At 50.7% G+C, this 122,603-nt stretch overlaps 5 protein-coding genes across 13 annotated transcripts; 3 read left to right on the forward strand and 2 right to left on the reverse strand.

Moving 5' to 3' along the window:
- Positions 1 to 44,887: 44,887 nt before the first annotated feature.
- On the reverse strand, positions 44,888 to 50,880 carry FBXO2 (F-box protein 2). The gene is made up of 6 exons (XM_049877920.1): positions 50,751 to 50,880; positions 46,967 to 47,335; positions 46,395 to 46,524; positions 46,230 to 46,325; positions 45,578 to 45,716; positions 44,888 to 45,367 (listed from the first exon to the last, which is right to left on the reverse strand). Exons 1-6 carry the CDS (start codon positions 50,770 to 50,772, stop codon positions 45,233 to 45,235), a joined length of 891 nt encoding a protein of 296 aa, XP_049733877.1. The 5' UTR covers positions 50,773 to 50,880; the 3' UTR covers positions 44,888 to 45,232.
- An 88-nt stretch (positions 50,881 to 50,968) lies between these two features.
- On the forward strand, positions 50,969 to 56,763 carry LOC126072567 (F-box only protein 44). 7 transcript variants are annotated; one of them, XM_049877923.1, is made up of 7 exons: positions 50,969 to 51,000; positions 51,936 to 52,229; positions 52,403 to 52,700; positions 54,065 to 54,191; positions 54,336 to 54,431; positions 54,542 to 54,677; positions 55,630 to 56,763. In XM_049877923.1, exons 3-7 carry the CDS (start codon positions 52,436 to 52,438, stop codon positions 55,771 to 55,773), a joined length of 768 nt encoding a protein of 255 aa, XP_049733880.1. In that variant the 5' UTR covers positions 50,969 to 51,000; positions 51,936 to 52,229; positions 52,403 to 52,435; the 3' UTR covers positions 55,774 to 56,763. The 7 variants fall into 7 exon arrangements, with proteins under 7 accessions (XP_049733880.1, XP_049733882.1, XP_049733879.1 ...); XM_049877925.1 differs by lacking the exon at positions 50,969 to 51,000 and adding an exon at positions 51,356 to 51,391 and having other exon boundaries at positions 52,102 to 52,229; XM_049877922.1 differs by lacking the exon at positions 50,969 to 51,000 and adding an exon at positions 51,359 to 51,442.
- Positions 56,764 to 60,961: 4,198 nt separating this feature from the next.
- On the forward strand, positions 60,962 to 68,114 carry LOC126072569 (F-box only protein 6-like). 2 transcript variants are annotated; one of them, XM_049877928.1, is made up of 6 exons: positions 60,962 to 61,043; positions 63,150 to 63,444; positions 65,691 to 65,817; positions 66,470 to 66,565; positions 67,434 to 67,569; positions 67,683 to 68,114. In XM_049877928.1, the coding sequence occupies exons 2-6, from the start codon at positions 63,180 to 63,182 to the stop codon at positions 67,917 to 67,919; spliced, it is 861 nt and encodes a 286-aa protein (XP_049733885.1). In that variant the 5' UTR covers positions 60,962 to 61,043; positions 63,150 to 63,179; the 3' UTR covers positions 67,920 to 68,114. The 2 variants fall into 2 exon arrangements, with proteins under 2 accessions (XP_049733885.1, XP_049733886.1); XM_049877929.1 differs by having other exon boundaries at positions 61,010 to 61,085.
- A 130-nt stretch (positions 68,115 to 68,244) lies between these two features.
- On the reverse strand, positions 68,245 to 74,246 carry MAD2L2 (mitotic arrest deficient 2 like 2). Of its 2 annotated transcripts, XM_049877930.1 has the most exons (8): positions 73,663 to 74,246; positions 73,454 to 73,572; positions 71,611 to 71,682; positions 70,992 to 71,092; positions 69,829 to 69,923; positions 69,431 to 69,504; positions 68,845 to 68,937; positions 68,245 to 68,589 (listed from the first exon to the last, which is right to left on the reverse strand). In XM_049877930.1, exons 1-8 carry the CDS (start codon positions 73,700 to 73,702, stop codon positions 68,548 to 68,550), a joined length of 636 nt encoding a protein of 211 aa, XP_049733887.1. In that variant the 5' UTR covers positions 73,703 to 74,246; the 3' UTR covers positions 68,245 to 68,547. The 2 variants fall into 2 exon arrangements, with proteins under 2 accessions (XP_049733887.1, XP_049733888.1); XM_049877931.1 differs by lacking the exon at positions 71,611 to 71,682.
- An 11,509-nt stretch (positions 74,247 to 85,755) lies between these two features.
- Positions 85,756 to 112,606, forward strand: DRAXIN (dorsal inhibitory axon guidance protein). The gene is made up of 8 exons (XM_049875875.1): positions 85,756 to 85,793; positions 99,670 to 100,130; positions 102,680 to 102,870; positions 103,315 to 103,317; positions 104,755 to 104,866; positions 105,482 to 105,571; positions 107,897 to 107,986; positions 112,494 to 112,606. The coding sequence occupies exons 2-8, from the start codon at positions 99,680 to 99,682 to the stop codon at positions 112,604 to 112,606; spliced, it is 1,050 nt and encodes a 349-aa protein (XP_049731832.1). The 5' UTR covers positions 85,756 to 85,793; positions 99,670 to 99,679.
- The last annotated feature ends 9,997 nt before the right edge of the window (positions 112,607 to 122,603 follow it).

Consider the following 122,603-nt stretch of genomic DNA (forward strand, 5'->3'; position numbering starts at 1 on the left):
TTGATCAAAAGAACTGGTATCAAAAGAAGAAAAAAAAAGGTGGGAAAAAGTGTATATAATACACTACCATTTATCTGAGAAAGTATGTAAGTGTGTGTGCTTGTAAATAAATAAGCAAAGGAAAGAAGGAGATGGTGCAAGTCTTTGCTTTGCTCACACCTGGTTTGCTAATGCCCCGTTGGCCCAAACAAGTGCAAAGACAATAGAGGTGATTACGTTATATCACAAAATGGAAGATAACTACATCATTACCTAACTGCCAAATTACATCATTATATAACTGCCAAACTAATGAGAATCATGGCCCAACCAAGTTGACATAAAACCTTAGGCCAATCGGGGGGATTTGAGCTCTGAGTGGATGTTGTATGGTATTAAGGGAATACAGTTTCTTTCTTAGATGTGGTAATAGTGTTGTGACTATGTTTTTGGAAGAGTCCTTATCTTTTAGAGATAATGCTAAAATATCTACAGATTAAATGACATAAAGTCTGAGTTTTGCTTCAAAATAATACAGTAGGGGGGAGGGTGAGTAGGGATATAAGAAAGACAAGACTGATTGGCCGTGAGTTAATAATTGTGGAATCTGGGTGATGGATAGAAGGGAGGCTCATTATTATATTATCATCTCATACCTATTGAAAGTTTTCCATTAAAAACATGCAAAAACAAACAAACAAAACAGGATTTGGGGTAGAAGCTTTCTAGGCCGAGGTAACAGCCATTATAAAGGCCCTGAGGCTGGTATAGGCTTGACCTGTGCGAGAGTAAGCGTGGAGGTCAGTGTGGCTGCAGCAGGGTGGATGACGAGCAGAGAAGTAGGAGACAAGGTCAGAGACGCAGAAGGGGACTGACATTGTAGAACTTTGGGGCAAGTGGAGGAGTGAGGTGTTTAATTGCAAAAGGAAGCATTTAGAGAGTCTTCGGAAAGGACAGAAAGCCCTGTTGGCACAGTGGTTAAGTACTATGACTGCTAACCATAGAGGTTAGCAGTTCGAATCCGCCAGGCGCTCCTTGGAAACTCTATGGGACAGTTCTACTCTGTCCTATGGGGTCGCTATGAGTTGGAATCGACTCGACGGCACTGGGTTTGGTTTTTGGGTTAGGAAAGGACATGGTAGAATCTGACCCATTCCTCCTTTTGATAAAATGTAGTGTATTCATAAAATGGAATATTACTCAGCCATAAAAAGGAATGAAGTACTGTTACATGCTACAACATAAATGAACCTTGAAAACATTATGCTAAGTAAAAGAAGCCAGACACAAAAGGACATATATTACATAATTCCATTTATATGAAACGGCCAGTATAGGTAAATCCATAGAGACAGAAAGTGGATTGGTGGTTGCCAACCCCATGATCAGTGGCAGATGGGACCATTGTGATCCACAGAGTTTTCACTGGCTGGTTTTTGGAAGTAGATCACCTTTCACCCTCATCCATCTTAGTCTGGAAGCTTTGTAGAAACCAGGCTGCTATATTATTGAAGTAGCTCAGCATCATAGCAACATACAAGCCCCCACTAATAGGTGGTAACTGCACATGAGGTGCATTGGCTGGGAATCAAACCCAGGTCTTGTGCATGGAAGGCAAGGATTCTACCATTGAACCACCACTGCCCCTCGATGAGTATTTAGTGAGTGAGAAATAAGTCTTCGTTGCTGTACACCATTGAGATTTTGAGGTTTTTTATCACAGCACAATCTAATACCCACCCTGGCCTACATGATGCCTATAAAACATTCAACCCATTTTCTCTTTTGCTTTCCCTCCCCCTAGTGCCAAGGACAGAGCCGAGCATAGATCTGAGGCAGGGAAGAGATTTTCTTCAAGCCAACCTTACAAGTATTTCACCTGGATCCTTCTGTGCCCAAGCAAATCAGGGTCTGGTATCTAAAGGGGGGCGCAAAGAGCATTTGCAAAATGCAATCAAATGGGTGGTACCAGCACACAGGGGTTTGAAATCAGGTGGAAAATATAGAGCAATTTGAGAAAAAGCCAATGACAGTGATTAACCAAGTGCTAAATTGAATACAATCAACTGCCACTCAGTATCGACAATGTTGACAGTAGTGCCCACAGCCAGTCCAGATGGGTGGGCAGCAGAGTGGACTGGACCAATCCAGGATGCATCCCTGAGGAGGCAGCAGGCAGCCCTGGGTGTTTTGGGGTGGGGGCAAGTGCAGTCTGTCCTCAGGAAGGCAAAGAGGCAGCAACATGGATGGGGGAGTCTGAGGAGATAAGAGGGGGACCAGAACTCCCACCAAGAATTGCCCAGCTTCTCCCTGGGGTCTTCCATGAGCCTGGCCCCTGCAGGAGCCCCCAGAAAGACAAATTCATTGTTCTAGTGGCTTCAGCCCTGCTCCTCCCCACTTTGGGGTAAGGCCTTCACTCTAGAAGGCCCCAATTACAGTACATAGTTCTTACCATGAGGGATAGAGTGTTAACACTAAGATTTGCCTCCCAGACCCTCCGCACGTCAGAGAAAGCAGGACCCTGGAGAGCTTGGGGTGATGGGGGCGCCGCTATGGGGAGCATGATGGTGCTTCCCCAAAGACCAGGTTTACGACTTTGCCTCCAGTATGAGGCAGAACTGGGTTCCCTAGCACCAGCCTCTCTGTATTCTTCCCCACCCACTCAATACCTCCACTGTTGGAATCAGTCACACACAAGCCAAGGCCACTTTTACTGTGCTCTCTGCACGACCCGCCCTGATCTCTGCTCCTGGAAGATCACCTGGGCCCCTGTATCAGGGGGCTCTAACTTCGAGGGAGGGAGGCATGTGCCTAGTTGGTGGACATCTAATATCAGTACTCTTCACCACGGATGGCCTGGGAGGCTCTGCCATCCTCAGGATAGAAAAGGTCCAATCTCAGTCCCAGGTGGAGCCAACCCCAGGCCCCAAGTAGAAATTGTTGCCATGATCAACTACTGGCTCTACCACTTCCTAGCTGCATGGCCCTTGGCAAGTTTCTTCACCCCTCTGAACCTCAGTTTCTATACCTGTACAGTGGGCAGGGGCGATTTATCCAATAAGCACAGGTCTACTTGTGCTAATTTACTAATCTGTAGTGAGCAGTTGCTCATAGGTTTCACCATGCCACATCAAAGTGAAACCCATGTGAAATTGTTCGCTACAGATTAGTAAGTAGGCAACAAATAAGCCATGCTTACCTTGCTTATTGGATAATCTGCCCCTGAAAGTTGGGATAAAAGACAGCACCCACTTCAATAATATCATCCATGTAAAGTACTTCCTGGCACACAACGAGGTCTTACTATACGTTAGGGTTGCTGTTATCATTATTATTACCAGTGTCTAAAGGAGCTGGGCTCTCATCTGCCAGACCCTGTGCGGAAGGCTTCATAGCAGCTTCTGGCTGTTGTTGTTAGTCGCTGTCGAGTAGATTCTGACTCATGGCAACACCGTGTACACAGAGTAAAATCGCTCCATAGTGTTTTCAAGGCTGTGACCTTTGGAAGCAGATCTTCAGGCCCGTCTTCTGAGGTACTTCTGGATGGACTCGAACCACCAAACTTTCAGTTAGTAGTTGAGCATTTAACCATTTGCACCACCCTTACTAGTTGAATGACCTTGGGGAAATCACTTAAATCCTCCAAGCCTTAGTCTATCACCTATGAAATAGGGATAATAACACAACCTACCATCTAGAACTAGCTGGCCTGAGGTAAGTGTTGAATACATGCTAATTAAATTAGTAAAGGAATGAAAGCTGCTATGCCAGTTGGGGGCTTTCAGCCACAAGTGACAAAACGCCAACCCAAGCTAGCTCATGGGGAAAGGGTAATTAGCAGCTCTGATAACTGAAAAGTCCATGGAAGATAGATCAAGCTTCAGATACAGCTAGATCTAGGCACTAAATATCTCCTTGCATCTCTTAGTGCTCTCTCTCTCGCACACACACACACACACATATCATCATCTTTATCATCATCATTGCCATCATCATCCCAGCTAGTGATTTCAGAGGAAAGAGAGGATGTAAAATCTTGAAGAAGATGTCTGATTGGCCCAGCCTGAGCCTCATGTCCACTTTTGTAAGCAAAGCGGGGTCCAGTGATGAAGAGCTCCCCACAACCAAATGGTGTGAACAGGGGTGTGCTCTCCCAAAGTAGGGGGGTTCTGTTAGCAAAAGAAGAGGAAGGAGTGATGCTGGGCAGGTACAAACAATGCGGATTCCCGGCAGGGTGGCTGGGCAGCTGGCTAGGCTGAAGCAGAGAAGGAGAGGAGGGGAGGAGAGGAGCAGGAGATGAGAAGGGAAGAGAAGAGAGGAAGGGAAGGGGAAAAGGAGGGGATGAGATGGGATGAGATGGTGCCTGGAACACCTAGAGCTGGACCTCTGAGATCAACCTCTGTACGAGCCACCAGAATACCACTGAGTAATGACCACCCTGTTTGAGTGAGGCCAACCCCACTCTAGCCCAATCCCCCTTGCCAAAGGTAATTCCATGCCCCTTTGACATGGTGATTGGTTCAGATAAATCAGGTCTAAGGCAATCCATCCATGTCATCCTCCAGGCACAGGTATTGGTTCTGGAGTCGGCCAGTCAGCCTACCTCAAGGCTGAGGACTGTTACCAGGATTCTGGGACACAGACATCTCTCTCCTTCTGCACTGTAAGCTGTGCCTGGAGCTGAGCAGCCCTTTCGCCCCCATGAGGGACGTCATCCTCCAGTTAAAACTAACCTCAAGAAAGGCAGAAAAAAGAGTGGAGAAATGGAAAAATAATTGGGCCCTTGATGACATCATTGATCTGCTGAGCCAAACCAACCCTGGAGGATGACTTGCCGACACACACTGTTAGGTCCCCTTTATGGTTTAAGAACTTTCGGTGAGTTTTTCTATTGCATTTATGCAAGGGCTCCAGAAAAGCAGAAGGAAATGGAGACTAGCCACTATCCTTCTCCTTGAGCATCTGTTCTGCCTGATACCAAAGGGAGCCAATGGCTAAAGCGGGTCCCCAAATGCATCTTGTTCAACCCCCTTGTGTACAGATAAGGAAACAGAGGTCCAGAGAGGCCCTGTGACCTGTCCAAGGTCACACAGCAATGTAGCAGCAAAGCCTGGCTGCCTCCATCCTGAGTCCCAGTCCAGTGCTCTCAGGATAGTCCCTCACTCCTGCTGTGGCTCCTGGAAACCCAGGGATCAGATGAGAACAGGAGGCAGGCTAGCCACACTGCCAACCCAGCACACCTGGCTAATTGGCCCCTGGAAAGCAAATACCGGGTGGTGTGGAATTTGCATAGCATTTACCTGTTGTGCCCTAGAGTTCGAAATATACAGAAATTCCCCAGATCTGACTTCTTCCTGTAGGGTAAAGCTATTCAGCTATATGCATCCCCTCCCTAACGGAATCAACTTTCCTCTTCCCTGAAGCATGCTAAGGATGAATTCGGGATGGACTCGGGCTAAGGGACAAGGCCGGGAGTGGCACGACTGGGCCAGCGACCAAGGCTGAGGAATGCCTTAGCAACATGAAGGAAAACATCTGGGCTTGGATGTGAAGTCCCTGGGAACACGGACTATCCAAGGATGTGGGAGAAAAACAATGATCCTTGGTCCCAACTGAAATGGTATATAAAGCTTGGGTCCCTTGCTAGGTAGGTGGTTGTGGAAAATACTCCAGCCGGCCACCACTGGAGAGCAGCTCCTTGCCGGTGTCAGTAAGTTTCCCTGAATAAACATATGAATCTGGAAAGGGCTATGTGTCAGTTCTTCAGATTATCTGCCAGGATGCACAGTGAGGGTCTTCCCTTGCCGGGGCTGTCCCCCGACATTCCCTAAGGCCTCCTCGTTGCAGCTGAATCTGTTTGGAAGGACCCCAGAGAGCACCGGCTCTTCTGGGTTGGTCACCTGCCCCCTGACTTTCACCCTTGTATGTCTCCTGACTCCCACAGGTTTGAACAGGCCACCAGGCCAGGAAGTCCTTTCTCTGGTCTAATCCAGGTTTTTCACTGGGTGGTAAATGCACCACTGCCCACATGGGAGCCGCTTTCAGGTGGTGCAGAGATGGACATTTTTTATTTTAATAGTTACGTATCCGTTTTTATGTTGCTTTGAATTCATGTCAAGGGAGGCTGGTTTTCATTTATGGCCATGATATAAAGTTTCCCTTTAAACTAAATTTAAGTTTCTTAAAAGTGAGTCAATGGAAATAAAAATAGTAAGTAAATTATAGAACAGGCAGTATGTCGATATGGCCAAAACAGAGGAAACGACTGAAATTTTAGAAATGCTGGACTAATCGAAATAACTCCTGCCACCTTGTCGACCCACTTCCACCTGGCCTCTCCTTGGTAGGGGTGAAGGCCAAGGGCACTTGGTTGTATGTATTGGGAAGAAGCACCTGAATCACCAAACTGGGGCTGACTTTGAGACAGCTGGCCCAGGCACCATGGCATGGCCAGCTGCTTTGCCCCATTGTCCTGAAAACCAAAAAAAAAAACCAAACCTGTTGCTGTCGAGTTGATTCTGACTCATAGTGACCCTACAGGGCAGAGTAGAACTATCCCATAGAGTTTCCAAGGAGCGCCTGGTGGATTCAAACTGCCAACCTTTTGGTTAGCAGCTGTAGCTCTTAACCACTGTGCCACCAGGGTTTCCCACAGTCCTGAAGGTCCTGGGAGAAGTGTCCCAGCACCAGTTCTTGGGATTCAGCATCTATCAAAGGAGCATATCACCAGGGCCCTCTTCTTCTCATCCCTCCCAGAAAGGGAGTCATGTTTTCCCACCTAGACCACCTACCAACATGGAAATAAGCCATTTATCCATACATAAAAGCCTGCAAGATAATTAATATCCCAGCCACTTAACTCAGCTGTAATACCCTCACTGTTAATAAGCTAGCTAAGAGCTCCACTTGAAATTAATAACTTGCAAATGACCCAAGAGCCTTGGTTTCATACCTTCTTTTAAAAAAAAAAATACAAAATTTAAATAGAAAAGCAATTTTCGTTTATGAACCACCATCATTATTCATAACTGGAGAATTGTAAGGAATAGAAAGCCTTTTCCTCTTAATTAGAATCTGGAACAGCCATGGAAAGTGGGGAGATGGTATCCAGCACAAGGGAGAAAGGTGCAGGAAGTGCGTGTTGAAAGGAAAGTAGCTTCAGGTCTGCACAGCTGGGTGAGGAGCAGGGCCTGGCGTCCGGGCATCTACCTATTCCAGCAATAGGATCCAGCACTCGCCATCATGTCAGGGGCTCAGGCTGGCAGGGGAGAAATATGCAAAGATGCCAGCATGTCATACCCGTGTCCTCAAGACACAAGCGATAAAGTCTAATCTGAAACTACAAGGGAAGCTGGAAGGGAGAGAGCAGAAGTGGGGAAAGAAGACGCAGAGGTGAGATTAGAGGCTCCGGAGCAGAGGGAGGTTTGAGGCTGAAGGGGAGGAGGAGGGAGAGAACAATCGGTGTCCTTCCTCCCATTCTGATGGCCCCACCCCGTGGCTCACTCCCCTCCAGCTCTCTTGCCCTGTGTGCCGGGCACTTGGCATAGTAATCTCATTTTAGGGGACAGCGGTGGTTCAGTGGTAGAATTTCCACCTTCCATGCAAGAGACCTAGGTTCAATTCCCGGTCAATGTACCAAATGAGCAGCCACCATCCGTCAGTGGCGGCTTGTGTGTTACTGTGATGCTGAATAGGTTTCAGTGGAGGTTCTAGACTAAGGTGGGCTAGGAAGAAAGGCCTGGTGATCTGCTTCTAAAAATCAGCCAGTGAAAGCCTTATGGATCACAGTGGTCCCATCCACAACCCATCATGGGGGTGATGCAAGATTGGGTGGTGTTTCATTCTGTAGTGCATGGGGTCATGCATGAGGTCACCATGAGTCTGGGGCCAACTCACTGGCAGCTAAAAACAACAATCTCATTTTTAGCTTCACAACCATCTTCAAGCCTTGCAAAATAAACTATACGTTTGTACAAGTGAGAAGATGAGGCTCAGAGGGGTTGAGTAACTCACCCCTGGGGTTGCCCAGCCAGTGAGCAACAGAGCGGCGAAGCAAGCTCAAATCCCTTTGATTACATGCCAGGCTGGCCGCCTCAGCCACCAGCCCTTTCATCTGCTCAGCTTGTTCTCCTGGGCTGGGTTCCCCTGTGCACTCTCTTTTAAACCTCCCAGCATCCTGGTAAGACATCACATCACACTTCACGGATTTGGAAACTTAGGCTGGGAATAGCCAAAAGCAAGTCCTGGCCAGGAGCAGAGCTGAGACTCGAACCCAGGCCTTGGGTCTGAAAGACCAGCACCTGCCTCACACCAGGGCACGAACAACAGGAAAGTTGATATTTGAACCCAAACACACTGAGTCCAGCTGAGCCACTGGAGGAAGCTTCTGGGCCTGTGGTCTGTTGCTCCTTTGCCCACAAAGTTGCCTGCCAAGCCCCAAGGGTCCTGTCTCCCACCCAGGTCACTGCTGCCTGGAGGGTCTAGTCCCACCTCCACCCTGCCCGCTGGCTAGTCCTGACTGGGAGCTTGGAGGCCTCCCATAGGAAAATACATCAGTAAAATTTACTGACACACTTAACTTAGTTCAGGTACAGCAATAAGAGCACCAACAGCAATAGCTGATCTTTTTAAAGTGCTCCCTGTGTGCCAGGCACTGTGCTGAGTCCTTTACCGGCATCAGCTTACTTAACACTCACTCCAGTAAAGTAGATACAGTTATCCTCCTTTGGGAAGTGGGGAAACTGAGGCATAGGGAGACAGCCAAGTCACACAACCAGTCAGCGGCTCAGCCTCCAGAGCCCTGCTCATAATCACCAGGGTACACGGCCCTCATACTACTTCTAGTAACAATGATGACAGCCGATAAATGCTCCTTCAGTGCTGTTCTAGGCCTTTTATATATGTTAATCCCTCTCATCTTCCTAAGGGTTCCTCGAGGTTCCCCATTTTATAGGTGAATAAACTGAGGCAGAGAGAGGTGGAGTGGCTTGCCCAAGTCGCACTGCTGGGAGGAGGCAGCAGAGCTGGGATGTGAACCCAGATGGAGCAGCTCCAGAGTGTGGGCTTTTAGCCACTGAACTAGGAGGGCTACTCCAGTGCTGGGGCCTTTTGTACTTTACCTCCGACAGTCACAGTGCCTCCAAGAGGCTGGTACTTTCATTGCTATTTTGACGGGAAGGGGAGGAAAGGTTGTCTTAGTTTCCTAGTGAGACAGATAGGGTTAACTGTGCTGGCGGAACAAAAGAGCTGTTAAAAGATTACCATCTAGAAGTTGGGTAAACAGGAACCACATGCTGTCAACATGAGATAAGGTTGAAACAACCCGTGAATTACTATCTCCTTCTTAGTGGTTTTCTAGTCCCTTCCCCCTTTACAGGCTCCCACATGCACGGAAGGACAAAGTGTGACCACTGTTTAACCTTCCTTAGCCCTCCAAAGATGGTGATGTAGTGCCAAAGATCAGTGTGCTTGCGCTATGTGCTATATCCCATAATAAGTGATGCCAAGGGCCGAGAGGACTCCATTTTGAATGTCAGGGGGTTCCGTCTTGGATTCCAGATACGCACACAACCGAATTAACATGAACCACCATTCTGAGAAGTACCTGCCCCTTGAAAGAAGCCCACTAAATATTCATTACTCTGTTGTCTCCACCGAACCCATATAAGCCTCAGCCTTGCTTCATTTTTAAGTCAGCCTTTTGGAGAGGCTAGTCCCCCACTGACTCCTTTTGCTTGACTCAAGCAAAATAAAGCTTGCTGAAGATAAAGACAAGGACCCTTTGTGTCAGATTGGCGACTGGTAACAGTAGGGCTGCCGTGACATAAATACCACAAGTGGGTGGCTTCGAAGAACTTCTGAAAATTAAACAATAAAAACCTTATGGATCACAACAGAATATTGCCTCATATAGTGCTGGGAAATGAGACCCCTAGGTTGGTAGGTAACAATGGACTTGAACATGCCAGTGATCATGAAGATGATGCAGGACTGGGCAACGTTTTGTCCTGTTGTACAGAGGGTCGCCATGAGTCAGAGCTGACTCAAGGGCAACTAACAACCACAACAACCAGAAACTCCCGCAGGGCACACCCACCTACCCTGCCTCACGGGTCTCTGCCGGAGTCAGACCCAATACTGGTGGGAGAAGCCTTAGAATCTGCAGACCACTCTGCACTTGAGAGGAAGCACGTCAGGACCCGAAGGCAGCCCTTTGAAGATACCACCAACAGATTGCCTCCTCATAGTACCCCTTTGGAGCAGGTAGGGCTGGAGTCACCAACCCCACTCTCCAGATGGATAAACTGAGGCACAGCAAGGTTAATAACTTGCCCAAGGACACACAGCTAGTTATCCAAAGATCCAGGACTAGAAACCAATAAATGAAGAAAGTGTACTTCAGGCCAGCTGGAGGTTAACCCAGAAGCTTGTCCTGGAGGAGGTGAGCAGGGGATAGACAGACATGTGCCCCAGCGTGCACATACATGTATGCCCACGCATGTGGTCACACTCGCTCCTCCTGCCAGCCCTGGCAGAATTCAGAATTCATGCAGTGTAGAGGGCTGGCTAGACAATTACCCTGTCACTCCAGAGCCTAATTTCTCCCTCCTTGTCCTTAGACACAACTGGAAATCTCTTTTTGGTTCACAATTAGGCCCCTTCTCCAGCTGGCATTGTTTCGTGCCTCACCACGTGGCTCCCCCTCCCCGAGTTTTTCAGTCACAACCCTTGCAGCCCAGCAAAGCCTCACAAATCCTTCCTGCAAATGTGTGCACGTCTCAGGCTCAGAATAACCCTCCCCAAATAAAACGAAAAGCTGCATGAAGTAACTCCAGATGCATTCACACCATCTGCTTCTCTGCAACAGCCATCTGGGTGAGTCCATAGACAACCAGAGAAGCCCATCACTCTAAAGACCATAAACAACTGGACCCCAGTGATTCAACCCCCACCCCAACCACCAGAAGTGACTGCGCGGGGGGTCGGGGGTGGCTGACATCTGGTCTCTTGTGCACATAGAGAATAACAACAATTGTAGTAGTTGCCAATATAAGAAATTGCCACCTACTATATGCCAGACATGGAGTTCTGAGTGGTGCAATGGTTTAGCACTCGACTGCGAACTGAAAGTCAGTGGGCTGAATCCACCATTAGGTCTGCGGGAGAAAAGACCTAGCAATCCGCTCCTGTAAAGATTACAACTTGGGAAACCCTATGGGGCAGTTCTACTCTGTCACTATGAGTTGAAATCAACTTGATGGCCCACAACAAGCCAGGCAGGGAGTCCTGGGTGGCACAAACGGTTAAGTGCTTGACTACTAACTGAAAGGTTGGTAGTTCAAAGCCACTCAGAGGTACCTCAAAAGAAAGGCCTGGCAATCTCCTTCTGAAAAGTCACAGCCTTGAAAACCCTATGGCCCCATCCTGTTCTGCACACATGGAGTCACCATGAGTTGGAATTGACTCAATGACAACTGGTTTGGTTTTATATGTTAGGCACTATTCTAAGTGTTTTATATTTATTAGCTCATTTAATCCTCATACCAACTCCATGAGGTATGCATTACTGTTGTACCCATTCTATAGATAGTGGCACAAAGATGGAGACCATATTACAACCCACGATCACCATCCTCACATGGCAACCGCCAGTGGAACAGAGCAATATCTGCCCCTTTAGGTGGGACATGCATGCTCCAGTTGGCCACAGTCCCCACCACCCCCTATTGTCTTACACACTGTCTGCCTCACTCATTTAAGTCACTTGCTCAACCCCTGTGGGTGCATGTGTTTTTGACCCCCACGCCATGCTGCCTTCTCCATCACGCTTCCTCCACCCTCATCTGGTTCTTAAGGAATTAGGATTTGGGACCTGCAGACCTGCAAAAATCTCCACCCTTCCCCTTCCTCCAGGCTGACTCCTCCGGGCAGTCTTCCTTGTTTAATCATCAACTCTGCCAATGTCTGAGCTGAAAGGATCCTTGGAGGTCATCTGTCCCTAACCCATTAGTTAGAGATTAGGAGGCTGAGCCTGGAGATCCATGAAATGTTCTCCCCACACCCCTCTCCCCACATCTAACATTCATCAAGCCTTGTCCCATCAACAAGGTTTTCGCTCCCATTCCTACCTGTGGGGTAGGTAGGGCTGGTGTTTTTCTCATCCCCAATTTACAGATGAAGGAACCGAAGCAAGAAGCCACATCTTTCTTTGCTGCCACTCACTTCCAAGGTCTCCCTGGCCACAGGCCAAGCTGTTTTCCCCTCTCATTGGTCCCAACTCTTCTTTGTCTCTGACCACTAGGACCAGGCCTGGGCCTGCTCACCTCTTCTGGGGCACAGGACTCAGGGAGCCTGAGCCGGGCACTGAGCCTCCTCCCACAATATTCTTGCCCTTCATTACACCTCCTCCATTGCACACCAACCCCAGCTACACTCTCTCTCCTTCCAGAAGAGGCAAGGCCTAGATTCACCCCCTAATCTTCCAGTTGAGCTGGGGTCAGCACCTGACCCCAACCCCTGCTTAGCTGTGTTTTCCTGGCTACTTGGCACTGTCTACCACAGAGGCTAAGAAGGGATGCTGTGACATCACTGTGACCATCCCCCTGGCTGGGACCTTGCGCTGGGGACTTGACTACCTGGGAGGCATTCAGAGTCTTGGACCTACCCTAATATGGTGACTTTCTAAGAACTTCTGTAGACAAGCCCTGGCAGACCCCTGCAGGGGTAAGCTCCCCTCGTCCTATCTTCTCTGGGGTTGTTTGTACAGCCATGAGGGTTGCACACTGCACGCCAAGCACCACCACACATTGCAGTCCTAATTGTCACTCACGGGGCATCCCGGCTCATCCTGCGTGGCTCTGCTGCCAACTGCAGAAAGTGCTGCATCAGCCCATCACTTCCACCAGCCGGGGAGCCTCTTCTCAGTCCCTCCCTCCCCAAACTGCTTCCCCCACCCCCACCCCACCAGTGCCACTAAACTCCCTGAAGCAACTGAGCAACTGGGAAAGGGCCACCAGGACTGGCAGGAAAGGTCTCCAAACAGGGAGATCTTGCTTGGCTGTAATTAAACTTCACCGCTGTGCAGGCTGCAGACAAAAGGGAGCCCATAATGGGATTACAATTGCAGTAAATTAAAATCATAAATTCAACAAACGCCTTATCAGCCTCCCTCTGGAAATGGCTGGCCCGTGGTGGCAGGTTTTGATAGGCATATTGGAGGGGCCATGGGACTCAAGCTTCCAGGTGGAAGAGAAGACCTGACAGGACAGCCAGGCAGGCAGCGGGTGGGGGAGACTCTGGCCCAGCTGCAGGCCCAGCTGCTGGCCCAGCTGACTCAGGTCAGGTAAGGGGCCCTTCTTCAGAGAATGCTCCCACAAGGGCAGGCCATGACAGCAAGGGCTGCTCTAGAACCGGCACTGGCTTCCTATTGCCTCCACAATCCATTCCAGCAGAGCACTTCACCAACTTCCTGCCTTAGGATTTGCTGACACATGCCTCTGCCACGCACATATGCATGCCGTTGAGTCCATTCCAACTTCCCCATAAACCAAACCAAAACCAAACCCATTGCCGTCGGGTCGATTCCGACTCATAGCAACCCTACAGGACAGAGTAGAACTGCCCCGTATGGTTTCCAGGGAGTGCCTGGTGGATTCGAACTGCCGACCTTTTGATTAGCAGTCGTAGCTCTTCACCACTATGCTACCAGGGTTTCCAACTTCCCCATAAACATTACAAAATCCAGAAAAATAATTTTTTTGTTGTATACTCACTCAAACGGTTTTAAAGTCAAATTGATCTCTTTTCTTTTGTGACCTTGTTCTCACTGCATTTATTCTTATTACGTTCTTTGTTTTTAGACTAGCTAAATATTTACTTATATAGCTTTTATTTTATGGTGATAAAACATATATAACAAAAAAAAATCCCATTTTAATTATTTTTAAGCATACAGCTCAGTGACACTAATTGCACTTATAACGCTGTACAACTGTCAGCACTATTCCCAAAACCTTTTCATCACCCAAAACGAAACTCAGTGTCCCATAAGCAATAACTCCCAGTCCTTCCACCCCCAGCCTCTGGTAAGCACTACTAATAAACTTTTGTCTCTATGCATTTGTCTGTTCCAGGCACATCATATAAGGGAGATCATGCAGCATTTGTCCTTCTGTGTCTGACTTATTTCACTCAGTACCATATATTCAAGGCCCATCCATGTCATAGCAGGTATCAGAGCTTTATTCGTCTTTATGCCTGAGCCATATTCCATTGTATGGATAGACCACATTGTGTTTATCCATTCATCTGTTGATGGACTCTTGGGTTGTTTCCACATTTGGCTATCGTGAATAGTGCTACAATGAACATTGTGTACAAGTATCTGTTTGAGTCCCTGCTTTTAGTCTTTTGGGTGTATATATATCTAGAAGCGGAATTGCTGGGTCATATGGTAACTATGCTTAACTGTTTGAGGAACCACCAAACTGTTTACCACAGTGCCTCGCATTTTGCATTCCCGCCAGCAATGCCGGAGAGTTCCAACTTCTCCATATCCTCACCGACACTTGCATTCCAGTTTTTGGTAACAGACATCCTAATTCAAAAACCCATTGCTGTGGAATCGATTCCAACTCATAGCAACCCTACAGGACAGGGCAGAACTACCCCATAGGGTTTCCAAGGAGTGGCTGGTAGATTCGAACTGCTGATCTTTTGGTTAGCAGCCAAGCTCTTAACCACTGCACCAGCAGGGCTCCAAAAGATATCCCAGTTGCTGTGAATTGGTATCTCATTGTGGTTTTGATTTTCATTTCCCTCATGACTAATGATGTTGAGCATTTTTCATGTGCTTATTGGCCATTTGTATATCTTCTTTGGAGAAATATCTATGCAAGTCCCTGCCCATTTTTTATACTATATTTTTACTAACTGCCTGACACACCTCTGCAATAGTTCCTTCTACATTTTTAGCTGCCTACTCTTCGATCCCCTCCTCATAGTCAAAATCTTGTAATATAATTTTCTGAAGAGAAGAAAATAATTCCTGTACCATGGTTGATTGAAACACACACACACGCACACATGATTTGATATGTATTATTTTGTATACACGTATACCTACTACTTATATAATAAAAAATTTTTTTGTTATTGGTAGCTGGAATGCATAAACATGTGGCTTCACACACAAACACACTTACCATCTGTAGAGCTATTACAAGTCCGTGCCTGTTTTAGGCTGGGCTCTCTAGAGGAGCAAAACCAGTGAAGCATATATATAAATATAGAAAGATTTATTTCAAGGAAATGGCCCACAAAATTGTGGAGACTGGCACGTCCCAAATCCTGACTCCCACGGTTGCAGGGGCTGACAAACTCAAAATCTGCAGGTCAGTTGGCAGGCTGCTGGTTCACAGGGTTAGCAGGATAATGGCCCCCAAAGATGTCCATACCTTAATCCCAGAACCTGTAAATTTGTTAGGTTTTCACCTGACAAAGGAGAATTAAGGTTGCTAACACAATTGAGGTTGCTAACTGGCTGACTTTAAAACAGAGAGATTATCCTGGATTGTCTGAATGGGCCCATTATAATCACAAGGGTCATTAAAAGTGGAAGAGGAAGGAAGAAGAGGGATAACCAGAGAGATGGCAGCATGAAAAGAACTCAGCCTATGTAGATGAAGGAAGGGGCTATGATGCAAGGAAAGCAAGCGGCCTCTAGAGCTTCCAGAAAGACTGCAGCCCTACCACACCTTAATTCACCCAATGAGATCCATTTTGGACTTCTGACCTCCAGAACTGTAAGATTATAAATTTAAGTTTTTTAAGCCACCAAATCTGTGGTCATTTGTATCCAATTACAACTCATAGCAACGCTATAGGACATAGTAGAACTGCCCTGTAGGGCTCCCAAGGTTGTAAATCCTTACGGAAGCAGACTGCCACATCTTTCTCTGGCAGAGTGCTTGGTAAGTTCAGTCTACCAACCTTTCAGTTAGCAGCCAAACGCTTAACCACTGCACCACCAGGGCTCTTTACAGTAACAGTAGGAAACTAATATACCTACCAAGACAGGAATGATTACCATCAGAAAAAGAAAAGGAAAAAATAAATATATATAGTGCATTTATACTTATACATGATGCACTCTCAAGTATCACTTAAGTTATCTAGGGCTGTTATAACAGAAATACCATAAGTGGGTGGCTTTAATAAACAGAAATTCGTTCTCTCTCAGTTTGTTGTTGTTGTTAGGTGCTGTCAAGTCAGTTCACACCTTTCTTGATTTTAAACCACGCAGTCTATCCTTGTTCTGTTCAAACGACTGCTTCTTGGTCTACTTACACGTTCCTCATGAGCACAATTAAATGTTCTGGAATTCACATTCTTCACAATGTTACCCATAATTTATTATGATCCATACAGTCAAATGCCTTTGCATAGTCAATAAAACACAGGTAAACATCTTTCTGGTATTCTCTGCCTTCATCCAGGATCCATCAACAGATGACAGAACAAGAGGATACTGCACGGTTTAAAGTCAGGAAAGGTGTGGGTCAGGGTTGTGCCCTCTCACCATACTTATTCAGTCTGCATGCTGAGCAAATAATTCGAGAAGGTGGGCTATTTGAAGAACAATGGGGCATCAGGATTGGAGGAAGATTCATTAACAACCTGCATTATGCAGATAACACAACCTTGCTTGCTGAAAGTGAAGAGGACTTGAAGCACTTACTGATGAAGATCAAAGACCACAGCCTTCAATATGGCTTACACCTCAACATAAACCAAACCATAATCCTCACTACTGGACCAATAAGCAACATCATGATAAATGGAGAAAAGGTTGAAGTTGTCAAGGATTTCACTTTACTTGGGTCCACAATCAATGCCCATGGAAGGAGCAGTCAAGAAATCAAATGATGCATTGCTTTAGGCAAATCTGCTGCAAAAGACCTCTTTAAAGTGCTAAAAAACAAAGATGTCACCTTGAAGACTAAGGTGCGCCTGACCCAAGCAATGGTGTTTTCAATCGCCTTATAGGCATGCAAAAGCTAGACAAGAAATAAGGAAGATCAAAGAAGAATTGACTCCTTTGAGTTATGGTGTTGGAGAAGAATATTGAATGGACTGCCAAAAGAACAAACAAATCTGTCTTAGAAGAAGTACAGCCAGAATTCTCCTTAGAAGGAGAATTCTGGCTGTCTCACATACTTTGTACATCTCATCAGGAGGGATCAGTCCCTGGAGAAAGACATCACGCTTGGTAAAGTAGACAGTCAACAAAAAAGATAAAGACCATCAGCAAGATTAATTGACACAGTGGCTGCGACAATGGGCTCAAGCATAACAACGATTGTGAGGATGGTGCAGGACCGGGCAGTGTTCCATCCTATTGTACACAGGGTCTACGAGTCAGAAACAACTTGATGGCACCTAACAACAATCGCTTGTTCCACATCCTCTTCTGAATCCTGCTTGAATTTCTGGCACTTCCTTGTTGATGTACCGCTGCAGCCACTTTTGAATGATATTCAGCAAAATTTTACTTGTGTGTGATATTAATCATACCCCAAAAAAACCATTGCCGTCAAGTCGATTCCAACTCATAGCGACCCTATAGGACAGAATAGAGCTTCCCCATAGAGTTTCCAAGGAGCACCTGGTGGATTCAAACTGCCGACCTTTTGGTTAGCAGCCATAGCACTTAACCACTAAGTCACCAGGGTTTCCAATATTAATCATAAGAAAAAAAAAATGTTTTTTTTATATTGTTCAATAATTTCTACATTCTGTTGGATCACCTTTCTTTGGAATGAGTACAAATGTGGATCTCTTCCAGTTGGTTGGCCAGATAGCTGTCTTTCAAATTTCTTGGCATAGACAAGTGAGCCTTCCAGGGTTGCATCCATTTGTTGAAACATGTCAGTTGGTATTCTGTCGATCCCTGGAGCCTTGTTTTCCTTCAACGCAGCCTGGACCTCTTCCTTCAGTACCATTGGCTCTTGATCGTATGCTACCTCCTGAAGTGGTTGTATGTCGACCACTTCTTGATGCAGTGACTCTGTGTATTCCTTCCATCTTCTTTTTTGATGCTTCCTACATCATTTAATATTTTCCCCATGGAATCTTTCAATATTGCAACTCGACACTTGAATTTTTTCTTCAGTTCTTTCAGTTTGACAAATGCCTAGCATGTTCTTCCCTTTTGGTTTTCTCTCTCCAGATTTTTACACATTTCATTATAATGCTTTACTTTTTTTCCTTCAGTCACCCTTTGAAATCTTCCCTTCAGCTCTTTGACATCATCATTTCTTCCTTTCACTTTAGCTACTCGACTTTCGAGAGCAAGTTTCAGAGTCTCTTCTGACATCATTTTGGTCTTTTCTTTCTTTCCTGCCTTTTTAACGACCTCCTGTTTTCTTCATGTATGATGTCCTTGATGTCATTCCATAACTTGTCTGGTTTTCGACCATTAGCATTCAATGTGTCAAATCTATTCTTGAGATGGTCTCTAAATTCATGTGGGATATACTCAAGGTCATACCTTGGCTCTCGTGGACTTGTTCTAATTCAACTTCAACTTGAAATTGCATATGAGCAATTGATGGTCTGTTCCACAGTTGGCATCTGGCCTTGTTCTGGCTGATGATATTTAGCTTTTCATCATCTCTTTCCACAAATATAGTCGATTTGATCCTTATGTATTCCATCTGATGAGGTCCATGTGTATAGTCACTGTTTATGTTGTTGGAAAAAGGTGTTTGCAATGAAGTCATTGGTCTTGCAAAATTCTATCATGCAATCTCCAGTGTTGCTTCTATCACCAAGGCCATATTTTCCTTAATACCAATCCTTCTTCTTTATTTCCAGTTTTCGCGTATCAATCACCAGCAATTATCAACGCATCTTAATTGCATGTTTGATCAATTTCAGACTGCAGAAGTTGGTAAAATTCTTCAATTTCTTCATCTGTGGGCTTAGTGGTTGGTGTGTAAATTTGAATAATGGTCATATTAACTGGTCTTCCTTGTAGGCATCTGGATATTATCCTATCACTGACAGAGTTTGTACTTCAGGATAGATCTTGAAATGTTCTTTTTGGCGATGAACATATGCCATTCCTCTTCAACTTGTCATTCCTGACGTAGCAGACGATATGATTGTCTGATTCAAAATAGCCAATACCAGTCCATTTCAACTCACCAATGCCTGGGATATCGATCTTTATGTGTTCTGTTTCATTTTCTTTTAACTTCCAATTTTCCTAGACTCATACTTCGTACTTTCCATATCCCGATTCCACAGTACAACAAACTGACAGGCACATGGTGGCTCACAGTTTAGGAGCTAGAAGTCTGAATTCAGGGTGCCGGCTCTAGAGGAAGGCTCTCTGTGTTGCTCTGAGGGGGAAACCTTTATCTCAGCTTCTTTGTCATTCCTTGGCGATCTCCAAGTGGCATCTATCTTTCCCTCCATGCTTCCTTTTCTGTGCCTAATTTGATTTTTATACATCTCAAAGGTGATTGGTTTAAAACACACCCTACGCTGATACAGTCTTATTAATATGACAAAGAAGGTCCTATTCCCAAATAGGATTACATCTACAGATGTAGGGGTTTAGATTTTATAACACATTTTTTGGGGGGCATAATTTGATCCATAACAAGTATGGTCTGAAGAGAGTCCTATTATGATGACGTTCCATGAAAACCAAATCCTCTACTTAAAATTTTCCACATCCAACCTTCTAGGCCGGCACCATGGAACATGTTCACATCAAACATGACCACTGGTCCTGTGTCTTCAGGTCATGATCTCGGTGAGTCAGCCCAGTGTGTTTGAGGTGGGGGGAGTGGTAGGAGAGCTTCTTAACTGGACTTGGAGACTATGAACCACTTAATTATATCCCATTGAACCCACAGCAAATGAATCCCCAACTCATCTTAGTCTTTGATGGATTCTAAAATTGCCCATAGCCACTCTGGTGCCAAGTTCGAGTGGAAAGAGACAATAGTCTAAAGGATTAAGGTTAAAATCATCTAAATTTGCAAATTTTACAAAAAAAAGCTAAGGTCTCTCTATCTAAGGGCCTTGGAAGACACCTATGCAAGAGAGGGGTCCTGAGGCTCGAAAGCCATCTGTTGTTGCTAGCTGCTAACAAGTCAGCCCCAGATTCGTGGTGGCCCCATGCACAACAAGATCAGACCATTTTGCTCCATAGGGTTTTCACTGGCTGATTTTCAGAAGTAGACCACTAGGCGTATCTTCCTAGTCCATCTTAGTCTGGAAGCTCCAGTGAAACCTGTTCAGCACCATAGTAACACACAAGCCTCCACTGACAGAGGCCACCACACCGATGGGTGGTGGCTGCATGTGAAGTGCATCAGCCAGGAATCAAACCTGGATCTCCTGCATGGAAGGTGAACATTCTACCACTGATTGCCTCATTCAAATAATTAAAGAAGGTGCAGTGCCTGGAGCACAGATAGCCCTGGGGGAGTGATGTGGGGGACAGTTAGGGAGGGGAAGCAGGGAGAACCACTTAGGAGGTAGCAGTCACAAGACTTGGGGACCAGTTGGAGGTACAACTTCGGGAAGGGGCCATGTTAAGAGTGACTTAAAAAAAAAATAAAGAGTGCAAGCTTCTGGATGAAAGACGGGAGAACTGGAAGGAGGGACTGGGTGGGTAAGGGCTCCAGGAGGAGGGCCTATGAGGGACAAGAGGGACCCTGTGTGCCCACCTCCCCTTCCCTCCCCCAGTCCACAGGACAGAGGAAGGCAATAATTCCTCACTTCCCTGGAAGCTGCCAAACCACCACAATGGGACGATAATATGCTAAGATGGAGTGACCCAGCCCAGAAAGCACAGCAAAAAACCGACAGAAACAGAAACAGGTTATTTCCCCTTAAACCTGAAAACCAGTTACTGTCAAGTCAATTCTGCCTCATGGCAACCCCATATGTGTCAGAGTAGAACTGTGCTCCACAGGGTTTTCAACAGCTAACTTCTCCAGCGTAGATCACCAGGATCCTCTGGATGGACTCCAGACTCCAACATTTTGGTTAGCAGCTGATCACTTTAACCGTTTGCCAAGGACTCCTATCCTCTTAGACAATGCTCTCTCAGCCTCTCAGGACCACCACCCATTCCCAAGCCCTGTGCTCACACCCACCTCTTAAGCCTTCAAGCCCCAGTCCTCTGAGGGTCTCCATCACTCCCACCCCAACTCCCAAGTCAAGTCCAGAGTCATTACTAGTGCTTATTAGGCCACTAATTAATTGAATTTTTCCCCCTCATTGCATGTTGTTAATTAGTTTCTTATAGTAACAGACACTATTATTCTTGGATGTAATAAGTTGGTCCAGGAGCCAGTTTTAATGCTACTTATAATTGCTGGAAGAGGCGGGGCCCTGAGCTTTGGTTAGGAGGACTAATTCAGGAAAGGAAGGGAGTAGAGCCAACCTGGTTCTCTCATCTCAAAGACGACTTTGATTTTTGTCTTAACATGGTTTTGTATTTTCCAGATTTTCTCCTGTGAAAGCATTATTTTTAGAATTTCAAAAGTAGATTTTTTTTTTTTTTTAAGACTTCAGAGTATCTAGGAAAATTGTCTCTGGGAGAATGGAGCTACAGATTACTGGGTGAGGGGCCAGGAGGAAGGAGCTCCATCTACTCCCACAGCTTCTGTTCCAGGCTGTCCTTGCTGTTCCCTTCCCCATGGTCACGCAGCTCAAAAGCACCAAAATCAGGACTCTGACTGCAATTCCAGGAACCTGATGCTGACCATTGATGGCCTCATCCTAGTATTTTGAGTTAAGAAAGAAAACGAAACCCAAACTCATTGCCATTGAGTTGATTCTGACTAATGGCAATCCCATGTGTTACAGAGTAGAACTGCTCCACAGGATTTTCTTGGCTATAATCGTTAGGGAAGCAAATCACCAGGTCTTTCTTCTGCAGCATTGCTGGGTGGGTCCAAACTGTCAACCTGTAGCTTGGTAGATGAGTGCAAACCATTTGCACCACCCAGGGTCCTTTAAGAAAAGAAAACAAGTGGGGGTAAAGTCTTCCCCAGATCAGGGATCAGGAGGTCACAATGAGGAGACGATAAATACGGAGCACATGGTTAAGCCTCTCTGTGCCTTGGTTTCCCACCATCTTGGAGGTTGCATTCTCGGGAAAGAAGCAAAGAAAGAAGTAAACAGAAAATAAACTAAAAAAGAAAATCATAGGGGCAAGGAAAGCTACTATAGATATAGATAAGATGGCCAGGGTCTTTCTAAGGAGATGACATTTAAGCTGAGATCAAAAGGATAAAGGGGGGAAAAACCCCAGCCAGGAGAAAGCATATTCTAGAGGACCTCTCTGTGTTTATCTCTGAAGAGTGGGCTCCGTGCACTTCCCTGGCCAGATTCCTGCCTTGTCCTCAGAGCCCAGCAAAAAACTATCACTCACACCAATAAAAGCACCGGTTAACCTTGAGAGAGACCTCAATTAGCAGTAAAGTCTTAATGCTGTCATTAACCTGAGCACAGGAGCCAAGTGAGGTGGTGGTGGCAAAGAACCACATCTGATTCCAAAAATGATTCGTAATGTTGAAAAGTGGCCAAACAGGGGCCAAAGCGCCTAAGTCCTCATGGGAGTTAATTTTGCCCTTCCTCGGTTCTTCCCGAATAAAGAAGCTTCTTACCAGCAGAAGGGCCAGCTTTCAATATGACCCCCATCTTTTGCTACTACTCCAGAGGAAGCACTTAGGTACAGTAGTATACTGGTAAACGCTTAACAATCAGCTCTCCAAAGGGAAAAAGCCCTGATTTGTGGCAACTGCCAACTTCCATGGTGTAAATACTCCCACCGTGGCCAATATCAAACTATTAACCTGACATCACTAAAGACCAAGTTGGGAAAAGATACATAAGGAGGTGAGCCTGCTCTAGCACACCCCTGCTTAAGGTGTGACCAAGGGCCAATTTCCTCATCTGTAAGCCCACAGCCGTTGAGTCAATTCTGACTCATAGCAACCCTATAGGACAGAGTAGAACTGCCCCGTAGGGTTTTCAAGGCTGTAATCTTTAGGAAGCAGACTGCCACATCTTTCTCCCCCGGAGTACCTGATGGGTTCCAACCAAAGACCTTTCGGTTAGCAGCTGAGTGCTTAACCACTGTGCCACGAAGGCTCCTTCCTCATATGTAAAATAGGGGTGAAATGACGTAAGGTAAGTAACCACCGCTCACCTGTCAGACTGTCGTACTGTGGTGGCTTGCGTGTTGCTATAACACCAAAAGTTCTGCCGCTGGTATTTCAAACCTGCAGACAGGTTTCAGCAGAACTTCCAGATTAAGACAGACTACGAAGAAAGGCCTGCCGACCTACTTCTGAAAATTAGCCAATGAAAACCCTATAAGATCACAACTGAATATTGTCCGATATAGTGCCGGAAGATAAGTCTCTAAATTGGAAGGACTCAAAATACAGAGGGGCTGCAACAAGGGACTTGCGTCTACCAAGGATGGTGAGGACAGCACAGGACTGGGAAATGTTTCATTCTCTTATACATGGGGTTGCTGTGAGTCGAAGCCAACTTGACAGCAACTAACGATAAGAAGTAACCACCAGGAAGGGTGTGACAAAAGTTAGTGCTAATGAAGCAAGGGTTTCCTTCTCCCGCCCAAGGAAAGCATACAAGTTCTGAGAGGAAGTTGGGAAATAGCACCAGGGCATTCAGAGATTGAATATCTTCTTTAACCATCTGGGCTGAGGTGGTGTGGGGCGGAGGTGAGGGAGGGAGGTAGAACAGAGAATGGAGGGGTCAATCCCACGCTGAGTCAGAACAGAGTCTTGCCTAGTGGTTGGCAGCCAACCCGTTGCCATCGAGTCAAGGTCTGTGTTACAGAATAGAACTGCCCTGTAGGGTTTCCTTGGCTGTAATCTTTATGGATGCAGATCGCCAGGCTTTTCTCCCATGGCACTGCTGGGTGGGTTCGCACCACCAACTTTAGGTTGGCAGCCAAGGGTGTTAACCACCACCAACTTTAGGTTGGCATCCAAGTGCGCTAACGACCACCAACTTTAGGTTGGCAGCCAAGCGCATTAACCGATTGCGACACCCAAGCACCCACCCGCCAGGTGGTAGCAGAGGAATGGAAAAGGTAACATGACTTAAGCTCCAAGGGACAGGGCCCAGGCTAGGCTGGTTCACCCTCGTACACCCAGCAGCAAGCCCAGTGCACAGCAGGATACCACGGTGTTCAATAAATGTTTATTTAATGAATGAATGAATGAATGAATCACAATGTCTTCTCCAAGTGAAGGGTAGCTGCCTTCTCCCCTCTCTCAGCATTCCTGTGCACAAATATGCCCACGCACATACTTGACAAGCAGCCTGAGTCATGGGTCAGGCTCCGGCATTGATCACCAGGAGCTGCCCCAGAGGACAAGAGGACAGTGTATTGAGGCCTGTGGACTGGCCTGTGGTGCCTCGTGAGAGCAAGTTAGAGACAGCCTGTGATTCATTGCAGCAAATGCCCAGGAAATAAATATCACCCTGCCCTAGCCCTTCCCACCTCAGCCTCTAATATCCTTTCCGCAGGAAGAGGCCTTATTCTTCAGGGCCTGTGGTGACAGCTAACGAGTAAATCAGTGGCCTGGAAATTGCTCCCTGAGGAAACTGAATGTCGCTTCTGGTGCTAGGCACTCTGTGGGGGCTGCTTGGGAGAGGAGAGTCAGGCTGGGGTAAGGTGAGGGCAGCACGGGTATGGGGGGACCCTCCCTTCCTACCTGCCTGTCTGCTTCCCATGTTGCTCACCTGATCCGGAGGACCCCACCCCGCCCAGTGTGGTCATGTCCCAGTCCTCACCTGATTGGGAGTGTCCCCACCCCACCCTCAGTGCTATTACTTGCCTCCCTGGGGCAGAACCAGCTCACAGGTAAAATAGAGAGAAACACAACTCAAGGGAGGTATCATATGGTCTTGGAATCCTTTCCAGAGTCTGCCCTGAGTCCTAAATCCTCAACCAAAATCCACCCTCCTAGACTGGGGTGTGTTGGAGCCAAATTCATTACTAGCAAGGATAAGAGGTCACATTCGTTTTGCCAGCGTTAACACCTAATCCCTTACTACTTGCCTGGCACATAATAGCCCCTCAACAAGTGTTTGCTGAACAAATAGATGAGTAAATGAATGGAGTCGTGAAGAAACGGTTACAGACTAGGACAGGCATGGGTGTGCGTTTTTCATCTGTTTCCCCGCTGCCTGGTTAGATTTCTACTCTTTCCAAGGACGCATCACGGCTTCCATTAGAGGAGCTACATAATTCACCGGTCACACTCATTTCTAGTCTCTTGCTTCAAGCACTGTTCCATTTTCCTTCCTTTCCTCCTACTATTAAAATGACACTGCCCGGAGGTCTTCTTTCCCCCCTCCAGACAGTGGGCATCATAAGCATCCACCCCTGTGTCTGGTGACCTGGACAGCATAAAGTCTTTCTATATCCCCAGCAGGTCCTCATGGAATAGCCCTCATGCTCAGAATTCCACATGCTAGGGCAGGCAAGGAGATACTGTCAGGACAAGAGGGCTTTCCTATTGCCTTGAAACCACATGGAAGAGTAAAATTCTGGAGACAAGTGACTGTAGGGTTTTGCAGGGAAGTTGTGGTTGTTGTTAGTTGTCATTAAGTCGGTCCCTGACTCATGGCAATCCCATGCACGTCAGAATGAAACACTGTCTGGTTCTGCACCATCCCCTTGATCAGTTGTGGATCAGGCCATTGTGATCCATGGGTTTTCGTTGGCTGATTTTCAGAAGTAGCGTGCCATGCCTTTCTTCCTAGTTTGTTTTAGTCTGGAAGCTCCGCTGAAACCTGTTTGACATCATAGTAACACTCAAGCCTCCAGTGACAGATAGGAGGTGACTGTGCATGAAGCCTATTGGCTCAGAATCAAATCTGGGTCTCCCGCATGGGAGGTGAGAGTTCTACCATGGCACCACCCTTTGCAGAGGAGAGAACCCTTGCCTTTGGTAAGCATCGAAGGTCCAGTTCCAAGGTCTCCCCAAGGCCAACAGGCTACAGCAGCACCTTGCCCTTTGCCTGCCACACTGGCAAATCTTTCTCCTAATTATATCCGAATTATGCAAATCAGCACCAATGTCGATATGCAATTCCCTCTAACAAGTTGAGAACATGCAAGAAGGGGAGACAAAAACCTATCTAATTAGAAGTGAGTTTCTCTGTTTTCCTCTTGGCTGAGGGAATAAACAGCTCCAAGACAGCCCTAGAGAAGAGGAGGTCCGGGGATGGAGCAGGGCAGAGGGCAGACAGGACATGAACACGGGGTGTGGACCCGAGGGGGCTGGGAGGTTAGGGCCACACTGAGACCATGATGAGCAAAGCATCAGCCATGAACAAAAATGTATCTTGAAATAACACACTTGAGGAACGTGCTTCTGAGTTCAATCAAATGGCCATGGATTAAATTGTGTCCCCAAAAAATGTGTGTCAATTTGGCTAGGCCATGATTCCCAGTATTGTGTGATTGTCCACCATTTTGTCATCTGATGTGATTTTCCTATGTGTTCTAAATCCTATCTCTATGATGTTCATGAAGTGAAATTAGCAGAAGTTATGTTAACGAGGCAGGACTCAATCTGCAAGATCAGGTTGCCTTGAGTGAATCTGAAGATATAAAAGAGAGAAGTGAGCAGAGAGACATGGGGACCTCATACCATCAAGAAAGCAGCGCCAGGAGAAGAGTGTGTCCTTTGGACTCAGAGTTCCTGTGCAGAGAAGCTCCTAGTCCAAGGGAATATTGATGACAAGGACCTTCCTCCAGAGCTGACACAAACAGAAAGCCTTCCCCTGCAGCTGGCACCCTGAATTTGGACTTCCAGCCTATTAGACTGTGAGAGAATAAATTTCTCTTTGTTCAAGCCATCCACCTGTGGTACTTCTGTTATAGCAGCCCTATTACTAAGACACAAATATACAAGACCAAATGGGCGGCTCCTGTCCAAAAGCAGGCTGAGACGGCAGGAAGAGATATGAACTGGACAAATGGGCACAGGGAACCCAGGGTGGAAGAAACGAGGGTGCTGTCACATTCTGGAGATTGCAACCAATGTCACAAAACAATACGTGTATAAATTTTTGAACAAGACTTTAACTTGAGCTGTAAACTTTCACCTAAAGCACAATAAAAAGAAAAAAAAAGTGATCTTGGAGGCTCTTTTTCCACTTAGCAGTTTAAAATGCCCCAGAGCTAGGAGCTGAGAGCCCAGGAGCAGAGACAGAACAGCTATAGTATCCTCCCCCTGGACATGGGCCAAGAAGGAAATAATGAGTGAATGAATCTTACAACTATCATATATTTGAGCTATGTGCCTCTACTAAGCACTGTACCTCCATGATCTCATGATCTCAACATGCTACCCCATTTTACAGATGGAGACACTGAGGATCCAAGAGGTGAAGTAACCCGCACAAGGTCCTGTGGTGTAAGTAGAAGAGCTAGAACATCAACCCTGGTTGTCTAACTGTACCCCACTGCTTCATTAAGTGCAGTTGGGGATCACAGGCAGAGCATGGAGCAGGCAGAGCTGCCTGCAAAGGGGTGGGAGAAGGGACAAAGACTCCCCCCTTGAAGCCATGGGGCCTTAGGCTCAGAGACCTCCATCTTCAGGTCCCTCATGAAGGGAGGCCTGAGCACCAGGGCCTGAGCTTCAGGAACAGGAAAATGATCACCACTGGCTAGTTGAACTCTGTTCAGAATTTATGCCCAATCACTTTTTTATGGCATCTTCTCTCCAGGTCAGGAAACAAGCCATTCACTGTTCAATGAACGCTCTCTAAACTCAGGGCCCTGCATGAGGCACTATAGCTAAGTGGTTAAAAGCCTGGCCCCTGGAGGCAGACTGCCTCAGTCCAAGTCCCACTTCTGCCATTGGTAGTCACATGGCTTTGGACAAGTTACTCTCCATGCCTCAGTTTTTCTGTCTCTAAAATGGAACTAATAATAGCGTCTGATACACAAGAGCTATGGCTGCTAACTAAAAGGTCGGCAGTTTGAATTCACCAGGCATTCCTTGGAAACCCTATGGAGCAGTTCTACCCTGTCCTATCGGGTTGCTATGGGTCAGAATCGACTCAACGGCAGCGGGTTTGGGTTTTTGTTTTTGGGTTTTTTTTTTTTTTATGCACAGTCAGTGCTCAATAAATGTTATCTATTGTGATTCCTCGAGTCCCTGGGTTGTGCAAATAGTTAAGTGCTCAGCTATTAACCAAAAGGTTGGTGGTTCGAATCCACCCAGAGATGCCTCAGAAGAAAGGCCTTGTGGTCTGCTTCCAAAACAGCATAGCCCTTGAAAACCCAATAGAGTACAGTTCTACCCCGACACACACGCATTCACCGTGAGTCGAAATCGACTCAGCAGTAACTGGTAGTGGTAGTAATAGTATTGTGATTGCTTAGGGCTGGGCAGTGGGTCTACAGATACACAAGGCATCAGCTCTGTCCTTGGGGAGCTCATAGTATAAAGACAGTGGGGAAAAGACAACATTGTGTAAGTCAGTTATAGGGTAAGCAAAGGGGCCATGGGAGACCAAGAAAAAAGCACTTAACCTTACTTGGTCAGCACTTTGGGGAGGCACAGACCCTCAAGAAAGGCTTTCTGGAGGTGATGACACTTGAGCTGAGCCATGAATGATAAATGGCATTCGGGCTGTCTGTAGCAGACAATGACAGGAGCTAAAGCTGGAGGGGTGGGCAAGGCCTTGCCTTCCAGCCTAAGAGGTTAGGGTTTCATCCTAGAAGTGCCAGGGGGACCCTGATGCATTTTAAGTAGAAGAGAGACCAGATAAGGCTTGCACTCTGGAAAGCTCACCCTTCAGCTGGTGGAGGCTGAAGCAGAGATGTGAAGGAGGCAGGGCAGGGGGCTGAGTCCTAGAGCCCAAGTGCAGTACTCCCAGCTCCCAGCTAGACTCCCTCTGTGGGGGCTGCAGTAGGAGCCAGAGCCCAGCGGGACCAGAGAAGTTATTAATCGCTCCACGACACCACAGGCCATGGTCCATTTACTGCATTTCTTGGTCTGTTTTGAAGCTGTGGAATGAGCCCCAGTCTTCAAGGCGGTCATAATAACTATCCCAATTCTGACATTTAAATTACAGATGGCATTTTCAATTAAACAGGCGCTCTCAGCAGGTTTAATTTAGCTATCAGTTCCGGTCTGTTCTTTAAGCGCTTAAAAAAAAAAAAAAAAAGCTAGCAGTGGATTCTAGGTTTCCTTCCCGGACTGAGTCAGGAGGGTCTCCAAGATGTGACACCAACTGTCATCCTCCAGCTCCCACGGAGAGTCTCATGATCTCTTGCAAACAATCACACCCTACTCAAGGCACCCTCATGCACACCCAGTGGGATTCACAAAATACTTCACAAACCCAGCCTCCTTGGTACAAATGCTGGCAGCTTTAAGGTCATCTTTGCCACAAGTATGTGAAGGCTGTGCCCCTCCCATCTGATTAGAGAAGCAGAAAGCGGGGGGCTGAGGGGGTTCTGGAGCCTGGCAAACTTCGATTGGAATCAATGCTCCACCACTAACTAGCTGTGTGACCTTCAGCAACTTACTTAACCTTGCTGAGCCTCAGTTCTCCCAGCTGTAAAATGAGACTAAGATGAATAAATACATAAAATGAATAAAAGCACCCAGCATCAGTACCTCCCCTCTCTCCTTCTCCGTCTGTGTTCCCCTCTGAGACTTGGAGGTCTTCCATTCAGGATTTCCAAGTCTCTGGCCTCTTGGAGGTCCCTGGGTGGCACAAATAGTTTGCTCTTGTCTACTAACCTAAAGGTTGGCAGTTCGAACCCATCCAGCAATGCCATGGAAGAAAGGTCTGGCGATCTGCTTCCTTAAAGACTGCAGCCAAGAAAACCCTATGGAGAAGTTCTGCTCTGTAACACATGAGGTTACCATGAGTCAGAGTCAACTCAATGGCAAGGGTTTGGTTACGTTTGGTCTCTGGGTCTTTAAGGCCGGTAGGGCACTGTCCGCAGTGCTGAACAGCTTGGCCTCAGTTCCAGATGTATTCTTTCCCTCCTCCTGACCTTGTTTTTTCTGGAAGCCTCCCCCCCACCCCAGGCAGCCACTGCAGGTGACCTGAGTGTGACAAAGACCAGAACTTACCCCCAATGTTCTGCACCCAGACCCCAAGGCGACTAAAACCCAAGGTAGGGGTCGAGGTCCTCAAAGGCAAAGCATAACTGGTCCCTGACCTGCAAGGGATCCTGTGCCACCAGCTCATGTCAGCTGAGAAAACATCAACTTCAGCTAAGCAAAAGTGCAGCTGCTAGACCTGGCAGATTGCGTCTGAGGGTTTTGTCGTACCAGCTTGATCCCTGTTCTCCTCTTGGGTTCTGTGGGGGGTGTGGACAGGCTGCCTCCTCTGGCCACCATGTGGGCTGGAGTCCAATACCTCAGGAGGGAGCTAACTTTGGGAAAACCTCAGGTGGCCAGTTGGTGTATGTTTGCATGGACTGCCTGTCCCCTCACCTCCAAGCTGAATTCTGCTCCAGTGGAATTAGGACCGAGGGAAGGGGAAGGCAGGGGTTGTATGAGTCTCCTGGGGCTGCCATCACAAAGTGCCAAAAACTGGGTGGCTTAAAACAATAGAAACTGGTTGTCTCACAGTTGGCTGGAAGTCTGAAATCAAGACATCTGCAAGTCCATGTTCTCTCGGAAGGTTCTAGGGAAGGTCTTTCCTTGCCTCTTCCAGCTTGTGGTTGTCCCTGGAAATCCTTGATGTTCTTTGGCAAGTCTGTTGTTGTTGTTGTGTGCCATTGAGTCAATTCTGACTCATAGTGACCCTATAGGACAGAGTAGAACTGCCCCATAGGGTTTCTAAAGATCAGCTGGTGGATTCAAACTGCCAACCTTTTGATTAGCCGCATGAGCTTTTAAACACTTCACCACCAGGACTCCTTTGCAAGTTTAGAGCCCCCTATTTATCCCAAGGCTGGCAGACCAGGTGAATATCCTGGGTCATCTTCACCACAGTTGGTGGTGGTGATGGAGGAGACATGAGGTTGCTGCCCAAAATCTGGTTAAAATAGTTTCTCCAGGGCTGGGTGTTTGGGGGAGTGGTTAGACCTCCAAGAGAAGGTATTATAGAAGACTCTTCAACTCTGCCAGAAACTTGTGTTTGCAGAACACTTAGTGTTCACAAACCATTTTCTCAACCACTCACCTCATTGACTCCCACAGCAGCTCCGTAAGGTAAGTATTGCTATCCCATTTCACAGGGAAGGAAGCTGAGGTTCAGAGATGGAGTAACTTGTCCAAGGCCACTGTCTTAGTTACCTAGTGCTGCTATAACAGAAATATCACAAGTAGACGGCTTCCACAAACAGAACTTTATTCCCTCACAGTCTAGTAGGCTGTAAGTTCAAATTCAGGGTGTCAGCTCTAGGGGAAGGCTTTCTCTCCCTGTCAGCTCTGCAGGAAGGTCCTTGTCGTCAATCTTCTCCTGGACTAGGAGCTTCTTTGGCACAGGGACCCTGAGAACAAAGCATACACTTTTCCCCTGGCACTACTTTCTTGAGGTATGAGGTATGAGGTCCCCATGTCTCTCTGTTTGCTTCACTCTTTTATATATCAAGAGAAATTGGCTCAAGACACAACCCAATCTTGTAGATTGAATCCTGTCTCATTAACATAATGCCAATAATCCCATCTCATCAACATTGTAGAGACAGAATTTACAACACCTAGGGAATAAAAAAAGTTTTTTTTTTTAGGGAAATCACATCAGATGACATAATGGTGGACAATCACACAAGACTGGGAATCATGGCCCAGCCAAGTTGACAGATTTTGGGGGGGGGTAAAATTCAGTCCCTGACATTCCATCCTTTGACCCCCCAAAATTCATGTCCTTGCCATATGCAAAACACATCTTCCTCATCACATCATAGCACAAGTCTTAAATCAACTCCAAGTTCAAAATCTCATCTTTTGCAAAATTCCTCTTCATCTGTGAAATCTAGAATAGAAGTTATCTGCTTCCAAAGTACAATGGTGGAACAGCCACAAACTAGATATTTCCATTACAAATGAGGGAAAGAAGTCCTAACAGGCACCAAGCAAGTCAGCAGAACACATTACATTAGCCCTCAAGGCTTGAAAATAATCCTCTGTTCTCTGAGACCATTTAGACAATGGCCCTGCCCTCCAGACTCCAGGTATTGGCCACACTCTCCAGATTCTGAGTGAAGGCCCCTCGGCCCTGGGCTTTAGCTCCGCCATCCGGGCCCACTGGAATGGCAACTCTGCTCCCTTGGTTTTGGGCGGCCCCGCTCTCCTAGTCCATCTGAGTTGTGACTCTACCCTTTGAGGGTGAGGCATCTCTGCTTCTTGTATTCCTTGTCTCTTCAGCTTCTGCCTCCTGGTTCCTTGGTCTCTTGGGTCCTTGGGCCTCTCCATCCACGTCTGCTCTGCTGGGGCAAATGTTTCAAAGCTCTTTAACTTCACCAATAAGTGTCTGAAGGCACCCCACTCTGCCAGTAAACTTCAGCCAGAAGGCACTCAGCCCTCTAGCTACGTGGTTCAGCAAGCCTAGCTCCACCAATAAGTGCCCTAGGTACCCCTACTGCACAAAGGCACTCAGCTGCCTTGCTCTCTGGGTCAGCTCCAGCGCTGTTTTGCACTGGTCTCCTGGTTCTGCTGCTGCTGTTTCTCTGACGCTGCTTCGCCATCTCTGCCATCTCCAGTGTGCTTAGAAGAGAAATTTTGCATTCTTGAAGAGGCACCAAGAAGAGAGGGGTCCCTCCCCCCACATCATGCCTAGCTCTGCAGCACCCCTCTCCTTTCCCTCCAACCCCTCCCTCCACCTAGCTTTCATCTGATATGCCCCCTCTACCTTTCTCCACTGCCCTTGTCTAGATGTAGTGACAGTGATACCCCTGTCTGGATAATAGGCCCTCAAATATCCAAGGTGTGGTGAGAGGGTCCTTCCAAAGTCCAAGAGCCAAGGCCTTTATCTCCCACAGGGCTCTGAAACTGGGGACGGACAGAGCATGGCCAAGGGCTTTGCACCACTGACCCCTTCTCAAGCCCTTGTGGGCCTGTCTCAGTCATCTAGTACTGCTATAACAGAAACACCACAAGTGGATGGCTCTAACAAAGAGAAATTTATTTCCTCACAGCAAAGTAGGCTAAAAATCCAAATTCAGGGCATCAGCTCCAGAGGAAGGCTCTCTCTCTGCCGGCTCTGGAGGAAGGTCCTTGTCATCCATCTTCCCTTGGTCTGGGAGCTTCTCAGACGCAGGACCCTCAGGTCCAAAGGGCATGCTCTGCTCCCAGTGGTGCTTTCCTGTGGTATGAGGTCCCAACTCTCTGCTTGCTTCCCTTTCCTTTTTATCTCTTGAGAGTTAAAAGGTGGTACAGGCCACACCCCAGGGAAACTCCCTTTACATTGGATCAGGGGGGTGACCTGGTAAGGGTGTTACAATCCCACCCTAATCCTCTTTAATATAAAATTACAATCACAAAATGGAGGGCAAGCACAGAACACTTGGAATCCTGGCCTAACTAAGTTGATAACACACATTTTGGGGGGACATAATTCAATCTATGACATGGCTTTAAGAGGAAACCCTGGGCGCCCTCAGTCCCTGTCCTTTGCAAGGCTTCTGCACCCCTCTTCCATGGAGTAGCCTCTGTGTTTTAGGGGAAAATGCTAATGTTGTTGTTAGTTGCTGTGGAATTGATTCTGACTCATGGTGAGCCCATGTGTGCAGAGTAGAAGGGCTTCATAGGGTTTTCAAGGCTGTGACCTTTCAAAGCATATCACCAGGCCTGCCTTCCGAGGTACCTCTGGGTTGGTTCGAACCCCCAACCTTTTGGCTGATAGTTGAGTGCTCAACCGTTTGTGCCACCCAGGGAGTCCTGGATACTAATACGATTTGATATTTATTTTAAGTGCTTTCCACGCGTCAACCCAATATCATTCTCATGACTGCCTGGTGAAGTAGACTCAATCTTGTCCCCATTTGGCATATGAGGAAACTGAAGCCCAGAGAGCTCTGGAGACTTGCCCAGAGTCACACAGCCAGGAAGGGACACAGTCAGTTACCGCATCCAGCCTGAACTCTCGGAGCCCCAACTCCTAGCCCGTCCCTCTGTGCTCCTCAGTACCTCTCCCCTCAGGCTCCGCCATGGGCAGAGACTAGGTGATCAGATCAGGTCCCTGAGGACCCCGTGGGAGCCAGGTCTCTCTGCCAGCTCTGCTCACTTATGACCTCATTTTCTCCCTGCTCCAGAGCCTTCCATATCATTTCACACCCCCCCCCCAATCCTGGTTCTCCTCCCAGCCTTTCCTCTCCACCCATGGAAACAGGATAGGGATGCTGACCTCTTTCCCCACCACCCCAACCATACACCTGGTCCCAGAACTGAGACAGCCAGACAGAGAAGAAGGGTGACTCCCAAGGAGAAAAGCAAAGACCCCATGCTCATTCCTTCCCCAGCACTGCCTTAGTTTCCTCATCAGGAACTGGAAAGGTGCAGGGGGTTGCCTGAAGTGAAAAACCCCACCATAGAGCCTTCTGGAAGTCCATGGTGGGTGTGAAACAAGACACTGCTCTTCCCTAGCATCTTTCTCCTCCTCCTTCCTTGATCCCTGGGAGCAAATATTCACCTAATAGGGCAGAATCATAGAGGAGGTCATAATCTCTCTGGATGGGGGCAGGAGGGTTGTAACAGGAAAAGGCAACTGCAGTTTTATAATGTGGCTTTATATTTGGGGAAAAATAAAACAGATACCCAGTGTTTTCACAATACAGGCTAGAGATAATAAAGCTTGGTAAGATCTTTTTTAAGATCGTCTTGACCATTGGGGATACTTCCTACATGGGGTGGATCAGACTCTGGGAGGGGCGTGGGGGAGAGGGAGTAATGAAAGTATGAGCAGTGCTGCTGTGGGATGAGCTCAGCTCAGGGGGCACAGAGCCCTCGATCACCCCTCTCCTCAGGTCCTCCAGTCCAGTCCCTACAGAACTGGAGCCTGGGCCAGAAGTACTCCCCCCACCCTGCCTCACACATACCCCCTCCCCACCGTGACTCCCTCAGCCCCAGCTCATTATCCCTGAAAAACATGCTCAAATCCAGGGGGAGGGCTTTTCAGCTAAAATAGCTCCATCTCAGGCTAGTTTTATTCTCTCTTCTCCACATTATTAGTGGAAGTGCAGGCTCTACAGCTCCCAGGCTGGGTAGGGTGAGGAGTGAGCCCCTCCCTGGGGAACCTTGGCCAGGCAGAAGGCCAGAGCCTGGGATCTGGCCTGGGAATGGCCTGGGGGAGCAGCTGGAGCCAGAGACCTCAAGAGCGGCAGAAGGAGGCAGGACAGCCCTCACACCTGCCCAGGGGGACGCTGCATGCCCCCAAGTAGAAACTGGGAGCAACCACGGTCAACAGAGTTGGGGTTGGTTGAATGCAGAATCTGTGCCAAGCCCTGTACCAAGCACCCCTCTTCCATGCTCACAGCATGTGCAAGGTGGGACTCTGTGAGGTTTTCTGCTCAGCACCCAGTCCCCCTTCTTCCAGCCACACCACGCCTGCCCCTTTCTCATAGTCCATGTAGTTCTTGTTGGGTGGCTGCACCCCAGGCCTTGACCATCAGTGAGTGTCCCCCCAGCCACGGTAAATGGCTCAGAGGTAGGCGTGCAAATCCACTGACTTAATGCTGGAAAGGTGTAGTCCTAGGAGCGCCCTGCCCCTTCTAGAGTGAGCCTTCCTGCAATGAAGCCACATAGAGCTGAACGACAGAAAGAAAAGCCGAGTTCTAAATGTATTGTTGGAGCCTCTAGAGCCAGCCATACCTGAAAGAATATAAAAGAAGTCCATATTGGGCTTTTCCATTATGCAAGCCCCCCAAATCTGCTTTTTTATTAAACCACTTTGAATTGTATTTCTGACATTTGTAGCTGACAGAGGGGTCACCAACACAAGGACGTTACTTCACCCCATTTTTCAGATGAGAAAACTGAGGTCCAGAGAGGTTAAGCTACTTGCACCAGGTCCCAAAGGTATGAATGAGCAGAACCAGTGCTCCAGAGTAGAAAGTTCCCAACGAACTTGTCCTACCTGGGGTTCCCTGGGTGTGAGTGAGGGGGACTCCGGGCCATTTCCAGCAGGACCTAGAGGTCAAGTGACAAAAAAAGGTTGCCATGGTTACCAGCTCCCTGTGTGGCTGCAGACAAGCAACCTCACCTCTCTCTCAGGCTGGGAACAGTATGTCTCATCCCTACAGAATGCAGATGGCCCCTCGGGCAGGTAGGACACCTGCTTTGTGGGCTCCTCACCCCTAAGGACTAAGAGCAGGGGGCTTCCCCAGCCCGGGTGATATAAGCTCCAGGGGCTGTTGAACATCCCCCACCACACACACACAGACACACACACACACTAACTGGTTTTAAATGTCTCTCAAAGATCAAATTCAATTTGGTCCAACCTTGCCAGCTCTGCAGTGCAGAATTCATCGAATGAGGAGCCTGCTTTGGGGGGAATAATTCATTTTTCCGGATTGGAAAAGAGAGTAATTGATCCAGGGGGCTGACGTCTCTCTCCCTTCCTCTCTCCTTCCCTGGGATGGTTTGATTCCAATGCAGACCCGAGACTGTTAGGTCAAAGTCACAGCAATAAATAGGAGGTGGGGAAGCCTTCCTTTTTAATATATTGGATTATTCCACTTGGTAGTGACAAAAAACAAGATTTAATTCCCTGAAAAACATCAGCTGAGAAAATCTTTTTCTCTGCCTGCTTCCCTCTTGCTATTTCTTTTTATTTTTTTCAAAGACATCTTTGTCTTTATGAAAGCTTCGAGGGCCTCTTTACACTCTACACCGCTGGAGACCTCCCCGCCCACCGCCCACTCTGTCTAAAGGCCTGTCCTCCCATCTTGGAGACTGTTCAGGACCCTCTGTTCTCATCCCCTCAGTCACAGGTCCCAAAGGAGAGAAATTTCTATTCGAATTCAGATGTGACTATGGTGCTTAGCACATTGATAAATTACAACAATAAGCCCAGGAAGAGACCAGTTAGTACAGAAGCTCCTACTGACAGCACTGGAAACTAAGAGTTGGCAAGGCAAGTAATTTACCTTCCTACTGCTCCTCAGGCCAAAAGCTCACTCACCACCTCCTCCAGGAAGCCTTCCCTGACCACGTTCTATGTTTGCTGCCCTTCCTTGGCCTTCCCCGTCATCCTTTACAACCAGAATGTAGTTGCCAGGCTTGTTCATTGTATTTACTTAACACTGTTCTAAGTGCTTTACAAGTAGTTCATTTGACGGTCGTAACAGCCCTAGGAAGTAGGTACTATAAACACCCCCATTTCACAGATTTGGAAACTGAGACTCTGACTGGTTAAGTGACTTGGCCAAGGTCATACAGCCAGGGAGGATCAGAACTGGGAATTCAGTTCTACTTCCTCCCTTCAGTTGGTAAGCTCACAGTTGTATCCTCGGAGCATAACAAGGTCCCTACCACACAGAATGTTGTTAATTGCCATCAAGTCAATTTCAACTCATGGTGACCCCACGTGTGCAGAGTAGAACTGTGCTCCATAGGGTTTTCAAGGCTGTGACCTTTCAGAAGCCAGTCGCCAGGTCTGTTTTCCTAGGAGCCTCTGGGTGGGTTCGAAATGCCAACCTTTTGGCTAGCAGTCTTGTGTTTAACGGCTTGAGCCACCCAGGGACTTCTTAGCACACAGAAGATGCTCAATAAATGCTTGAATGCTAAGTGCTTTCACATAAGAACCACAGGTCTGTCCCTGAGGCTAAGCCTAAATGTACCATTTGTAGACACAGAAAACCCCACCTGCTTGACCTGAACCCTCACGGAGAGACAGAGAACACAGGTGGATTCCAGCTCCTCGAAGGCCTAGCTGTGTGACCTTGGGAAAGTCTGCCCCTCTCTGAGCGTCCGTTTTATCAGAGTCTCTAAAATGGGAATGATAATAGAATGTAGGTATGCAGGAGGAGTAAATAAAACAACACACGTGCTACGCACATGCCTAGCACCTAGTGAGCATTCAGTAGGTGTGAGACATCAGGGACTATAAAGTGCAGACCTGGCAGATACTTCTGCCATGCTCAGAAAAGAATAAAACCTTATCAATCCAAGTAAACGAAGCAAGCTCTGTGACCTGAATGGAAGGGTGGATTTTTCTTAATAGCAGTAGTAAGATGGGTGAGTTGCCAAGAATTACAAAGAAGAATTTTGCAAATCACGCACGATCCATTTACTTCGGGGAGTTACTAAGATGTGGGAGAGTCTGAAACAGGCACTTACTGGACCAGAAACAGCATTTGACGAGTGCTTCATTCATTCTTTAAGTATTTACTGAGTGCCTTTCATGGGCATGAAGCAACATGGTGCTGGGAAGGGGCACAAGCTTGGGAGCCCCTTGGACCCAGGCCTGGTCCCAGCCAGCTCTCTGCAGGTTATAGACTTGCAATCTTGGCCAAGAGTCCTCACCTCTCAGAGCCTTGGTTTCCTCTTCAATAAATCAGGGTGACAAAAACCAAGCCTCCCACAGAGGGCTGCTGTGGGGAGTTGATGAGATGGAGTTGGGGCTCAGCAAACCTTAGTTCGCCCACCTCTCAACAACAGCAGCTTCCGTGTTATCAGACCAGCGCACCAGCAACCCCACCTTACTGTGCAGAGAAGCTGGCAGGTGCCCAGAGCTGGGCCCTGAGCCTCGGATGCCTTATTCCTAGGACATCAAAACAGGTCGGCAGGTGGGGATTGCAGGTCCCATTTTGCAGATGAGGTAAAAAGCCAGGTGCAACCGAAGTGTCTCTGTCTCAGAATTCATGCTCTTAACCATGGAAGGTGGCTTTCCTAATTCCTGGGAGAGGACAGGAGAAAGGAAATCACAGCAGAGAGGAGGCCGAAGTCCCTGCATACAGATTCATTTATCAAAAGTAACGCCAAACCCACCTGGAGCAAAGGAGAACGAAGAAAACCAAAGACACAAGGTAATTATGAGCCTAAGAGATAGAAAGGGCCACATAAATCAGAGACTATATCAGCCTGAGACCAGAAGAACTAGATGTTGCCCGGCTACAACCGATGACTGGCCTGACAGAGAACACAACAGAGAATCCCTGATGGAGCAGGAGAACAGTGGGATGCAGACCTCAAATTCTCATAAAAAGACCAGACTTAATGATCTGACTGAGACTAGAAGAACCCCGGAGGTCATGGTCCCCAGACCTTCTGTTACCCCAAGACAGGAACCATTCCCAAAGCCAACTCTTCAGACAGGGATCGGACTGGACTATAAATAGAAAATGATACTGGTGAGGAGTGAGCTTCTTGGCTCAAGTAGACACATGAGACTATGCGGGCAGCTCCTGTTGGGAGTGTAGATGAGAAGGCAGAGCAGGAAGAAGCTGGCTGAATGGACACAGGAATAGAGGGTGGAGAGAAGGAGTGTGCTGTCTCACTGGGGGAGAGCAACTAGGAGTATATAGCAAGGTGTATATAAATTTTTGTATGAGAGGCTGACTTGACTTGTAAACTTTGACTTAAAGCTCAATTAAAAAAAAAAAAAAAAAAAAACAGTAACATCAAAATGGAGCCCATAAGGCTGGGAAAAGCCCCAAAGAGACAGATGCCCCTGAGGGAAGAAAGGCAGAGGGGGGCCCAGGTGGCTAGGGATGAAGATGGGTGGGTGGTCCAGGAATCCCCTGGCCTCCCTCCATGTCTTAGTGATTCCACGCTCTTCACATCCCTCTCCTCGGCACCAGCCCCCTCCCTCATCCAGACAGTCCTTCCTTACAGCTAACTGAAATCACTCCTGCTGCATCCCCTGCCAACTCCAGCTGAAGCACTAGGAGCTGCACCCCAGCCCTGCCCCGCCCTGTCTGCAGTGTGGTGGCACCTGCTGAGGCTCAGGGCAGTAATCCTGCTGACAATTAATTGTCTTTTGTTAGAGGAGAATGAATACCATCTCATCTTAACCTTCTTCATTATTCTCCTTGTTCAGCAGAGTCAACACAAGATTAGGTTTAATCTACAGAGAAAAAAATAGCAAAACCATTATTTCACCAGATCAGGGTTGGATCTGCCTGGGTGTTCTGTGTTCACTGCAGGCAAGGGGACTGGAGGAAGGCCTGGGGCTCTGCCAAGGTGTGCCAAGGGCTGAGACTCCAGACCCACTTGGGGCCCAAATCTTCGGGACCTGCAGCCCCTCCTAGTCTTTTAGGGATCAGGCCTCCAATGATTCAGCCTCCTAAATGCTTCTCAAGAGCCTCTGGGGGTAAAGGGCGGCCCCAAGGCAGAGCAGAGGGCCCAGCCTCTGAGAACCAGGACTCCACCACTGGCAATGGAAAGAGACACAGGTCTGGATTCAAATTACAACTCCCAGTCCCCCTTCCTCTGGGGAGAAACTGGGCAGGACTAGGCCAGCCTTGGACTCCCTTGACAGTGCTGACACCTAGTGGCGGTTAGAGGAATTGACCATTCTTTGAAATAAATAACACATACTTTTTTTGTACATACAGCATAGGAAAATCCAAGGAACCCTTGTGGTGCGGTGGTCAAGCGTTTGGCTGCTAACGAAAGGGTCGATGGTTTGACCGCTAGCCACTCCCTGAGAGAAAGATGTGGCGGTCTGTTTCTATAAAGATTTACAGCCTTGGAAACCCTATAGGGCAGCTGTACTTTGTCCTACAGGGTCTACAAGTCAGAATCAATTCAAAGGCAGTGGGTTTGAGTTTTGGTTTGTTTTTTTTTTTAATACAAAATTCCAGATTTATAAGGTAAATGAATAAGAAAGAGGAAACGAGAATTTTACCCATTGCAAAATGATTAAATAGAGGGCTCCGCCAAGAAATAAAAGAGAATATATTTTTACAGTCCCCTTAACCAGAACTTCTCAGAAACACCTAGCACCCCCTCCTTCTGCGTGAGGTAACACTGCGTATGGGAGCGCTCTAGCCTCCTTGTCATTGCCAACTCTTCCCACTCCTCCTTACTTGGAGCCAGCCTCTCCACCTGCTCTGTCCCCTGGCACCTGCTCATCTCTGGTTTTGTACCATAGGGAGCCGAAAACTTAGCTTCAACTACTTCCTCATTGTATGGCCCTTGGTAAGTTACCCAACATCTCTGAGTCTTAGCTCTTTAACCTATAAGATGGGAATATCAGAACCTACCAGAGAGGTTCTGTACAAACCAGAGGTGGTGCAGGGGTAGAATTCTCACCTTCCACGTGGGAGACCTGGGTTGGATTCCCAGCCAACGCACCTCCTGTGCAGCCATCACTTGTCTGTCAGTGGATGTGTGTGTTGCTACAATGCTGAATAAGTTCCAGTAGAACTTTCAGACTAAGACAGGCTAGAATGAAGGGCCTGGCAACCCACTTCTGAAAATCAGCCCATGAAAACCCTATGGATCACAACCGGTTCGATCTGGATCCCATCGTAGGATTGGCAAAGGGCTGGGCAGCATTTTGTTCCATTGTGCTTGAAGTAGCCATCGGTCAGGGCCAACTCAATGGCAGCTAACAATAACAACCAGAAAGGGCTGTTGGGCAGATCAAGTGAGCCTGTGCGCTGAGCACAGGGCCAGGCACCCATAAGTCCTCACCCAATGCTTACTGTTGTCGTCGTTGTCATCATCATCCCGTTACTCTCAGGAAATCTGGTTTCATCATCTAGACTGTCAGCTGCTGATATCTAGCCCCCTAGCCCCAAGGCAGAGCACACAGTAGGTGTTCAGGAAATTCTCAGGGTTGCCTGCCTCCATCTCCAGCCTTATATCAACCATTCCCTCCTTGCTCACTGAGTTTCAGCCACGTTGGCTGCCTTTCATGGTCTTTACATTTTCTGATTCCTCTGCCTGCAATGCTCTTTCCCCAGATATCTGCATGACTGGGTTCTTCTCACCATTCTATTCACACGTCACTTCCTCAGAGAGGTCCTTCCTGGTCACCTTGTAGTAACCCCACCCTCACTCTCCATTTCGTTTACCATAGTGCAAGCCGTCAAGTGCCCAACTGGCTGTGTAGAAGCCCAGTTCTATCACTTATTAGCTGTGTGGCCTGAAGCAGGTTGCTTAACCTCTCTGTGCTTCAGTTTTCTCATGTGTAAAAATGGGAGTAATAATAGTTCCCACCTCTTAAGTTTCTTATGAGAATTCAATATATAGAAAGCTATTATAATAGTGCCTGATATGTATATTAAGGGCTATATCATGTTGGTAATTATCTTGTTCGTTTATTTGGTTATTTGCATTGATATGTTTCTCCATCTAGAATGTAAATTCCAGAAGGGCACATAATAGGTGCTCTGTAAATATCTGATTGAGTGGAAAGGATTTCAGGGGACATGCAGGCCTCTCTCCCCAGCTGATGCTTGGGTACCACTGAACCAACTGGTCAGCCATCTCACTATTCTGATACAGCCTAGAGTGCCCCCTGCTGGACAGTTCATAGCATTTGCTTTAAAGGAAGCTGATATTTGACTTTAAACAACATTCAGAGTCCCTGGGTGATGCAAACAGTAAATGTGCTCGGCTGCCAGCCGAAAGATTGGTGGTTCAAGTCCACACAGAGGTGCCTTGGAATAAAGGCCTAATGATCCACTTCCTAAAAATCAGCCACTGAAAACCCTATGGAGCACAGTTCTACTTTGACCGGCATGAGTCAGGGTCAACCTGACAGCAACTGGTTCACGCGAGGGTCCGGGCTCTGCCTTCTAGGATCCAGAGTAATAAAGCCGAGAGGTTAACAGCACGCTCACTGGAGCCAGGTGCACCTAGATTAGAACTTGTGTTTCTCCAATTACTGCGTGTGTCATTTGCCAGGAAACTCTTTTGTCCTCAGTCTCCTCATGTGCAGAAGGGGGATGATAATGTCCCCTTCCCCCTCAACCCTCGATGGGTTATGGCCATGACAGGATGTGCCCAGTGTACGGTGAGCCTTCAAGCTTCCTGAAGCTTCAGCCCTTCGCCAACTCAGGAGCAGATGGCTCTACTTCTCCAGCTAGATGGAATGGGCGTATCCAACCGTCCTGCCTCCCAAACCCCTCTGGTCCCCTCTGTGGGCTCTGCACCCTGGGAGATCACAGCAGCCTCAGACAGAGAACCTAGCCTCTGGGATTCTGGCTCCTTCCTCAGAGACCAAGGCATTGGCTGGAGGTGGCCTCGCTGGACTTGTACCCTCCTACCCATCCCCCTCCCCCGACTGCTCTGCCTCCCCATCCTGGCCCCAAAAGTCAGCATTTCTCTCCTGCCTCGCTCCAGACTTGCTCCCAGGCCCTCACAGTACCCTTGGCCTTGGTTGCTGGCCACAACATTGCAGCTCCTGCATTGGCACCTCCAGCCCACCTAACTTCAGATGCTCAGACCCCCTGTGGGTACCTCAAACTCAGGACCTTCCATGCCCCCCACAACACTGCCCTGACATACAGTCCTTGAAGGCTGCCAGGGCCAGACTCCTGACCTTCATTTCCATTGCCATCACCTATCTTCGTCCAGCCTCCTCTCATGGCCCAGTGCAGGCTCTGGCTCTCCCCATGCCCATCCTAGCTCCATGCCCCAAAGCACACAGCCTTGCCTTTACTTAAACACTAGAGCTATCAGGGTCGTGCGGTGGGGGGTGAAGACTGATCTGGGCCTCTTTCTTCTTGGCTCCTCAACAAACCGGGCTACCAAAGCAACGCAGTGCTTCCCCTTGACTGATGGCAACTAATGTTTGAGTGTGGGCTGTGCATCCCCCACCAGATAGGGAAAACCCTTAAGAAGGATTGAGGGCGTTCTCTGAGGTCAGGGCTTTGTCTCACCTATGGACTGAGGATGCCCCAGGGCAGGGGCTGGGCCTCCACCATTAGACTAGAGGTTCCCTAAGGCACCAGATACATCCCTTCCAAGGGGGCTCCATCCTCATATGGCCAGACAGACTATTCTTCGGGTGGGAGTGTCTTACTCCTGTAACTTCAGGGCCCTGCACAGGGCCCGGCCAGGAGTTGGGGCTCCAGGAATTGTGAGTGAATGAATGAGTGAACAAATGAACAACTGCAGACAGGCTCCAGCAGCCTGAACCCTGCAAGCCCACCTGACCAGCATCAGGCCTCAGGCTCAAAGGAAAGTTGTGGCAGCACCATGATTTTATGGGTCACCATCTGGAGAGGGGGCAGGTGTTTCAAGACCTTCAACCACCCCCCGGGCCAGCTGCTGGGAGTCCTGGAAAGGAGTTGGGTCTGAGGGCTGCTAGGAGGCACAAAGCCTGGCACAACATTCTTGACTTTCCTGCCCCTCCTCCCAAGGGAATCAATGCCAGGGGTTGGCAAGGAGCAAAGGACCCCCCTGGGCAGGGCTTGGAAATTGACCAATGAGAGACCAGATGCTAATGGCTCCTATCCAAGCCAATACCAGGCCAGTGAGAGCATGAGTTGGCCTGAACCAAGAGGGACGCTCTGCTGACCCCTTCTGGGCCCCACTCCAGCCCACCACACACCACCCCTGTGCCCAGGAGAATTTGTATTCTAGTCCTAACGCCACAGCCATCACCACCATCCTGCATTCAGAAAGGAGGCGGGGAGGGGCAGCCAGGCCTGGAATAAGCGCTGGGCAGGGAGCCCTGGAGGGCACCCCCCATCCCTGGGCAGCTTGGGTGTCACCAGGCGCCAGGCCCCGCTCGCCCCTCCTTGGCCCTCACAATTCTGGCCTTTGTCCGGCCCTGTGGCCCTGGCTTGGCTGGCTCCACACAGGCCCAAGGGCCCTGGAAACCGGAGCAGTTGGAGCCTCACCAAGTATTTTTCCAGCCTGAGCCAGGGCCCCTCAGGAGACCGGGAAGTGAGCAAAGGAAGGGGTATTCATTCATCCATGTGATCATTCATTCCTTCCTTCGACAAACAGTATTTATTGAGCACCCACAGAGAGGCAGGCACTGTGCGATGAGCAGGAGATACAGCAGTGAGGGCCACCCCAGGCCCACATCCTCTGAAAGCTTGCATTCTAGCTGCGGGCTAGCAATGAGATGCAAATATATGCAGATTTATACCCAAAGAACACCCTCTCTCCTAGCGTGGGAGGGCTGGGCTTGGGACAAGGGGCAGGAGAGGAGTGGGGCTGCGGGGGATGGGGGCAAGGGTCGGGAGAAGAGTGGGGTAGGGGAGGCAAGAATGCTACCGACTAAATTAAGACCTATCTACCCCCGGCCTCTGCCCTCCCCGGCAGCTGAGGGGCGTGGTCACTCAGGGCTCCACCCACACGCTGCTGTTGGTCATCCGGGCTCCGAACCAGCCCTTCCAGTAGACAGAGTCCTGCCCCCCATGTTCGAAGCGAATGAAGCGGAGGCCCGGCCCGTAGTCGGTGAAAGTGTGAGAAATCTAGGAAGGTAGGCAGGCAGGTCACACTGGGAGGCCCCAGGGCTTCCAGGCCCCCCTACGCGGGCGCACGAACCGACCCCTGATCCCCAAGGGCGTTCTCAGCACCAGTGCGACCCTCCGCCGTCCCAGCCCTGCCCCGCCCACACGCGCCGTGGGCGGGGTCTCCACGAGCCCCGCCCCCAGCGTCTAAGCCCGGCCCCTCCAGCTCACCTCGGTCCAGCCCCCTTCGTCGGCATCCTGGGTAACCACCACCTGCCCGCTGTTGAACTCTGCCAGCACGTCCTCGTGCTCCGACAGCAGCTTCACCGTGAGCTCGTACAGGCAGCCGGCGTCGCTGCGGCCCGAGTACCTTTCCAGAGGGGAGAACGGTGCATCGAGGGCGCGGCCTCAGCACGGCTGGGCGCGAACCATAGGCTGGGCCTTCTACAAACGTTCTAATGCAAGGCCAACAATCTCAGCAGGCCAGTGCGACCAATTAGCCCATTTTACAGATAAAGAAACCGTTATCTGCAAAACGATTTTACAGAGGAGGTGATTCGCTCAAGGTCCAACAACCAGGCCTAAAGTCCAGGTCCACCAGGCCCAACCTTGGGGCCAAAAAACACACGTTTTTTGAACCGAAGAGTGATACGCAATTTTTTTAAAATATACGTATTTGCCTCGCCAACATTTAAATCTCAGGAGGGAAGGAGCAGATTTCCACTTGCTCCTGAAAACTCGGAAGCTGTCACTCCTCAAAGGCCCTTGGCCTACGTGAGCATGACCCCTAGAGTTGGGGGCAGCCGCCCCTGAGGCAGGGCACCGGCTCCTATTTGCCCCCACTCCCTCCTCTCTGAGCAGCCCTAGCCCCGCGGCCACTCACCAGTCCTTCACCACGATGGTCGGCTGAGTCGTGTCCAGCAGCTCCTCCCAGTAGCCCTCGGCCTGCAGGTCAATGACCTGCGCTTTGCGACACCACCTGGGAGAATTGGGGTCAAGACGGAGTGGATGCCCCCTGCCCCAGCCCCTCCACACACCTTCTCCTTACTCAAAGGAAGAGACGAAGAACTTCTTGACGCTCTCATCCTGGGTGAATTCCGCCCCAGAGTCTCCAGGCAGCTCCTCCACCCTCCAGCCGTCCCCACCATGCTCCACATCACACCAGCCCTCCAAGTCCTCTGTGGGGAAACAACGGCGCCATCCTGGTCACCCCATCCCTGCTGAGGGCGTGGGAGCGTGGCTTTTGCTCCCACAGTGCGGGGCAAGAGAGACGGGGAACTTTAATGGTGTCCAGGGTGGGCAGATGATGGTGAGGGTTGAATGGTGGACACTTCCTGTCTGCCCCCGAGTCTCCCTCCTGACAAGCTCCTCCATGGGACCTGTCCTTTCCCAGCTCACTGAGGGTAGAAGGACCTGGGAAGGAGACCCCTAGGGCGCTGGGGTGGAGGCAGGTAGCCAGGGAGATAATAGGAGTATTTATTGGGGCTGCTCTGTGCTGGGCACTGTGCCAAGCACTTTATCTCATTTAACCCGCCAAACAGGTTGGTACTGAGATGGCCCACTTTACAGAAGAGGAGCTGAGCACCCAGGCAGAGCGGGCCCCCTGGGGTGGCCCCTCACCTTCCCCGCATGGGTTTCGCAGCAGGTTGCGCCGCCGCTTGCTCAGGAAGTAGAACTGCTGCCAGTGGTCGCGCTCGTCCTCGGCGCCGCCCTCGGCCACCAGCCCCTCCTGCTGGCACTTGAGCAACCACAGTGGGGCGCCGTCCACCAGCTCCTTCCAGCGCAGGCACACTAGCCGGCAGGCCTGCACGAGCTCAATGGCCGGCAGCTCGGCCAGCACGCGCAGCAGCAGTGGCTCGGGCAGCTCGGCCAGGTACGCCGCTGCCTCCGCCTCCTCCTCCTCCTCCTCCTCGGGCCGGTCCTCCTCTGCGCTCCCCTCCTCCGCGCACACCTCCTCCGGCCTCGCCGCCTCAGGCTGGCCTACACTGTCTGTGGGCAGGGGGCGGGTAGGGAGCTGTGACTCCTCAGACTGCCCCTCCATTCCCCAGACCCGCGACGTGGTGGGTATCCAACTCCCCCATGCTCAGACAACCCAAGGACTGGTGCCCAGTAGAGGAGGCCCAAGGCACCAGCCCCCAAGTCCGAAGAGGGGCCTCAAAGGCCTCAATTTCCCCTGCTTGGTCAGTAAACCCTATACCTGAGCAGATAACAGCAATGATGATATGGTTCTTAATGGCATCCATCTATTGCATTGTCCTAAGGACTGTTTCAGAGTCCCTGGGTAGTGCAATTGGTTAATGTGCTCGACTGCCAACCAAAAAGATGGAGGTTCAAGTCTACCCAGATGTGCCTCAGAAGAAAGGCCTGGCAATCTAGTGCCCAAAAAATCAGCCACTGAAAATCCTATGGAGCACAGTTCTACTCTGACACACATGAGGTTGCCATAAGGTGCAATCGACTAGATGGCAACTGGTTAATGAGCTTTTCACACCTGAACTCCTTCAGTCCTCCCAACCATCCTCTGAGAGCCCAGCTCTGTCATCGTCTCAGGGTAGCCTTCTTGGGCTTCTCTCATTACAGGCCATATCCATCCTAGCTAGCTTTTGTCCTAGGGTGAGATGGTGTGATAAACGCCTCTCTCCTGACTAGACCAAGCTCCATGAGGGCAGGATCTAGGTCTGGGAAACTCCCTGCTTCACCCCTGGTACCTGGCATCTGGCACCCTGCCCAGCAGGCTGCCAACAGCTATGTTTATTGGGCACTTAGAAAGAGCTAGGCACTGCTCTAAGCATTACAATTTTATTTACTCTTTAAGTCTGTGAAGCCACTGAAAAACCATTGCCATCAAGTCGATTCCGACTCATAGCAACCCTATAGGACAGAGTAGAGCTGCTCCACAGGGTTTCCAAGGTGGATTCAAACTGCTGACTTTTTGGTTAGCAGCTGTACCTTGCCGTAGCTCTTAACCACTGTGCCACCAGGACTCCTTAAATCCGTGAGGACTTAACATCTCTTTGAGGTTGCTGCTATTTCTGTCCTGCTGTCTCTATGTCATTGATGAGGAAACTGAGCAGAGAGGTAAACTGCCCAGGATCACATGGCTAGTAAGTGGTTGGGGTCTGGATTTGGGCCCAGGCAGTCTGGTTCCAGAGCCACCTTTAACCACTACCACAACAGCCCTGATAACATAATTCATTGAACTAGTAAGCACTGTTATGATTTTGACTTTTCAGATGAAAACACACAGGTTCAGAAATCTGAAGTGACTTGCTGAAGGTCACACTGTTAGTATTAGGGCAGGGGACATGGGATCTGAGGCCGGGGAAGGAAGAGCAGGGGCCAGTGACACAGCAGCGGTCCATCAGACAGCCACAGGAGTGTGACCATGTGTATCTAGCAGGTGCTTGGGAAGGGATGGTTCCTTCACCCCTTCTTTCCCATCCCTAGCCCTCAAGTTCCTCATCTATAAAATGGGGGTAATCTTGTGCCATGCCATTTGGACTGGGCTCATGCTCAAAACCCCTAAAGAGGGGGCAAGGACATTATAAGCTGCACAAGGTGAGCAGAGGTGAGGCGCTGTGTCCTGGATCCCAGCCGGCCTTGAGTAAGCAGATACTGAGTGCCCAGTGTGGGGGGTGGGGGGTGGGGAGGGAACAGTGGGGAGGAGATGAGGCTACTCTGAGTGATGGGGGAGGCCACACCTCACAGACCCAGGATGGGGAGTTCCTGAAAGCTGGGCCCTGCAAAGCCGGAGTGGGGTGCAATATGGAAGTAGGCCAGGCACTCAGGGAGGTGGCAGGTGGGAGGGCCCAGGACCCGTACCCCCCAACCCTTAACCTCCTCACATGCAACTTTTTCTGCCCCTCCCACACAGTCAGCCCCTTAAGAGCTGGATCTGGGCTTACTACCTCCTCTCAGAGCCAGGGCTTTGAACCAGTTATTTCTGGGTTTGACCCTGTACTGAGAATTTGCATGTCCACCCCAGATATAATGAATCAGAATCTACATTTTAACAAGATCCCCCAGGTGATTGGAAGCCCAGCACACAGTGAGTCCTCAGCAAACACTGAGTGAATCTTAGTACAGTATTAACACAGCACTTTCCCTTCTTCATCGTATATAATTTTTTGCCACATCTTTGTGATGGGGAGTATACCCCTTTCTTTTGGCAAAGAGAAAACTGAGGCCCAGAGACGCTTAGTAGAACAGAGCGGAGGCAGAGAGAACAATGCCAACTTCTGAAGCCACCTTGCCTGCCCATGAACTGCCCACCGCTCTCTGGAGAGTTGGGCCCAGTGTCCTCACCTTCCCACCCCACCCCCCGCCACACACACCCCTGCCTTGGCCCCGGTGGACACCTGATGCTCCCCGAAAGGTGCATCTCACCCAGTCCCCTTCTTCTGGCCCTGGGCCTGGCACTTGAGGCCCCAGATCCAATTACCGTGCCCCCACCCCCTCTCATACACACAACACTCCCCACATTGTTGCTGTTGGAAAGTTATCTGGCCCCTGGACACTGCCTCCGAGGCTGAGTCACTCACCTGGATTGGGCCCCAGAGTCCAGGGAATAGCTGGGCCCTGGGAAAAAGGAGGAGCCAATTCTGGGGCCCCACAAAGGGTGTGGCAAGGGGGGCACAGACTGGGATCCTGGGATGCCGGATTTTCAGGGCTGGGTATCCCAGTGCCTTCCCCAAGCAGCGCCCACCCTCAGCTGGGCCTGGGGAGAAAGGGGTGATGTTGATCCCACCCTGACTCAGCAGGCAATCCCTGTGGGCACAGTGGGAGTTGGGGGAATGGGGGGTCTTTGGTGCCAGAGAAGATGACTGGGCAGACACAGAGGGCCCTGAGCACAGGCCAAGAGCTGGCCCCAAACTCTGCCTCCTAACTGGCCTGGTCTCCTCTGGGCTTCCTACCGCCCGGGTGAAAGGAAGGCCCTCCCCCAACAAGGGAGCACAAGAGGAAGGCTGGGATGGGGGGAGGCCGTTAATTATGAGAGACCCACAGGAATTCAGGTAGCTTACGGACCAGAACTGGCAAAGGGAAGAAGTTGGTGGAAGAAAAAAGCTTGCCGCCTCCTCCATCCTAGACGCGTCCCAGCCCCCAGCCCCTCAGGAAACTGGGAAGTGGGAACGTGGGATGACTCCAATGTTATTTCCTGGGTAAATGGGATCCAGGAGTCCTCCCTCCCTGCCTGACATCTCTCAGAGGGCCTCACGCCAGACCAAGATACCAGAGTGGGGACTATGCTCTTTGGGATTGTGTCAATTGTTTGCCTGGGTGAGTTTGCCGTGCTGGGTCTCGGGGGGCTCCCTCGCTCTCGGTGACCCCCCTCTTTGCTGCACTCCACCGCTTGCAAGTCTCCCCTCCCGGGCTGGAGCGAGTGGGTCCGGGCGGCGGCGGCTACCTGGGTCACCGTCTCCGTCCATCGCTGCGGAGGGCGGTCGCGAGAGGAGGAGCCGGAGCGCTGCCGGGCTGCCGAGTCCCCGGCGGCGATGGCGAGTCCAGGGACTGCCAGAGTCTGGGTCGGCCTCGACCGGCGGTGCCTCTTAAAGGCTGCCGCCTCGCCCCGCCCCGCCCCGCCTTTGGCCCCGCGCCGGGACGCCCAGCGGTTGGACCGGTGGGCCCGAGGCCGCGGACCCAGGAGGCTGGGAAAGGTCAGGGGTCGGTTTTTTTGTATTGGGGGTGCGTCTTCCAGCACTATCCTGGGTGGCTGCGGTGAGGAGGCGGCGCGGGGACCGAGAGAGTCTGGGTCACGCAGAGGGTGCGGGACCTGCCACCCGGGGGAAGGAGGGGAGGACTGGAGGCTCCTCTCACCCCGGTCCCCTTCCAGGTAATTTTCCTACGCTGCGATGGGGGACGCATCACCCACGCTGCGCTCAGCAGAGCGGCGCGGAGGGGCGGGGCCGGGGCCTTGGTGAGGGGCGGGGCGGGGGCTTGGTTGAGGGGCGGGGCGGGGCCTAGTGAGGGGCGGGGCCGGGGCTTGGGTGAGGGGCGGGGCGGGGCTGGTGAGGGGCGGGGCCGCAACGCCGGAGACCTCAGGCCGAGGTTAGCACAGCGGGGTGCGGAGCGGGATCACGCAGCGGCGGCCGGGCGCAGGTGACCAGTAGGAGGAGGAGCGGGGGCGCCGGGGCTAGGGCACCTGCCGGTGGGGAGCGGCTGGGGTGCTCGTCAGTTTCCGGCCGCTCCGCAGTGCCCAGAGGGAGGCCCGGCGCGGGCAAGGCCGAGGCCGCCGCGCTTTTCCAGGCTGAGCTGCGGTCACGAGAGGCGGCGCGGGCGTGAACCGGGGGCTGGGGTCTCCGCATCGAGGCGCAGGAGCTCGAGTCCCGATCATGGAAGCATTTAAAGCCATAGTGTGGCGATGTGGGGGGGGGGGGGTGTGGGCTCGCTGGGGACTTGGGGCTGAAGTCCACCCACGGGGATGGGGTTGGGGATAGCAAAAGCAAAGGCCCTTCGCTGTCACCCACCCACGCTCCAGTCTGTTTAGCAGATTATCTCGCCTGTGAGTTTGAGAAAGTTTTTTGATCCCTTTGCGTCTCCATCGGAGACAATGATAATTACTCCCATCCCACACCCACTTTCCCCTCTGCAGGTCTTGAGGATGGGAGAGAATAAAGGACGTGGCAGGCAGGAGTGCCTGCGGAGCTGCAGGTTGTTATTCTAACCTTAGAGGAGTCTAATGAAAAAAGGCTGGCTCTAGAGCCAGAGCAGACCCAAGCCCCTTCCCACCTTGCCCCTGCCTGTGTGACCTTGGGCAGGTCCTGGCACCTCTCCAGGTCCCCTTACGCTCCGTAGAGGCCGTTGTGAGGTGCAGTGAGAAAATCAGAGCTCATCTTTGATTGAGCACCTGCTGTGCCCCCGTCTGTTGAACTGAGCCTTCTAAGAGGTAAGTACTGTTCATGGCCCCATTTTACAGAGTAGGAAACTGAGGCTTTGAGAGGCACAGTGACTTTCTTGAGATAGTAAATGACAGAGCTGGGATAAGAACCACCACCCCCACTGTGTACTGCAAATACTGGGTCCTGGGGGAAAGGCCTGGTCTTTAGCGGAGTTTTTCAGTATCCACAGGACAGTGTCTGAAAGCCACCAGCCATGGCCGTGGGGAACATCAACGAGCTGCCTGAGAACATCCTGCTGGAGTTGTTCACCCACGTGCCCGCCCGCCAGCTGCTACTGCGCTGCCGCCTTGTCTGTAGCCTCTGGCGTGACCTCATCGACCTTGTGACCCTCTGGAAGCGCAAGTGTCTTCGTGAGGGCTTCATCACAGAGGACTGGGACCAGCCCGTGGCTGACTGGAAGATCTTCTACTTCCTACGCAGCTTGCACAGGAACCTCCTGCACAACCCCTGCGCTGAAGGTGGGGGACAGAGTGGATCTGTCATGCCCTCCTGCCCCAGTGTGGGCCCTAGTCATGATACCAGCTAACATTTGTTACGGATGTGTTATGAGCTGGGGTTCCTGGGTGGTGCAAACGGTTAAGCTCTTGGCTACTAACCAAAGGTTGGTGGCTCGAATCTACCCAGAGGCACCTCAGAAGAAAGGCTGGATGACCTACTTCTGAAAGATCACAGCTGTGGAAAACCCTACAGAGCACAGTTCTACTCTGAAATACATGGGATCACCATGAGTCAGGACTCAGCAGCAACTGGTTTGGTTTCTTTCGGTTTGGGCACCAGCTAATTTGAATGGTTTAATTTCTTTAATCCTCTCAATATCTGTAAAAAGTAGGTACTGTTAGTGTACCCTTTCTTCAGATGGGCAAACTGAGGTGAAGAGTGGCATTTCTCATCCCACTCTTAAGATTATTTTCCCTGTGACCTTTCCGAGGAGAGGGAAATTTGGCTGACTGGGACTACTCATGCCAAAGATATAAGACCAGGAAGTCAGAGCCATATTTTGTTGGCCTAGATCCCAGATTCCAGGGTTAGACCTACTGAGACTATCCCAGAGGGCAAAGAGGCCTTTGCTTGTGGAGGAGCGGGAGCTCCAGCCTTCTTTACAGCACGTTACAGTAACAGTAAAACAAGGTTTCTGCAGTTATCAGACCTTGATGGGTTGTAACTAGTCGAAAAGATTTGGGAACTTAGTCTTCCAGTACATGGACAAATTCTGGAACAAACTGATGATAAAATAACCCCTCCAGGCTGCCCAGAGTTTTCAGGTGCCTTGTTTCATTTGACTTCCCAGCAATCATGTTGGCAAATTGTGGTCCACTGGCCAAGTTTGGCCCAGGAGCTAAAAACAGTTTTTACATTTTTAAAGGGTTAGGAGAAAAAAAAATAAAAGACTGCAATAGAGACAGTCATGATCTGTGAAACCTAAAATATTTACTATCTGGCCCTTTACAGAAAAATTTGCCAGCCCCTGTTCTGACCCCCCTTTACAGAGGAGAAAACCAAGGTTCAGAGAAGGAAAGCGATGTGCCTGAGGTCACTAAGCCCAGCAGTGGTAGAGCGGGGACTACTACCCAGGTCTGTCTGGCCCAGGCTAGAGCGTTCCCCATCATGGAAAGGACCAGGTCTGGTTTTGTGGAAATCACGTAGCATGGTGCCTGGTACACAGGAGGTACTTAACAGGAGGTGGGCATTGTTGATCTGCAGTGCCCCACAACATGCAGCTGTAGGGTGGCTGGGGAGATCCAGGAAGAACAGGGAGGAGGGGGCAATTGAGAGGTGACCACCAAGGGGCTCCCCTTTGATGTGAACTCTGCTTTCCTGTCAGATGGTTTTGAATTCTGGAGCCTGGATGTGAATGGTGGCGATGAGTGGAAGGTGGAGGATCTCTCTGGAGACCAGAAGAAGGAATTCCCCAATGGCCAGGTCAAGAAATACTTCGTGACTTCTTATTAGTAAGATTCAATGCTGGGGGTCTCAGGGTGGGGGGCAGCCATTCACTTCCCCCGGGGTCTCTTCTACCCCTGGGAGAGGCTGTCCTAGCCCCCAGCGCCCTAATGGTGAGCCCTAGCCCCTCCCATCCCTCCACCTGCCTCCAGCACCTGCCTCAAGTCCCAAGTGGTTGACCTCAAGGCGGAAGGCTATTGGGAGGAGCTGATGGACACCACACGACCAGACATCGAGGTCAAGGACTGGTGAGTGCCTGGGGCAAGGGTCTGGGGAGGGGGGGCCTGCCACTCCGTCGCCCCACCCCCACCCTGCCCCCCACCTCCGAGGTCCTGATGGGCCCTCCCTCTGCCTGCAGGTTCGCAGCCAGGCCAGACTGCGGGTCCAAGTACCAGCTGTGCGTTCAGCTCCTGTCATCAGCGCACGCACCTCTGGGGACCTTCCAGCCAGACCCAGCAATGATCCAGCAGAAGAGTGATGCCAAATGGAGGGAGGTGTGTGGGCCGGGGGTGGAGGTGGGGGACACTGCCCACGGCTGAGACTGTAGTCAGACAGGCCTGGCTTCAAATCCCAGCTCTTCTCACCTGAGCTTCGGTTAGTCTAAGCCTCAGTTGCTTCATCTCCGGAGCTCACAGAGTTCTGAAAGAAGTCAGTGGGATGATGCTGGTAGAGCCGGGCCCGAAGAAATGTCCAAAAAAGTTGGCTACTATTGATTAGTAATATCAGCTATTTCTGTAGACCAGGAGTCAATGAGGTATTCTTAAAGGGCCAGATATAAATATTTTAGCTTTTGCAGACTATACCGTCTTTGTCCCAGTTACTCACTTTTGCTGTTGCAGCGTTAGAGGACGCTTAGACAATATGTAAATGAAATTTGTAAAACTTTACTTACAAAAATTAGTGGCTGCCCTGCTGGCTGAAGTTTGTCAACCTCTGATCTAGACCAGCACTGTCTGATAGAACTTTCCGCAATGACGGGAATGTTCTGTATCTGTGCTGTCCAGGACGGTAGCCAATAGCCATGTGTGACTATTGAGTGCTTTTAAAAGCCAGTTGTTTAGTGGGGCTGAGGAAGTGAATTTTTAATTTTAATTTTAATGGCCACATTGGCCAGTGACAACCTTACTGGACATGGCAGGTCTAGGAATCCTTCGGTCCTTTACAAGGTTGCCTTCAGCTCCATTGATCTGCATGATAATCCTGCAGACTAGATGTGGCAGGACGTCGCTCCGTTTCACAGATGAGGCAACAAAAGCCTAGAGAATAGAGTTGGTTTGCCCAAAATTATAGGGCTAGGACTGAAACCCGATTCTGCTGACTCCTAGTCCAGAGTTCTTTCTCTAGCACTAAGAGCTCCACCCCTTCCTCGCTCCCTTGCTCCCTCCAGCAGTGTCACCCCTAGGGTCAGCTTCTCTGACCTTTCTCCCTCTCTCTGCCTGCCCCCAGGTCTCCCACACATTCTCCAACTACCCACCCGGCGTCCGCTACATCTGGTTTCAGCATGGCAGCGTGGACACTCACTACTGGGCCGGCTGGTACGGCCCAAGGGTCACCAACAGCAGCATCACCATCGGGCCCCCACTGCCCTGACGCTACCAAGCCCCCACCTGCCGAACCCCGACTGGTAAACTGCTGTCAGAAAAGGACAGGGCTTGGAGGGCAGACCCTTGCCCCAACCCCCCTAGCTCATCCTTGCCCCCCAGTTGCCTTTTTTTGCGGTGCCTCTCCATTTGTGCGGCCCTTGCCTCCTGCGGGGGGCCAGCTCACCACCCACCCAAGGTCTTGGCTTAAACGATGGCAAGGAGGCCTGCATGGACCCCTTTAACAGACAGGGCCCCTGAGGCTAGAGAGGTGCAGGGTCTTCCCCCAGGCTCCTTTGAGAGTGAGTCTCCAAGCTCAGATACAACCTAGATCTGCATCTCTACCTTCTTCTCCTAGGGGCTTTCTCTCTGCTTTTTGGAGCCCTTGGAGCAGGGACAAGCAGGGAGTTGGGCAGGCTGGTGGTTGCCCCAGATAGTTCAGATGCTGGGAGGTGACTATGTCACTCAGACAGGGAAGGAGAGGGAGGGCCCTTCAATCACATCCATGGCTACATTTTGCCACTCCGAAGCCATTTTGCTCTGAAGAGAGCTTTGCCCCAGAGGCTCAGGCCTAGTCTGAGATGGGCTGGCCCAGGGTGGGGTAGGGGTCCAGCCTGAGTTTGGACTGTCCTCATATCAGTGAAGCCCCAGAAGCCAGATGAGTACCAGGTAGAGGCTGGGCTCCCCAAAGGACCCCCTGAATCCTGCCCAGGGTGACCCAGGGCAGGTCGGGGGCAGGACTGAGCTCTGATTGTGAGAGCTGGAGCAAGTAAGCCCTGGGTGAGTGGGTAGGGGGTTGCCAGGGATCACTCGTCCACTTCCATACCCCGGCCAGGCTCCCTGTGGCCTGGAGACTGTTCCAAGCGCCCACCCCACTCTCGAACTGCCACTCCCAGATCTCCCCTCCTCACCACCCTCCTGCCTCCCACTCCTGCTGGAAGGACAGCAGTCCCCTCCTGATCCCACCCACCCCTGTGCATGCAGCCAAATAAAGTGTTCCCAACCCAAACAGTGCACTACGATTTCTGGGAGGAAAGGCAGACCTGGTGGGAGGCCCTGCCCTGGGCCCTGCAGAAGGTGCAGTGTGTGGCTTCTGCCCACAGCACAGACAGGAGTTGGCATTTCATTTCAGATCACAGAACAGGAGTCATGAGACAGACCCTTTAAGCTGCTGCCCAAACATCTGAAGAGGCCTGGCCACAAGGCTGGGAGTAGGGGGTTTGTGGATGTTGTCCCTATGATGGGTCGGTTGTGCTGTCCCAGGCACTGCTTGCTGGTGAGCACTCTCTCTGTGGCAAGAGCTTTACTGACACTGGATAAAATCCAGGTATCTAAAATATTGCCTCGTACACAGTAGGTACTCAGTAAATAACTCATTAAATCTAAGGATCTCATTTAATAATAAGGTAGGTTAGGGCCTTGTCTGGGGTCAGTGTAGGAACCACCACCAGCTGTACAGCACTTCAACAAGTTAGAAAAAGGGCGCCTTACCTTGTGGAAGATGCAGCCCTGGCTAGAGTTATCTATGTGGCCTGGGCCAGGTGCCCTTGTGCAGTGCACAACATGCACAACCACGTGACTGCTCAAAGTTGGTGCTTGATAAATATTTGTTGAATGAAGGCAGGAATTCATAAACTAATCCAGGCCAAAACCCAGAGAGGTGTTTACCTTTAAGTTAATTGAGGACCGCCTGGAGTCACACCCCAAAGGAAAGACACAGCCAGGCTCATGCCCAGAATTTCAGCTCTCATCCCTGACAGAGGAGCGCCAGGATGGGGTGGGAGCTGGCTCCACTTCCACCACTACAAGTGGAGAGACCAGGTAGAAGGGCTAGGAGGGGGCCAGCACAGGGGATGGGTGTGCCTGGGTGGGGGCTCAGCAGGCTTCCCCTTGAGGGAAAAACAAAAGAGGAGACCTAAGTCAATGGAATGACTCAAAATGAGATGAAACAGCTGCAAATGTCCGTTAATAATCAGAACATGGAATGTACGAAGTATAAATCTAGGAAAATTAGAAGTCAAAGATGAAATGGAATACATAAAGATTGATATCTAGGCATTAGTGAGCTGAAATGGACTGGTATTGGCCATTTTCAGTCAGATAATCATAAGGTCTGCTATGCCAGGAATGACAAATTGAAGAGGAATGGTATATTCGTTGTCAGAAAGAACATAGCAAGTTCTATCCTGAAATACAGCGCTGTCCGTGATAGGATAATACCCATTCGCCTATAACGAAGACCAGTTAATACAACTATTATTCAAATTGATATACCAGCTGGTAAGTCTAAAGATGAAGAAATTGAAGATTTTTACCAATTTCTGCAATCTGAAGTTGATCAAATATGCAATCAAGATCCATTGATAATTACTGGTGATTGGAATGCAAAAATTGGAATCAAGGATCAGTAGTTGGAAAATATGGCCTTGGTGATAGAAATGACTAGGGAGACGGCATGATAAAATTTTGCAAGACCAACAACTGCTTATTCATTGGAAATACCTTTTTTGAACATAAACAGTGACTGTACATGTGCACCTCATGGGATGGAATACACGGGAATCAAATTGATTATACCTGTGGAAAGAGACTATTAAAAAACTCAATATCTTCAGTCAGGACAAGGCCAGGGGCTGACTGTGGAACAGACCATCAATTACTCATAACCAATCAAAGCCACTGTTGTCAATTCCAACTCATACTGACCCTATAGGACAAAGTAGAACTGCCCCATAGACTTTCCAAGGAGCGACTGGCGGATTCGAACTGCTGACCTCTTGGTTAGCAGCCATAGCACTTATCCACTATCCCACCAGGGTTTCCTCAATTGCTCATAACCCAAAACCAAACCAAACCCAGTGCCGTGGAGTCAATTTCGACTCATAGCGACCCTATAGAACAGAGTAGAACTGCCCCATAGAGTTTCCAAGGAGCGCCTGGCAGATTCAAACTCCTGACCATTTGGTTAGCAGCCATAGCACTTAACCACTATGCCACCAGGGCTTCCCAATTGCTCATATGCAAGTTCAAATTGAAGCTGAAGAAATTAGAACAAGTCCATGAGAACCAAAATACAACCTTGAGTATATCCCACCTAAATTTGAGACCATCTAAAGAATAGATTTGACACATTGAATACTAGTGCCCAAAGACCAAATGAGTTGTGGGATGAAGTCAAGGACATTACACATGAAGAAAAGGTCATAAGAAAGAAAAAACCAGAAATGAATGTCAGAAGAGACTCTGAAACTTTCTCTTAAACGTAAAGTAGCTAAAGCGAATGGAAGAAATGAAGAAGCAAAAGAGCTGAATATAAGATTTCAAAGGGCGGCTCAAGGAGACAAAGTAAAGAATTATAAGGAAACGTCCAAAGACCTGGGGTTCAAAAACCAAAAGGGAAGAACATGTTCAGCATTTCTCAAGCTAAAAGAACTGAAGGAAAAAATCAAGCCTTGAGTTGCAATACTGAAGGATTCTATGGGCAAAATATTGAATGACACAGGAAGCATCAAAAGAAGATGGAAGGAACACAAAGGGTCATTGTATCAAAAGAATTGAAGAAGTCCCAGCTGCGCTGAAGGCATGGGGGGAAAACAAGCCTCTAGGAATTGATGGAAGACCAGCTGAGATGTTTCAACAGAGGTGCTCACTTATTTATGCGCAGAAATTTGGAAGACAGCTACCTGGCTAACCGACAGGAAGAGACCCGTATTTGTGCCCATTCCAAAGAAAGGTGATCCAACAAAATGTGGAAATTACCAAACGATATCATTAATATCACATGCAAGTGAAATTTTGTTGAAGATAATTCAAAAATAGTTGCAGAAGTAATTGACAGGGAACTGCCAGAAATTCGAGCCGGATTAAGAAGAGGTCATGGAACAAAGGATATAATTACTGTTGTCAGATGGATCTTGGCTGAAAGCAAAGAAAGATGTTTACCTGTGTTTTATTGCCTATGCAAAGGCATTCGACTGTGTGGATCATAACAAATTATGGATAACATTGCGAAGAATGGGAATTCCAGAACCTTTAATTGTGCTCATGAGGAATCTGTACTTAGACCAAGAGAACAGAACAAAAGGATACTGCATGGTTTAATAAAGTCAAGAAAGAAAGGTGTGTGTCAGGGATGTATCCTCTCACCATACTTTTTCAATCTGCATGCTGAGCAAATAATCCAAGAAGCTGGACTATATGAAGAAGAATGTGGCTGCAGGATTGGAGGGAGATTCATTAACAGCCTGTGATATACAGATGACACAACCTTGCTTGCTGAAAGTGAAGAGGACTTGAAGCACTTACTGATGAAGGTCAAAGACTATACGGCCTTCAGTATGGATTACACCTCAACATAAAGAAAACAAAAGTCCTCTCAACTGGACCAATAAGCAACATCATAATAAACATAGAAAAGATTGTCAAGGATTTCATTTTACTTGGATCCACAATCAACACCTGTGGAAGCAGCAGTCAGGAAATCAAACGATATATTGCATTGGGCAAATCTATTGCAAAAGACCTCTTCAAAGTTTTAAAAAGCAAAGATGTTGCTTTGAGGACTAAGGTGCACCTGACCCAAGCCATGGTATTTTCAATTTTTTTTTTTCTTATGCACAGGAAAGGAAGACAGAAGATGAATCGGTGCCTTTGAATTATGGTGTTGGCTGAAAATATTGGGTATATCACAAGAACAAATAAATCTGCCTCGGAAGTACACCCAGAATGCTCCTTAGAGATGAGGATGGCGGGACTTCTCCTGTACTTTGGACATGTTATCAGGAGCGACCAGTCCCTGGACAAAAAGCAAAGCTGGATTGATACAGTGGCTGCAACAATGGGCTCAAACATAGTAACAATTGCGAGGAGAGCGCAGTGTTTCCTTCTGTTGTACATGGGGTTGTACGTGTACCTGTTGTACATGGGGTCGCTATGAGTCGGAACCCAAGAAAGGGCACCTAACAACAAGTCAGTACAGACTGCTGAGCCGCCCCGCGCCTGGGGAAGAAGTCAGCAAGGCGGGAATCGTAGGCCGAGGTCCCGTGTCCGTCAGCGCGTAAAAGGGCAGGAGGCCCAGCCTTCTCTCCCGACGCTCCCTTACCGGGCCCCTCGCTGGGCCCGGTGCAGACGGGGGCGTGGCCAGCCGGAGGGGGCGGGCCCGTCGCGGGCGTGGCCGGGCGGCCCAGGGGGCGGCCCGAGCGCGGCCTGAGAGCGGAAGCACGCCGAGGCTGCCGGCTGACTCCAGGCCGACCCCAGCTCCGGGCGCGCCCGGGCGCCCAGGTCTCTGCCTAACCAGGGTCAGGGGGTGGTGTGGGGCGGCAGGTGCGGTAAGGGACGTGGGTCCCCGGCGGAGTGGGGGCGCTGGGGCTGTCACAGCCCGCTGACGCGGCGTCGGGCGGGGTTCCGGGCGGCGTGGGCCGTTCGCTGCTGCTGGATCCGCGCGGGATGTCGGGCAGCCGGGCCCCCGCTCTGGCCAGGGCCCTCCGCGGTTCGGCCCAGGCCGAGGCTCAGCTCCCGCGGCCACTACTCCTGGAACGGAGATAACCGCAGTGCCTGGGGTGGGGGGAGGAGGTCGTTGGGAGTGTCGTTGGAGAAGGGCGCTAGTATGTGGGGAGCCTAATCCGTGTGCGGAGTGCTGTTTAGAAGTGGGTTTCCAAGATACTAATAGGTTGTGCAAAGTGCTATGACGGGAAAAACTAAAACCCAGTGAGCTTTCAGAACCAACTGTAATAAAATTTTTAACATATGAAATGTCCTTTTTAAAACACTGTCAACTGGGAGAAGCATGTCTAGGCCAAATACAAGTCGCAGGCTCCGAACAAGGGTTTCTTGATTACAAGTAGCTCCTTACGCACCGGCGCGTTTTATCATCCGCCCCACCCCACGCCCCAGTTTCCCACATTCATTGGCCTGGGGAGAAACATGACGGTGCCGGGTGGGGCCAGGGTCAGGGCCACCTTGGGGCTTTTTGTTGGGGACTACCCTGGTGGCATAGGGGTTAAGTGCTACAGCTGCTAACCAAAAGGTCGGAAGTTCAAATCCACGAGGCGGTCCTGGGAAACTCTATGGGGAAGTTCAAATCCACGAGGCGCTCCTGGGAAACTCTATGGGGCAGTTCTACCCTGTCCTATAGGGTCACTATGAGTCGGAATCGACTCGACGGCACTGGGTTTGGTTTTGGTTTTGGTATCTTACTTATGTGCTTATTGTTTTTAATGTGCCACGCTAAAATGCCCTTCCAGGGGCAGGAGCCAGAGTGTGGGGACAGGGGGAGCACCCATCCTCATTTTTCTGGGATGGGAGTGCTTGGCTTCTTTGGCTAAGTCTCTGTGGAAAATGAGAAGAGGCCAGAAGTTCCCTTAGTTTTCCCTTCTTGTATACAGACAGTGTTCCCTCCTTCATGAATCATGATCAGATGAGACCTACCTGGGTGATAGAACAAAGCCTGGCAGCTGCCTGCCCAGCCCGACCCACCTGGGACATGTGTAGATTTAGATTCAGGCAACACATTCAAGCCAGGGCTGTGGCACAGTCTGGGAGTTTTCCAAAAACCTTGTGCAATTCAGATGTAAAAGGAGGAATGTGTTCCTGGGACAATAACTACAACCCACCATAGGAGTGTGACAGAAATATTTATAATGTGATGGTAATGTGTGATGAACACTTCTCTCTACCAGCCCTGTGCTAAATGTTTTACTTATGCTAACTCAGGCCTCCTAGCTTCAGGTCAGACAGTTACCATCTCCTTAAAGCCACCCAGCCTGTCCGTGCAGACCAGAATGGGAACCCAGGCAGTCTGGCTCCAATGCTTTAATCTCCTTTTTGTTTTCTGGGCATTTCAAAGTGGCTCCAGCCTGACATCTCAACGCAGTCCAGCCTGGAGCTGAGGGACCTCCTGTGTCTCATTAGCTTCCAGGCCAAAGCAAGTGATCTGGGGGAAGGAGGGTGCTTCTAGGCACTAGCCCTACCACTTAATGAACAGTTGGAGGGCACGGTCTGGGTATGTGGAAAAGAGTTTATATTCTAACGGCGAATTCACAGCATTAAAACAAAAGAACAACAGTTACCAGAACAACAGTTACCAGGAACCTTCGCAGAAGTTTGCAGAGCTCTCAGAAAACCAAATCCACCCGGCCTGCTGGCTCCAAAATTAAGCCATTATTATTTTCCTAATGGGTTGGGTAATGGGGGTGGGGGCATTTTAAAGAAATTGTCCCTAAAAATTTTATTAATGTTTTTGTTGCCCTCTTCCAAATGTATGCAACCACTTCGTATTTTGATTTTTTTACCATATGCTGGAAGGACCCTTAGCAAAGCCCCTTGTCTAATCTTGCACCAAAGAGGAAGCGGAGGATGACAACGAAGTCTAACTGTCGCCCCCTGCAGGCCTGTGCATGCACCTGCCCCACCACAGCCATGGCCGTGGTCAGCATCAACCAGCTGCCAGAAACCATCCTGATGGAGCTGTTCACCCACGTGCCTGCCCGGGAGCTGCTGCGGAACTGCCGACCAGTCTGTCGCCTGTGGCGGGACCTCATTGATGTGGTGACCCTCTGGAAGCGCAAGAGCCTGCTCGATGGCTTCATCACAAAGGACTGGGACCAGCCCGTGGCTGACTGGAAGATCTTCTACTTCCTCCGCAGCCTCAGCAGGAACCTCCTGCGCAACCCCTGCGCTGAAGGTGGGGTGTGAGGGGAGGGGAGGGTGGTGCCTCTGGCCTGGTTCCCTCCCTTTCCTGAACGTCAGGGTCTTTGTACTTGCTACTCCCACACCACCTAGACTATTCTCCCACACAGGCAACACCCAGCACCCTCCTTGGCATGGTCTGCCAGGTTCCTTCTCCTTTAGGTCTCAGGTCAGAGACATGCCCTGACCCCCATCTAAAAACAGTACTCCCACACCTATCATGTCACCCCCATTTCATTCCCTCAGAGCACTTGCATACCCTGTAATTATTGATGTTTTACTTTTTTTTTTTTTTTCCTCTGCCACAAACATCAAGTTCCAGGGACCTAATGGATCTTGTCTGCCGCTCTGTACCCAGCACCTGTAACAATGCCTTCACACAGCAGGTGCTCGAGAAACCTTTGCTGAATGAACACCATGCAGACCCACCGTGCCCTTTTGGTTCAGTCCGAGCTACCTAGCATCTGTTGAGGGCTCCCCCTGTGCCAGGCACTAGTCTGAGGTCCTTAGAATTGTAATTAAAACCAGTTGCCACCAAGTCGATTCTGACTTTTGATGATCCCATGTGTGTATCAGAGTAGAACTCTTCTCCATAGGGATTTTCAGTAGCTGATTTCTCAGAAGTAGATTGCCAGGCCTTTCTTTTGAGGCATCTCTGGGCAGGCTCAAACTTCGAACCTTCTGTTTAGCAGCCAAGTGCATGAACCATTGGCACTACCCAGGGACTCCACAAATGTAATTACTGTCCAGATATCTCCCTTATACAGATGAAGCAAACAAGGATCTCGAGAGGCGACTGTGATAACATAGTTAGAGACTCCTGTTTAACTTTAGGTAATGTTCTCCTGTGTTTGCCAGGGTTTTTCCCCCTCATTCACTTAGCACCTACTCTGTGCCGGACACTGTGCTGCTTGGGGCTGCAGCGGCGGTTGATGAAGAGGCATAGTGTTTGTATCATTTTCTCTCTCTATCCTCACAAGGATCCTGGGAATTAGCTGAATAAGTAGGGTTGGCTCCATTTTATAGATGGGAAGCTTGAGACCCTGAGATGAATATTCAAAGGACCAAGAACTCCCCAGCTCTGAGGCTGGGCCGGACTGATAAACGCCTCATGGCCCTTCTCAAAGGCCCCACTGACTGACAATGCCCCAAACTCAGTCTCTCTGCCTGCCCCCGATTCTGCTCAGAAGCTGCCCAGACGGGCACCCCTGCTCAGCTCAGCTCCCACTTCCCTGCAGAGCCACTCTAGCCTGGCCTTGCACTGACCCTGGGCCCAGCAGCGGTCAGCCTGGCCTTGCTCTCCCCCTATGCCCATGCACAGTGCCAACCCAGCTGCTGGATTTCTGTATCGTTCCTCCGGTTCTCACCTGGGGGCCCCCCTAGGCACCTGGGAAAGAGGTGTGGGCTTCTGGTGAGGGGACCAGGAAAGGAAACGCTCCCCTAGATTATTATGGACAGCCTTGGGAGAGAGCTGTTGTTGTTTCCTACAGTCCTCTAAGTTCATCCTGAAGGGGAAGGCTGGGAAGGACAGCTTTGCACCTCTGAACCTGCCAAGCAATCCTTCCACAAACACAGGGGTCATGGCATGCCTCCACCCCAGAGGTTCCCTGTCCTCCTGTTATCTCTCGCCCTAGGCAGAGGGGGCTGAATCCCATCAGCAGAGTAGGTTCCCAACACCCATAACAAACCCATTAGTCAGGCCTCTCAGACTCCGCAGATCTCAGTTAACCAAGGGCTCCTCCCTCCTTAGGGCAGCTCATTAGCCACCGGACAAACTTACACCTGCCATTGAGAACCAAGTAGGCTCATTACAGGCCTTGATGAAATTTAATTTTTTAAGCCCCAGAGCAACAATGGGAGAGAGGAAAGGTTTGTTTTAGAATTTCTGGAAATGTTCTTTTTTCCAGCTTCACGTCAAGCCAGCTGGGGACCAAGTGGGAGGGAGAGGGTCCCAGATCTGAGAGGCTATGGTTAGGAGAGGTGGGAAAGTATGGAGGAGGGGAGCTTTGTAGGGGTGCTTCAAGGTGGGTGGGATGATGAGGAGCTGACCTGGGCTGTTTACCCAGAAAGAACAAACTGGTTAACCCCTGGGTGTCCACAGCCCCAGAGATCTTTGAGCAGAAGCCAAGCCCTGCCATTTGGAAGGAATGCTAACCATCCTCCCTCCCTTCTGGAGCCTGATGGGGAGGCCAGACTTTAAGTTGACGTAGGGGATGTCACCTCAGCTTCTGTTTTTCCTAGAGAATATGGGATTCTGGCGCATTGACTCCAATGAAGGTGACCACTGGAAGGTGGAGAGTCTCCCTGGAGAACATGGGACAAATTTTCCTGACCCCAAAGTCAAGAAGTACTTTGTCACATCCTACGGGTAAGACAAACTGAACCGAGCAGGCTTGTGGGCTTCTGGCAGGATTTTTGAGGGAGAAGAGGACCAGGACATCTTTTGCCAAATCTCAGGCCTAAGTAAAGGTCTCCCTGTGAAGCCTGAGGGAGCTGGCTCCAACACCAGCTCAGGGTCTACTGCTTCCTGGAGCAGGAGGAAACTCAGAGGCTGGGTCAGTAGGCAGTGGGGGTGGAGGTCATTTCAGGAGGCCAGGATTCCAACAGACAGTTAAGGTAAATCTGTATGTCTACAGGTTGCCCCTCATCTAGGAACGTGAGCTCACGGAGGGTACCCCAAAGTCTCCTTGGTGTCCTGGGCCAAATGCAGGAAGCTGGCATCGGACCGCATCGTGCCTGCACGGGCCGGGATCAAATGCCACCCACACACAAGTGGATCAGATGTCCTGCTATGGTCCCCACAGGCCTGTGCTGGGGCAGGAGCAGGAGTCAGCACCACCAGTGCCTGTCCTGCAGTAGTCAGGGGGATGCTGCCAGGTGTGGACAGAACTGCCAGGGCCAAGGTGACCAGCCTGAGGCTAGCTCACAGACTGTCTCCATGGGGCCACAGTGGCTGCCAGGGCCTGGGCAGGGCCATGTGGAACACACCTGGGACTACAAGCCTTCTCCTCTGTCCCCAGCATGTGCCTCAAGTCCCAGCTGGTGGACCTCAAGGCCGAGGGCTACTGGGAGGAGCTGCTGGACACATTCCGGCCTGACATCGTCGTCAAGGACTGGTGAGTGGGGCCCATGATGTCCCCACACTCTGCACCCTTCCCTTCCTGCCACATTCAGTGGGTAAGAAAACCCTCAGAGAGTACCCAGTCTGTGCCTGGCTATGTCCTGGGGGCAAGGGTTGTCCTAGAGCCAGGCAGACCCAGCACTTGCCCGTCCAGCAGCTCCTCTCAGCCTCCCCATCATGCTGTGAGAGACATTAGCCCAGTTTACAGCTGGGGAGACTGAGGGCTACAGATGAGCTGTCACTAGAGATGCCCAGGACCCCAGCCCTCCCCGGAACCTCATAGACATTCACATGCTTTCTTGCCTGCCCACCTCCTTTCATCACTTACCCTACAACTCTACCCAGTGCCTACTGTGTGCACAGAGCTTGCAAGGCCCTGGCTCAGCCCATAGCAGAAGGCAGGACCCCAGTTTCAGCCAGACACTAGGGCCACTGCTTAAAGTGTGAAGGGGTGGGGTCTGAAGGGTGAGGACAGGGCTAAGCAGAGGTGGAGCTCTGTGGCACCCCCATCACGCAAGCCAACCCCATGAATCTCCCACTAAGTCCACTGCCTGATCCATTATAATGTACAGGTGACATAATTCTGAGGGACCGGGCCCTGGTCTCTGTAGGGGACCTTTTACTTTTGGGGATGACATCTTCACTAGAATACCTAAGAGTTGTCCCTTTTCTCAGATGGATAGACTGCTGCCTCCCACCTCAGAGCATAGGGAGCCCAAAACAGGCTGGGCCTCATGGGTAGGGCATTGCTGACAGACGGAAGACCTCAGCCAAACTTAGGGAAAAACAACCCCTAGTTCTCATTTGAGGGCCTGCTGCTGGCCCCGCCCCCAGCACCAGCCCTCAGGCCTGCCCTCCCCTAGGTTTGCTGCCAGAGCAGACTGTGGCTGCACCTATCACCTCCGAGTGCAGCTGGCCTCCGCTGACTACATTGTCTTGGCCTCCTTCGAGCCACCACCCGTGATCATCCACCAATGGAACGACGCCAAGTGGACAGAGGTGAGGCCTCACCTGCTTGCCTGCCCTGCCCACCCACCTTTCCCCAATGGGACCTGGCTCCTCCGTCGCCCTCCTTCTCAGTCCCAGTGGTCACTGCCTCTCCCCTCCCCCAGGTCTCCTACACCTTCTCGGACTACCCTCCAGGTGTCCGCCACATCCTTTTCCAGCATGGGGGCAAGGACACCCAGTTTTGGGCCGGCTGGTACGGGCCCCGTGTCACCAACAGCAGCATAGTCATCAGCCATAAGATGACCACGAACTCGGGCTCGCCAACAACTCAGCCTAAAGACAAGGCAGGGGTGGGAGAAGGCTGCCCACTTGTCCTCTCCAGAAATCCTTCCATTATCTGACTGGCCACCCATCCAACCATCTATCCGTCCGTCCGTCCTCTGTCTGGGCCAGCCGAGGGCCAGAGGTCCCCTCCAGGCAAGACCTGAGCCTGTACTGGGTAGTGAGGCCCCTGTCCTGGGAGCTACTGCCCAGTTCCAGTGTTGGGCAGACCCACCAGTTTGTGCTGACTTAACTGTCATATTGTTTCAACATTTTGTCACAATAAATGTTTACATTAAAATCAGCCTGGGGTTGGATTTAGGGGTGGGGGCAGGAGGTGCCTGGCACTTTGGTGGAGAAGCAGCCCCTTCCCCAGGTTAATCTGGCTGCACCAGTCCCTCCCACTCCAGTGAGTGACAGCCCAGCTCAGCCCTTGGAGCCCCTTTATTGAAACAGTTCACAGCACAGTACTGGAGACAGTGTTGGCCAGCTGAACTGGAGGAAGCTGAGAATTCAAGGTCCCAGCACCCTTCACTGTCCTCCCAGAGTCCACGAAGGTGATCAGACTTGCACAGCCTTGGGCTGAGGGCAGCGGTCTACACGTAGAGGCAATAAGAGCACTTGGAATCAGGGGGCCTGCAGTGCTGCCCTAGGCTGGGGGCCCTCAAGTCCGACAGGTGTGGCATCAGTGGAGGGCCAGGCGTATCCTCAGCTGCTTTTGTGAGCTCGCTCTTCCACATAGAGCTGCATCTGATACACAAGAGCAAACGGCCTTGGTCAGGGTGACAGCCAGGGTATCTACTCTGGAAGACCCCCAAACCCCTGGCAGACAGGTCTCTGCCAAGGGTGGGGCTGGTGCAGCCAGAGCGAGGGGTTAAGTGAGGGTCATCTTCCCCAAGCCTTGATCTACAGACCCTCTGGCTAGGCCTCAGAACCAGCCCCACCTCCCAAGCCCTCTCTGAGTACAAGTTACCTGGTTGCCCACACCAGCCTCCCAAAACCCACCTTTAAAATGTCTGACGTCATGGTCTTCAGGGGTATTAGCCGGGGGTCATGCATGTGGACATCCTGTTCATCTGCCAGGATCCAGGGGAAGTCCTGGAGAGGCGGACTGAGGTGAGAGGGCAGAAGGGGGCTGGACTGCCATCATTCTGGAACCTTCTGCAGGGCTAGGGTCCTCAGACTTCAGGGGACAGCAGGATCACAAGGGAGCTGCTGACAGCGGAGATTCCCAGGCTCCACCAGAGCAGCCGAGTCTGTAGGTCTGGCTGGGACCTTGTGTGATTTAACAAGCCCCAAGCACCAATTCTGACACTGGTGGGCAAGGACCCCCTCCTTGAGAAGCCCTGCTTCAGAGGAGCTAGGGTGAGAGGACAGCTCCAGCAGGTGGTTTGGCCTTCCTGTCATCTCTGAGTGCTCAGAGATGGGGCAGTGACAGGCATGTGGCCACATAGTTGACATACAGGGAGGCCCAGCTATAAGCACTGGAGTGGCTGCACGTCCCACAGGCCACACTCTGCCATGCGGGACAGCAACACCAGGTTTTCAGAGGCTCTCAGCTACACCCACCCCCAGACCAGTGTCATCTCACCTTGATGACCTGGATCTTCTCCATGTTGCGAGTGGCTGCTTCTCTCGTGTGCACCAGGACTGTGAAGGTACAGCCTAGAGAGGCAAGAGGTAGGTCAAGGCCAGCTGTCATGCCAGGCACTAGGCACAGCCTCTTTCCACCTCCCTAGCTGGGCCACCTGCCCAGGCTTGGGCCCCAGCCCCACAGAACAGAGTGAAAACAAAACGCTAAAGAAATGCAGAGTCAGAGGGGAGACGGTAGCCAGGTAGAGTAAATCAGGGAAGCTTCCTGGAGGAGGTAGACTTTCAGAGGGGTTCTGAAGGCAGGAATGAAGAGATGAGGCTCAGTGTAGCAAGCACAGACCAACCCCAGGGAACTATGGAAGCACCCAGGTTAAGAGGGAGTAGGGGTGAGCACACCTGGGGGGTTGTGGTCCAGGACAGCATCACACACACTGATCTTCAGGATGAAGGCTCGGAGCAGCTGCTCCACGTGAGACAGCAGGGAGTCTGAACTGGGAACAAGAGAGGAGCGTCTCCCACCATACTGGGACCCCTTCCCACCACCTATGCTCCCCCCACAACCCTAGGCAATCAACCCTGGAAATAGGCCTGGGGGGCCACGGTCCCTCCAGTGGTTCTGAGAATGTTGGCTTCTAAGAGCTGGGCTACCTATTGAGTCTGCAAAGTTAGAATCACCTGGAAAGTTTAAAACTAATGACCAGTGCCACCCCAGACTCAGAATCGGGGCAGGGGCAGGGGGAAGGGAGCTCATTAGGTGGTTTTAATGGAGTCCCTAGGTACAGTGAACAGTTAACGTGCTTGACTGCTAACTGAAAGACTGGAGGTTTGAGTCCACCCAGAGGCACCTCAGAAGAAAGGCCTGACAATTTACTTCTGAAAAAGCAACCACTGAAAACCCTCTGAAGTACATACAGTTCTTCTGTGACACACCTGGGGTCGCCACGAGTCGGCATCGACTCAGCAGCAATTGGAAAAAAAAAAAAAAAAAATACATGCAGCCAGGCCTGAGAACCAGGACACAACACAAGCCTCTTCACACATCCTCTTCACACCAAGACACCGTGCCAAGAAGGGAAAGGGCTTGTCCAAGGCCTCACAGCAAGTGAGACAAGTTTGTGCCAGATCCCAGGGCCCAGGCAAACCTGGCCAAAGTCAACTTCAAGTTGTTTTTACGGACTGGATGCTCTGCTGGGAAGCCGGGAAACTGGGTCTGTGTCCTGACTCTGCCAACAACTTGGGTGACCCTGGACAGCTCATATCATTTCTCTGGACCTTGATTTCAGAGATGTGAGGTGGGGACTAGCCATTCACCAGTGCTGTGACTTTCCAGGTATGAAAAAGGAAGGTCTGTGTAACCTGTGTACTGTCCACAGAGGCCACCAGACAGCTGGGCTGTGTCTTGGCCTCTCACAGGCCGAAGCCTTGTTAGGTAAGCACATCTTGTCATTTCTCCTCTCAGGTCTTTGACCAAGGGAGTCAGGAGCTTCCCTGTGGAGGATGGGGAGCAGGGGAGGTGGGTACTCCTAGGGACCTCACACCAGCTAGCAGAGGCAGCTCACCTGATGGACAGCAAGGGAGGCTGAGTGATTTCAAAGACGAATTTCTCCACTGGGCGGTGCTCTTTATCCAAAATCACCACCACCACTTTCTCGACATCATTCTGCAAGGACAGGAATCACCCATTACAGAGCCCGAACCCCACCCCGCCCCTGCCTAAGGAAGGATGGAAACAGCATGCTCTCAGAAGTTCAAGTTGGCATCCTATCCATGGATGGTACAGGCTGAGACAGAGGGTGCCTGGGCTCTGCACGGGGTCCCAGAAATTCTTGGGGACCAGAACAAGATAGGAGGAAACCCTGAGGGGGCCGAGCCCAGACAGAACTTAAGGAAGTCAGGGGGAGAGAGAGAGAGGTGGCTAGAACACAGAACCCTCCTGGGTAGGCATCAACAGCCAGCCTCACTAACCCAAGCTCCTGGGCCCAAGTCACCCTGAATGTGGTCCACATGCCTCAAGACCTGTCCCTGGATGCGGATGGCCTCCAGATTCAGGATTAGGCTTCTGGTTATTGGAGCCATGGGGACCCCACATAGGCCCAGCATCACCCCATCTGGAGTTGGCCTATGAGTGGGGAGGAGCAGATTGGGGCTGAGCGGTCCGCAGAGGCGTGGTGCCCTCACCTTCTCCAGGAGTGGCTTGACGCAGTGCAGCGTATCCTGAATATACTGGTTCAGCTCCGGGTGGCAGGACATCTGTGCACAACCCACAGTGGTGGCTGGTGAGGCCCACAGCATGGATGCGGAACCACCCGACACCCAGGCCCAGCAACTCCCTAAGGGCTCCCTACCCTGAGAGACCCAACTTCCTGTAATGAGGCTAAGAACTGTGAATTTATCGATGAGGAAGAGAAAGCGGAAGATAAACGTTCAACCTCAGCACTAGCATTTAATTCAGCATTAGGAGCTCCTAATGTGGGATCCGGGAACAGCGGTGGCTCAGTGGCAGAATTCTCGCCTTCCATGCTGTAGTTCAGGGTTCGATTCCCAGCCAAGGCACCTCATGTGCAGCTACCACCCATCTGTCAGTGGAGGCTTGCATGTTGCTATGATGCTGAACAGATTTCAGCAACACTTCCAGACTAAGATGGACCGGAAAAGGAAGGCCTAGCGATCTACTTCCAAAACTCAGCCAATGAAAACCCTATGGATTATAACAGCAACAGATCAAGGAGCTGGCTCAGACCTGACAATGTTTTGTTCTGCTGTGCATGGAGTAGCCATGAGTCAGGAAACCACTCAACAGCAGTTAGCAACAATTCAGAATCCAAGACCCCTCCAGAGTCTAAGATGTCCCTAAAACTGTACACGAAGTTGTGTGTATTTGTGCACATGGGCATTTTTCCAAAGAATCCAGAAATAGAATCAAATTTCCAAAGAATCCGAAATTTTAGGAGCTGTGTGCCTCAGGCAATTAACCTCTCTGAGCCTCAATTGGAAACACTGGTTGCGTAGTGGTTAAGTGCTATAGCTGCTAACCAAAGGGTCAGCAGTTCAAATCCACCAGGCGCTCCTTGGAAACTCTATGGGGCAGTTCTACTCTGTCCTATAGGGTCGCTATGAGTCGGAATCAACTCCACGGCACTAGGTTTGGTTTTTGGTTTTTCTGGAGCCTCAATTACTTCATCTGTGAAGATCTCATGAGGAAAAAGTGAGGATTATGAGGGGGACAGAAGCTGGCTGAACGGACACAGGGAATACAGAGTGGAGAGAAGGAGTGAGCTGTTTTATTAGGGGGGCAGCAACCAGAAGTACACAGCAAGATGTGTATGAATTTTTTATGGAAGATTGACTTGATTTGTAAACTGTCACTTAAAGCACAAGAAACATTTTTAACGAGTGAGATTAAGTAAAATAAATAAAGTATACCGTGGGTGCTAAATAAATGCTAACTCATTTTTCCTTTTCCCTGTATATTCTTTAAGGTTCCCCCACCTTCTGGTATTCAGGCATTTATTCTAGTATTTATTGAGTGCCTTGAGTGGCAGGCACATCTAGACACTGGAAACAGAGCAATGCACATTTACTGCTTTGTTTTTTTTTTAACCAAAAACAACCCATTACAGTTCAGGGTGAGTGAGGGGAGGGGAAGGTGCCTGAGACTATTGAAATCCCCTCTCCAAACCAATGATTCGATCCCTTCAGTGGGCACTTTTAAAATGCAAGCATGCCACCAGGGCAACTCTAATCATGGCCCTAACTTTTGGCAGGGGGAACTCCAGGTTCTGAGGGGAGGGATGCAAATGCCATACAGGTGAGGGGGGATGGGGGGTTGTCGAGCTTTCTGCAGCTGCTGGGGGAACTGGAAGGCGTGAGCGGCCTCTGGGGAATGAGTGGGCTGGGCCTGAAGGTGGAAGAAGGTTAAAAAAAAAAAAATCCTCTACCGAGTCTGCGATTCTGGGGCAACACAGTGGACACGGGCGCGCAAGGAATTCCCCGGTGGCCCCAGTCCGACCGCGGGGCGCACCTGGACCGGCACGTTGTACTTCTTGCGTTTCTGGAAGATCCCCACCGGGTAGACTTCTCTCACATAGAGGATCAGGTGCACTGCTACCTCCAGGAACTCACAGAGCACATCGGCCACCACTGTAGAGGGGGCAGAACTCGAAGCGCTCAGGGGCGCCCGGCGGTCCAGACCCACCTCCCCACCCCGGGCCACAGGCCCAGCCTCCCTACCTTGGCCAAAGTTGAGGTCCTGCCGCGTAAGCGTGGTCATCCTTCCCGCCACCTGGGGCTGGGGCAGGAACAGGGACAGGCTGTAGTTCCGAAGGCCCAGGCAGGGGCAGGGCCCGCCTCCACCTCCTGTCCCCTCCCCTCTTTCGGGAGGCTTCGGGCAAGACGAGCGCCTTCACATAGAGCAGCTGGAAGGGACCCCTCCACGCTGGCGTCGCAGCTGAGGGGCATCAGGCGCGCGCCGACCAGCGTCTGTCCACCGGCCGCCGGCCCCCGTCGTCGCGCTGTCTCGGGGTTAGGAAAGGCCGGCGCTCTGCCCGCAGGAGAGCCGGGCTGCGGGTGCAGAGACAGCTGCAAGTGCAGGGCCGGGGCGCAGAGCGGGACACCCGGAAAGTGAAACTAGGTTGGACTGAGTCTCCGCCCTGGCCCGCCAGATCCCTCCCCACCGGGGACCCTGCCCTTCTGCCCTCCCCGGTACCAGTTCCGCCCCGGGCGCTGGGAGCCGCCAGCCGCTACACGCGCGCCCGGGGCTCTACCCGCGGCAACTGCGCAGCTCGCTGACGTCCGTGGCGCTCCGGCGGGTCCTAGCGTCCGCCCTAGGCCACGCCCACCCCACGCCCAGTCCCGCGGAGGCTCCGCACAGGGCGGGTCCGGGCCTCGGGGGCGGGGCTTGGGAGAGGCTGGGGACCTGCCCTGGAGAGGCGATCCCGGGCCACTGAGTGGCTGCCATTGCGCCACGCCGCTTTCCTCCTTCCACGAGTGGGAGCAGGAAAAGATAACTTTGGTCTCCACATCGGATCTCTACGTCTTTTCCTCTCTAGGCCATTTCTTTCGTTTTGGAACGCTGGAAGGGGGCAGCAGGTAGGTGTTGCTGCTGACAGCCAGGTAAAGGGCACAGCTGGGAATAAGGGCAGCGACACCTACTTCTGACTACAGAGTCATCAACTCTGGACCTTCAGCTGCCCAGCCAAGAGCCAAGCCGCCGGCTCCGGGGCGGGGTCAGAGAGGACAAGGGTGCACCGGGGACAGCCCCCGAGCCTAAATGCAGCCCGGCTTTACCGCTCAAGAGCACACAACCTCCCAACCCTATGCGTCTTAGCAATAGACGACCTTTCTAGAGCTCCAGCCGTATGCCAAGCACTGGGCTAAGTGTCCCCGAGGATTATTTCACCGAATCCTCAAAACAACTGCATGAAGTAGTGGCTGTGACTGTCCTATTGTTACAGATGAGCCCAATGAGGTTCAGAGAGGTGAAGTTACCTGCCTGAGTCACACAGCTAGTGAATGGGAGGGGGACGAAGCTGTCAAGGAGGTCCCTTCTGCCATTTCCCTTTATTGTTCCTGAGATCCCCGGAGCTCAGGATTCAATCTGGAAGAGCTGAAAGGCCCTTAGGTGATACTGATAATATTAATTATTGACATAGCTTGAGCGTTTATTATGTGTCAGACACTGATTTATTTAATTCCTCGTTAACCCTAGGACCTAAGAACCCATTTTACAGCCCCATATTATACATGATAAAACAGGCCCAGAGATGTTCCTGAATTCACAAAGATCACACAGCCAAAATTCAGACCCAGTTCTGACTCCTATTCTGACTACAGGGCTGTCAAAGGCCAGCCCCCCCTTATTTGACAAGTGGGAAAGCTAAGGTCAGACCGGTGGCTGTGGAGTGATGGGCCACAAGAAGGGCCAGAAGCCAAAGGGACCCTGCCTCTGACCTCCAGGGATGCAAGGGCTTGTTAGGAGTCACACCCATCTGTTTATACACAGATCTAGCCAGCAACTTGTACACTGCTGTGTAAACATGTACATTTACAGCTCGGTATTGGACACCTGCACACACAAACACACACCCAGCTGCTTCAAGCCTTCATTTACACCCTTATGACGGGGCGCAGGGAAGGAAAGGATGACATAGCCTGACCAATGAAGCCAGGAATGCTAGCAAAGCATTTCTCAAAATACAATCATTAGAAATCCACATCAGAATCTCTGAGGAGCCCTGACCTATGGGATCAGAGTCCTGGTGCACAGCAAGGCACTGGTCCTTTAACAAGCTTCCCAGGGGCTCTGATGCCCTCAAAAAAGTGGGACTCACCCACAAGGGGTGTCCCTGGGGTGGGCTGTTCCCAGGGAATGTTTGCATTTCTTAAGATTGCAGTGCTTAACCCAAAGAGTTGGATGATTTAGTTTAAGAACTGAGGCACCTGACAGCACATGTTGGGCACAGAGACCCTTCTAAAGACGTGGGACCCTGTCCAAGTCATGCATTGTAGGAGAGGACCACCTCTACATGGAGCCAGTCATCCAGCTCACTGGCTTGTAGGTCGTGTCCCCTGGCTCCTTGGGATGTAATCACTGCTGATGCTTTGGCACCTGGGGTAAGAGGGTCCTTCTTTGTCCCTCTCTGGATGCTGCTCAAGTAGCTCTTCACTGGTGACAGAGAGTGGTAGGGGGCACTTCCTTGTAAAGTGTCCCTTTGGGTTGGGAAGCTCAGAGCCCAGCTACTCCTGTGCAGTGGCCCCCAGGGCACAGTGTGAGGGGTAAGGGGGCTCAGTCCAGGCCCTCCCTCCATGGTACCCCACCTCCAGCTCCCTGTCCTGAGAGGTCACAGGACAAGCCACACAGAGGTGTCCTGACACACAGAGTCAAAGAACCTCAGAGAATATACCACTCGACACCCCCATTCCCCCCTAGGAATCTGAGGTCTCAACTGCCTTTCTTTGTACCAGAGAACCCACCTTATCAACTAGAAATCTGTGGATAAAAACGCCTGGATTTGGGGCTTGGGATTCAGTGCCTGTCATAGACAGGGAAACTAAGGCTGGGGCCCAGACGAGGATTCAGACTGATCTGACCCCTAACCCTAAAAGGCCTCAGTCTCTTCATTTGTGAAATGAACAGGAGGGACCAGATGTTCCCTAAACCTCTGATGGACTTGGGGTCCACGGGGGCAGAGAAGCTGGGACTGGAGCAGGGGACCAAGTCAGCAGGGGCCCACGAGGGAGTGCTGTGAGGACCCATCTGTCATCTCCATCAGGTTCCGTGGCATCTGCTTATTCATATCTTAATCGGATCAGCATGATAGATGGTCCTGGCACCCAGATTGCATTATGGGGTTAATTTATTACATTTTTGAATACCCGTTTGCTGGGAGACTGTTTGTCAAAGTTATTTGCATATTTTCCACCATAATGACAATATGTAAGAGGGCGTCTGGGAGGGAAGGATGGATGTTTGGAAGGAGCGAGAGCTTATTTGCCAACTGGAGTGGGTCCCTGAGGGTCTGCAGTGAGGATGAAGGAAAAATCACTCCCAAGAGACATTTAAATGCGAACTGGGAAGGCGAGCTACAAAGGGTGTGAGCACCCTGGGGTAAAGGCCGATTCCTAGGGGCTTGCTGAACAAACACACAAGGAGTGAACTGGGTAAACCCACGGGCAATGAACTTGACGTGTCCAGACCCCCAGGATGCTTCCAAACCCCCCTCCTATACCTGCCAGGCTGATCATGGGACATGTCATCTATCCCATCCCTGTCTGAGGTTCCCAGGACACCAAACACAGTGGGGGAGAGGGGAGCCACAGAGAGGCAGCCATATATAGGCTGGTGGCAATTCCACGAATACCCTGATGCTTGGGGGATCAGCCTGTTGGGACACACCCTAAGCAGGGAATCAGCCTTATTCATCCCTTTAGTACAACACCTTGCCCAATATTGGTGCAATTCAGGTTCTCAGTGACTGTATGTTAAATGAATGAATAAAACAAATGGCAGAGGCTGACTTGAAAATGTAGTCTGGATGAAGGGCAAACCAAAACCAAACCCTTTGCCATCGAGTCAATTCTGACTCATGATGACCCCATCAGTTACAGAGTAGAATTGAGCTCCATAGGATTTTCTTGGCTATAATCTTTACAGAAGCAGATCACCAGGCCTTTCTTCTGAGGCACCAAATGGGTAGGTTCAAACTGCCAACCTTTCAGTAAGTAGCCAAGTGCAAATCATCTGGGCTACCCTGGAACCTTTTTTATACACGATTCAAAAGAAAAATTGTGTCTGAATGGTTTCCAAGTCCCCCACCAATTAGAAGTGGCAAAATGAATAGAGGAGGAAGAAAAGGGCTGCTAGACTGAAGCAAGTATGCAGTTTGCAGTAGCGATATCAGACACATCCCAGGAAGGGGGAAAGGAGACCAATTTAAGGGAGGAGACGGTTTGCGCCGGACTACTAACCTGCGTGCCAGCGCTGTTCTGGGCACTGGGGATACAGTAGCCAACAACAAGGACAAAAATCCCTGCTCTCACAGAGCATGCATTCAAGTGAGACAGACAGAAAATTAACGCGTAAACAAGTGAATATATATATACCGTGTCAGGTGGTGACAAGGGCTATGAAGCATGTTAAGAAGAGGGAGCTCTGGTGGGGCAACAGTGAAACACCCAGCTGTTAACTGAAATGTCAGCAACTGGAACCCACCCAGGGTCTCTGCAGGAGAAAGACCTGGCAATCTGCTTCTGTAAAGATTACAGCCTAGGAAACCCTATGGGGCAGTTCTACTCTGTCACATGGGGCCACTATGAGTTGAAAATTAGCTCGATGGCACCTAACAGCAACAACAAAGGATAAGGTGTTATTTCACATAAGGCTGTCAGAAAAGGTATCTGTGGTGAGGTGACTTTTTTGGCGAAGAAAATGAAGGAATGAGCCATGCGGCTGTGGGAGAAGAGCGATGCAGGGAGAGGGAAGAGCCAGGGCAAAGGCCCTGGGGCAAACCATTTGAGCCACCCAGAAACCAAATGGAGGAGGGGCAAACACCTCTGATTTCAGCGCTTGGGCTGCAGGTGGTGATGGTGTGGGGAAGAGCTACTTTTTGAAAACAAAGCCAGGACTGTGGAATGTTCAACGTGGTGCTGTCCTGAAGCCCTTGCTAAAGGCTCCTGAGAGACACCCCAAGGTAAGACAGAGTTGTTGTGCAAGGCCCATTAACTCCCTTTTCTTCAGGACTAACTGCGATATGCACTAGGCAACATTTTCTTAAGTAACATTTTGCAGGCCAGAAGGCTGCACCTTGAGAACCAGCTCTAACCGGCCACCCACATTTGCAAAGAACCTGACCTCAGAACCTTCCTCTGGAGGGGAGCGCAATTACCAGCCCACCGTTGTACTCAGAGCCCATTCTGGGGTGAGAGGTCCATCCACCAGTATATCTGGCCCAAGATGACTTGGCAACCAGACTCCCAAACCTGTACATGGGAGGGGAATTCCAACCATGGGTGGGCTAAGGGTGGCTGAGGTGTAAGACCCGGAACCAGTCTCCCCATAAAAGATCCCCAAATCCCCAACTCAGGGAGCCTGCAGTCTTCTGGTCACTAAACCTTGTGTTGCTCCTTACCTGCTCAGACAGTGAACTTGCCACTTTCTGTTTCCTTTGCAACCGGTGCCTGTCTTATTTCAATTGGCTAATAGGACAGAATGAGAACCTGAGAGGCGTTCAGTTACATTCCCACACTCCCACCCCAGGGCCTGTTCGTGGGTCCAACCTGCTGTTTCCCTCACAGACACATCCCCAGCGCTGCCCCTTAAATAGCTGCAAGACCCTTCCCTCTCTGAACCTCAGTTTTCTCATCTGTAAAGTGGGGATAATGACAGCACCAGTCGCATAGGGTTTAGCGAAGAGTAAAGGAGATATTGTCTGCAAAAATATAAAGTGCAGAATGCCCAGCACATAAATGTTCAATTATAGCCATTATGACAATGATATTTAAAAAGCAAAGATGTCCCTTTGATGACTAAGGTGTACCTGAACCAAGCCATGGTCTTTTTAATAGCCTCATATGCATGAGAAAGCTGGACAATGAAAACAGAAGACATAAGAATTGATGCATTCAAATTGTGGTGTTGGTGAAGAATACCAAATACACAAAGTGGACTGCCAGAATAACAAACAAATCAGTCTTAGAAGAAATATAACCAGGATGTTCTTTAGAAGCAAGGATGGCAAGATTTCGCCTTGCTTACTTTGGACATGTCATCAGGAAAGACCAATTATTAGAAAAGGACATCCTGGGGGGTCAGTGAAAACAAAGGAAACCCATTATGAAATGAGTTCTTTTATATGGGCTTTTGCCTTGGTTCTTTGGAAAAACAGCTTGAGAGGTTTTCCCCCTAAACCCTGAGGAGTTACCTTTGCCTAGTTTTCTACCCCAGAGGGTTTGTTACTTTTGTCCAGGTTGATTGACATTTCCTGGGTAAGCTGTAAACAACTTGGCTTTGATGCTTTTTGTCTGGTCCTAGGCTGCAGTTTGCCCTGTGATTGTTACGTACCTTGCAGAGATTGTTCAATGGACTATGCAAATACGGTGACTTGTAGCCTACTATGCAAATAAAACGTTTGTGGCCTATGGAGAGGGCTTGGTCAGTTTGTGCCCGCCCCCCTTCACTGGGAGGGACCATACTTTGAAATTGACAATTAATTGTGTATATAAGCAATCCACCCCACAGAGGTTTTTCAGACAGAAAGCAAGAAGACAAAGAGCAAGAAAAAGAAGAAAGAGAAAGAAGGCAAGGAATCTCCTAAAAATGCTGTAACACAGCTCAAGCACTGTATTATAGGTTGAATTGAGTCCCCCCAAAATGCATGTCAACTTGGCTAGGCCGTGATTCTCAGTATTGTGTGGTTGTCCTCCATTTTGTGGTCTGATGTAATTGTCTTATGTGTTGTATATCCTAACCTGTATGATGTTAATAAGGCAGGATTAGAGGCAATCATGTTAAGGAGGCAGGACACAATCTACAGGATTAGGTTGTATCTTGAGTCAATCTTTTTTGAGATATAAAAGATGCAAACAGAGAGAAAAGGAGACCTCTTACCACCAAGAAAGAAGAGCGAGAAACTGAGTGTATCCTTTGGACCTGGGGTCCCTGTGCTGAGAAACTCCTAGACCCAGAGGAATATTGATGACAAGGAACTTCCCCCAGAGCCGACAAAAAGAGAAAGCCTTCCCTTAGAGCCGGTGCCTTGAATTCGGACTTCTAGCCTCCTCGACTGTGACAGAATAAATTTCTGTTTGTTAAAGCCATCCACTTGTGGTATTTTTGTTAAAGCAGCACTCGATAACTAAGACAGACTGTAACACTGATGATGGGGACAGGTCCAGAAGGGGCCCAGTGGCAAGCTGGCAGTGAAAGTTGGCAGGGCCAAGTAGCCTGTCCTCAGGGGGCCAAGAGGAGTCTGTCCTCAAGGAGCCAGGAGGTGGCCTGCACAACTGAGAGGAGCCGAGAGAGCTGTCCTACACTGAAGAAGGCAGACTTTGCCTACATGCTTCCTGATCCTGACCCTGATCCTGAATTGTAGTCTCTTCCTTAATACACCATTTAACAGTAAGTACGGTCTGTGAGTTCTGTGTGGTCATTACAATGGATTATCGAACCCAGAAGAGAAGTAGAGAGTGACATGGGAGGAATGGCTGGTGTCAGAGAGTGGAGGTATGTCTGACCTCCACCTCATAGCGATCAGCCTCGGACCGATCTTGATTTGCGTTATCCCCTTGAAGTTAGAAAAGTTCAGGCAAAACCGCCAGTACTCCTACCAATTCACAGCAACTAATAACAACAATTAAGATCTATATGCACTTAGAAAAGGAGGGTGAGGATGGTTGCACAACGCAAAGAATGTAACCGGTGTCACTGAATTGCACATGTAGAAACTGCAGAATTGGTGTGTGTTTGCTGTGTGTATTCTCAACAACAAAATAAATTATAAAAAAAAATTTTAAAAACTACACGCACTATCTAAGCCCATAGAACAAACGTTCTGGACTGGCCACCATGCTTCCAACACTTCCTCAAAACCCTTTCTTAACTGTGCTCCCACCATTCCCATTTCTCAAGGTAGCAGGCAACCCTCAAGGTGCCCTAAGATTGGACATGCATCCTCAAAGAGCAAGATGCCTAAAGTCAAAGGGTTGTGGCCCCCTGACAGCTCCTCCCTTGCCCGGCCTTCTGGTGAGGCCTGATCTACCCAGCTGCCTCAGAGCCCAAGGTCCACTACTGACCTCAGACCCAGGCCAGAGCCCTGACCTTAGGCTACTATCCCAGGCTGCTTCCAGTCATTCAGTCACTGATCCCTCATTGGTCAGGGGCAACTTACAGATCATCTCTTCAACTTTGAACCTTTCCCCAGAGAAATACACAGAGACACTAAATGTCTTACACAATTTCAGGAACTCCCAGCCCCTCCAAAGCCACCCTGGACCACTGGGTAAAAAGCCTTGATCCAGCTTAATTTCTACCTTTTTTTTTTTTGTTAATAACAGCTGTATCCACAAACCATAAAGTTCACCCTTTTAAAGTGGGCAATTTAGTGGTTTTTAGTATATTCACAAAGTTGTGCATCAATCATCACCATCTAATTCCAGAACATTTTCATCACCCCAAAAAGAAACCCCATACCCATTAGCAGTCACTCCCCAACCCCCGCCATCCCCCAACCCCTGGCAACTACTAATCTACTTTATATCTCTACGGGTTTGCCTATTCTAGACATGTCATGTAAATGGAATCTTCTGTGTCTGCCTTCTTCCACTTAGCATAATGTCTTCAAGATCCATCCAGGTTGTAGCATGGATCAGTACTTCATTTCCTTGTGGATATATACCACATTTTGCTTATCCATTCATCAGTTGATAGACATTTGGGTTGTTTCCACTTTTTAGCTATTCAACTGTCACATTTTACAGATGGGGAAACTGAGGCCCAATGTCACCATGATCCAGATGGAATAGGAATCCAGAACTCTCCTAACAGCTACTTTTTTCTACTGTATCACTCTGGGAGAACCTGGAGAACAGAGAGTGCAAGCATTTTCACAAGATCACCCACCTGGGGAACAGCCACTGCTGCAGGGACTTAGTAAAGGTAACGAGCGCCCAGAGGCAACCTCTAAATTGTTAGGTGCTGTCGAGTCGGTTCCGACTCATAGTGACCCTAGGTACGACAGAACGAAATATTGTTCAGTCCTGCACCATCCTTACAATCATCCTTATGCTTGAGCCCATTGTTGTCAGTCCATCTTGTTCAGGGTCTTCCTCTTTTTCACTGGCCTTCCACTTTACCAAGCATGATGTCTCCAGGGACCGATTCCTCCTGATAATATGTCCTAAGTTGTGAGACGTAGTCTCGCCTTCCTTGCTTCTAAGGAGCATCTGTTTGTACTTCTTCCAAGACAGATCTGTTCGTTCTTTGGCAGTCCATGGTATATTCAATATTCTTCACCAGCACCACAATTCAAAGACATCAGTTCTTCTTCAGTCTTCCTTATTCATTGTCCAGCTTCTGCGTGCATATGAGGCGACTGACAACACCACGGCTTGGGCCAGGCGCACCTTAGTCTTCAAGGTGACATATTTGCTTTTCAACACTTTAAAGAGGTCTTTTGTAGCAGATTTGTCCAACGCAAAGCGTCTTTTGATTTCTCGACTGTGCTTCCATGGATGTTGATTGTGGATCCAAGAAAAACGAAATCCTTGACAACTGCAATCTTTTCTCCGTTTATCATGATGTTGCAACATCTGTAAATTTTGCCCCCTCAATTCGAGCGCCCAGGGCAATCTCTAAATTGTGTCTTCCCCCAATCTCAAGACGAATAAACGTTGATAGCAGCACACCTCAGCAAAAATGCCTTCCCCCTCTCGTCTGGCTGCCTCAGGCAGGTGCCTGTCATTTTATGGTGTCTCAGAATCGTTCCACGCCCTGTCTAGTGCCCCCTGGACTTGTGCCTGGGGGCAAGTCCCCCCTCCATCCTCCCGTTCACTATGCCTCTGTACCGTGGTGCCATTTGAACCCTCGTCTCCAGTGTTTGGGTTCTGGTTCAGCAAATGCAGGGCCACAGCTTCACTCTGGAAGAGAATCATCCTCACGGCCTCCTACCCAGGCGCAAGCCCCCATCCCCTCTTCCCTGCCACTGACTCTGCTCTTAGCTGGTATCCCTGCTTTTGTTCCTGCTTCACTGCAGTCTATTTTCTACCTTAAAAATCAGAGTGAACCTGTCTGCTGTGTTCGAACCCCCCCCCCCCACCGATGTCTTCCATTTCACTGAGACTAAAACCCGAGTCCTTACTGTGGCCTTCTCGGGCTCACGTGATCCTATCCGGTCTTCCTCCCTCATCTCCAATACTCCCCCTCACTCACTTGGCCCCAGCCTCACTCAAACACACCAAGCACGCTCCTGCCCCAGGGCCTTTGCACTGGTCTTCCCTCTGCCTGCATCGCTCTTCTCCCACAGCCACATGGCTCATTCCCTCATTTTCTTTGGGGGGAAATAAATCACCTCACCAAAGAGACTTTCTGACAAACTTATGGAAAATAATGCCCCTGCCCCTTCACAAGTGCTTTATTTTTCTTCATAGCTTTTATCACCACCTGACACAGTATATATTTATTTATACAGTGTTTTTCTTCTGTCTCCCTCAGTAGAATGCACCTCTGTGAGAGCATTTTTGTCCAGGTTATTCACTACTGTAACCCCAGTGCCCAGAACAGTGCTGGCACGTAGTAGGTGCTCAGTAGGTGTTTATGGGATGGATCACTGAAACCTTCCAGTAAGTAAGCAGTCCTGCCTTCTCACCACTTCGGCTAAGAATGCTACAGTAACAATGGCGGGTAATTTTCCTGGAGCATTTCCTATGGGCCAGGCCCTTGGGAACGTTATCTCCTTACACACGCATCCCTGAGCCCTGCAAGTTACGGATAAGAATGCGCTTACAGGGGTTAGGCGACTTGGTCAAGGTCACGAGGAGATGGCACCACAAGAAGATGCAGTCATCTAGCCTGACTCCAGAGAGTTGCTCTTAAACCTCTGAGCCATAAATTGCCACATTTCAGAGAAAGAAGAAAACGGTCGAAATGGAAGTTAGCCGGCGAGCTTTGGGCGCCCGGCGAGATCCCTCTGTTTCCCGCGCGCCCGGTCCCGCCCCGCTGCTCTTTGATCTTTGCAGCGCTTGCGGCCCCACTGACCCCGCCATGAGTTATGGGGGCCGCGGGACCCATAACCCAGCATTCCGGGACTCCCAGCGTCGGCAGGACACCGCGCCCCGCGCGGTGATGGATGAGCCTGCCCCGGGGGCAGGTTTCGCCCCAGCTGGGCGGGGCTGGGGAGGGCAGCAGGCTGCTTTGGATGGGGCGTGGCGCGAGGCGGACCGAGTGTGTGTGAGTGTGTGTGTGCTGGGTGGGGGACTTGTCTTTCTCCCTTCCCTCCCAGGGTTTGTAGTGGGGGAACACAGGTGCAGCCATCGGTGCCCCAGGTGAGACGGTAGCGCTCTGAAGACCCTTCTCCCCCCGACAGCGAAAAGCGACCTCTCAGAGACCCCCGCCCCCCACTCGGCGCACTTTCAGAGGCCCCGACGGGCCCCATCCCGCCTCCCCCGCCCGAGGCATTTCTTCCGTCCCATTTGACAGCCAAGGCGGAATAATCCTTTTGGGGACAGACCAGCCCCTGCCCGCCAAGACGCGGCTGCAGCTGAGCGCGCAGCCTTGATCCATTGTTGGGGTTCACCAGGAACCCCCTCCAACCCGCCTCGGTCCTTTGTCGCCCGCTCCCCGCCGGGCGGCTCCAGATGCGCCACCGCTGCCCAAGCCCCGCCCGTCCCGCGCGTCCCGGGCCGCGTGGTGGCTGCTCTTACGCACCGAAAGGAGTGGGACGGCCTCGCCCGGTGCCCACAAGGCCGCCCGACTGCGCCCGCCTTTGTCTGCCTCCTTTGTCTGCCCCGCGCCCTCGCGGCGGCGGTGGCTAGGCCTCTGGGGAGCGGGCCGGGAACGCCGAGCGCAGCTGGTGAGGGCGCGCGGGTCGGGAGCGCGCCGGGTCCGGCCCGGCCCAGGGCTGCCCCTCGACTGGGGGCAGCAGCGCCGGCTCCCTGCTGCTCCTCCCCCGCCCCCTCCCCGAGCTCCCGCCCCCTCCCTTTTCTCCCTCTCCGCCCCCTTCCCTGCCGCCCCTCTCAGCCTGGGCACATCCTCCAGCCGCCCGCGCACCTCTCCCTGGCGTCTCTACTCTGCCGCTTGGCCCTCGGCTGCGCTCGGCTCCTGCGGGCGCACGGCCCCACACCTCTTGGCCCCCGCCCCGCCGGCCGGACAGGTAAGGCACAGCCTCTGTCCGCCCCTGGCTCCGCCCTTCCGCCTCACCTGGCAGCGCGCCCAGACAAAGGTGGGCTACCTGGCGCGCTCAGGGGCGAGTGCGCGGGGGACGGAGGCTGGAGGTTAGGATGATGCTTTCTTCCCTGCCCTCGAACCCGTCCGTCGGTGTGCTGTCTCCGCTCCTCACCGCGTCCTACCTTGGCTCCTGGCTCCGCTCCTGGCCTCCCAGTTCGCCCACCTTCCGCCGGACGCTCACTTTTCCTCGCTCTGACACTCTGCCTCGCGCGCGCCCCCGCCGCCCTCTCCGGGTTCCGGCTTTCGCCCACTCTCCTCTTTGGCCCCAGCGGTCACCACCCCCGGAACGGCTTCTCTCTTTGTGTGTCTCTGAGTCTCTGGATGATCTCTGGGAACAGGGACCCCAGTGCGCCACCGTTGGAAGGAGCTTCGAGGACACTCTGAGCCCTGGGCAGAGATGAGCAGAGCCCACTTGCTCCTTTCCAGACCACCCAGTGGGCTGGAGTTTGTGGGTGGGTGGATGGGATTTGGGTGAGCCCCGGACCGGTACCACGCCCTAGCATCCCCGACGGCACTGGGCTCCCTCCTCTGGGCTCCGAGCCCCTCGCCCTCCCTGCCGCCCACTTTTCTCCATCCCCACGCCGGGGTCTCGGCAGCCGGCGGGGAGCCGAGGCTTGAGACGCAAGAGCACTTGGGCTTCGCGCCAAGTCTTCCTTGCCCTCCTGCGCTGCGTGCACCCTCGCCTTTGCCTACGTGCGGCAGTCTTTGCTGCCCACGGGAGGACAGTACTTGACCACACAAAAAGTGCCCCAGCACTGGTTCAGCACCATCGCTCTGGGATCAGGCAAACAGGCGTTAAAACCCTGGCTCTGGGAGTCACTTTGGACAAAAGAATGCACCTCTCTGAGCCTCAGTGTCCCCCCTTTAAAACAGGAACAATAATAGGACCTACTGAATAGGGGTGTCTTTGGAATGTGTGTGCCAGCAGGATACTGACCCACAGTGATGGCTCATATAGTGCGGGTGGGGTGGGAGGCGGTCAGCAGTCCCTGGGTGGGGTGGGGATAAGTGTGCAACAGAAGAGGGTAAAAACTCAAGAATTAGAGACACTGGAGAGAAACCCAATGACAGACCTTTCCCCCATCACAGACCTGTCACCGTCACCTCCCTTTTCCAGCAGGCACCCACCCTCTTATGGTCACTCTTTCTTTCTCCCTCTTCCTGTTTGCTTCTGAAAATCAGAGTCAAAAAATCAGGGTGAAAATGGTTTCTGCTCTCTAAATGAGATCAGGTTGACTATGTCGATGTTGCCAATAGCTGGCCATCCGTCATGAAGTGTCCATGTGACTCAGCCCCAGTTCTGAACCTGTCTTGCACCAATTTCTTTTTGAATGGTGCTAGCTCACAAGCCCTTTCCTGTCCTCTGAGGAGGATTATCTTGCTGGATCCAGGACCTGCTGTGTAATCGCCCCAAGCTCCCTGACCGTCATCTGTGTCATCATAACAGGTGACACACCATCGCTCTGGGAATCTGGCAGTGATGTGGGCTAAGTGGCTTAATGAGACAACTGTCGAAGAGGAGGGATCTTGTCACAGCCTGGAAGGTTCCAGGCTCCCCTGGCTGAGTTTTTGTTTCAGCCACAGCCAGGGCTGGCAAGAGGAGCCTTTCTCTTTAGGGAGGCAAGAACAGGGCTGGGGGCACACATGCACACACACACACACAGACATGCACACACACGCCATGCCACCCAGCCTCCTGCTCAGGATCCTGCCTGGCAGACAGGCCTGGCTTTGATGGCCCAGGCAGTCCCGCCATCTCTGACCCCCTGCCTTATCAGCCCACAGCCAGCTTTGCAGCTCCTGCAACCCTTCTCTAGGAATCTTGCTCCGCCCCTCCTTGCCTCTGGTCCACACAAAAATGGTGGCACCATCTCTGCCTTCAATCCCTCCCTTCTCCCCAGCCCCAAACCCCTCAATGGCTCCCTGCTGCCCCTAAATTAACTGCAGAGACCTCCACAAGGCTCAGCCATACCCCGTCTGCCTCTCACCACGCTCCCATCAGCATCTTGCATTTTAGCCACGCTGAAGGGCTGGTCACCTCGCCAAACACCTCCATGCCCTGCCTTCCTCTGAACCTTTGCTAGGACTCTTCCCTCTGTCTGAAATGTCTTCCCTGCCCTGGGGTGGAGTCACAGCCTGCACATCCTTGCAGGCCAAGGGCAGATGTGTGCTCCATGGGAAATCCTCCTGTTCTCCTTGCCTGTGTCTCATGGTCTGTACAGCATGATCTCCTTCTCCCTGGGCTGGGGCTAGGTCTTATTCCACTCATGGTTCCAGTGCCTCGAACACACACTAGGTGCTCTGTGCTCATTTTGTATTGAATGGAATCCTCGGTTGGCCGAGGGGACAGGAATGAATGAAAAGCTGCAAGGCCTGGTTATCACCGGGTTCCCCAGGCAGGTGGGGCCAGAGTTGCCCTGGAGCAAAGGACGATTGGCTGGGGAGGGAGGAGGGGAGAGGGGAGGGGAGAGGAGGAGGATGGAGCTGCCTGGAAAAATGCTTGTGGTGCTGGGGGCTCTTCATTGCCTTGGATATGAGGAGGATTCATGTGCTTGCTTTATACAGGAGAAAACACACCAAGAGGGAAGTGACTTGCAAAGGCCGAAGTATTCATTTCCATCGCCAGGGCTGGAGTAGGGCAAACTGAGTTCGAATCCCGGCTTGACCACTCAGCAGGTGTGTGACCTGGAGGGAGCCGAGCCCAGAATGTGAGGAGCAGGGATCTGCACCCTGTCTTCCCTGACTCCACACCTGGGACGAGTAGGCACTCCCTCCAGAGGGGGGTCACACTGGAGCATCCCTGTCAGCCCATTGAAGTGGGATCTGCCTCTCTTGCTGCCTCGAGGCCCTGGCATGGGGAAGCTTGACCCCCCTACACCAGCTCTTCCTCTTGGTGGACCTCTGTGGAGGCCACGATCTGTGGCCCATGGGGCAGCAGACTCTCCCCAAGAAGGACGTGGAAGGTGGCTGAATCTTAGCCACGGGAGGCCCTGCCCACCCTGAAGAGGTCCCAGCCTCGGCAGTCCCCCTTGCACCCCAACACCATGGCCTGGCATTGACCACCTGGTTACACATCCCCAGATTGGTGGGGGTTGCAAGGGAGAGGGCTCTCCTGGAATAAGACTCCCCCAGGGCAGCTGCTGTTAATGCTGTTGTGTGCCATCAAGTCAATTCTGACTCATAGCAATCCTATGTGACAGAATTGAACTGCCCCATTGGGTTTTCTAAGCTGCAATCTTTATGGGGAGCAGATTGCCAGGTCTTTTCTCCCGCGGAGCAGCTGCTAGATTTGAACCGCTGACCTTTTTGGGTTAGCAGCTGAGTCCTTAACCACTGCACCACCAGGGCTCCTTCCCAAGGCAACCGGGATGAGCTAATTTCAGGACCTGCTGGTTTTTAGGTTTCCTCCCTGGCTCTGGGTTAGGCCCCCAGCACATGTCATCTTGAGATTCACAGCAGCTGCACTAGTATCAGTTACCCGGTGTAGTGTGAGGAGTGCTTTGAAGTCAGATGGCCATGAGTTCAAATCTCAGCTCTGCCACTTACGTCTGTGGATGGCTTAAGTCTTCAAGGCTCAGCTTTTCTCAGCCAGAGAGGGGTGGCAGAATGTCATGTAAGACCAGGGCGTCAGATTCAAATCCCGGCTCTACCACTTACTCTCCTGTGTGACCTTGGGCCCAAACCCAAAAACCAAACCCACTGCTGTCGAGTCGATTCCAACTCATAGCGACCCTGTAGGACAGAGTAGAACTGCCCCATAGAGTTTCCAAGGAGCTCCTGGTGGATTTCAACTGCCAGCCTCTTGGTGAGCAGCCATAGCACTTAACCACTACGCCACCAGGGTTTCCTGACGTTGGGCAGATCCCTCAAATCTTTGTCTCCATGTCCCTATCTGTAAAATGAGAACAAATACAGCCATTACCTCATAAAGTTACTGGAGAATTAAATGAGGCTATAAATACTTAAACAGTCCCTGGATGGTACAAATGATTGATGCACTTAGCTGCTAACTGAAACGTTGGAGGTTCAGGTCCACCTAGAAGTGCCTCAGGAGAAAGGCCTAGCAAGCTACTTCTAAAAAATCAGTCACTGAAAACCCTGTGGAGCATGGTTCTTCTTTGACACACGTGGGGTCACCATTAACAACCAACCCATCGGTCAGAGTGCATTCAGCAGCAACTGGCTAATCCTTAAATGAGGTAATAAACGGGAAACCTGTAGAACAGTGCCTGGCACAAGGTAAACACGAAGTAGGTGTGAGCTATTGTTGCTATCATTATTATCTGAAAAAAATGATCTACTTCCATGGGCTAAAGTAGATAATGCATGTAAAGCTCTAGGGATAGAATTATAGCTGTCCAGTAAATGATACTCAGACAAACATACTCATTTTTCAGATGTGGGAACTGAAACCCAGAGAGGTTGATTGGCTTGCCCAAGGTCACACAGCTTTTAAGCACTGGAGCCAGGCTTCACACTCAGGCTTGTCTGAATCCCAGGTGTGTTTCCACTCTACACTGGGCCTCTGCCAGAGCCTAACAGCAGATATTTTGTCACTTGGTGTTTAAGAGGTGGTTTGGTGGTTCTGGCCAAACAGCAAATGATGTTAAACTGTCTGGACACCAACATAATGAAGTTTGGGTGGAGAGGGTGTTAGGGGTTGTCCCTCCCCTCCCCCAACAATGTTTGGGGGAGGAGGAAGAAAGGTGATGGTACTCATAATCTAGCAAGAGCTGAGACTCAGCCTCAGGAGGTGAGGTGAGGAATACCGTGTGAGGGAAGCCCAAAGCCAGGAGCCCCTGTAGGTGGGCTTTTTTGAGGTGTGAGGCCTTGGGGGATGGGAACTCCTGAAGCTGCTGTTGGTAACAATAAAAGCAGATGGAGCTGGCCCTGTGGGGAAGCCAAACCTCATTTGCTGAGACAATGGTCCTCTCCGCCTCCGGTGGCTGGCCTCAGCCTGTCATGCCCTGCCCACGGAAGCTATCCATCACCCCATCCAAGGACACAACCACCTGCGCCTGTCCCCGGCACACACAGGCACGGATGCACGAATGCTTCCAGAAAACCTCTTCCCTGGCAGCCTTACTTCCTCTTTTCTGTTCTCATTAAAGCAACAGTTACTACTTATTGGGGGGCAGGGGTGGTTCAGTGGCAGAATTCTCACCTTCCATGCAAGAGACTCGGGTTCAATTCCCAGCCAGTATATCTCATATGCAGCCACCACCCATCTGTCTGTGGTGGCTTGCGTGTTGCTATGATGCTGAACAGGTTTCAGCAGAACTTCCAGACTAAGATGGACTAGGAAGAAAGGCCTGGTGACCTATTTCCAAAAATCATCCAGTGAAAACCCTATGGATCACAACAGTTTGGTCAGTTGTACATGGTGTTGCCATGAGTTGGGAGTCTACAGCTAACAACAACACTATTTGGAGCACTTACTACGTACCTTTATCTTTTCTAAAGAAGAACAGGTGCAGGGAGGTTAAGTGCTGTGCCCAAGGTCACAGGGCTGTTTTCACTCGGCTCAAACTTAATGGTTTGAGGTGACATCTGTGTGTTCGAATTAATAATAGTTATGTCTGTGCCTCAATCTATCAAAAGGCCTGTGACCCCCCTCCAGGACTGTGGCTTCTCAGTTAGAGCAGCAGGGATACCTGGAGGGCAGGGATTGTGTCTTTGCCAGCAGACTTGCCGCTCCTGAAGTAAAGAGGTGTGTCTTCCCAAGGCCAGAGCTCTGTCCCTCCTATCAGACTGGGAAATCCCTAGGGGCAGGAGGTCTGTCTTCACCTTTAAACCTTTAGATAGAGAGGGCTATGGCTGCTAACCAAAACGTCAGCAGTTTGAATCCACCAGGCGCTCTTTGGAAGCTCTATGGGGCAGTTCTACTCTGTCCCATAGGGTCGCTATAATGGCAAAGGGTTTGGTTTTTTTGGTTTTATGTCTGTACACTGGGAGCTCACCAGAGCAAGCGTTGTGTCTTCTCCATTGACTGGCTGATTTTGGGAGGTGGGGCAGGGTCTCTTCCCTCAGACTTGAAGTTTCCTGGAGCAGAAGCTGCATCCCTGTCTTCAGACAGGAGCAGGTTCCCCCTCAGAGGGGCTCAGTAAGTGGCTGAGACTAGTTTCACGCTCGCCGGCAGTCCCCATGGCAAACAAGCACCTGGTGCTCAGCGAGCCTGAGGAAGGGTAGGTGGGGAGTTGAGAGGCCACTTCGTATTGAGACGGTAACACTTTGTAGGTGCAGAGCCACCAGGAGGCAGAGAAATGCATAGGGCTAGCCCAGGACTGTCGAGGCACAGATATGCCAGTGAGTACCCACCAGGGCGGGAGGTGCAAGGCTCACACATACCACCAGTGAGCTCATCTTCACTGTCCCCTACCCCACTGTGCTGCCTCTGCTGTACACACACACACACACACGCACACGTGCACGTGCAAGCGCACACACACACACAGAAACAGTGACTTCCTAAGTAGTCGAAACTCACGATGGGCTAATAATCCCATTTCTTGGATAGGAAAATTAAGACTAATGGTGAGGTAAAATGGTGGGAGGGATCAGGGGCAGGGGGTTGTCTTAGTCATCTAGAGCTGCTAAAATAGAAATACCACAAGCGGATGGCTTTAACAAACAGAAGCTTACTCTCTCACAGTCTAGGAGGCTAGAAATCCAAATTCAGGGCACCAGCTCCAGGGGAAGGCTGTCTCTGTCGGCTCTGGGGGAAGGCGCTTGTCATCAATCTTCCCCTGGCCTAAGAGCTTCTCAGCACAGGGACCCCAGGTCCAAAGTGTGTGGTTCCCTCCTGGCTCTTTATTCTTGGTGGTAGGAGGTCCCCCTGTCTCTCTGCTTGCTTCTCTCGTTTATACCTCAAAAGAGATTGACTCAAAATACAACCCAATCTTGTAGATTGAGACCTGCCTCATTAACATCGTAGAGGTAGGATTGATTAAAAAAAAAAGGAAAATCACATCAGATGACAAAATGATGGGATGGTCCATCGCAAAATACTGGGAATCACGGCCTAGCCATTTGGGGGACACAGTTCAATCCACAACAGGGGTAGAGGGACAGTCTCATCCCAAATAGCCTTGGGAAGAACCCAGGAAGAATTTAGAATCCGCCTTCGGCTTTTCCCACTCTCATCTAGGATGTAACTATTTTAATGGAATGCATAATTACCCATTTTCCAGCCCTATGGGAGTCAGCCCCACCAAATAAGACAAGGAGCTGCCCCCAGGGGCCAGGAGTGCTAAGTTCCCCCAATAGGAGTTGAAGGTTTGCGGAGCTGGCTTCAGGGCAGCCCCACTGTTCTCTGAGCAGATTGAGGATCTGGGACAGCCATCTGCATTCTCCACTTGCAGCCATTCTAGGAAGAGTCCTTGGTTTGATGAGGGGCCTAGTGAGAAGAATTGGGCCTTGTCAAGCGCAAGTTAAAGCATCCCTAAAATCTTCACGTCAGCCTGGAAACTTCAAATCAGAGGCCATGTCTGCATCTAACGAAATAAGTCCTAGTTCTGCTATTCATAGGGTTTTCACTCGCTGATTTCATTTCACAAGGAGATCACCAGGTCCTTCTTCTTAGTGGGTGACCTTACTCATATTTGAAACACCAGTGACATAAATTCCAGCATCACAGCAACATGCAAGCTACCACACTACAGCAAACTGACAGACAAGTGGTGGACAAGGAATAAGGAAGCCTGAATAAGAATTGATGCCTTTTAATTATGGCGTTGGTGAAGAATATTGAATATACCATGGTGGCCAGAAGACAAACAAATCTGTCCTGGAAGGAGTACAGCCAAAATTATCCTTAAAAGCAAGGATGGCAAGACTTTGTCTCACTTATTTTGGAAATGTTATCAGGAGGGACCAGTCCCTGCAGAAGGACATCATGCTTGGTAAAGTAGAGAGTCAGAGAAAAAGAGGAAGAACCTCAACGAGATGGATTGACACAGTGGCTGCAATAATGGGCTCAAACATAACAATTGTGAGAACGGTGCAGGACAGGGCAGTGTTTTGTTCTGTTGTACATGGGGTCGCTATGAGTCAGAGCCGGCTTGATGGCACCTAACAACAATACTTCTGAGTGCCAACTGGCTCTGGGGATACCACCCTTGGCCCACCCCAGGGCTCCCAGGCTGGGGTGTGCTGGGCTGAGGGGAAATGAAAGTTCTTTTTTTGTTAAGGTATTTAATCCCTTGTTTTTTTTTTTTTTCCTATGTGGTGCAGAAATGTCCATTGAAAATTTTTGAGCAGGCAAGCAAGTGATTAGATTTGTTCTTCTGACTAAAAGTGGAGAATATTAAAAAACCAAACCCGTTGCTATCTCATGGCAACTGCATGTGTTACAGAGTCGGCTGCTAACCAAAAGTTGGGTCTGGCTCACAGCCTGGACCAGCATCCTAAGCCTTGGACTCCATCAGAACATCACAGCTAGCCCAGCCCAGCCCCTCCCAGTCGGCCCTTCCCCCTCCCTGCACTCTCCCCTGCCCCCTCCCAACCCACTCTGCAAGGTGGGACGTTGCCCTACAGCTGTCCTGAGATGACCCTGCTCCACCATTGTCTCAGGAGGGTAGGGCAGGAGCCCCCTTCGTCTCCTGGCCCCTAAATAGCACACCCTGAATGGAAGCAGGAGCTCAGAAATCAAAGCAGACTCCAGGCTTGATTAATCGCCTTCCTTTGTGTATGATGCTGTTCCCAGAGCCTCCTGGGTGGAGACAGCTTGGCGCAGAGTTCCAGCTCTCACCATGGGATGGGGGTAGGAGGGGGCATGAGATAAGCCCCTTTCCCTTCCCCTCCATGTTTTCCTTTCCCAGCTGCCCTGTCTGGTCCCCCTCCTGGGACCTGAGTGCACTCAAGGGTGAAGATGGTGGGGAGGCAGGTGACCTTGATGAAACTGGGTACAGGCGATGAGGACGAGGACTACGTCCCATGTGCACAGGGTACAGGGAGAAGCCAGTCTTGAGTTGGCTTTGCCACTCCCTTGCCATGTGCTTTCCAATGTGTGGCTTACCCTCCCAGAGCCTCAGTTTCCTCATTTTAAAAACCTGGAGAACTCTACCTGCAGGGCAAGATGAAATAAGGCATGCAGCACAGAAGACGCCTGGGGCTTAAGAGCTGCTTGGCGAGTGGCAGCTCCTATGATTATCATTGCTTCTGTCATTTTGTTTGGAACCATCCACCGTGAGCCCTCAGTAGTGAGAGGGCTGTGTCTGGGCTGTGGACAGTCCTTATGTCCCTCGACACCTCTTGTCCAGGGCAACCCCAGGCAGTTGACGATCCCCAATCTAGGGAGGAGAGACCAGAAGAGGAGGCTTTGTGAGCAAGACACAGATAGAAATTTCTAGAGTTGATGGGGGTAGAGGTGGGGGGGCACCTGCTTCCCCTTTTTGCCTGGATCCTTGGTGCTTTGGGGTACAGCCTCTGCTGGCTTCCAGAGTGACAGGATGGAGTGGAATCCGTCATTGTGTGGATCCTTGGCACAACTTCGGTAGCAGCCACGTTTCTCGAGTGGCTCTCTGCCAGGCTGGCATCTCAGCTGCTGGGCTGTGCCAGGATCAGTATACAAATCCTGTGGGCTTGGAGAGGGGATGCTTGCTGTCTTCAGAGAGCCCCTTTGCCCACCTACAGGGCAAAGGGATGCCAGGATCTGAGACTTTAGGACTTCCCCAGCTCTCACTCCATGACACACATGCATGCAGGCATACACACACACATGCATACACACGCAGGGGATCTATTTATAATCTGCTGCTTAGGTGTAAATTTAATTGTGCTTAATCCACTTCCATTCCAATTTATAGTTCTCAGTACCTATTATCTGCAGGATCCTGTAGATGCTACCTGTGGTTGATGCAAAAGGTTAGTGCACTCGGCTGCTTACTGAAAGGTTGGAGGTTTGAGTCTACCCAGAGGGACCTTGGAAGAAAGACCTGGAGATCTACTTCCGAAAAATCAGCCATGGACAATCCTGTGGAGCACAGTGCTTCTCTGACACAATGGGATCACCATAAGCTGAAATCAAATCAACTCAACAGCAACTGGCCAACTGGTAGATACTTGAGGAGCAGAGGGAAAACTGGGGCAGAGCTGCCTGTCTAGTCGGGGGAAGGCTGAGAGCCCCAGCACAAAATGACACATGAGGTCTCAAGAGCAGGCACAGCCATGAGGGAGTCTGGAGTAGGGGAACACTTCTAGCTGGTAAACCAGAAAAGATTCCTGGAGGAGGGAAAATTGGAGCGGGCCCCGAAGGACCGGCAGGATTTGGACAGATAGTGAGGGGAGTGGGGAGAAGAGGGGGTTCCAGGCAGGGGAACCACCTAAGCACAAACAGAGATGAGAAAGGTGAGATGTGTTTGGGGCCCAAGGGACAGTCTCCTTTGGCTGTGAAGGGGAGATAGTAGATGTTAGCACTGCAAAGGCAGGTTGGGGCCACACTGTACAAGGTCTTGAGTGCCAAAGTGAGGAGTCTATGGTTAAATGGAAAGGTAATAGGGAGCCATGGATAGTTTGGATCAGGCAACGGTCTGGGCTTGTTCTGAGGACAGGATGATGCTAATGAAGTCTGGGGAGAGGGATGGCACTTGTATGGGTGTACGTCAAAAACCCCCTCTTCCTCTGCCCCAGGCTGGCAGCAACCTTGATTTATGGAGCATGAAGGGTGGGATGGAACAAAGATGGCATGGAAGCTGGGGTTCTGGGTATGATGAAGAGACCCATGGCTGAAGAGGAGCTTGGCAACAGGACATAGGCAAGAGGGGGAAGATGCCATGATGGAGTGGGGTCATGATACAGGGGGTGTTGGAACTGGGGGTATGAGATTGGCTTTGTCTTGTGTCTCTGGAGGGGAGGAGCTGGCCTCTGAGACCAGCATTTACTGTTCAGGGACCTGTGAGCTGCCTGTACTTGCCTGTCTGCCAAGCCTCATCTGGTTCCCTGCCTTGCTCCTCTCTACCTCCAGGATGGGGCTGGTGGGGGGAGGATTCCATTCATTGGGCAACAACCAGCAGGTTCCCTGTTGATGGTGTGTTCTGAGGGCTTCAATGTCCCAGCAGGAAAGAGGAGCACTGTGGGCGGTAGACAGCATCCAACGCAGACTCCAGCCTCTCTCCATCTCAGAGAGAGCAGAGGGCACAGTCTGGCCCCTCTCAGGCTACATACCAGCCCAGAGAGGTGCTCAGCTCCACTGCAGGCCTTGCAACTGGGTTTGTGTCCTCCCTCTGAGCCCAACAATGCTTGACTGACAGGCCTTCAAAATGGGCCCTCCTCCCACGGGGCTGCTTCAGGAATCAGGAGCTCAGGCCCAGCTGTGTTTAGCTTCAGCCTTTGGAGCCCTCATTATGGAGATGCCTGAGGGAGGCTGATGGGCAGGAGCCTCTTGTTGCTGGTGAGGTGGGAGTGTGCATTTATAGTCTGAGGACTGAGGAATGGGAGTGTGTGTGAGGGGGAGCAGGGGGGTGTCACAACAAGCCCATCCCAGTGTTCCCCACTCCCTGTCAAGGCTTACCCAGGAAACACAGGAGGCTCCCATAATACTGCAAGACGCTAAGTAGTGGGCGGAACTCGTTCTCAGGCCAGGCTCTAGGGGTGGGCCATGGGGGCCAGGACCCAGGCCTCTGAAGGAACAGAACACACCAGGCTGGGTGACAGGACAGCAGGATAATGGCAGTTCTCAGAGGCTCCTCCCCAGACCAGGTGAGGCTGGGGGGCTGGGGAACCCGAAAGATGTGTTTTCCTCCCTTCAGCACCTCCCCACCCCTCTCAGAGTGGTCAGCCTGGTCAGGGATGGGTCGAGGCCCACCCACCTGTCCCCCTTGCCCAGTCCCGAAATGCTGCTGTGTGTTGTGGATTGGGCCAGAGGGCCCCACACCAAGGCTCCTCCTCAGGTGCATAGCCAGGCAGGCTGCAGGAGCTGAGAGCATGGAGGGGACAATGCCGGGAATCTTTCCCAGACGCTAACCCAGCCTCGGCGCTGGGCAGTTATATGGCCACAAATCACAAAGAAACAGTTGTCTAAGCACCTTTGCCAGCCTAATGGACTATGAGGGAGACCCGGGGGCCATAAAAATTCAATCAGCCTGGCTAACCTGGTGCCAAACCTGTCTGGGTACAGTGACGCTGGTGGAGTGGAGACAGGTGAGGGCCGTGGGCGGGTGGGTGGTTTCCAGAGTTTGACAGACACCCCCTCTGTCTCCCCAGGTTTAGAGGTCCTCTGGGCCACTCAGCGGTCAGCTTCTTCCTCCAGTGTGGGGACAGAGCAGTGGGTCCCTTAGGAAGCCCCACTTCTTTGTGTGGGCAATGGGGGGCTGTCCTGAGGGTAGGTCAAGGTCAGCTCACCCCACACTGCAGGAGTCAGAATCAAGATCCTCAGCCCCACCAGACTGTGCTGTGTCAGGCCCCACCCTCTCCCTGCTTGTACCTGGAAAGAGGGAGGGAGGGAGGGAAGAAGGAACCATACTGACTTAGAGGAAGTGACCTCAGAGCCCATCATGAGGAGGAGAAAAGGAGAAAGGACAGAGCTGTGCTCAAAAGCACAGGCTTCTGAGTTACATAGATGTCACTCATGTGTGGCTTAACCTTTCTGAGCCTTAATTTCTCTTCAGAAAAACTGGGATCCTAATAGGATCCTGAGCCCTGGTGACCCAGTGGTTCAGAGCTTGGCTGCTAACCAAAAGGTTGGCAGTTTGAATCCACCAGCTGCTCTTTGGAAACCCGATGGGGTAGTTCTACTCTGTCCTATAGGTTTGCTATAGGGTTGTTTTGATGTGCTGGCAACAATTTTTTTTTTTTTAAATAGGACCCACTTCAGAGAGCTGTTACAAGGACTAACCCATTGCTGTCAAGTTGATTCTGACTCATACACATAATAGGGCAGGGAAGTAGTACCCCATGGGGTTTCCAAGGCTGCAATCTTCACGGAAGACATCTGTCACATCTCCCACAGAGCGGCTGGTAGGATCAAACCACCGACCTTTCCACTAACATCTGAGAGCTTAACCAGTGTGCCACCAGCGCTCCTTTCCATAAAGTTTACAGCCTTGGAATCCCTATGGGGCAGTTCTTCTCTGTCCTGTAGGGTCACTATGAGTTGGAAGTGACTCGATGACCAGTTTTTTTTTTGTTTGCAATTTTTACAGAAGCAGACTGCCACATCTTTCTCCCGCCAGGCGGCTGGTGGGTTCAAACCGCTGTTCTTTCAGTTAGCAGCTGAGTGCTTAACCACTTCGCCACCAGGGCTCCTGTTGAAAGGACTAAGTGACATAAATCCACATAAGGGACTACCATGTTCCTGGAATACCGCATGTGCTCAAAGCTGTTTTCCATTTGTTTGAGTTTAGGCTTTCAGTCAAGGCCCTGGACCCAGAGGGGTGTTTCCGAGCCCCTCCAGGCTGGGCCCTGCTCCAGGGGACTTGACAAAGGATATAGATTTATTATGTAGAGAAAAGACTTCTAGATTAACCTGGAACCTGGATGTTGCTTAAACTACTTAAAGCAGGGTTTCTCAACCACAGCACTGTTGACCTTCTGGGCCATAAGATTCTTTGTTGAGGGCTGTCCTGTTCATTGTAGGGTGTTTAGCAACATCCCTGGCCTCGACCCACTAGACACCAGTATCATGTCATAACTGTGGCATCACAGTTGTGACAACCAAAAATATCTCCAGGCATTGCCAAATGTCCCCTGGGGGCAAATTCCTCTCCCTCCGTCCCTGTTGAGAAGCACTGTAGTGGAAGGGACTTGAGGGCAGGGAGAAGGAGGAAAGCTGTGGAGCTGCCCTCATGGTGCTGCTCTTCTTGCAGGAAGGAGGCCATGGCCGGGCCCCCCACCCATGCTGCCCCTGTGCTGCTCCTGGCCCTCCTGCTGCTCCTGGAGCTGAACCCCACAGGCTCACTGGCACCTGGAACTCCCGCCCGGAACCTCCCTGAGAATCACATCGACCTCCCACGTCCAGCACTCTGGACACCTCAGGCCGGCCACCACCGCCGGCGGGGCCTGGGCAAGAAGGCGCGGGGCCCAGGCATGCCCGGCCGGGCCCAGGATGGTGCTGTGGTCACCACTACCAGGCAGGCCTCCAGGCTGCCTGGGGTAGGGGGCCTGCTGCCTGGGCAGAGTCCTGCAGGCCTGCTTCGGGACAAGGACCTGTTCCTGGGGCTGGCCCCGCCCTACCCAGAAAAGGAGAACCGGTCCCCAGGGTTGGAGAGGGCGAAGAAACACGACAGGGAGCACAAAAGACGCAGGGACAGGTTGAAGCTACACCGAGGTATTGGAGATCTGCAAGGAGGGGGGGGCTTGCAAAGAGGTGGGAGGGATCAGGGTGGAGGTAAGGGTGGACTCAGACCCAGGTGGCTGGGGGACTCAAGGGACAAGAGGTGGGGAGCGGAGGGAGATATCAGTGGGATGAGGTCCCTGGGAGGACATCCAGAGGCCCCAAAGTCAACAGTCAGTGGACACCCAGTAGAGGGGAGGGATCTCACTAAAGTCAGAGGATCTGGTAAGGGGAAGGGGTGCAGAAAGGCCTAGCGGGGAGGGTACAGGACTAGGAGAGGGATATGAGACAATGGAAGCTCAGTCTTACAAGGATATGATCCATCTAAGTCAGGAAGTTCTACCTTGTATCTGACCTAAATCCATGGTACTGTAAGTCCTGAGTGGAGTCCCTGGGTAATACAAATGGTTAACACACTCGGCTGCTAACCCAAAGGTTGGAAGTTCAAGTCCACCCAGAAGTGCCTCAGAAGAAAGGCCTGGCAATCTTCTGAAAAATCAGCCATTGAAAGCCCTATGGTGCACAGTTCTACCCCCACACACATGGTGTCACCATGAGTCAGAGTCGACTTGACGGCAACTGGTTGTAAGTCCTGAGTAGAGGCGGAACAGTTCAGTGCCCTTCAGGTACACCACAGAACTGCCTTAGCCTTCGAAGCAATCACTGCATCATCTCCAAAGCAGAGTGGTGACTAAGAGCATAGACTCTGAAGACAGATTTGCCCAGGTTCGAATCCATGCTCCGTCACTTACTAGCTGTGTGGCCTTGGACAAGTCACCTTTCTGTGCCTTAGTTTCCCCCTCTGCAAAATGAGGATACTGGTCTCTCATGTATCCTTAGTGTAAAATCAGGCACTTGATACGTACAGCGCTTAGAATGGTGCCCGACAGATGGCAGGGGCGATAAGCAATAGCTGTTAACTGGTTAATTCTCAGCTTTTTCTTGAAGCTGAGTCAGTGCTGTCCAACCTGGAGATGGGATGTGAGGAGGGTCCCCATCATGGTGCCTGCCAGCCCTTGCCACCCTACTTGACCCTTCCTCCACATCCCTCCATCTCCGTGAGCTATCTGGCCCCCACGGCCTGGGTGCCCCCTTTGCCCATTCAGTCTCTGAGCAAACCTGTCCCAGCAGCTCCACCCAGATGGCCCCTCTCCATTGACACCTGGCACTGAGCCCAGGTAGCAACCTCAGCTTCCAAGTGTCTTTATGTGACAAGAGAGCTTCTGGGGGCAGGCAGAGTGCCACCAACATGGAGGGAGTGCTTCTGCAGGGGGAGGGGGATGGCAGCCCAGCCTCCCTTATGCAGCAGCTGAGCTTTGCTTCCCTGCTACGGCTGCAGAAACCCCCCAAGTGGGCAGAGCATGGTCCCTCAGCTTAGACTCTCAGTTCCCTCCCCACAGGGGGTCATCTGTGTTGGGTAGGGGAGGGATGCTGGCATCGTTGGGGACAAAGCAGAGGGCCCACATGGGACAGGACTCACCCCAGCTCAGCAACAGCTCCCCCAGCTTCAATAGACCAATAGCTCCCCAACCCAGGTGAGTTGATATGGGGATGGGAGGCCTGGGGCTAGGCCAGCTCTGCTGTTGAGCAGCTGTGGGACCGCAGACTGACAGGGCCTCAGTTTCCTTGTCTGCAAAATGAACAGGTAAACTGAACAGTCCCTAAGGCCCCTTTCTACTCTCTGGGATTCATCTGTAGGGTGGAGGGACCCCAGCTGACCCAAACGAACCTGCGGCCAGACCTGGCCTGAGAAAAGGAGACAGGATGAGTCTGGGGCCTCCAGCTCTCTCAAAGCCCCTTTGTTCCTGACCCTCTGACCCTGCACACTGTCCCTTATGCTCTACCTACCCCACGTCCATTGGCCTTGGAAGGTGGCATTAGTGGCTAAAAGTATTAACTTTGTACTCAGACAGACCTGGGTTTGAATCCAGACTCTGGTACTCAGGAGCTTTGTATCCTTGGGCAATTTGCCCAACCTCTTTGTGCTTCAGTTTCCTCCCCTGTAGATGAGGCTGAAGGCAGTACCCCCCGTCCCAGAGATCTTGCAATGGTTTCATGAAATAATGGGACTCTGCACACTGCGGGTGCTCAATAAAAGGACTGGACTAGAGATTATCATCACATAGGGATAATTCACTTGTATATGAGAAGCTGCTGTGCTTACCTCCCAGCCTTCTCAAAGGCCTCTTTCCCCAGCTGCATCACATTGCTCCCCTACTCTTCATCTCCTCCAGGAAGCCTCTCATGATTAACCCTGCCAGTTCCCATTTGTTGCACTTACACTATACCCCTGGCTGCGCCCAGCCAACTCCAACTTGAACTTGCTGGGATGTTGCTTTACTAGGGGAATCCCTGGGCTATCTCCCAGGAAGCATTTTCTCCTTGAACGCCCCATTTTCACCTCCTTCGGACGGCGGGTAGCAGGGATATTGGCTGAGCACAGGGCTTGGTACCTGGTCCCTGCTGCCTCGTAGTTTGAAATAGAAAATGTGGGTGCTGCAGTGGGCAGTCAGAACCCCCATGGCTCCTGCTCCTTGTCTCAGGCAGAGCCTTGGTCCGAGGTCCTAGCTCCCTGATGAAGAAGGCAGAATTCTCTGAAGACCAGGCACAGGATGCCACGATGGAGGAGTCTTCCACCAGCCTGGCCCCCACCCTGCTGTTCCTAACCACCTTGGAGGCAGCACCTGCCACGGAAGAGTCCTTGATCCTGCCTGTCACATCTCTGCAGCCCCAGGTAAAGAGCACCAGAACAGCCTCGGAGCTGGAGGGTTCTTTTGCACATCATGCAAACCCCTCTTGGCATGTGTAGGGAGACTGAGGCACAGACAGGATTGTGGAAGAGATAGTCGAGACTATCAGGCCTAAATTGAAACCAGGTCTCTTGATGCACCGTCTAGTACAGCTCCAGCCCGGGTGGGCACTGTGTCCTGAAACAGGACTGCCACTGGCCAGGAGAAGGTAGCCCAGGGTCTTCACTCTAGGGACAGCCAAGGAGGCCAGTGCCAGCTCAGCATGCAGGTCTCTGCATGAAGAGCAGTGGGGCCCTCGGGGAAGAATTTTACATGTACGAAAAAGCACAGAGAATACTAACTTAGAAAACCGAGTTCCCATGACCCAGAATTAACAAGCGTTAAACACTTTGACTCATCTGTTTCAAATCTTTAATACAGAAAGAAAGCAAGTGACAATTGTGGCCAAAATACTAACCTTTGGTAAATCCGTTATTAGCTGCCGTCGAGTCTGCTCTAACTCACGGCAACCCCATGTATGGCAGAATGAAGCGATGCCGAGTCCTGAACCATCTTCACGGCCATTGGTGAGCTCGAGTCCATCATTGCGGCCACTGTGTATTTTGAGTGCCTTCCAACCTAAGGAAACCCTGGTGATGTAGTGGTTAAGAGCTACAGCTGCTAACCAAAAGGTTGGCAGTTTGAATCCACCAGGTGCTCCTTGGAAACTCTGTGAGGGCAGTTCCACTCTGTCCTATGGGTCGCTATGAGTTGGAATCGACTCGACGGCAACAGGTTTGGTTTCTTTGGTCCAACCTAAAGGGCTCATCTTCAGTGCTGTAGTGGACAATATTCTGTCGTGATCTAGAGGGCTTTCATTGGCTAATTAAGTAGATTACCAGGCCTTTCTTCCTAGTCCATCTTAGTCTGGAAGCTCTGCTGAAACCTGTGCACCATGTGTGACCCTGCTGGTACTTGAAATACCGGTGGCATAGCCTCTAGCATCATAGCAACATGCAGGCCACCACAGTGTGACAAACTGGCAGATGGGAGGTGGATTGGTGGATCTAGTGAAGGGTATACAGGAGTGAATCATACTATTCTCGTACCTTTTCCATGGTTTTGAATTTTTTTCCAAATAAAATCATTAAAAATGATCCATGTATATAGAGAGAGAGAGAGAATAATGCTTTTTCTTTTAGCAACAGATCTTTTTTTAGTCTCTTCTCGGGTCTTAACACCCTTTGAGAGGCTGATAACAGTAGTGGCCTGTCTCCCCAGGAAAGCACGGTTCCCTGTGCTGTCACAACCCCATCTGTTAGGAACCCAGCCCTCGAAGGTGCTCTTACTGCCCACGTCCCACTGTGAGCAGGTGGCTGTGTGCAGATCCAGCCACGGCTTCTGGCCCTCAGCATCCCGAGACCGCTGGCTGGGGCTGTGTGTAGAGTTAAATTCTGATTATGGCCTCAACCATGCCAGGAGAGCTGGTAACATCTGCTGGAGAGAGGACAGGCAGGGAAATGAGCAGCTGGGCTCTGTCCAAGTCCCTCCACGTGCATTTAGAAACCCTGAGCAGCAAGATTGCTTCCCAGCCCAGATGGTGGTCACTGTCCCTCCCACGGAGGACCTGGGAAATAACTCTCTGGGCTGCACCACTGGGCTTAGGCAGCACAGTGGGTGGTGCCTGCACATAAGGACACCAACCAAGTGGCTGCTGCAGCTGGTGGGAGCCTCAGGAGCCATCTCAACATCCCTTGGGCTGGGATTCCAGGCTGCCGAGCAAAGGACGAGGTAGCTTTCAAGAGCCCCTCTTACTCGCTCTGGCCGACATTCTTGCTTCCAGAGGTTGGAATGCTCCAGGTCTCCTTCCTCTGTACCCCCTTCTGCAGGTACAGCCCAGGCCTGACGGGGAGGTGATGCCCACACTGGATATGGCCTTGTTCGACTGGACTGATTATGAAGACCTAAAACCCGAGGTCTGGCCCTCTGCAAAGAAGAAAGGTATGCATACCTACCCTTCCACCTCCATACCTGGCTTTCTCCCCCACCCCCAACCCTCTGTTGAGGCACAGCCCTAGTGGGCCCGGTGTGACCTACTGATGCCCAAAAAGGGGGGGGTGCCGGGGGAGGGCAGTCAAGTCCAAACTGGGTATCACCCAACACCCAAAATGGAAAATACTCTAAATGCTATCGGGTGCTTATTATATGCCAATCGCTTTCCATCTAGGAAACCCTGGTGGCGTAGTAAACAGCTACGGCTGCTAACCAAAAGGTTGACAGTTCGAATCCACCAGGTGCTCCTTGGAAACCGTATGGGGCAGTTCTATCCTGTCCTATAGGGTCACTATGAGTTGGAATCGACTCAACGGCAACAGGTTTCGTTTGGGTTTTGGTTTCCAGCTACCAGCTCATTTTATGCTGAAAAAAAAACAAAGCAATCTGTTAGGTCAGTACTACTGTTGATTCCATTTTAGAGAAAACACAGGTAGAGAGACATACAGTGTCTTATACAGAGCTGGGAGGAGCAGCACGGGCAGCCTGACTCCAGAGTCCGGGTGATTAACTTCTCTGCTTTGCTGGGCCTCAGTTTCTGACGACAGATCTTCTTATCCTCAGAGAAACACTGGAGTAAACTCTCCAGTGATGGCAATGAAACGTCACCAGCTGAAGGGGAGCCGTGCGACCATCACCAAGATTGCCTGCCAGGTACCTACCGCACCAGCACCAGTGTTCAAGGGGCTAAGCTGGGTGCTGGGAGGAAGCCTACCCATCAGGGGGCAGGGGTGCACTTTCCTAGACATGTCAGTAGGGCCCGAGGCTCCCTGACCCTTTACGGGTAATAAATAATAACACTGGCTACCACTTATTGGTCCCGGGGTGGAATAGATAGTTAAAGCACTCAGTTGCTAACAGAAAGGTTGGAGGCTCGGAAGAAAGGTGCCCTCGGAAGAAAGGCCTGGTGGTGTTCTACTTTTAAAAAATCAGCCACTGAAACTCCTATGGAGCACAGTCCTACTCTGACACACATGGGGTTGCCCTGAGTCGCAACGGGTTACTGCTTACTGAGAGGTGCTGTCACTCATTACTTTGTGTAATCCTCACACAACCACCTGGAGGAACAGACACTGTCATCTCCAATTTTCAGACAAGGAAACTGAGCCCCAGAGAGGCTAAGCGTCTCGCCCGAGGTCACACAGCTGCCCCACACTGCCTTGAATCACATGTCCCCTCTCTTGACCTCTTCCTCTAAAAACCTGGCAGGGCTTGATCTGTCCTTGTTGCCTCACAACTCAGGAGGGCTTTGGGGGGATGCTTTCACCGGCATCTGCATCTTCACTGTTCAGCAGCCATCACCATCAGGACCATCTAAAGACAAGTGCTTGAGGTTTTGACCAATTCATGCCTTAACCTGCTGGTCCTTGTTGGGTCCACTGGGGCCTCTGGGAAGCAGAGGCTATGATGGACTTAGAAATGCAGGCGGTTTATTTTGGGGGTCAGGGAAACACCTAAGAAAGATAAAAGGAGGAGGGAGCATTATGGGCAGGGACCTTTAGACTGTGGTACAAAGCCTAGGCCAGCCCAAAGGGGGCGCTCCAGAGCAGAGCCAGCCTGTTACAGGAACCTCACATCAGTCACTGGCTGGGGCTGCTGGGGACAGCGTTACCTGGACTTGAAAGCTGAGGTGGCTCCTAAGGTGCTAACAGCTGGCGGCTGTCAGGGAACTGCCCTCCTCACAGGTGAACAGCAAGTGCTGTCCTATAGGGAGACCCGAAGTGCATACCTCCACGCCCCACACTTGTTCATTCCAAACTATGCTACAAACAGAGCAACCAGGTGGCAGTGTGGCACTGTGGAAGCCAGACCACCAGCTTAGGCTACATCATTTCCAAACTGTGGTGTTCACTTAAGGAGTCCTGGGTGGCGCAAACAGTTAAGGGCTCGACTACTACCTGAAAGGTTGGAGGTTCAAACCCATCCAGAGGCATCTCCGAAGACAGGCCTGGCGATCTGCTTCTGAAAGGTCACAGCCTCGAAAGCCCTATGGAGCCGTTCTACTCTGCACACGTGGGTTTTCCATGAGTTGAAATCAACTCAATGGCAGCTAATAATATTGTTCACTCTGAGCGGGAAGGAAAGGCTGGGGCGTGGGCTATCTGGACAGTTCGCTCTGAGATCTGGCTCTGGGCTGGGCTGAGCCGCGCCTATGCCTGTGTTGGGCCGCATCCCATGGTTTCCCCAGGCCTCATTTCCCATCTGTCCAAAGAGAGTGTTGTAGTCAATGACCCCTGAGGTCCTTCCCAGCCGACTCCACACTTGGTGGCTGCCAACCAGGGGAGGACTAGCCAATAAGCAAGGTAAGCATGGGTTTACTTGCGCTTACTTACTAACCTGTAGTGAACAATTTCACATGAGTCTGTGGTGAAGAATATGTGAAACTGTTCACTACAGATTATTAAGTAAGCACAAGTAAACCCGTGCTTACCTTGCTTGCTGGGTTATCCACCGACGTCAGGGACTGTAAATTTGAAAAGAGGCTTTGATTCTGTAGGAAGGTGCTGTGAGGTTGGGAGAGAGAGAGATGCTAGCCATACCTAGAAGCAGAATCTTTAACATGGTGAAAAAATGTGAAGTTGTTCACTACAGATGATCTAGTAAGCACAGTGCTTACCTTGCCTATTGGATAATCCACCCCTGCCACCAGCTGTTCCACCCACTGTCCCCTGGAGGTGGTTCCACCTGCCTTCACTTCCCTGTGATCCATCAGTTGCCCAGCTGGAGCAGCTAGGTCCCTGCCCCCTGAGAGGGGGAGGGGGCGGGGGCGGGAGCAGGAGCCGGAGCGGGAGCAGAGGGAATCTTGGCCATGACATCCATCTGTGGCTCCAGTCAGGAGCCCTGTGAACCAGATGGCCCATGCTGCCAGATCCGCCTTGCCACACGGATGATAGATCTCCTGTCCAGGGGGACGATGTAGGGGGTGGCAGGGAGGGGTCTGGCTCTCATGGCTGACCACATGGGCTTGCTGTGTCTCAGGCAGCTGCTGTGACCTGCGGGAGCATCTCTGCACTCCCCACAATCGAGGCCTCAACAACAAATGCTTCGATGACTGCATGTGTGTGGAAGGTAAGCCGCCATCCAGGGGCTTCCTGGGCATCCCTGGAGGCTTCCCCGGAGCCCCTGGAGGCTTCCTCGGTGCCCCTGGGGGCTTCTCAGGCTCCAGAACCACGAAGCCTGCCTTGCTCCTGGAGGCTAGTTCTGCAGTGAGTGGAAGGCAGGAGTGCCTGGGGGATGAGATTTCTTGGTAGAGGGGGGACCGGGTGGCCTGCAGCGAAGGAGGCGGTGGGAGAACCCCTTGGGAGCTGAAGACGCCAGCAAGCACAGCTTCACTTGCTGTCTTCCCAATCTGTGAACTCATTTAGTCCCGATTCCTGGCATGGCTTCGCAGATTTGCTTTTCTCACCTCTCGAAATACAAGCTGGCATGATCTCCCAAGATCTGGAAGTGGGAGAAGGGAGGAGTATCTCTTTAAATAAGATCAAACCTGAGAAGGCTGGTGCATTCACACCAGTATTCTATCCCAGGGGAGGCATTCCTAGTTCAATAACAAGGAGGGGTAGGGGGCTCCCAGCACTGTCCTGGGGGAGGATGCATTTGGCCACTGCCTCTTTAACTCCCTCGAGTTCCCACCTAGAGCTGTACCTGCCTTCAGCACACGTGGGGACCAGGTGTGCCAGGCTTGGTTCGAAGCTTTTCACTCTCATTAGCTCTTGCAGCTGTCACAACCACACAGCCACTCCAGGACTGGAGCTGTTCTGATCCCCATTGTACAAATGAGCAAACTGAGGCACAGAAAAGGTTCAGTGATTTGCCCAAACTTATGCAGCTAGAAAAGTGGGAGAATTTTTTTTTTTCCACTGAAAAATTTCAAACAATACACCACTGCATTAGTTTCCTAGGGCAGCCATAACAAATTACCACCAAGTGGGCGTCTTAGAAGAACAGAAATGTATCCTCTCACAGCTCTGGAGGCCAGAAGTCCCAGTTCAGGGTGTTTGCAGGGCCTTGCTCTCTTTGAAGGCTCTAGGGGACAATTTTTTGTCTGTCTCAGCTTCTCGTAGCCCCAGGTGTTCCTTGGCGGGTAGTTGCATCTTCATACCTCCGTCTTTCCTCTGGTGTCTTTGCCACTTCTCTTTCATAGGGCACTACTTATATTAAACTAGGTCCCACCGCACTCTGGCATGACCTCATATTAACCAAACTGATAACATGCTCAAAGACCCTTTTTCCAAACAAGGTCACATTCACAGGTACCAGGGATTAGGATTTCAACATATCTTTGCGGCGATGGGGGGGAACGACATAATTTAATGTCGTTTACTTAATACTGAAGTAGTTACGGTAGTATAATGAACCCCCATCTCCCGTCCCCCTGCTTCGATAATTACCAACTCACGTCTAATCTGTGTCATCCCCCACCCACTTTCCCCAATCCCCTACAATTTTGAACCAATTCCTAGGAATTTATAGGCATTGAATACATCTCTAAAAGATAAGTACTCTTTAGAAAACATAGCCACAAGATCATTATAACACCTAAAATTCACAATATTTACTTCATATCATCTGATATGCAATCAGTGTTCACATCTCCTACATGGGAGAATTAGGTCTCAGTCCCTGCTCTTAACCATCCTGAGACTCATGCCCTGTTTCTGCTGACATTATCCTTATTAACAGCTATCTGCTGCAAAAGCAATAAAGCTGGTTAGGTTCAATCACTCATTCACCCAGTCAGCCAAGGAATATTTACTGAATGTCCACTCTGTGCTGGGGGGCAGTGGTGGTTCAGTGGTAGGATTCCCACCTCCCATGCAGGAGACCACGATTTGGTTCTTGGCCAGTGCACCTCATCCGCGCCACCACCTACCTGTCTGTGGAGTCTTATATGTTACTATGTTGCCAAACAGGTTTCAGCAGAGCTTCCAGACTAAAACAGATTACGAGGAAAGTCCTAGTGATCTACTTCCAAGAAGTCAGCCAAGAAAACCCAATGGTCTGATCCCATTGTGCACGGGGTTGCTATGTGTCAGGGGACCAGTTTGATGGCAGCTAACATCAACACGCTACATGCCAGGCACCATTCTGGACATTGGGGATTCAGCGTTGAAAAAATCCTACAAGTTCTGTACCCATGCATTCCATTCCAATAAGAAGAGTAGATAATAAGCAAAAAAATAAATGAAATACCTTTAGAAAGTGATAAGGGCTGTGAAGAAAATAATACAGGATGATATGATAGGGAGTCCCTGGAATTATTCTAGAAAGGATGGACAGGGGTGGACAGGGGAGCCAGTGTCTAAAGATCACAGGGGAAGAATGTCCCAGACAAGAGGCAGAACAAAGGCAAGGGCTTTGGGCAGGAACAGGCCTGTCTGAGTAGGACTGGAACGTAGCGACCAACAAGGAAGATGGTACAAGGGGAGGTAGGAGAAGCTGGTGGGGAGAATCATTGACCTTATTTGAATTCCAGTTTGTAATTGAAAGTCACTGGCAGATTTTAAGCAGGGACATGAAATGGTCTGATTTATAAGTTACAAAGCTCAATGGGCTGCAGGATTTCAGGGGGCAGGAGTGGGGGCAGGAAGGACCAGCAGAAAGGTAAGAGTGCATGAAGCGGGTGATGCTGGGAAGCTGGCATCTGCAAAGTGTGTGGCAGTGCCTGCAGGTACCTGTGTGCCCTGTTAAGGCCCCATTTCACAGAGGAGGAGACTGAGGTGTAGAGTGGGTTGGAGAGCCCTGAGTCCGGGGAGTCCAGGGCAGCTGTGAGGCCAAACTGTAGTCCCTGGCCTCCAGGTCCAGCTCAGCCTGGGTGAGGGGGACATGGCCCTGCTGAATAAGCCTGGTTGGTACCAGGCTGGGCACTCAGTGGGTGCCCCTCCACCCAGGAATCCTTCCTTCCTCCCTCCCCTGGGCCTCAGGGAAGGGAGGGAGGGAGGGATTATGCACTGCTTTCCCAGAAGTATGTCCTCATCCAAAGCGCCATCTGCTCATTGCCTCTGTTCCCGCTCATGCTAGTCAGTCCCATCAAAACTCTTGGTTACTCCCTAGAGATGCAGACTTCAGAAAAGAATGAGAATGGAAGTTACTTCCCAGGCGCCTCATTAAAGATGATCTAGGGATGGAAGGGGGACTGTCACCAAGACACCACATCAGAGGAATCTGGGGACCAAGGGTCCTCGGGACTCCTGAGAAATCCCAACATGTTGAACACAGAGCCCAGGGCTAGAATCCAGCCATCACAGCCAGCCTGGTTCCGGAAGGGCTTCTGTGGTCAAGCACTCCTGCTTGTGAATCTCCTGTCCCCCTCCCAAGTGTCACTTGCATGGTCAGAGGTCTGAAAGCCCAGTGGCCCAGGTTCAAATGTCAGGCCCTTAAGCACAGCCTCACAACAGCCCCTTTACTCTCTTGATGGTGATAAGTGGATTTTAACATAGAGATGGCCCCTCTCCTTGTGGCCACCCCTAACTTGGAAAGTAGGGTTGCTCAGGCCACAATGACATCTCTTTCCACTATCATCAGGGGGATGTGGCCTCAAGTGAAAAATATCTCTACCCACGTGTCTTGGGGATGACTATGGCCATGATGTTGTTCGGTGCTGTGGAGTCCCATGTGACAAAGGAGAACTGCCCCATAGGGTCTTACTGGCTGTAATCTTTATGGAAGTAGCTCGCCAGATCTTTCTCCCACAGAGCTGCTGTGTGGGTTCAAATCACCAACTTTTGGGTTGGCAAATGCTTAACCATTGTGCCACCAGGGCTCCTTACGGTCATGACAGAGTGAGCCAAAACCACAAAGCTCTCCTACTGGTGGGCCAGGAGGACTAAAAAACCCAGTACCTACTTTAATTAGGGTGATCAGGGATGTCTCACTGAGACCTGAAGGCTGTGAAGGAGCTGATTCTGTGAAGAGTTTGGGGGAGGGATTTCTGGCTGAGGGAACAGTAAACGCAAAGGTCCTGAGGCAGGAAATGGCTGGATATGTGAGGAACAGCAAAAAGACTGGGAGTGGCTGGAGATAAAGAGTGAGGGGGAAAATGGGAGGTGAAGAGATCAGACAGGAAGCAGGGTCCAGGTCCCTGAGGGCCTTGTAAGCAAGGTTGGAAGTTTGAATTTCATTTTAAGTGCAATGGGGAGCCATGGAGGTTTTATGCGGAGGGCAGAATCTGATTCACTTAAAAAAAAAAAAAGGATTGTAGTAAAATACACATGAAATTTACGAATTTAACCATTTTAAAGTGTACAATTCAGTGGTATTTAGTATATTTACAGTGTTGTGCAACCATCACCATGATCTAGTTCCAGAATATTTTCCTCCCCACAAAAGGAAGCCCTATAGTCAGGAAGCAGTCACTACCATTGCCCCCTGCCCCCAACCCCAACCCCTGGCTACCACTAATCTTTCTGTCCCTATGGCTTTGCCTATTCTGTATATTTCACATAAATAAAGCTCATTCAGTCTGCGGTGCGGGGGTTGGGTTGCAGGGCAGACTAATGGAGGGGCTGTGAGAGAAGATGTTGGGGGGGAACACTAATGGCAGTCTACCCATGACCCCCTTGCTCCCTTCACTCAGGGCTACGCTGCTACGCCAAATTCCACCGGAACCGCAGGGTCACGCGCAGGAAGGGGCGCTGCGTGGAGCCCGAGACGGCCAACGGGGACCAGGGATCCTTCATCAACGTCTAGCGGCCCGTGGGAAGCGCCTTCCCAGCGGCCTGGAGACTGAGCCCAGGAGGTTTGGAAGAACTGGGCAATTTGTTTATAACTAGAAGTGGGAGATCGAATGGGGGACCAGGTGACTGAGGCTGCAGGCTCAGGTCAGGACACTGGACCCCGGAAGAGGAGCGCTCGTGGAGGGGACTCTGGGCGAAAAAGCGGCCCCTGCCCAGAATCCCAACAGCAGTACACTTGCACCCACCACCCGGCACCCCTGGGACGCACCAGAGCCTGCGCATCCCTTGTGTTTGGGTGCTCCGCGATGGCAGTGTCGAGAGTGCCCTCTACTGTCTGACCGCAGCACTGCAACACCATCAAGAGGAGATTTCAGAGAATGGAGAAGAAATTTCAACTTTCTAAGAGAAAGGTCTAGCCTAGGGTCCCTTGGCAGGGAACTCAAGGGCGAAGGATGAATACTGGAACACCTCCTATGTACCAGGCACAATGCTAACCTAAGTGCGTGGCATACATCATCGCATTCAGTTACCACGATGACCTTTTGAAGTAGGTATTATCACCATTTTACAGGTGAGGAACTTTGAGGCACAGTGAGTTATATGACTTGTTCAGGGCACCAGATCAGTGCTCCTCAAACCTTAACATGCCTAGCAACCACCTGAGGATCTGGTTGAAGTGCAGATTCCGATTCAGTCAATTCTGCATTTCTGAAAAGCTCCCAGGGGTTGCTCATACTGCTGGTCCAGGGTGGTAGCCAGGTCCTACTAAATGGTGGACCTGGGCTCCGAACCCGGGCCAAGGCTGTCTCGTGCTCCAAAGCCCACCCTCTTGCCCCTCCACACTAAGGACTTATTCTAGGTTTTCAGGGAGAGAGACGTGTTCCCTGGTAGTCTTTTTGATGTGACGAAGGCTGGAATGAATTGACTCTTCCCTCCCTGGAAAAAGGTCCATCATCTTTAAAAACAAAGCAAGATGCTCATTAAGCACCTGCTTGTTTGTAAGGAGTGACTTGGGCAGATTGGTTCCTGCCCTCTGGGAGTTGATATTCTGAGATAGGAATGTTTAAGGGCAAAATAATGCCGTTCCTACACTGCTATGGTGCCGCTCTTCAGGCCTGGGCCAGGAACATTGGAGTTGCCGTGATCACATCTACCCCAGTGGTTCATGCCCTTCGAGAACTGGATGAAAACATAAACTCTAAAAAAAGTAGACATATCACCCATGTACACCCATCTTACAGATTGTTTTTGTGGTTCGCAGGCCTCCCAAGGACCATCCCTGGACCCCTTTTTCCCTACTTCCGCAGCAGAGCAGGCTGAGGGGTTGGGGTGTGTACGTCTGAGGTAGAGGTGCTATCTGAGGCTATCTGAAGCCCCCTATAGGGCAGAACCCTGATGCCCACTGGGAACATCTGTTTCAGCAGCTCTGGCTCCAGGGGCCACTTTGAGAGAACCATCTAAGTCCCCTCACCTGGCCTCATGTTCCTGGCCATCCTCTGACCCAGGGAAAATCACGTTCCCAATGGCAAAAGCCTTCCCCGTCCAAATTCCTTGCTGGCCTGGACAGCTGCCAGTGGGTCATGCCCATAGGGGACACCAGGGCTGTTTACTGCACTGGCAAAATCAGCCAGGTTAGGGTTCAGGCACCAAGGAATGCAGACTGATCTAGGAGAAACCAGATACCTTCCATGCTCTTGTCTCCCTATTCAGATTTGATGGATATGGGAGTCTCGTGTATGCAAGATCAAAGCCAGCTGGTTGGAAAGCAAATCCACCAGCCTTTTTATCTGTTTGAAGTCAGACAACCACGTGGTGTGCAGACTCAGACAGTGGCTCATTCCCTGGAATCAGTGACTGATTCACTGGGCTGGTTTGTGGGATTGGGCTGGCTCTGTGGGGACGAAACCTTAATGGCAGAGAACCCAGCATTGATTGTGACTGGAGGGAAGGGGGTTAGGATGGCTCTGGAACATCACCAATGAACAACACAGAAGGTCTGGACAAAGCTGAAGGGCCAGGCAGAACTGTCACTGCCTACCAGGGGAATACCATAGCTGGAAATTCAGGGCTGATTTCTTTGCTTGAGGTCTCTTGGTAGTGCAAACGGTTTGCGCTTGACTACTAAACGAATTCACCAGCTCTTCCTTGAAAACCCTGTGGGGCAGTTCTACTCTGTCCTACAGGGTCGCTATGAGTCGAAACCGACTTGACAGCAACAGGTTTGATTTGGTTTTTGGTGACTAACAAAAACTTTGGCAGTTCAGATCCATCCAGCAGGGCTGCGAAAGAAACACCTGGCAATCCACTTTCATAAGAGCACAGCCAGTGAAAACTCTATAGAGCTCAGTTCTACTTTGAAATGAATAGGGTCACCCATGATTAGGAATTCACTCTATGACAACAGGTTTTCTCTTTGCCCTATCTGCTCTATTTTGCATTTGCAAAGGGGAGTAAGTGGTATCCTCTTTAACTCCAGGGTTAGGAATCCCAAAGCCCCTTCAGGGTTTAATCAGACCTATCTTAAATTTCTCTTGCTGGTACAGATAACCAGTTTCCTCTAATGCAGAGGTCTGCAAACTTTTTCTGTAAAGGACCAGATGGCAAATATTTTTGGCTTTGCCGGCTGTACAGTCTCTGTTGCAATTCTTCAATTCTGTCATAGTGGGAAAGCAACCAGAGACAATACATAAATGAATGGGCATGGCTGTGTTCTAGTAAAACTGTATTTATGGATGCTGAGATTTTAATTTCATATCATTTTTACATGTCACAAAACATTATTCTTCTTTTGATTTTTAAAAACCACTTAAAAATGTAAAAATTCTTCTTAGCTCACGGACCATATAAAAATAGGTAGCTGGTCGTATTTGGCCTTCAGAGCCACAGTTCGCAACCCTTCTCTAGTCTGCTGGTTCTCGATCTACACTTCAGAATGATCTGGGGAACGTTTAAAGGTACTGATACCTGGGGCCCACTCGAAATGATTTTGCTTTAATTGGTCTGGGTTGTGGACTGGTTTCATGTTTTTTCCCTGTTTTTTTTCTGCTCTTAACCTCCCACCTGTGGCAGAATAGCTGGGGATAAAATGGCCTGCCCTATCTGTCACCATCTTGGTGACCTTAGGAAAGTTACTTAAGGTCTCTGTGCCTTGATTTCTTCATCTTTTAAATGGGGATAATAACCCATCCTTCAAATAGGTGTCGTGAGGAGTAAATGCAGAATCCTTCCAATGTGTTTTGCACAGTGCCTGGCACATAAGCCCCCCGATGTTAGCTCATTTATTATTGTAGGAGAATTTTCGTAGGTGTTCTGTTCTTGGAGAATAATCAGAAACATACTCAAAGGTACTTTCTAAGTCACCATTCAGAATCTTTCCCCAAAGTGTGCACCATGGGACACTGGGAAGGCCATGAGATGCTCTTTAGAAAAGAGAGGGTGGGGTTCCACGGTCAGAGAGGTTTGGGAAATTGCTCTGAACACAGCCCTAGCCAGTACGTACAGACTGCAGCCATTGAGGTAGAGCTGGAGGGGTAAGTAGCTTTTTTTTTTTTTATTTTTAAATTGTGCTTTAGATGAAAGTTTACAGAACAAACCCGTTCTCACCAGTTAGAAAACACACGTTCAATGACACTGGTTAACAACCCCACGACATGTCAACACTCTCACTTCTCAACCCTGGGTTCCCTATTACCCAGCTTTCCTGTCCCCCCACACCCTCACCTCCCCCACCACGCCACATTGCACCCCCCCCTTTCCAGTCCCTGCCCCAGGGCTGGTGCACACCTTCAGTCTTGTTTTGTTCCATGGGCTTGGAGGGGTAAGTAGCTTTGTAATAACAGGTTAAGAGTCTAAAAATATCATGGGGGGAGAGCTGAGCAGTGGGGCCAAGTGGAAACCAACAGCTGCTGGGACTGCCGCCCGCCCGTACCCTCCTGCCTGCATTCCTCCTCCTGGAGCCTGACAGCCATTCTCAGAGATACCCACCATTCACACGGGGCTGCCTTTCCAGGGTTTGTCCAACAATGCCAAGAGTGGCTCCTGAACCTGCTGGGAATGGGCTGAGGGTCAGATGATATGGGGACCAAGCCTCATGGGAAAGTGACAGCATCCCTCGCCCTTGAGAAGTGACTGAGCCACAGTCAAATCCCAAAGCCATAACCTCCTTCCACACAGCGGTTGTTGCCAGCACTGCCAGCGTGCCGCAGGCAACCAGCTTATTTTAAGCCATCTTCAACACACCTCGCTTCCAATAGAATCTAATGTTTAGATGGGCACAGGGCTCCCTGGAATGAGATTTGCTTTGCAACTGGGGAGACAGTAAGCATGAAAGTAACCCACCAGGAACATGTTTATAAAACAACAAAACTGTAAGGAACAATGGGTGCTAGGAGAGTGAGAGGGAGCAGAAAAGCAAACCATTTAGGCTTCTAACAGAGAGCTTCTGTGGGAGAAAGACCTGGCAATCTGTTCCCATAAAGATTACAGCCTAGAAAACTCTATAGGGCAGTTCTACTCTGTCACCTGGCGTCACTGTGAGTCAAAAATTGACTCTACTGCACCTAACAACAAAGAGGGCTTTAAGGGGCTGCAACGGGCAGCATCACCTCCAAGCTGATCTTCATGCTTGTAGGAAACAATGAGGAATGGGTGTGTAGGCAGGAGAGGGGTTGGCAGGAACTGGCAGTTTGCAGAGCTAGGGGCTTATATTGCAAGGAGTTACTTTTCTGAATCCCAAGTCAGCACAGTTGGTCTGATACAGGCTCTGAGGCCACTTAGGGTACAAAAGACTTGCTGGTTACTCAAAGTGTGATCCAGAACCAGCAGTATCAGCATTACCTGCGAGCTTGGTAGAAATGCAGACTCTTGGGTTCTGCCCCAAACCTGCTGAACGCACAGCATCTCTGGGGGTGGGATCCACCCATCTTGGTCCTAACCGGCTCTCCAGGTAATTCTTGTGCACGACAAAGTTTGGGAGACACTGGTCTAGGACCCATGGGAGAAAACAGAAATGTTGGATGGTCAGGGGCACCTGGATGAGGCAGGGCATTTGCAGTCAGGTCTGAGTTGGCCAATTGGAGCTCCAGTTTGCCTAGCTACTAACCGGCAATGACGAACTCACAGGCTGGGGTCCAGCCCTCAGCCTGCAGCATCACTGGCCCTGCCTCAGGGCAGGCATCAGTCTTTATTCCTGGAGGAAATCAAGTGGTGTACCTTGGCCTGGGGCCCTCAGTCATTGGGTTTTCAGACTCCCAGGAACTCTCCTGGGGGCATCGTGTCTCCTTTTTAATGTGTGGGAGCAGAAGGGGAGTGGGGAGGTGCTACGCCCTACAGTCCTGGGAAGTTTTGTTGCATGTGTCCTCTGGAACTGTAAATAAAGGGATAATGGTTACTAGTTGAGTGTCGTCTCTCTCTGCCCCTCCAGGAGATGGTCCATCTGCACAGAGAGTGAGCAGTGTGAGGGCTAACCTCGGTAGCACACTAGGCAGCCACGGTCCCTGCCCTCAGCAGCTTCCTCCGTGGTCCTTTATCCAGACCTCCTGAGTAGGAGTTTTATATTTTTCTCTCTCTCTCTCCCATTTTAGAGTTGGGGCAGCTGAGGTCCCAAAGAGGCTGTTGTCACATCAGGACAGCCTCAGGTGGCCTCATTCCTGGCCTGGATGGCCAAGTGCAGAGAAAGTAGACACCAGCCCTGGTAGGATAAGGTGGAGCAAAGCCTGAATCCCGGCCTGGGAAGGTGTGAATACCATCCTGGGAACAGGCGTGAACTGGCGAGGGGGTGGCCTGGTACCAGGAAGGACATCTCTTAACTCAGTGACTGCTCCAGCCAGCATGACCCAGACATGATGTCCAGACCCTCCTGGGCCCTTCCAGGTCTGGCCAGTGGGAGCAAGGCTGTGTGTGTACCCAGCAGCACTGTCCTGAGTTAAGGCAGGGCCCAGAGCCGCCTGGGGGCCAGGTAACCACAGACAGGGTCCGTCCTTAAGAGCCTGGTGTCCCCATGGATATCTCCCAGTCAAGGCAGCACCGGGGCACTGGCCGCTGCAGCCTGGATGAAAGAAGCCCCCAATCCTGTTTCCCAAAGGGAGTGCCCGAGACTCTCAGCATCAGAATTCCCTGGGAACCTTGTAAAAAACCCCAGTTTCTGAGCCCACCTGGGTGGGCCTCTGACTGAGAATCTCCGGGAGGAACTTGGGAATCTGCATGTTTGATAAGCCCCCCTCGCACCCTGGGAGATTTGGGTCCACACTCAGGTTTAAGAACTACTGCTGCCAACCTGCCTGAGAACTCACTTTCCTCCCCAGAGGGGACCCAGGTAGCTGGAGAACCTTCCATTGCACATGGTTCTGAGCATCCGAGCCCAGAGAGTCCCCGTTGTATAGGATTTTAGAGCCCTATCCTCTCTGTCTTAATTCTGCCATTGAGGATACGAAAACGTAGGTGTGCAAATGAATGAGCATGGCTGTGTTCCAGTAAAGCTGTGTTTACACAAAAGAGCAGTGGGCTGAATTTGACCCATGGGCCATGGGGTTGTAGTTTGTCAGCCCTTAATCTATACTGCTGATCAGTGGCATCACTAGGGTTGGTGTCACCCAGTGGGGTAACTCATGGTGACACCCTCCCAAGGACTTCCTTCTGTACCAGACCATACAGAATCCTTAGTAATGTTTTTTGTACTAATGTTACTTGTAAAGTCATAATTCTCATCTATCACTCCTTTTCCCTTAATTACTACTTCATTCTCAAAAAAGTTATTGATAAGTTCACAAATACAAATTACTACAATATTATAGCTAAAACAACAGAAATTTTGACAAAATCAGCAAGTATAAGAACACCAGCAGCGATGAAAACAGCGAGTGCTTCTAGCCTGTGCAGATGAAACACGTGATATGAAGCATCACTGTAATTGGGTAATAACGACAGCCCTGATGGAGCGCATTAAAACCCAACTAAACCAAACCGTGTTGCAGTCCATTCTGACTCATAGTAACCCTATAAGATGGAGTAGAACTGCCCCATAGGGTTTCCAGGGAGCACCTGGTGGATTCGAACTGCCAACCTTTTGGTTAGCAGCAGTAACACTTAACCACTATGCCACCAGGGTTTCCAATTAGCATAGATCCAGCAGTTGTAGGTATCCAGGCTTGTACGTATACTGATACGTGTAAGCTGGGCTTACGAAACAATGTTTTTGTTGTTATAACTAGCTACAGGAATGTTTTCATAAAATATAATAAACTTCTGCTGAAACACTGCCCCAAAATTTTGTAGACGGTCATTTTGGTGTCACCCCCTCTGACAATGTCACCTGGTGCAGTCCACACCCCCTGCACCTCCTACTGATACCACTGCCGCTGACCTCTGGGTCAGTGGCTGTAGAAAGGCATGCGGGGCTTCTAAAAACCCCTTCTATCCTGGGGTGTCAACTCAAACGCATTTTTACTAAGGAAGATTGGAGCAGTGCTCAGATAAGGAGTCAAGACCAGTCCTACTCCAGGCCACGGGGATTTTTTTTTTTTTTTTTTTTTGATTGTGGTAAATATGTATGATGAACCCTGATGGCAAAATGGTTAAGGGCTGGGCTGCTAACCTTAAGGTCAGTGGTTTAAACCCCTCCAGCAGTTCCATGGGAGAAAGACCTGGTGATCTGCTCCCATAAAGATTACAGCCTAGGAAACCCTATAAGGTTTCTCCTTTGTCATATAAACTCACTATGATCGGAATCGATGGCACACGACAACAAATATATGTGTAGAAAAACGTTATGTCATTCCAACCTCCTTAACATGTCCAATTCAGTGACAGTAATCACAGTCATCTTGCTCAACCATCACCGCTATCCATTTCCAAATTTTTCCATCACGCTAAACTGAAGCTCAGTGTCCCCTGTGCAATGAGTGCCCCTTTCTCCCTTCCTCCCCCCTGCCCCTGGCAGCCACTAATTTACTGAGGCCTATATACACTTGCTGTTGTGGATTGAATTGTGTCCCCCCAAAATATGTACATATAACCTCTATGCCTGTGGTTATAATCCCATTTGGGAATGGGTTGTCTTTGTTATGTGAATGAGGCAGGATTAGTGTAGGGTGTGTCTTGAGTCACTCTCTTTTAAGATATAAAAGAGATTATATAAGAGATTAAACAAGCAATGGAGAGAAGCAGAGATGCCAAGCCACCTGAAGATCACCCAGGAGCAGAAACTCAAAAACACAAGGACCTTCCTCCAGGGCCAACAGAGAAAGAATGCCTTCCCCTAGAGCTGGCACTCTGAATTCAGACTTCTAGCCTCCTAACTGTGAGAAAATAAATTTGTTTGTTAAAGCCATCCATTTGTGGTATTTCTGTTATAGCAGCACTATTTAACTAAGACGCTTGTCTATTCTAGATATTTCATATAAGTGGAATCATATAATATTTGCCCTTTTGTGACTGATTTATTTCACTCAGCATGATGTTTTCTAAGTTCATTTATGTCATTGCGTGTATCAGGACTTCATTCCTCTTTATGGCTCAGTAATACTGTATCCATTGTGAAGGAGCCCTGGTGGCACAGTGGTTAAATGCTCGGCTGCTAACTGAAAGATCAGTTGTTAGAACCCAGCAGCCTCTCCTCAGGAGAAAGATGTGGCAGTCTGCTTCCATAAAGATTAAAAAACAACAACAAAACCATTGCTGTCGACTCAATTCCAACTCGTAGCAACCCTGTAGGGCAGAGTAGAACTGCCCCATAGGGTTTCCAAAGAGCAACTGGTGGATTTGAACTGCTGACCTTTTGGTTAGCAGCCTGAGCTCTTAACCACTGTAGCACCAGGGCTCCTCCATAAAAATTACAGCCTTGGAAAGCCTTTGGGGCAGCTCTGCTCTGTCTGTAGGGTTGCTATGACTCAGAATCGACTGGATGGCAATGGGGTTTGGTTTTTGGTTAACATTCAATTCTATGGATCCACCGCATTTTGTTTATCCATTCATGGACACTTGGGTTGTTTCCACCTTTTGAAGGCCACAGGGATTTTGGCTCTTGGGGCAGGGGGCAGGGGAAGTGGCTGGACTAGGTGGCCTCTGAAGCTCAGCTCCCCAGCTCTGGACCCCACACCTGGGCTGTGACAGAGATGTCTTTGGCAGGTCATGCAGGTGGGCTTCCTTACTCCATATGCCAGCTCGAGCCTCAGGTGGTAACAGAGACTGACCCCATCACATACATGAGTATACATGCCCTGTGGTGCCTGGACAAACATCTTCTCATGTCGGGACACAAAATCCCAGTTTGGAGTGGGGATGGAGGTGATATGGACATATGCCTGGGCAGCAAGTAGCTGAACAGAGGTGCCCCTTTCCCTTTATCAGCTCCCCACTACAATGTGTATCCTGAAACTCACTCGTTTGTGTCTGGGGGGCCAGGCTTAGGATTGGTCAGTGCACAACAAGGACACGTTAGATAACTCTGTACATTGTGGTCTTGGGCTGTCCTCTCTGACCCCAACCTTGACCTCCTATCAGTGCCCAGCACAGCATGGAACACGTCCTTAGAAAAATAATGTATTCATTCATGAACACGATGGCCTCCATCTACTGGGCTGTATCTACCGTATGGGACGCTAATGCCCTGGTGTAGTGGGAGGTGGAAACTGTTAGTCTATTTTGCAGAGGAGGAAAACCAAAGCACAGAGAAAGATCACTTTGTCACTTGTCCAAAGTGGTATGGCCAATAAGCAGCAGGGCCAGGGGTCTCAAGCAAGTCTGTTGGACTCCAAGTTCTAATAATGTCCACCAGCCGCAAGCTGCCTCTCTGCTGCCATGCTTACTGAGCACCTACAAGATGCTCACTAGTCCCTAAGCTGGAGGGAGAGGTCCAACCGGATGGCGTCTGAGCCCAGGCACACAGGAAGGGACACTGAGCTGTGTCACTCATCCAGGACCACCAAGCCTGCCATCTGAGGCAAGTCCTTGTCCTGACTGTCAGGCCTGAAGTTTTCGCGTTCACCTTCAATCCCCTCCTAGAGTGGTGCTCA

This window comes from Elephas maximus, chromosome 3 (genome assembly GCF_024166365.1).
Source record: "Elephas maximus indicus isolate mEleMax1 chromosome 3, mEleMax1 primary haplotype, whole genome shotgun sequence".
Classification (NCBI taxonomy): Eukaryota; Metazoa; Chordata; class Mammalia; order Proboscidea; family Elephantidae; genus Elephas; species Elephas maximus.

What these genes read in the sequence shown, in the direction of transcription:
- FBXO2 (XM_049877920.1), bottom strand. Translation starts at nt 50,772, where the DNA reads ATGGACGGAGACGGTGACCCAG. An exon ending in GCGAAACCCATGCGGGGAAG is followed by an intron (nt 46,525 to 46,966) that starts GTGAGGGGCCAC and finishes GTTTCCCCACAG; the next exon opens with AGGACTTGGAGGGCTGGTGT. An exon ending in ACCATCGTGGTGAAGGACTG is followed by an intron (nt 45,717 to 46,229) that starts GTGAGTGGCCGC and finishes CCCTCTGGAAAG; the next exon opens with GTACTCGGGCCGCAGCGACG.
- LOC126072567 (XM_049877923.1), top strand. Translation starts at nt 52,436, where the DNA reads ATGGCCGTGGGGAACATCAACGAGCTGCCTGAGAACATCCTGCTGGAG. An exon ending in GACATCGAGGTCAAGGACTG is followed by an intron (nt 54,432 to 54,541) that starts GTGAGTGCCTGG and finishes CTCTGCCTGCAG; the next exon opens with GTTCGCAGCCAGGCCAGACT. An exon ending in GTGATGCCAAATGGAGGGAG is followed by an intron (nt 54,678 to 55,629) that starts GTGTGTGGGCCG and finishes GCCTGCCCCCAG; the next exon opens with GTCTCCCACACATTCTCCAA.
- LOC126072569 (XM_049877928.1), top strand. Translation starts at nt 63,180, where the DNA reads ATGGCCGTGGTCAGCATCAACCAGCTGCCAGAAACCATCCTGATGGAG. An exon ending in TACTTTGTCACATCCTACGG is followed by an intron (nt 65,818 to 66,469) that starts GTAAGACAAACT and finishes CTCTGTCCCCAG; the next exon opens with CATGTGCCTCAAGTCCCAGC. An exon ending in GACATCGTCGTCAAGGACTG is followed by an intron (nt 66,566 to 67,433) that starts GTGAGTGGGGCC and finishes GCCCTCCCCTAG; the next exon opens with GTTTGCTGCCAGAGCAGACT.
- MAD2L2 (XM_049877930.1), bottom strand. Translation starts at nt 73,702, where the DNA reads ATGACCACGCTTACGCGGCAGGACCTCAACTTTGGCCAAG. An exon ending in AGAAGATCCAGGTCATCAAG is followed by an intron (nt 68,938 to 69,430) that starts GTGAGATGACAC and finishes CCGCCTCTCCAG; the next exon opens with GACTTCCCCTGGATCCTGGC. An exon ending in TGACGTCAGACATTTTAAAG is followed by an intron (nt 68,590 to 68,844) that starts GTGGGTTTTGGG and finishes CTTGTGTATCAG; the next exon opens with ATGCAGCTCTATGTGGAAGA.
- DRAXIN (XM_049875875.1), top strand. Translation starts at nt 99,680, where the DNA reads ATGGCCGGGCCCCCCACCCATGCTGCCCCTGTGCTGCTCCTGGCCCTC. An exon ending in GCCCTCTGCAAAGAAGAAAG is followed by an intron (nt 104,867 to 105,481) that starts GTATGCATACCT and finishes TCTTATCCTCAG; the next exon opens with AGAAACACTGGAGTAAACTC. An exon ending in TCACCAAGATTGCCTGCCAG is followed by an intron (nt 105,572 to 107,896) that starts GTACCTACCGCA and finishes GCTGTGTCTCAG; the next exon opens with GCAGCTGCTGTGACCTGCGG.